This window comes from Mus musculus, chromosome 6 (genome assembly GCF_000001635.26).
Source record: "Mus musculus strain C57BL/6J chromosome 6, GRCm38.p6 C57BL/6J".
Classification (NCBI taxonomy): domain Eukaryota; kingdom Metazoa; phylum Chordata; class Mammalia; order Rodentia; family Muridae; genus Mus; species Mus musculus.
The window spans coordinates 117,970,172-118,092,067 of record NC_000072.6 but is presented as its reverse complement, the minus strand read 5'-3'; the positions used below and the strand labels follow the sequence as shown (position 1 = coordinate 118,092,067).

Below are 121,896 nucleotides of genomic sequence, written 5' to 3'. Positions count from 1 at the left end.
GTTTAAAAAAAAATGCAATTTTGAAGGGTAGACAATTCTAGACTTGCACTTTTTCTTCATCCCCATGAAGATCAATCCCTGTGTGCCATTTGAACCGTCCCTTGGCAGACTGCTTTACAGTCTAGCAGGTGCCTGCAGGATACAGCAGCCCCACAGGCAAAAGATTATGACCAATCTTATGAACAAGTTGTCCCTAACTTTTATGACCATACACTGCATCCTCGGGTGTTTTCTTTGAGAAAAGCAGGACTACTACACTCACCCTGTGTGTCCTTTTCTAGTCTCGCTAATCATCTGAAAAGTCATTTGCCAGAATGTAACTCGGCTACAAACAAGCTCCTTGGTGGGTTCCCCGCCTTTGAAGCCTACAGTGGGTTCTTGCAGTCCCCACCACCTCCTCCCTCACGCCAGGCTCCTTAGCACACACACGCACACACACACACACACACACACACACACACACACACACACACACACAGAGAGAGAGAGAGAGAGAGAGAGAGAGAGAGAGAGACAAGGGAGAAGAGCAACATGTTCTTTTATTGATGCAAGTACATTCAGTCACACCACAACTGACATCCTGCGTATGGTACAGCTTTAGATCAGAGATCAACTCCAAATACCAAAACATCAAATGGAGGGTGTATCAAATTGGGGGCAATAGAAGAGCAATGTAGACACTTTCTCAAGAAGATACTGGAACCGATGACCCCTGAAGCACACATGGACTGAAGGCTCTTAACACATGTACAGAAAAATGCTCTAACATTATATTCCAAATATATATATTCTCAAGTTTCCAGCCTTTATCTCAAAGACATAAACAAATCGATATGTACTATCAATATACAATCTGTACCAGCTAGAAGGTCTGAAAAGTGCAAACACACTGACAATACAGTGTAGCTACTCGGCTCCCCGAGGCTAAGGGTGGCCATCGCCCACCTCCCTATGGCCTGGCCGATAATCTCTAGGCCGTCCAAAGAAGCTCTGGGAATGGGACCAACCATTCCATACTGGGCCTCTAGACAGGCAACTCCCACCCAAGCCAAGCAAATCAGTGTAGATGTCTCCAGCTGTCTGAGGGACAGAGCCATCCCACCCAGGACCCAGGGTTCACGCAGGGAAGTCAGACAGGAAAGATGAACCGCAATCCCCTGTTTGGATGAGAAATACACTGCTCCGTGTTAGACAGTTTGATCCGGAAGAGCTTTGGTGGTGGGGGCTGCCTGGCTAATTGAGTTTCAGATTACCCATGGGGCAGGGGGGGGGCTCCTACCAGAGGGAGGGGAGACTGTCTGCCACATACCCATGTTTCTTTTCCTTCTCTTTGTGTACCAGCTTCAGACAGCCTTACCATCCTTGAGTCTGTTTTGTGTTTTCTTCCCTGCAGTGCCTCTGCGCCCGGAAGACTGACAACACTACAATACCCTCCCTAGATTGGCAGAGTTGGGTTGTTGTTGTTGGTTTTTCTTTTCTTTTCTTTTTTTTTCCTTCTAAAACACAATTGAAGAACGACTTGCCAAACATATTCTCACAGAAAATATGCTGTCAGGCATCCCCTTGTCCCCTCCCAACCCCATAAATCCCTGATAAAGGAAAATGAAAATGTAAACTTTGGAAAGCCCGTATGTAAAGGTTCCCTTCCAGAAGTGTGCACACGAGACTTCCTGGCCACTCCAGCCCTTCCTGTGGGAACCTGGTGGCCCAGGCTGCTGAGGGTGGGCTCCTTGTGGCACAGGACAGAGTTGGCTTCAGTTCCAACAATGGAACAGGAAGGCTGGACTCCCAGTACCCTCTAAGGCACTAACCCCAACATCAGAGACACTGGCTGGAGAGGCGTCCGAGCAGGCAGGGCTCACATTGGTTTTGGTTGGGTTCTTTAAAAATTTTTTTTATAGGATGTTAATCATCAAAAGTAGAAAATAAAAATCTACATTTCATTAGAATAAGATGTTACCATGGTTACCATCTCCCATGATACTCTTTCCCGCCCCTCCCCAAAACAGGGCCCTGCCCCGTTTAAAATAAATAACAACAACAAAAAAAAAAGGACTGTGTAAGCGCCAAAGGCTGATGCGTGAGATAATTACCATCTTCTTTTTCATAAAAGTTATATACAAAATGGACCCCAGCCAGTGAGGCCTCGCTGCTCTTATCCTGCATCTGTCGCAATGTCACCAAGATTTGTGTTTTCTGCTTCATCTGGCATCTGCAGGCCGTGTCCTCAGGCTCTGTTAAGGAGAGTGGTCCTGCAGGTATACAGAAGGGGCTGCCTCAGGCTCCTCTGAGCAGGCAGAGGGCAGGCCCATATCTCTGTGAGAAGAAAGCCCAGGCCAGCCCTGTCTTCAGCATCTTACCAAACCATCCTAGGGAGGACCAGATCTGTCACCCCCACCCTCCCTCCCCAGGCTCAGGTTTTCCTGGCCCAGCCCACCCTCCCCCTCCCCAGGCTCAGGTGCACCTGGCCCAGTCCACCCTCCCCTTCCCCAGGCTCAGGTGCACCTGGCTCACCCCCTCCTCGCCCTCCCCAGGCTCAGGTGCACCTGGCATGTCCTACCTGAGTGCCTTCCAGCTGTCCTTCTCCATGTGATTTTCAGGACCTTCACTTTCAAAGGAGGCGATGAAGAGAGCTGAGGATGGAGAGCCCCTGAGAGCCAGCATCCCCACAGGTGGATTGCCCTTCCAGGGTCACAGGGGGTCCAGGATAAGAGGACTAGGAACTCTAACTGGGCCCTGACTGACTTCTTGGGCCACCTCAACAGGTCAAGGAGCCTGGGTGGGCATGGGAACAATTGTGCTCTTGGGGAGATGGGTGTGCTGTCAAAGACACACCCTTACCTTCCTCGCTGTAGATGGGCGCCGTGAGCACGTAACTCTGAATCTTCTTGTCCTTCTCAAAGGGACATTCTACCTGTGTCCATGTCATGAACTCGTGGATCTGTCTGGAAATTTCCCAAAATTTCTGAAAGGACAAAAACCACCAGCGGTGTGCTCGCCTGAATGAACTTAAACGCATCGAGCCAGGGCCTCGTCACTGTATCTGCTGCTGCTGCTCTTAGTCCCAGAAGGAGGAAGAGAAGCGTGCCAACCTGGCTGGACTACAGCAGCGTGTACAGCCTCAGAGATGGCAGAAATCCCTCAGGCCACGTTGCCCTGCACCCCTGCGCAGGCGACTAGGCTTACAGCAGGGCCTGTGTCTCTCCTGCACAGGAGACCCAGAAGGCCCCATCTGTGATTCCTGCCTGAGGCGCTCCCCAGCCACACCCAGCACAGGAGGGGCGACAGCAGGACAAGCCACAGTCTCCCTTACCAGGGCACCGGTATGAAAGCACAGTATCCAACTATCCCTTAGTTAATGTACCCTACACTTCCCAAGGTACCTTTGTTCTGCTCCCCAGTTTATCTGGAATCCTGCTCAAGTCCTTTCTTTACCTAAGTCCCTCTCCACCCCCAAATTCCTAAGGATGGCTCCTCCTCTGCCTCCTTAGTGGCATCAGCACTGGTACCGGGATCCCCGATAAATACAGACCCTGTGGCAACAAGCTCAGAGATCTGCTGTCCCCGCCAAAAAGACCGGAGCTGCACCTTAAGACTGAACAGCTGCCCTGACCCACCTGGTTCATCTGGCCCTGAAGGACCTTCTAGACCTTAGGCAGGACTTGGAAACCACCCCCCTGCTAGAAAACCACTGTCTGGTGGCTGAAGTTGTACAGGAGGGCTCTGGATGCCCCACCCATGCTGGGACCTCGAGGGCTTGGGCTCACTTTGAAGTTAATGTGCCCATTGGGTAGGTGGTTGGTGTGGATTTTGTGTAGAAAGTAGATGTCCTTAACGAAGAGGTTGAACACGGGGATGACAATCTTCTCACGGCTGCTGTTGGCTGTCTGGGATCTCTGTGTCGCCCCCTGCAGGGCTGTCCGGTAGTTGCAGAAGTTGCTGGAGGGGTCCATGTGATGCTGCAGGCACAGGGAAGATAGAGTGAGGATTCCCCTCTGCAGAGTATGAGACAGCAAACGGAGAAGGAAGGCGTAGTCCTGGGAGCCCAACAGCCAACAGGGGGAGGAAAGGCCCAAAGCATCCCCAGTCCTTGGAGACCTATACAGGAGTGGCACAGCCCTGTGTGCCCTGCTGGGGGTCTCGGGCCTTCCTTTATAGTAATGTTTCTCAACCTGTGGGTCACGACCCCTTTGGACCAATGGACCCTTTTACAGGAGTTGCCAAAGGCCATCAGAAAACACAGATATTTACATTACGATTCATATGCAGTAGCAAAATTACAATTATGATGTAGCAATGGGATCATCTTATGGTTGGGGATCAGCACAAGACGAGGAACTGTATTATTAAGGGGTTGTAGCTTCCGGAAGGTTGAGACCCACTGCTGTAAAGTCTCCCTTTGCTCCACTACCTAAACCAACACCTCTCAGGCCTCGCCCCACTCCATGAGGAATAAATATCAGAGTTTTCTAAACACAAAGTAGTCTGTGACCAAATACATCTATGTAAAGCTCCAGACGACCTGTCTGCCAGCCTCTGGGAACACACAGGTGGTCCAGGGTCAGGAGATGGTGATGGCTCAGTGGCCGGCATCCCTTGGTTCATCTCCTGCTCTTGTTCATTTTAGGCGTTGAATCCAAAGCAGCAGGGCCCAGGAGAGCTCAAGTGTCCAGAACCAAGGAGGCCAGTCCCGTGTGCGTAATCGTGACAGGAAAGATCCCACCCCTGCTGCCTGGGACCCCTCTGTACAACCGAGATGGGGGAGGGTCAGACACCAGTACCTCCAAGACATCAAACTTGGCTGTCTTGACTTTGGACCACGTTTTCTTCAGCCGTGCCACTGGGCTGAGGTTCATGCCAGCTGGAAGGACATGGGCAGAGGTCAGGCCAGGGAGAAGCAGGTGACAGGAGCAGCCCCACCTGTGCCTGGACACTCACATATGATGGCCATCATAGAGTTGAAGTTCCCGATGTTGAAACACTCTCGGGCCACATCAATGAAGAACTCCAGCATGCGGGTCCGGTGTTTCTTCTTTACCACCTGGAAACAGTGGGTCTGCCTCAATGTGGAACCGCCGAGGGGCCACTGGGCAAAGACTGCAGGGAGGGCATCGGATTCAGCTGCCAGGTGTGTGTGCGTGTGTGTATGCATTGTATGTATGTATGTATGTACATACATGTGTATGCGTACATGTATGCATGTATGTGTGTACGCATTACATGTATGTATGTATGTATGTATATATGTATATAGATATGTATGTAGGTATGTACATACATGTGTATGTATGTGTGTGCATTATATGTATGTGTGTATATATGTATATGTGTATTATGTACATACATGTGTATGTATGTACATGCATGTGTGTACATACATGTGTGTATGTATGTGTATGCATTAAATGTATGTATATACGTATGTATGCGTATGTATATATGTGTGTATGTGTGTGTGTGTGTGTGTGCATGTTTCCTAACACTGCTCCATCTTCATCCACTTCTCATGGGCTGAGGACAATGAAGCTCACTATAGTTGGCTCAGTAGATCTGGACACAAGAGAGCACTCCAGGGATGGGGTCTTGGTTATCATGTAAAAGAATCATTGTTGTATGTGTGAATTGGCTGACAGGGACAGGCTGGGGGCCTGGTAGTGGGCACCATGTGCATTTCTTTGAGTTCTGTGAGGACGGGAGTCAGCCTTGCAGAGATGGTGGGGAGGTCAGCTTACCCAGGTCTGCTATGGCAGAAACTTACCCGGCACACCTCTGTAGCCACGAGCATGCTCAAGCAGTTGAACCAGTTGTCATACGCTTCTAAACTGAAGGTCTTAGTCATGTCTCCACGGCACTAGAGGGACAAAGTGTGTCACAGGGAGCCCTGGGGACCCTACTTAGACAAGCCAGTTATCATGGCTGACCAGGTGTCAAGACCAAAGCTTGGCCTGGATCATGCCTGCATCTTCCTTAGCTGTTCTGACAGGCTAACCCATCAGTCCAAACTGGCTTCTCCCATGATGCACTGCTCTGTATAGTTATCGCTAAGCTCCATGATAAGTCCCAGGAAGGCCACAGTCACACCCATTGGATGGCACTGTCCAGTACTCAAAAGTGCATATCATGTACTAAGTGAGACCTGCATTCAACCTGTGTTGGGGTGCAAGTGCCAGGCTCGACTAGGCCAGCCACCAGCCATGCCTCCCAGAGTGTCCCCACGTACCCTGTGATTGTCCAGAGAGTCCATGTGGCTGATGATCTGCATCAGGTCCTCAGGGCGGATGCTGTTGACCCGTTCCTTCAGTAGGGGACAAGAAGAGAAGTCAGAGCTTCAAGGGAGCATTGACAGAGGCCAGTGCTACCCTCCCCCTCCCACTCATACAAGGATGCCACACTCTTACATACCCAACACCAAACAGAACCACAACTAGCCTGTGACAGTCATGGCAAGAGCTAGCAAGCCAGCTTCCCTATCATGGCCCAGACTGGCCAGCAGGAAGGTATCCTTGAAGTACCCCTGGCTAAGCAATGCCAAGTGTAGCCCAACCCCACTCCATACAACGCCAAAGCATACACAGCACTGACCAGTTCAATGTGAGTCAGCTGCTGGGCCAGCACCAGGGGGTCGCTGCACACACCCAGGATGTCTTTCTGGGCAGCTGGTGGCTTGGCCTTAAGGACAGGCCCTTTGTCCACAACGGGTGACCGGAGCTTCTCCCGAAGCTCTTGGAGCTGACTTCGGGCAGCCAGGGACAGCAGCAAGCTTTGTATCATTTGGGCAATGGCTTTCTTCACTGTGCCATTCTCCTGTGAGGGTCGGGGCTGCATCAGGTACTGCAGTGGATTGACAGTGAGGCCGCCACCACCACCACACAAGAGCCCCATCTCACGTCTAGGTCTATTTCTGACTTTCAGCTCCCACTCTCCTATCCAGACCTGAGTACACACCTTTGGGTCCAGAGTGGTTCCTGGGACCGCAGAAAAGGATGGGTATAGTGGGCTATCCTGCCAGTGGAGGGCACAGAAGGTAGGGCTAGAGCTTGGTTTGTGGGTCTGAAAAGTAACTTTCCCAGAGGTTGCCAGCTGAAGACACCAGGAAGGGTTTTCTCCCTGGATGGGATATCCTAGGCTCACTGGCCTCGCAAGAGTCTCTCCCTGGGCTTCACTACCCAGCAAACGGGAGCTGCTAAGCATGGGGTTCTCCATCCTGGGAAGAGGGCATGCGGCTTCCCAGCTTCTGTCTCTGCCAAGGCCAAGACAAGTCTGGGAGCCGGGAAGAGCAGACAGATGGCTCCTACCAAGGCATGGGGGTGCCGAAGGCAAAGGCAGAGCCATGGCAATTGTTGAGATGACACAGGTCCACCTAGCCCATTGCTGGCCTGCTAAGCTAGTGCCTGTGCACGCTACCCTCTTGGAAAAGGGACCACGTATAAGGATATTCCATGTAGAAACTGCCCCCCCCCCGTTGAAAACACCCAAGCAGCCTGGCCAAGGACCAAAGGAGGGCCTCACCTCATCACACTGAGTGACGCGGTGTGCGATGGCCTTCAGCTCCGCCATGACCTTCTCGTCCTGGAAGTCATAAGGGAAGGCCTCCGTCCACTCCTTCAACAGCTGCACAATCTTGGTCGAGAAGGACTTCAGCTTGGCCTGGGACAGTGGGGGGATGCGCAGGACCCCCAAATCAGAGGAGACCATACAACAGGCAACAGTAAGAAATTGCCCTTCACTCTAGGGCCCCGCCCCTCCCCGGGGCCTGTGCTGGGCATACAGCCCCCATGTGCATGTGAGGTGTCGCTGTAGCTACACCAAAGTATGTGGCTCTCATTTATCTCTTATTTCTCTGAAGTGGACCTTTTCACTTAAATTTACTTTTTAAAACAAAACACACTACTACCATGTCAGAAAGGAAGTTCTACTTGCAATAGTTAAACATTGCCCATAAAAAAAAAAAAAAAAAAACCAGGATCACAATGCAAAACTGCTTTGCCCCTCTCTGCCAAAGACAAGTTTGACAGGTACTGGGAGGAGATACGGCTCTGAGGAGGAAGCCAAGCACAGAGCTACAGGGCTGGGTCTGGCGGGGGTGGGGTGGGGGGCTGGTATGCTGGGGAAGGTTGTTTATTCTGCTCAGAATCCCTGTGTAGCCTCTGCCCTGGGGAGGAGATCAGAGAGACTCAAGATGCTCAACTGTGCCCACACAGGCCAAAGCCCGCTGACACCGCCATGGCTACTCCCAGGCCCTAATTGGTTTACATCGTCGCCACTGCCCAAACCAAACCACAGTATTGGCTTCAGATCCCTCCTGCTACGAGGGCCCACTCTCCTCAGACCCAACCTGAAGGCTCATTGAGGCCCTGCCCAGCTCAGCCTAGCCTGACACCTGTCCTGGACACTGGGACCAGCAGATACTGGCCCAGGCATCTGACCTCCAGGGCATCAGAGTAATGGTGGCTTCCTTCCCAAATGTCTCAATCCAGAAAGCTCACACAGCCCTACTGGGACTACTGATTGTTCCTATGTGAGCAGTTGCTATCCTGAGGGCATGGCCCCCACAAAGGTAGCAGTGACTAAGACCCCCTTGATGTTTTCACCACACAACCTCATTTCAGGGAATCCAGCACTGGTAGGAGGTGAGCTGTCTGTGAGCCCTCGCCCCAGGAGGGTACAGGCACTCACCGGCTCCGAGTCCAGCTGCACTTAACTCTAGTGCAGCACCTTTAGGCCTGCGGGGCCACTCCTCAGGGCTGCAGTGTGGCAGAGCAGCTCTGCCAGCACTGGATCTCAGGGCTGACCCACTCTGTACCCTGCCCATCTTCTCTATTCACTGCCCCTCTTTGGCCCAGGAGACAAAGGGTCATCACCCCTTCAGCGGCCATCACCCCTTCAGCAGCCATCACCCCTTCAGCGGCCATCACCCCTTCAGCGGCTTACCTTCTCAGGCCCAGCCTCTAGCTGTTGCCTCTGCTCCAGGCAGATCTGCCCTACTCGAGCCAGAAGGTCATGAGGGGGCATGAAGACCCGGGAACTCAGGAGAAACGTGAAGATGTATGTCCGCTGCAGGAAGGAGGGGGAGAGGTTGATGGCCAGAACATTCCCATGGGTATGCTCGGTTGTGCTTGGCCTGGCTTCTCCTCTGCCTTCATGGTTTCCTTTACCTTGTATGACCTTGTTTCTCTCTATTGCTAGGTTTGCATAATTAGGACACACATCTCTGTTGGAATTCTGCAGTACCCTCTGTCCCAAAATAGGGGAGGGTGGCCCTCCAGGCCTGTTGCTGGGTTTCTTAGGTGACATTCTGTGTCTTCCATGGGTCCATTCTTACAGGACCTTCATGGGCTCCTGCCCATGGACAGGTGGTACTGTAGGTTGGGGTTCTCTGGGGGACTCTACCCCACTCGGACCTTGGTCTATCCCCATTTGGCTGATGTAGGCTGGGATGCCTAGGTCCCTAGGTCCCAACTCCAAAGCCACCGGACAGGAATTTCCCTGCTCCAATCTGAGGCCAGCTGGGCTTAGTCAGCAGGGGGTGCACGCAGCCTAAAGAAGGACATGTCTGTGCCATAGGGGCATGCAAGACTACTGGAGGCAGCTCTCCCTGTGACACTAGGTCTTCCTCTGACCCTGTAAGCTTCCTGTAACATGTCCCAAGGTGTATAGCATTAGTGTTCAGGCACCTCAGGCAACTCAGACATGCAATGGAAAACATATTAGGGTCACATCTTGGATTCTTAGCTCCACTCTACAAGGAGTGGAAACCTTCTGGTATGTTTTCATGGTATGTGTGTGCTCAGCAGTTACAAGGAGAGAAGATCAGAAACTCTGAAGACAAGCCAATGAACTGCTGGACATCCCACTCTACTTCCTGACCTGCTAGACCATCCTGGGAACCTGCAGGGGGCATCCCAGGGCACAGTGTTCTGAGAACTAACTGGGTGGCAGCAGACTGAGATTCTGTGATAGCCCATCCAGGGACCTTTCCTTGCTTTGGTACAAGATCACAGATTCACAGCACAGCCAGAGCTAAGGGACTGTGGCCCTGCTGTGGGTTTCTTCTGGACCTAGGCTTCCTCTGTCCCAGTCTCTCACCAGCCATTTCTGTACCATCAGCACCATAGTCAGCCCTAACTATTCCTTGACAGGGCTTATAGGCTGGATGGATGGAAGGAAGCACAGGGAAGGCTTGCCTTGCCAGAGCCCAGGGAGGGCAAGGGTGGCCTTAAAGACAGAGAAGCCAAGCAGCCCAAAGCACTGCCCTTGAGAGGATGGAGAGATGGCTCAGTGGTTAGGAGCACTTGCTGCTCTTCCACAGGACCCGGCTTTAATTCCTAGCATCCACATGGCAGTTCACAACTGTCTCTTTACTCTAGTCCAGAGGTTCCAGGTATATATGCAGGCAAAATAGTTATATATGAATATACATATATATAAATATATTCATATATAAATATTTAAATATATGAATATATATTCAATCAATCAATTAAATATATCCAGGTATAGTGATGCACACCTTTAATCCCAGCACTCTAGAGTTAGAGGCAGGTGGATCTCTGTGAGTTAAAGGCCAGCCTATATAATGAATTCCAGGATAGCCAGACCCACATAGTGAGACCATGTCTCAAAAGACCAAAAAAAAAGAGAGAAAGAAAAGAGAAAGGAAGGGAGGGAGGGAGGGAGGGAGGGAGGGAGGGAGGAAGGGAGAGAGAGAGAGAGAACAGAAGGAAGGAAAGGAAGAAAGAAAAAAGAGAAGAAAAAAGGAAGGAAGGAGGGAAGAGGAAAAGAGGCAGCTATAGAACAGCAATTCCTCCTGCCCTGTTCTGAAGGCCAGGAGCCTCAAGTCTGCCCCCAGGACAGACAGGATTCTGGGAAGGACAGACAGGGGTGGCTGGGACAGACAGACAGGGGCTGCTCAGACAGACAGACAGGGAGGAGCTGCTTGTCTGGGACTAGCCTGCAGAGCTACTCTTGCTAAGAGATGTCACCCATCAGAGGTGGAAGGAGACCAAACATGACAAGAGACTGTCTTCCCTGATCCCAGATGCCACCTTGAGGTAAGGAAGAAGGCTTTGGACTATTGATGGGTAGGTAAAGGGCTCCGGCATCCACAGGCCTCAGAGAAGGGGTGTCTCTTCTTCCTTGAGGATTTGTGCTTCTCAGCTCAGGGATGAGCTCTAGGGAGTAGTCTGGGCTAGCAGGTCATAGGACCCGATGCTGGCCTCACCTTCTCTCAGGGGTGGGACCTCTGTATATCTCTGCTTCCTACGCGTCCTCCCTGTTTTTATCTACTTGGAGCATAGGGAAGTCACTTCAGCTTCCTCTAGACAGGCTTCTAGGAGCACAGTAGGAGATGATGAAGGCCCAGGAGGCAGGCAGTATTGGCCCTGCTGCCCATCAACCCCTCTGCTCTGTCTAACTCTACAGCCCCATCTGGGTCTCCCTCCCCTCCCTGAAGATTTCCCCTCCCAGTCACTTGCTGTTGCAGCTCCCTCAGGTCCCAGCCACTCACATCAGGATAATAGTCCACCGTTGGAACCAGATGCTCCATCAAGGCCTCCAAGGACCCAGAAGTGAGGCGTCCATCTTGAAAAATGAGGTCCTTGGAGCCGCTGCTGGCCCCACCTCCTCTCTCCCCCATGCCAGGCTGCACCTGTCTGTTACAGTTGGGCCCAAGGATGCTGGAGAAGACCACAGATGTCTGGGGCATAGCTTCCTGGGAAAGAAGAACAAGGGTATGAGATTTGTCCCAGGTGGCCGGCAGTCTACGTGCATGCAAGGCTGACTAGGAGCCCCAAGGAGAGGAGCTTGGGCAGCTTGGTGGTCCCCCAGATGCTGCAGCTCTGATGAGAATTTCTTCACCACCTGCTCCTTGGATCCTAGATCTCACTCCAGGGACCCTGACTCAGTGTAGGGTCTCTGTGTCCCAATCATAGGCCTCCTGGGACTGTATCCAGAGAATAAACGCAGGAGCAAGTATAGGGAGCCTGTGGTCAAGACAGCCAAAGTGATGGAGTGTGAATGATGGATATGTGTGACTACTGATCGCTCATTAGCTATGCGGCTCCTGAGGAGCACCAAGGAACACCCTTCAGGGCAGCAGATGTCAGCTCCTGAGACTGATGCGCAGAGGGATTAAGGGATTAGCAGAGGCAGTAGTCTAAGGGCTGGGCTAATCAGTATATGCTGTAGGGCCAGAGTATAGTGTGCTGCTGCCGCTGCTGCTACTGCTGCCGCTGCTGCTGCTGAGAGAGAGCTTAGGGTCTGCTCTGAACAGAGAAGCTAAGAAATACGGCCAGAGAAGCATCTGGAAGCTGATTATTTGGTTTTGCTGGAACACTGGGAGAGCTTGTCTGGTCAAGAAGCAGCAGATGAGGCGGGGTGATGGACAGTTCCACCTTACCAAGCCTGAGCCACTTACCAGCACAGCACAGAGTAACAGACGGGGTCTGGGGAAACGTCTGTAACTGGCTTTTGGACATGTGGAATTGGTGCTAAAGCAGGCAGGGCAGTATCCTGGTGGAATTGCACTCTAGGACTGCCTACGCTGGATGGGAAACCTCAGAGTTTGTCTCTGGAAAACCACTGGAGTTTTGCCTCTATGGAGGCAGCAGGGCTCTGGACAGGAGGTATAATTGAGGGTAAGGGACATGCTCTAACTTCCCACTAACTCATATGGCCCCTGTGGAGCCCCTTGGGCAAGGCTGGTATAGTCAGTCTGCTGGGAGAACCACAGACAGGTGGAGGCTGCATGGGTCTCAGTATAGTGTGATTCTGCTACTACTGAGGGGAGAGAAGCCTGAAGAGCCAGTAGGAGTCCTTGGGACAGGCACAGTTCCCAAAAGGCTACCCTACCATGGGACTCTGAAGTCTGCAGGAATCACTTGGAGGGGACACACGGCAAAAGCCAATACTCAGTGTTGTAAATGGTGGTAAGTGGTGGCACCGAGCCATCTCATTTATTCTGTACTGTCATGCTACTCTGCCCTGAAAGCTCGCACAGAGGTCAAGTCACAGCCACTGGTCTCACGGACACCTGGAGGCCAGGATGCCGAGACAGCTGGCAGGAAAGGCAGGAGGAGGAAGGCTTGAGCGGGGAGTCTCAGGCTCTGGGAACCTCGGGGCAGTGGAAGTGCACTTCTGAAGTCTTCGAGGAAGCCACAACACCCCTTATAAGATCAGCCCTAGGCCCCCATCACCTGTACCATTGATTGGTGTCACTTGCATGTCACATGTGCACCAACGACACAGGCAGCCCACTCGACATGGATACTCTATAATATTAAATGTGGCCCCTCGTGGCAGCAAGAGCACCTGATCTTGTTAAAATTCAAGATCTTGTTCCAGGCCTGGCTCGCCAAGAACCTGTCCCTGACCAAGACACGGGGATGTCTCTGGTGCAGGCAAACAGAAGGCCAGGGAATCTGCATCCCCTGCACATTCCAGCCTACACACACACACACACACACACACACACACACACACACACACACACACACACATACACTGTGGCCATACATGGGAATAGCACAGAGACTTCTGAAAGCCACCTTACTCAGCTCTCAAACTATCTGGGGGCAAGCTTGGCACTGGCATTTTCTGAGCATTTCCAGGTACAGAGGAGTATCAGGAAGTCCCCTGCAAAGCTCCTGGCTGCACCCAGACCCCTGGTGAGGCTGTAACCATTGAGAGGACCCAGGAAGTCCCCCAGGTCAGCCAGAGGGACTAGGAGAGACCTGGAGTGGGCTGGTTTCTGAGGCCCATCTTTGCCTCTGCCCTTAATCCAAAAGCAGTTAACCTGGGCCACGCTGCCGTCCTTGCATGCATGGGGAACAGGCTGTGCCTGGCTGACTATAACCCTCCTCACCCCCTTCTTCTCCGTTCAAACAAGAAAACAAGCGCCTGCTAATTACAGCCCTAATCAACTCAGTAAAGCACCTTGCAGCCAGACAGAGCAAGTGACTCACTGTCTCCTTGCAGACAGTCTTAAAAGCTTCTCAATTCCCAAGTCAAGCAGGTGGTACGAGGGCAGGTCCAGGGATCCATGCTGCAGGGCTACCAGGAGGGTCTCTCCTCCCTAGAGTTGGGGACCCTGTTTCCTCACCTGGGTTTACCTAGCGTTGTAGAGCCACCACTGAGGAAGGTCACCTCCCTATGTGGACAGAGTTCTCCTGGCCTGAAAGGAATTGAGCTTGGGTGAGCATGACCCACTGCCTTCGGAACCAGAGAGGCCTTCAGGGTCCGGGTGAGCACGGAGGGCTGTCTAAAAGAGGTGGAGAAAGAAGCCCTTTGCAAGCCACTGAAATGGATGAGCTGCAGGCCGGCCAAGTGGCCCAAGGCAAGACAGCCACAGGGAGCAGGTCTAGGAGCTTCCTGTCACTACCCTGTTGCCTCTTGCCAGCGTCCCTGTCACTTCCTCTGCACAGCCTCGTCCTTCCCTCGAGGCTCAGCCTGCTCAGCATTCTCCTGTTCCTTCCTGATCAAGAAGCCGCTCATGGTGGCCTCGCTGCCAAGTCATGCTTGCTGCCCCTCCTGGGCCCAGTACTGAAGGCGCTGTCTCAGGATGTTACCAGGGTCATGTCTGTACCCACCTATGGCCATCCAGCCTCATCTCCCTAAGTCTTCTCCCATGACTGCAGGTCTTAGGTCCAGTGCATGGGAGAGCGAGCTTGGCACATGGATTCAAGAACATACTCGCTCACTGTCTCCACCTCTGTGATCAAGCCCCTAGGCTTCTCTACACCCGTCCCCTCAGACGTAGCCTGGTGGGTTTCTTATCCTTCCTCCCTATAGGGCCGTGTGAGGGCTAAGTCAGAAGATGAGAACTAGCAAGTGCGTGTTCCTAGGGCAGTGCCAGCTATGGCCATGTGACCTGTGATGTGCCCTGCCCCGTGGTTCAGTGGTGATCCCTGATTCTGACCATGGCCTCTGACCTAAGGGACACACCAAAGCTCTTGCTGAGGCCTGAGACAAGCACACCAGAGCTATGCGCACACCAGAGTCTGGGGCTGCGACAGGTAACGCCTAGGAATGGTTACACTCTGTATGCACATTTCCATCTGTGGGACACAGAGACCCGTAAGAAAACTCCACCTCCTCACACTTCACAGAGCTCTGCCAAAGACAGCTTTGCGAACACATTCCCATATCTATGCATTCTGCCTGCTGCTCCCCAGGGACCACACTCCCCAGTGCAGCATTCATACACATCTCCACTTCAGCTCTGGGGATCTGGGCCTGGGAGATAGCAGTCATTGTTTCTCTCCTGTGCCCCTTCAACATCCATAACACGCTCCCGTTGATGGCTCCGAAGTGTAAGGAGGGAAGGGTGAGGAACGCACACCTAGTGAAGAAACAGCTTCCCTCCAGCTGTTGATAGGAGCAATCGTTGCATCTTTGTAAGTCTCAGGACCACAGCCACAGACTGCAGCATGGCCTCCTGACTGCGGGAAATGTAGTAGGGGGTGGGGTGGGGGTAAAGAAAGGATAGCTTCAAGCTCAGAACAAGCACACTGAGATGTGAACCAGGCAGGCTGCAGGACAGAAAAGGATAATGGCCCCAGATGTGAAGCTGCTTCCAGCAGGTGTGTGATGGAGCTTGGCCCCAGCACAACACAACAGCAGTGGCAGGCAGCCAGGGCTGGGAGACTCTTGTGGATCGGACAGAGCTGAGAGAATAAGATAGCTAGCAGTTACTCTGGGCTGCAAGATACTCTGGGAAAGAACAAGATGGGCAGCAAGATTTGGCAACAGATCATAAAGAAGGTCCCTTCTTCCAATCCTGGCAGAGATTTTAGTGCCCCTCTATGCGCCAAGCAGCCCAGACCAAGCTGGCTGTAGCCACTATGGGGCCATAATCACTTTTCCTGTTGCTGTGATAAAACACCCAGCAAAACTGACTGAAATGAGAAAGGGCTGTTCTGACTCACAGTTGGAGGGTTCAATCCATCTTGGTGGGCAAGGCTCGGCAGCAGAGGATAGAGGTCACAGGTCACACTGCATCCACAGTGGGGAGGCTCTACTTGGAGAATACTGCCCTCTGCTTCCAAACTCTACATGGGCTAAGAGACTCTGCCCCCTGGGGGGAGTCCTGGGACTGAGAGCAGCTGCTGCAGTGGAGACCAAAGGGTCCAGACCAGAGGAACCCACTGCCTTTCCTCACTACACACTGTGTGGGCATCTTCACATCCACTCCTGCATGTGAATGGCCCGGGCCATTTATTCTTCTGTCCCCTCCCTCTCTTGGATCCTTTTCTTGTTTCCTCTACTGTGGATGCCCATGGAAGACAAGAGCTAGGTCCATGGAGGACAAGAGCCAGGTGGGGTGGGGAAGCCAGGGTGTGGTTTGGTCTCTAGAGGTCTCATTAAAGACTCAGCCCCTGGCTGCCAGCAATCAGCCTAGTGGGACCAGGGAAAGATAGATGCTGACCTCAGGGTAGAGTCAAGTCACTGCAGGTTGTTCCCCTCTCTCCTGTCCCCACCCTGTGACTGTGTGCATGCTTTGGGGATAGTCTCAAGAAACACGCCCTTATTTTTTTTTTTCCTCTCTGCCTCTAACTTGATACCTCGGAGGCTCTAGACAGCAAGTCTGGAGACTGGGGAGGGCAGAGTGACGCTGTAAATGATTAGCTGGGACAAGAACATTTTCCTTCAGGAGATGGGGGCATTAGGGGGCGTAGAGGGAGGCAGTGCAGCCTGTTCTGGGTCCTGGAAACATCTGAGGCCCAGCTACCTGCTTCTAACACCAACTCTCTCCGGCAGGTTCCTTCCCAAGAGGAGGCGAGGGTCAGCAGTCTTCCCAGTACACCTCATCCAACGCATCTTTTCTAAAGTGCAAGTCTCCTTCCCAGAGACACTAAGGGAAGGACTTTGGATGTCCCAGAGGGACAGCCAGCTAGCAGGCTGCCCTTCAACCCAGCCAACCCCATTCCAGCAGAGAGTAGGGCAATGAACGGCCTAAGAAGGGGCCAGTTTCACGCACATCTGGGAAGCAGGAGTTGGGCATCCTCTGTTGTGTCTTGGGATTGCCAAGAACATTCAGAATTCCAGAGCCCTTCCCAGATTCGAGTCTGTGGTTCTGGAAATTTCTAAGAAGTGTAGAAGTAGCTCTCAACTAACCTTGTTGAATTTTAAATTCTATTGTTAGAAATCAGAGGAAGCCATGAACTGGGGTATCCATGTAGCTCGACACACATAAATGTGACTCCTACAACACAGAAGAAAGCTCGATTCTCAGATAAGGGCAGCAAGCCCTGGCCCTCAGGACCTCCATTCAACTGCTCAGGCCGGCAGTGATGTGCAGGTAAGCCCAGCCTTGCCTTCCCCCCCACCTCCCCAACATCTCCTCAGGAACACGAAGGAAGGCTGAGAGGGAGAGAGGAAGGCCGATCCTCTATCCAGATGGACATGAGGATAAAGATACACTCCTTCAGCGTGCTGCACGTGGTTTCAGGGGCTCTGGGGCTCCCAGGGGGTTGTCCTTAGGCCCAGGCAAAGCAACCAGGATTTCTGAAAAACTAGGACAAAAATGGCCCTGAGGGTACACTTTGCATAAACACCCAGGGTTCTGTCAGAAGGTGGAGGGGCATCAGCCGGCTCCCTGCCTCTGCCAGTTTGGGGAGGGGTCTGCTCTCTGAGGCAGCACCAGGCTTCTATTTTTTAACCTACTCAACAAAAACTGAGACTATTTTTAGCTCGGCAAGCTGCAGGACATCACAATTAGCAACTGAAAATTACACATCCTGCCTGTCTCTCCTCTGCTGCCTGGGCGGGGGTGCTCCAGGATGGAGCTGGGGCCCAGCCTTGTGCCCCTACCCTCAAGGGCACAAAATCTAAAGGGCAGATCAGAGGCCACAGTCAGGGATATGCTGGATGCCTAGACTCAGGGGGAGGGCACATGAGCCCAGCTCTGCCAGGGACCCTACAATGGCTCCCAATCACTCTTTCCAGAAAGCACTTGCACTGGGCTGGGGCAGGGAGAGAGATGCCAGAGAGTACACTCCTTGTTCATTAATGGACGCTCACTACATACACAACCAGCTTCCTGGAGCCGGTACAAACCTTCAGTGAGCCTTCAGTGGGGCAGAGAATTTGCACCAGAGGCTTTGGGCCTCTGTCACATCTCCAGAAGGCTGCCATCAGGTCGCTGGCAGGGCCACCACATTCTCCAATACAGCGGTTCTAAATTATAATTAGGACTCGGAGCAGGCGCTGAGGAAGTGTAAGCAGAAGACTCGGTGTGTTGGGTGAGCACACCTCCCTACAGGCTCAGCTCCTCAGCCTTGAAAGGGGAGGCTCAAGAGCCAAGCATCTCTTGTTTAGAGACTACTAGGCACTCACTAGGGACCACTCTTCTTCCTACCTTTAGGGTCTGTTCCTTCCTGCCAACAGGGGGCACAAATGAACCTCCCGGCTCTCCAGCCAGAGTTCCCTCAGGACAGGAACTTCCACATCCCCTCACCAGCACCTCTTTGTCACTACTATACCCTCAGGGCCTGCATTGAGGGGCAGTGGGAATCTGACTGGCAGATGGAGCCCCCATGTGCACAGGTAGGGGTTCAGGAATCTGCTGAGGCAAAACAAGACTTCCTGCCCTACACTAACAACACCTTTATCATCAACTCCCCTACCCCTCACTACGCAGGTTTTTGTTTCCCACAGGCTGACTTTCCCATCTCCACTTGGAGCAGGTAACACTTGGGGAGCCTGGCCCAAGTCTTGAGTGAAAAATACATGGCTCAGTTTCCCAGGATACAGCCCATGCCACAAGCTACAGGTGAGCTACTGCCTGAGAGTCTTTGGCTCAGGCTCTGTCCAGCCCAAAAGCCTCCCTCAAAGATTCCCCTGGAGACTGTCTTCCCTCCTCCAAAGTTAGGGTCCTGAAGTTGGAGCTGAAATGTCTCCCTTATGCTCTTTTATTTTGTGATTTCTTTCTTTCTTACTTTTTATGTATATGAGTGTGTTGCCTGTATGTGTACATATATACACAGACACATATATACACATATGCATAATATATACACATATATTCATATACACATATACACTCACATATATGTACACATATACATAATATATACACATATATACATATACATATATACACACATATATATACACCATGCATAATATATACACATATACATGCACACACACACACACACATATATGTATATATATATATTGCACATACACACACACACACATATATGTATATATATATATTGCACACACACACACACACACACACATATGTACCATCTGTGTGCCCATGGAGGTAAGAAGAGGCCTTGGAATCCCCTAGAACTGGAGCTACAGGTCATTGTGAACCATTATATGAGTGCTGAGAACCAAACCCAAGTCCTCTACAAGATCAGATAAATGTTCTTAACTGCTGAGTGAAACCAGCTCTTCAGCTCCCCCTTTGAGCTCTGGTTGTGGTCCTGTCCTCTGGATCCACACACAGCAGATGGGTAAGGTCTAGCCACAAGCATAGCCTAGGCCTGAGCTGGCCAAATAGCAACTATGTCATTCTGCTGAGACGAAGCTCCTCCCCTGTAACATGTGATAGTGAAGTGAAGCTTTGAGGCCCACAGCCTGGGGTGCACCTGGCTGCTTCAGCAAGAGCAGGACACAGACTGAGAGATGATATAGGTCTTCCCCTGGCCAGGCCTCTGGGCCCCCTGTTAACACCTTGTAAGGCAGCCAGTTGGCCCACAGCAAAGATGGAGAAGACAGATGCCAACTCTGACTCCTGGCAGATGGATCCCTTGGCCTGTTATTCAGCCCTATCCCAGGCATGGAGGCTCAAAGCAGCCATGGCCTAGGGAGACCACTTGCCTCCTGTATAGAAATAGCATGCTACCTTCTTGGCTCATAGCCCCTCCAGTTGTCACCCTCTCCCCCCTTTGACCACCTGTGCTCTCTACAGCAAGCAAGTTCTTGGGAGAACCAGCCCCTAACCCAGTGACTGATCTGCGGGAACACTGAGCCCAGAGGCCATGAGATAGCTAGGGGTCAATAGGCCATACACTGGCTCCCACATAAGTCTAACCTCAAGGAGCCATAGTTACAGCACCATAAAGGAAGATGACATTTGGGGCAGGTAAGATGACTCCTCACATAAAGGCACTTGCTCCAAGCCCAAAGAGCTACCTGAGTTTGATTCCCAGGACCCCCACGGTGGAAATAGAGAACTGACTCTTGCTATTCTCTGACCTCCACAGACATGCCAGGACACAGGTGTCTCACACATAAATAAATAAATAAATAAATAAATAAATAAATAAATATCATTAGATTTTGGGGGTTCTTTTTAAAAAAAAAAAAAGGGCCACAATTGCCTTGCTGTGATCATAGAACAGGCCAGGGCCTGGCACAGGGTAGCAGGCTGGGTTCCCACAAGGAGGTGGCTGCCATGGGAACCAGAGTGGCAGCCACAGCACCTCCTCTGGTCCTTCTCCACAAAGGTGGGGCCTGAGCACACCACCGATAATTAAAGCTTTGTTGTGGGCACGTGGCTCTTTTTTTTTTTTTTCTGAAATCCTTTCTATTACCATATTTACTATGAATTAGTGGGAGGAATCCTGCCATCTCCTCATTCCTAGCTGCAGATCCTGCTACGGCTGAGCATCCTCCTCCTCTTTCCCTCCTCCACTGCCTCTTTTCATCTATCAGCTTCTTGTGGTGGCTGCTTAGGGGACAGACTGTCATTGTCCACCAATAACTAAGTCCATTCTCAAGGTCTGAGAGGCGTGGGCTGGGAGCAGGTGGGATGTCAGAGAATCCCTGGCCTTTGTCAGTAGGCGGGGTGGCTGCGACTTGCCTCCTACCAACCCCAGGCTTGGGCAGTTGCAGTTCTTGGCCTATGTCATCATCTCCTCTTATGCTGACTCTATAGGAATGAGCTGCCTCCCTTGCATGCAGTTTGGCTTCCGGGTCTTGTATTTCTGGAGCCCAAGTGGCCACAGACATGGACAACAGGCAAATAGGGCATCTTAGCAAATGGCCATCCTCTTCCCAGGGAGCTATGGCAGAGGGAGGAGAAGTGATGTGGGAAGCCAACCTCCTGGGGTCCTGAAAAACACTGGAATAGGATGCCCTGCTGCTGGTCAGAGCCTAGTGTGGCAGCCACTCTTACATGGATCCAACAGGAAGAGACCTGAGTGCACAACTGACAGCTTGGTCCAGGCCATAGCCCTGCACAAGGCTCATGGCATGTGAGAGGCAACAAGATGGCTGGGTCAGAGGTGAGGGCCCTATGGAGGCTAGACCAGAAGAATGGATAGGAGGGGAAGGATGGCAGGTGTGTCGCAGAGCCATCAGCCACCCTCCATAGCTGCCTGTGGATGCTGAATATAGACAAGGAACAAGGGGTCCTTTTCATTTTAAATGACACCTAATTAGACCGAGTAAAGATTTTTTTCCTTTGTGTTTAAAAACAAATCATTGCACTTGCTTGGGTTTTCATCTTGGCAGATGTCCAGAGATGCATCCCTGAGACCCATATGGCTTGGAACAGGGAGCCTTCTGTGAGTCAGTGAGTGGGAAGGGTGGTGGAGGGGCACCTACCTACTCTCTGCTGGGCCCTCGTCCAGTGGCTGCAGACTCTGAGACAGGACAGCACACAAGTCCAAGTCTCCCAGTATTGCATGCACAGCAGCATTCCTGTGTGTCCACCCAGGGCCAGTGGCGTATCCACCCTTGTCCTTCCTTCCCTAAGGCAGCTCACATTACTACATCTCGGTTTCCAGGAAAAACTACAAATGTCCAAAAGACTGAAGCCATCATCCTGGAACTTACAGCTCATAGATGATACACAGGGTGTTTAAGACTTGTGAGTGGAGCCACCATCGTTAGGGATCCCTCCCTCACCTAGCCAACCGTAGAGGATTTTTGGGAAGGCTGGGGCAGCCTGGGATGAAAGCTGAAGAGAGTGGCTAGATCCTGAGAGACAAAAACAGGGGGGGAGGGGAGCCCTCACAGAAATTCTAAATAAAACAAAAATATGGCAAAGGAAACAGGGGGAAGGACTTGCCAAGAGATAAAATAAATAGATTTAGTTGGAGGCAATAGAACTCCTTAAATTCAAGAGCTGCCTCTTGGAAATACAGCTAAAAAGATACATCTTGCAATGGGACACAGTGGTTTATATCTGTAATTCTGACACTTGGGATTCTGAAGTGGGGGGGGGGGGGGCATGAGTTCCAGGTCAGCCTGGGCCACACAGTGAGACTCAAGTCACAAAAACAACAAACAAACCAATTTTCCCAAGACTCAGTGGAAGTATGACTCAGTGGTCAGGTCAGGCCTAACATGTACAAGGCCCTGGATTCCACTGAGAGACAGAGACAGGGAGAGAGAGATCACTCGTCCCTGGCAATTCTAAGCAACGAAAGCAAAGTAAGATGGAGGGAGGGAAAGGGGCAAGCTTTTTACAAACCCCACTATGCAACTTTACATGGCTGAACACCCTTTGAACTGGCATCTTTCTAGAAAATACAAATATTCAGAACAGACTAATCATGCATAACCATGTTTAGAACTTGAATACACCGATAAGTGCAGTGAATGTTAAGGAAGTTGACGGCCACCTAGACCTTGGGAGGAAACAAAAGCAGGCCCATCTGCGGGTTCCTAAAATGAATTATTTCATGCCTTTGAGAATCAGAGAGTTTTGTATGATACTTAAACCACTCAGAGCCAGATGTGGTGGTGCATGCCTTTGATCCCAGCACTCTGGAGGCAGAGGCACGCAGGTCTCTATAAGTTGACAGTCAGCCTGGGTTACATAGTAAGCCCAGAACAGCCAGGGCTAAAAGAAGAGCTGCTATGCCTCCTCCCAAAACAAAAACTAACTAAAGAAAGAAACAAACAAACTAACTAATTCAGCTATTCAATCCTTCAGATTTCTTGCTTTCCTGCTCATCCTGTGAAGTTAACAGAGCCAAGAACTCCAACATCTGTAGCATGGAAATGTGAGACACCTATAAACATAGCTGGAAAATACACCAGGAAACAGCATCAAACCAAAGAAGCGAACTCAGTAACATTTTAAAGCACAATAGAGCCTGACCTAGACCTATTTATTCCAGGAATGAGGGGACAAATAAGCCCAGAAAGATCATAAGTCAATTCATGGATACACTCAAGAGAAACTGTTGATGCTTCAACTAGATACAGGAAAGCAGTGGTAAAACTGTATCCGTTCTCCGTGAGTACCTGCTCGTTTGGCAATGAGTGCAGGGCTGGGGTGACAACAGAGAGCTGCAGACACCACAGGGCCAATGGCAGACGTAGAGAAACAGGACAGTGAGGCAAGCCCAGGAGGACCAAGTCCACAGGAAATATTGCTTTGTGTCCTGGGACTCAGCAACTCCCAGGGAAAACAGACAGGGGTGCTGTGCCCACTTTCTTCCAGCCTTAGGCACCCCAAGGCCACCGCTGCCAGAGGCCTAGAAGCACCGGTGAAAAGATAAAGAGGCTTGAACAAAGCCTTGGGCCAGCAGACAAGTAGGCAGCACAGCTGAGGGCCACCAGGATGGAGCAAGCTCATCAGGCTTCCTTAAACTCTAGACTTTTCACCCTCCAGCTACATTTCACACCATCCCTGCAGACTACAGACTCTATGGTCTCCTCTGGGGCTAATGATGCTTCCGTCCCTGCCCAGCCCTCAATGCCCACGGTCCTATCAGCGGTAAGGCCTCTTTGCTGTGCCATCAAAACACATCAAATCACCTCTCTCTCATCCAGAATCCAAGCTCCATGCCTGTGCTCCCTGGCTGGCCCTGTCATGGCCAGCACTGTCCTTGACCCTCCCACGTGAAGCATCCAATGATGGCCTGACAGCCCCAGGCATTGTTATCCCTTCCAAGACCCTAGGACAATAGCCTGTCATGCTGGTCTCTAGTGCTCCCAAAAGCCCAACCTCCCACACAGATGGCTTCCCCACCCAGGCCTGCCCTGTCTTCCTTAAATGTTCCCACTCACCTAGTTCTTTCTCACTCTTCTTCAGTGGGGTCCTTACACCCACAGGACATCTCTGACGCCTCTTCTGGCTACCCTGACAAAGGCACAAACATCACCCCACACTGGTAGTCAGCTCGCTAAGCCCAAGTGTGCCACACATCCCTGGGGAGACCGGGGCAGGCTGTGTAGCCCCCTGGTGGTTAGTAGAATGATGTGTGTCAATGAGCTAGAACTGAGGTGCCAATGTAGGGCCCCTTCCTGTCCTAGGACCCTGTCAACCTGTTCCCCAGCAAAAAGTAGGTGGCACAGCAGAGTGACGCAGGATGGGTATTAGCAGAGGAAACAGTCACCGGAGCTGAGCATCGTTTTACGTCTGCATGATACCAGAATCATCCTTCCTGATGCACTCCTGCTGTGGGCTACTCCTCTACGTTCATCTTTAGTCCTTTCTGCCATGTAACTTAGTCTGTATATTACTCACTGTGGAGGTGCTCAACCTTCCTAATGTTGCGACCCTTTAATGCTGTTCTTCGTGTTGTGCTGAGCCCCAGCCATAAAATGTATTTCGCTGATACTTCATAAGTATAATTTTGCTACTGCTATGAATTATAATGTAAATATCTGACATGCAGGCTATCTGAGAGGCAACCCCTTGAAAGGGTCGTTTAACCCCAAGGGGTCTTGACCCACAGGTTAAGAACCAATGATTTTCTGGCACCCAGATGAGCTCTGTGAGGATAAGAACTGTTGCCTGCTTAGTTCTCTGCAAACCACAGTGCCAGCGCATAGCAGGTGCTTAATAAATGTGCATTGTCTGTCCTACATCTTCAGCCCATTAATGTTGGCTCCTCATCTCCACTCTTCCAAATCAATGGTCTGCACTGGGTCTGGTCTAGACAGGTCTGTGTACTGCTCCTGAATCCCACTGCCCACTATGGCTCAAAACAGCTAGAAAGGTGCAGTGGTGGCTCAGGCCCAGGGTTAATTTTAGGGAGATTCTCAGCCTTCCCCTCACTAGGCACTCTTCTCTTTAAACACATGACATTTGAGAATGCACAGGCACAGCCTTGCCCCCACACCTGCCTCCTCTTAACGGCTCTCACTTAAGCCTCCCATATATAAACACGTCCTCTCTCCCGCCCACACATCGCACATACAAGCGCACACCTCCCACATGATCAACCACTCCATCACAGACCGCCCCCACTCCAAGCACTTATGGAGTAAACAGTGGTTCTGAGCCCAAGGATAGGGGAAATTCCAAGATCGCCACTGCTTTTTACAAGTCTGCTCTGTCCAGGACAGCCCTTTGCTTTCTCTTCTGCCGCACCCGGACCCTGCTGCGAAACACCCCACCCCACCCCCACCCCCTGCAGGTTTTCAAGTGGCGCTTTACAGCGGAGCCGCTGGTGTCAGCAGAGGCTAGGAAGGCAGCAGCTGCACCTTGGGCGAGGCCCAAGTGGCGGCAGGTGTCCGGGCAGGGACAGGAGAGAGAGTTGCCCTGGTTGTCCTGGGGGCGAGCACCCTCCTGGCCGCGCTTCCCAAGCTCTGGGGCACAGAAACCTTAACCTTGCGGTCCTGCTGTGGTCAAGACACTGCCCTGGAGTGCTCCTAACCCGCAGTCCCGCACTGCCACAACCCTACCTGGGGCTCCAGAAACATCCTGGCTACAGCTCCCGCTACCGGACCCGCAGGCGGTGTAGAAGCCCGACTACCCTCCGGGGCTGAGCCAGTGCCGCCCAAGCCCGGGGACTTCCCTCCCGTGACCCAGCCACCTCCCGCCCGGGGCGGGGCTGGCGAGCCTCGTGAACAAGACCCTGGGAGGAGCACTAGCAAGGGACAGGGCGAGGCACAGTGAGGCGTGAGCACCCGCAGGGTTTGTGGTGCTAGGTTTGGGAATGGCGTAAGGGTCAAGGCTCTGGGCTCTGGGCGGGGTGGGTCGTCTTGCTGGTGAAGTCCAGGAAGGAGAGGGGAGGGGAGGGGAGGGGAGGGCCAGGAAGGGTCCCAGACTCCTCCTTGGAGACTGAACGCTACAGAGCTACCGCAGGTGCCCAAGCAGCGCTTAGTTCAGATGCTTCCCCTGCCGGGCGGGCGCTCGCTCCACACAGCTGTAGTCTGAAGTGTCTTGAATCCTCAGTCCTTCTATCATCCCCAGAACGCCAGGGATACAGCAGCTGCTGTCGTGGAAGGGCTAATCCGAGTAAGGGATATGCCTGGTGCCTGTCTCTGAGGATCTATCTCACCTCACCCCCACCCCCACCCCACTCCCTGCACTAGGAAAGAATCCTGTCAGGTGCCTCCCACCGCAGCTCCAGCTCTTAGAGTTTAGATGGCAGCGGTGGGCTGAAATGAAGAATGCCCTCTCTGGGGATCTGAAACTAAGGAAGCAGATAGAGGCTGGGAGGGCAGAGAGAGCTGGGCCAGGTTCTAGGAGTCAAAGCTGCTCTCAGCTGGAACCATAGACCATAGACGGGGCAGAGGATGCCCAGGGGGGATTAAACAATCCTATGAGAGCACACAAGCAAGCCATGGTCCCTAATGGAGACTGATGACCCGGACTTTACCCCACCCTGTCTGATCTCTGCCCAGCGGCCTGAGGGAGCACACTTCTCTCCTGCCATCTCCCTTCCCCTCTTTCTCCATCAGCTCTCTTAGCACAAAGATCCATCAGCAGACAGACTCTTGGGTAGTTAGTTCAGTCTTGTGGAACTCTGAATGTTGGGCTCATTCCCTTGTCTCCTAGGAGGACCCAGGCCCTCTGGGCTCTGCCTCCCCTGACGTCTCTACCAGCTCGCACTGTCGCTGGACCCCACCTTTCTTCTCAGGGGTCTCAGAGCCCATAGTATTTATTCCCTCCTGGAACAGCTCCACAGATGGCGGGGAGGAGGGTGCATCAGCTTTCACACAGGGCCCCCCTCTTCCAGCCCTGCATCTTGTTCCAGGGGATGCAAAGCTCACAGTGACCTCTGCTGGCGAATCTTGTCAAGACCCACCTAGACCCTCGGGTGCTGGGCCCTTGCTAGGCTCAGGTCATTCCTTCAGACTGCTCTTCTAATACCAAGAGAAACAAAACTGGAGTTCTACTTCTAGGAAGTTACCTGTCCCTGCCTTCTTTAGCCCTGTTCCTTGACCCTCTAGGACACCTGGGTCCTAAGAGGGTGATGGCATTTCTCCCACATGCACAGTTAACAAGCCAGTTGCCACCTGCTCCAGAGCAAGCTTTCCCCAGGGAGCCTATCTAGTCCCATCTCTGGCAGACATGGATGAAGCTGTCTGTCACAAGTCTGACCTCAGCATGCATATATGCATCAATCCACATCTTTCCCAGCGTCCAGGGACCTAGGGAAGCTGGCAGGCTAAAGGCTGACTCCTGTCAGATGTCCTGCTTAAAGCTATCTCGCAGCAAGGGCTTGTGGTGCCCGACCCAAGACACCATTGGAAAGTGGAGATGTGATGCGGTCTGTAAACAGCTGCTGGGGTTACTGGAAAGGCAAGACACATGGGAGGACATGCTTCCCTCCTTACTCCAGACAGCGGGGGCTGTCCTTAACAGTCCTTGTCTATAAGAGACTACCCTGAGAGTGATTGAAAAAAGAGGCAGAGAAGCCTGGCTCTGTGATGAAAGTGACAGGGCCATCCTCATAAGCACAGGACAAAATTGTAAGCTATAGCATTTTGTCTGCTTCCGCGGGTGGATGGACTCCATTGGGGCCCAAGTAAGGTCTGGGCACTTTGGTCTTAAATTGCAGTGCTTCAGTAAAGATCACAGTGAAAAGCGGAGTCCCGGGGCCTCGGGGTTCTGTTGCTCTCTCTCTGTGAGGACCTCAGCTCCTCTAACCTGGCTTAGCATGGAGTGCTTCCCCAGGTGTGGGGTCACACCCCCTTAGGAGTCTGTCTATATGTCATCTTCTCAATGACATCTTTAAGAGGTCACCTTCCATCGTGGCCTATCTCCCTCACCACAGGTTCCCTCCTTGGGTTACTCAATCCAGCCTTATCTTTCCACCTCCTTATTGGTCTGCTTTAAAAAGAATCTGAGCACCATGAGAGGAAGATCTTTATCTGCTCACTGTTCAGTCAGTAACTGTAACTTGCCTGTGCATAGGGGCATGGTGGAATCCATCTATGGAACATATACACGAATATACTTGCCTGTTTGCAGATACAGATGTGGCTATGGAGTTAGATGTGAATACTAGTGTGGATATGCTGATCCTGATATATGGATACGAACAGAAATTGAGAAAGATAGGACAATGAAATATGGATAAAGATATAGGTTTTCATGTATAAAGATAGAATTTATGGGCAAAACATAGACATGGATAGAGAGATAAATATAGATATGGTATATAGATGTGGATTCAGGTATAGACAGCCAACACAGGGCTCAAGCCTATAATATATATAAGAACTTAACAAGCCAAAAGAGTCAAAGACCCGTTTGTATAATGAACAAAGTTATGGAGAGGTACTTCATGGTATAGCAGCATGTTTAAGTCATTGGAGTTTATCAGTCATCAGCCAGAGAGACGCTAAAATCACACTGTGAAAATCCCTACACACCCAGACTGGCAAAAATGAAAAAGCAGAAAATGCCAAGTGCTGGCAAGAAAGTGGCAAAACTGTCCGTTGCTAGTGGCCACATGGCCAGGGCAGTCATGTGAGAGCAAGCTCCAACTGTCTTCTGGGAGCTGAGCACACACAGATCTAAAAGCTCCACCTGGAGTATACAGACTTGGCAGAAACGCTCACAGACTCATACCTAGAGATACATGAGCACTGTCTCCGATGGCTTCTAACTAAAAACAACCCAAGCATCCCCCACAGAGGATGTTTCAAGACAGGCACAAACCAGAGCTCTGCATAACCATCTGGTCATCACCTCAGAAGGTTGCTAAGGGAAACCTATACACCAAGGAAGAAGGGTGGTTTTGATCATAAGGCACAGAAAGCATAAGACACATACACCACAAACCAAGAGATACAGGGTGTAAAACCATAAGTGAATAGAAGCTTAAAACAAACATTGTGCAGTTATTGACAATCAATAAAGTAGACTTCAAATCAAAATTGATCAGAAGAAATAAAAAAAGGTAAAAGGTCACTGCCTAATAATAAATGGAATAACTCATCAAGAAAATACAACAATAGTAAATACATATATTCCAAACCAGGCTCTCAGTTTTATAAACCACTAGTGGACATAAAAATTAGATACACTCTGACACAACACTAGTGGGAGGTTTCAGTACTTCGTCCTACTAATCTCTAGATAGGTGTCCCCCACTTGAACAGATGCATCCATATATATTCAAAAAGAGAGGGAGGGAGACCAGATTAATAAAGTTGAACATTAAAAAAAATGGAGACTACAACAGATCCCAATGAAACCCAGAGAATAATTAGGGAATATTTTGAAAATCTATTTTTTTAAACTAAAAGAGATAGATGTATTCCTACATGCACATGATCTACTTCTTAAATCAAGAGGGGGTAAAACAACTTGGACAGATCCATGCTCAGCAACCACGGTGAAGCAATAATAAAGGCACCCGGCAAGCAAACCCGGGGAGAAAGAGAGACAGAGACAGAGACACAGAGACACACAGAGAGAAAGAGACAGAGACAGAGACAGAGACACAGAGACACACAGAGAGAAAGAGACAGAGACAGAGACAGAGACAGAGAGACACACAGAGAGACAGAGACAGAGAGACACACAGAGAGACAGAGACAGAGACAGAGACACAGAGACACACAGAGAGACAGAGACAGAGACAGAGAGACACACAGAGAGACAGAGACAGAGACAGAGAGACACACAGACAGAGTCAACATGAGTATTTCTCAAACTGTTTCATAAAACAGAAAAGGAAGGAATTTATCAAACTCAGTGTGTGAAGCCAGCTTTCCCCTAACACCAAAACCAGGTAAGTACATAATAGTTAGAGAGAGAGAGAGAGAGAGAGAGAGAGGGAGAGAGAGAGAGAGAAAGAGAGAAAAGAAAACAGTCACGATGAACATAGGTACAAAAGGTATTCATTAAATTCTTGCAAACTGAATCCAGGAACACATTGGTAAGACCATCATGATGGGCTTCATTCAGAGAAGCAAGGCTGGTTTGACATACATGAATCAGTAAGAGCAAGACTGAGCTCTTCATTGAATACATATAAGGACAGAAGCCACATCATCACCTCAATGTAGAAAAGGCCTTCAGTGAAGTTCAACATCAATAATAATAATAATAATAATAATAATAATAATAATAATAATAACAAAAGGAAGCCTGAAGAAATGTGGAATAGAACATACCTAAACACAGTAAAGGCTACAGGTGACATAATAAACAGGGAGAAACTAAAAGCATTTCTTCTAAACTCTGGAATGAGTCAAGGCTGCCTGCTTTCTCCACACTTATTTAATATAATACAATATATTGTTAAAAATCGAAAGCAACAAAACAAAAGAAGAGAGATATCAGTAGGAAAGGAAGAATTGAAATTATCCCTGTTTATAGACAGCTTGATCCTGCATGGAAGGGACCCTGAAGACTCCAGTGGAAAACTCCTGGAACTGCAAACAGCAAATCAACAGCACACAAATGCAACCCGCCAAAGCCGGTAGCCTCTCCACCTGCCAATAGCAAACTTGTTGAGAAAGAAATTAGGGGGAACCCCATTAACAAGAGTTTCAAAGTGAAAACAAAAACAAACAAACAAAAAACTATCTAGGAATAAATCTAACCAAGGAGGTGAAGACATCTACAGTGAAACTGTAAGACACTAGAGTAAGAGGCTGGAGATGGGGCTGGAGAGATGGCCGTATTACTAAAAGCAATCTACACAGCCAATATATCCCCATCGAAATTGCAATTATACTTTTCCCAGTGTTAAAAAATCCCCAAATTCATATTTCCATACAGAAGACCTCCAAAGAGACAAATCAATCCTCAGCAAAAAGAGGGACACTGTAGGCATCACAGTACCTGTACTGGCTAGTTTTGTGTCAACTTGACACAAGCTGGAGTTATCACAGAGAAAGGAGTTTCAGTTGAGGAAATGCCTCCACGAGATCCAGCTGTAAGGCATTTCCTCAATTAGTGATCAAGTGGGGAGGTCCTCTTGTGGGTGGTGCCATCTCTGGGCCGGTAGTCTTGGGTTCTATAAGAGAGCAGGCTGAGCAAGCCAGGGGAAGCAAGCCAGTAAAGAACATCCCTCCATGGCCTCTGCATCAGCTCCTGCTTCCTGACCTGCTTGAGTTCCAGTCCTGACTTCCTTTGGTGATCGACAGCAATGTGGGAAGTGTAAGCTGAATAAACCCTTTCCTCCCCTAACTTATTTCTTGGTCATAATGTTTGTGCATTATGTGCATTATAGAAACCCTGACAAAGACATTACCTGATCTCAAACTGCACCACAGAGCCATGGTCACAAAAAATGGTGTTATCCTGTCACAAAGCCAGATGTAGGCAGACCAACAGAATGGAGTGTAAAACCCAGAAATAAACACGTAGCAACAGCCCCCCTATTTGGACAAAGGTACCACGCAAGGTTGAAAATATAATGTCTCTGACAATGCTGCAGGGAGAGTGGGGTCTCCACATGCAGAGGAGTGACACTTCAACCTCACCCCTCAGCCCGCACAAAAACCGTCATAAACAGATCCTGCGCCTTATCACAAGACTGAAACTCTGAACCGGAAAAGGGAAAATAGAGGTGCAACATTTCATCATGTAGCCAAGGAGCTTTTGAAATAAAGTCTCTAATGCTACAGGAAGTAACCCCAAGAATCAACAAATGAAATTGCACACAATTAAAAAGCTTTCATCAGGAAAAATAACAATTACCAGAGTGAAAGGACCAGGTTACAGAAAGGGGTAGAATACTTCTCAACTATACATCAGACAAGAGCTTGGTTGATATACAGAATATATACAGAATTGTAATACCTAAACTCCAGACAACATCTCAAATTAGCCCATCAATAAATGGGCTATTGAGCTCAATCGACAGCTCTCAAAAACAGAATACAGGGACTGGGGAGCTGCCTGCCTGCAAGTGTGAGGTCCAGTACCCATGTAAGAGCCAGGTTACACACACCTGTAATCTCAGTACTGTTGTGGCAGAGGCAAGTAGATCCCTGAAGTGCATTGCCAGCTAGTGAGCTTCAGATTCAGTGAGAGACCCTACCTCAAAGAATATGGTGGGCAGCCTTGAAGAAAATGCCTCACGTTAACCTCTGCTCCTGCATGCATGTACACATACATATACACGTGCACAAGCCCACACTAACAAGTACATATGCTATACATACATCATATTATTACATACATCACACACACACACACACACACACACACACACACACACACACACACTGCAGAATTAGAATAACAAACCAGAAGGAGAATGCAAGCAGAACAGCAAGCACCAAAAAGCCAAACAAGGGCTGGACGAATGGCTCAGCGGATAAGAGCACTGGCTGATCTTCCAGAGAACTCGGGTTTGATTCCCAGCACCCACATGACAGCTCATAACTGTCTAGAACTCCAATCCCAAGGGATCTGACGCCATCTTCTGGCCTCTGATGGCACTGCATGCATGCAGTATACAGACACACATGCAGTCAAAACACTCATACACACAAGATAATTAAAATTTTTTAAATGAAAGAAAAATCAAGGCCTGGAGGGATGGCTCCGTGCTTAAAAGCACTTACTGCTCTGGCAAAGGATGCAGATTCAGGCCCCACATGGTAGTTTACAAACAGTTCCAGGAGATCCAACATCTTCTTCTGACCTCTATGGGCACCAGACACTCACATGCAGGCAAAGGCACTCATACACACACACAAGAATATTAAAAAAGAAAGAGGAGGAGGGGGAGGAGGAGAAGGAGGAGAAAGAGAAAAAGGAGGAAGAGGAGGAGGAAAAGGAGGAGGAAAAGAAGAAGAAGGAGAAATCAAACAACAACAAATACTGGTGAGACTGCTGGGCGTGGTGGCGCACGCCTTTAATCCCAGCACTTGGGAGGCAGAGGCAGGCTGATTTCTGAGTTTGAGGCCAGCCTGGTCTACAAAGTGAGTTCCAGGACAGCCAGGGCTACAGAGAAATCCCGTCTCGAAAAAAAAACAAACAAACAAACAAAAACAAAAACGAAAAATAAAAAACAAAACAAAACAAAACCCAAATACTGGTGAGGATGTGGAAAGCGATTATGTAAGAACTCTCTAGTGTTGTAAAATGGTACAACCACTGTGGAAATCAGTATGGAGATTTCTCTAGAAACTAATATGGAGTTACCATAAGAGCCGGCTATACCACTTTTGGAATAAATATTTGAAATGTTCTATGTCAACATACCACAGAGACATTCACACATCTGTGCCTGTTGCTGCTTTATTCACAGAACCCAAGAAATGGAGCCAATGTAGATATCTGTCAATAAATGGTAAAGAAAATTTGACATGTTACAGAATATAATTCTGTTCAACTATAAAGAAAAGAAAGTCTGGCTGGGGCCTAGCAAACACAGAAATGGATGCTCACAGTCAGCTATTGAATGGATCACCGGGCCCCCAATGGAGGAGCTAGAGAAAGCACCCAAGGAACTAAAGGGAACTGCAACCCTATAGGTGGAACAACATTATGAACTAACCAGTACCCCGGAGCTCTTGACTCTAGCTGCATATGTATCAAAAGATGGCCTAGTTGGCCATCACTGGAAAGAGAGGCCCATTGGACTTGCAAACTTTATATGCCCCAGTACAGGGGAACGCCAGGGCCAAAAAGGGGGGTGGGTAGGGGAGTGGGGGGTGGGTATGGGGGACTTTTGGGATAGCATTGGAAATGTAAATGAGGAAAATACCTAAATTTTTAAAAAGTGGAAAAAAAAATAGTGCACACCACAAAAGTAAAAAAAAAAAAAAAAAAAAAAAGAAAGAAAGAAAAGAAAGTCTGAAGAAAGTGGATGGAACTGTATATCATTATGCTAAGCAGAATAATCCAGATTCAAGATGGCATATTTCATGTTTTCCCTCATATGTGGATCTCCAAACAAAAAGAGAGAGTCTGTGTGTGTATATGTGTTTGCACATGTGTGTGCATGTGAGAGTGTGTATGAGTGTGTGAATGTGTGTGTCTGTGAGTGTGTGGGTGAATATATGTCTGGGTGAGTGTGTGTGTGTCTCTGTCTGTGCATGTGTTCATGTGAGGGTGTGTGTTGTGTGTGTGTATGAGTGTGTGTGTGTTCAAATGAGGGTTTACATGTGTCAGTGTCAGGCATTATTTCTTGGGTGCAGTCCACTTTGGTTTTGAGTCAGGGTCTCTCACTTGGCCCCAAACTCAAGATTAGACCAGGCCAGCTGACCAGTGAGCCCCTTGGAGATCCTCAATGCCGTGTTACAAGCACATATCACCACACCCAGCTTTTCCACACAGATTTCTGGAACCAAACTTGAGCTTTCATATTTGCATGTCAAGCACTTCACTGACTGAGATATTGCCCAAGGCCCTCTTTATTTTAAGAATTTCATACATTAATATGTATTTATATAATTCACATCCCTTCCTATTCCCCTCCGGCTCCCCCAAATCCCTCCCCAAATTCATGACCTTTTCTTCATTATAATCACACACACTGAGTTGGGTGTGGTGATATGTGCTTGTAACACAGAACATATTGGTTTTGTTCATATGTACTTATGTTTAGGGCTACCTGCTTTGGGTTGGGTTGAGGTTGGAGAACCCACCATAGAGCTTGTCCCTAGAGGAAATTGATTCTCTTTCTCTTGGCAGCTGTTGGTTGTCTATGGCGTGTCATCTAGAAGTGGGCCTTATGAAATTCTCTGCATCCATGTTGGCATGTTGACTGCTATGGTCATCATACAGGTCTTGTTTGGGCAATCAAATTGTTGGGTTTCGTGGGTACAGCATCTGTCTCCACTAGAAGAGATAATGAGCTGGTGTCCTGGTCCTCAGGCACTTGGAGTCTTTCCATCCTCTCCTCTGTGATGTTCCCTGAGTCTTAGGTGTAGGGTCGCAATGTAAATGTACCAATTGGGGCTGTACAGACACACACACACACTCACACACACACACACACGTCACCTGTGCTCTGCATTTTGACCAGCTGGGTGTGGATGCTATAATCGTCTCCACCCTAGGCAGAAAGGAAGCCTCTTTGATAAAGGGTAAGACTTATACTTGTCTGGCTGGGCAGGTGCACAAGTTTCATGACCCCAGGTAGACTGTGTCTGCAGGGACAGCGCAATCCTTGAGGACTGCCATTCCTTCTTGTTTGGGACAGGGACAGGGACTCATCATGCAGCCAGAATAGCTTGTAACTCTTGACCCTCCCACTTCAGCCTTCAGGGATTACAGCCCATGTGCCACTGAGCCTAGATCTAACAATTCTTTATACACTAAAACTAGCCAAAAAGAAATAAATAAAGGAGAAAGCTGGCCATAGTGGCCCATCACAACTGTGAATCTTTATGACTTTAGGGTAGGCAGTGTTTTCTTAGATATGACACCCAAACCATAAGTAACCAACCAAACAAACAACAACAAAACAGGTAAGTTGGACCTCGTCTCAAAGAATTCTATTTAAAATTGACCAAGATATGGTGGCATGTGTCTGTAATTCTAGAACTCTGCAGTTAAGGCAAGAGAATTATGGGTTTGAGGCCATTCTTGGATGCACAGTGAAATCCTGTAGAGAGAGGGGGAGCAGGGGAGGGGAGGGGAGGGGGGAGGGGGGAGGGAGGGAGGGAGGGAGGGAGGGAGGGAGGGAAGGGGGAGGCAGGGGGAGAAGGAGGGGAGGGGGAGGCAGGGGGAGGGGGAGAGAGGGAGGGATGGGATGGAGGGAGGGGTAGGCAGAAGATGAGGGGAACAGGAGAGAAAGGAAGACATGGAAAGAGGAGAGGAATAGAGTATGGGAGAAATGATGGGAGAAAATACTTGCATAGCCCATATTCTGTAAGGCTCTAATATCCACAATATAAAAAGAACTCTTAGAATTCAGTGACGGAACCTAGGTGCCCAGCAGAAGAAGAACAGTTTTTTTTTAATGCACATATGTACACAGCGGATTGTTTTCAGACATAAAGAAAAAGGAAGCCACATACTTGGTTTGCAGGAAAATGGATGCAACTGAAGAAATCGTATTAAGCTAATTAAGCCAATCCCAGAGAAACAAACACACACTCTGTTGTTTGTTGTTTCTAGATTTTCTATAACGACACAAAATCCTGTGTGTGCATATGGCATCAAAGTAGAAGCAAAAATCACCCAGAGAACAAAGTGGGCTACAGGAGGGGCAGGGAGGATATTCTATACAAACGGAGTATATCTGTGGCGAATGCCCTTGTGTGGCACAATACCATGGACAATAAATATGCACAATGAAAGCTTTTAATTATACTAAAAATAATTTAATGATAGACATCATAATTAAAAATGGGAAACAGAGCTGAAAGTCTATTTCTCCAAAGAGGGTACGCTCATGCCTGTTAAATGCATGAAAATTGTTGGGTAGCGTTAGTTGTCAGGAAAATACAAAACCAAACCACAATGAGGCAGTGGCTCACAACCGCTGAGACAGGTATCATCAAGAGACAGATATCGATGGTGCTGACATGCATATACTGCTGGCAAAGATGCGGGGTTGTGCAATCGCTTTGCAAAACAGACCGCTAGTTCTTTGCACCATTAAACGGTTATTACAGGACTTGGCAAGTCCATGTCTACATATATATCAAGACATTTGAGCACATGCCCACACAAACACTTGTGTACAGATGGTAGGGGCTGCTGGGTATGAGAACGGGCAGTAGCTGCTGATGGAGACAGCGTTTCTTTTTTATAATAAAAGTGTTCTGGAGCATGGTGATGATTCCACAGCCTGCAGATATCCTAAAAGTCACTGAATTAGCCATTTAAAAGATTTACACTATGCAAGTCTGAATCAATTGATGGCTGATGGTGCATTTCCAGGATGGAACCCAAGACCCCTCACCTTCTCCACAGACTAATAGTTAGCAAGGGCCTGATGCAGGCTTAATTTGCATTTATTTAGTGGCGAATGAGAGCCAGTCATTCTTTTTTCTTAAAATGTTTCTGGGGGGGGGGGGCTTTACCTTTATTCAGCTGGCTTGTGGAGGTGTTGTTGTTGTTGTTGTTGTTGTTGTTGTTGTTGTTGTTGTTGTTGTTGTTGCTGCTGCTGCTGCTGCTGTTGCTTCTGGTGGTGGTGGTAGTAGTGTTTTTCCTCTCCCATTCGGTCATTGTCTACCTAGTTAGTATGGGTGGGCTTGGACTGTTTCAAGTAGTGGTGAGAGGTGTAAATATAAACATGAGGCTTACATGTTTAAAGACGACACAAATACTAAGTAATAGATTCCACAGTAGGCAGGGAATGCTACTGAAAAAGCAAGAGTGGACTGGATGGGTCGGGATCCCTGTTAATACAGATGGGTTCAAAACTGCATGTCTGCCTGAAGCAACCTTTGTAGGAAACATCTCTGCAAAGGCCTTGGGCAGGAGCACTTTGGTCTATAAAGGACCAGTGAGGAGGCTAATGTTGCTGGAGTGGAGTTGGGGGGCTCCCAGTGGGGCTTCAAGGACAGGAAATGTATAGATTTCCTAAATTACATTGGTACCCAGGACGTATCATTCACAAACTCCCAGTGCATACATGAACCCATGCTCACTGCCAAACTCTCTATACAACACAGTTGTCAGTTTCTCTGAATTGAGGGTCACCTACAACTCGTGTGGTTTGGGGCCATTGAGTAAAATGAGGGTGATCTGAACACAAACATTGTAATGCAAGATGGCCTGGCGACTGGGATGGCTACAGCTCACAGGCCGGTACAGTGTAGGCACGCAGGACGAGCAGACAGCCCACCTCCCAGGCAAAGAAAGGCGGCACCAGTTTCCACCCTTCTTAGGGTGGCAGCAACTTAAAACAGGAATTGTGTGTTTAGAAACTCTAATACTTTTAGGATGATGGTGACTAGGTAAAGTGTACTACCAGACAAACCACAGCTGGAGGAGCCTCCCTGGGCCACAATTGGTTTACTTATGACAAGAACACGTCCTTTCTCCGCATTGGAAGCTGGAAGTTTGAAACCAAGTGTGGGCAGGGGCAGGCTCTTCTTCCTAGACCCAGCCCCCAATTTCTCTCCCTAGTCTCTCACTCTGAGTGATCCTTCCCCATCTCTGACTTCCACTGCCACTTTGTTCTCTGCCTCCGGCTTGCAGAAAGGCCTTCTCCTCTGTCTCTCCGGACATTAAATGGACTCAGGACATTCCTCAACCCAGCGTGACTTCGATTCAACTTGTTCACACCTGCAAAAATCCCATCCACGTGCTCCAGACAGGGCAGATTTGGACTGCCACACTTTTTTAACCTGCCTTGGTGGGGTGTGTTTGTTTTTCTATTGCTAGGATGGGATTCAGGTCCTTGCATACACTAGGCAAGCTCTGCCCATACCCTCAGCTTCCTAAAACATGTGATGGCTTCATACTGCTCAACTAGGAAGATGTAGCTGCTGACATGGACGGCAAGGCCCAGACTCCACTGGGCCTCCTCCCCACTGCTCCTGGGTGACTCTACTCTAAATGAACTCCCATGTCAGAAGCCATTCCTCCTAGGAACTTCCCAGATGGAAGCCTTTGGATCATCCCAGAACTGTCTGCCTCTGTCAGGCAATGCCCACCTTACCCCTCCAGAAAACAGGTGGTCTACCCTCCACTATTTTTTTTTCGAGACAGGGTTTCTCTGTGTAGCCCTGGCTGTCCTGGAACTCACTCTGTAGACCAGGCTGGCCTTGAACTCAGAAATTCGCCTGCCTCTGCCTCCCAAGTGCTGGAATTAAAGGCCTGTGCCACCACACCCGGCCCCTCTGCTATTTTTAATTGCCTTGGATTTATTTTATATGGTGGCCTTTACTGCTGAAGAAACTTTGGGAATATCTGCTGTGTGGCACACTGCCTCAAAGGAAGACACTGGGAGTAAGAAGTCATGGACACCGGCCTCCAAGCATACCCTCCCTTTAGGCTCTGGCCCAAATCCCTTGACAGTCACATGAGAGGAGGAAACCAAGAGTGCGTCTTTTTACCAGGAAGGACACAGACCTGTGTGACAGATCACAGCAAAGGACAGGGTTCCCCATCAGACCTTCTGCTGGCTTTGACCCCATCAGATTGCTACACACTTTTCCTAAGAGTGACCCTACATTTACATGCATACCCCAAGTTTGCTTCCTACAAAAGCAATTTTTGGAAAGAAAAGGTTTCTTTGGCTTACACGTCCCTATCATGGCAAATCATCCAGGCATTACAGGGCAGGCACACAAGGCAGGAACTGAAGCAGAGGCCATGGAGGGATGCTGCTTATTAGCTTGCTCCCATGGCTTGCTCAGCCTGCTTTTGCATCCGACCCAGGACCACCTGCTCATCCATGGATTCACCCACAGTGAGCTAGGTCTTTTCACAGCAATAGTTAATCAAGAAAATGTCCCACAGACATGCCCACAGGCCAATCCCAGGGGGCTTTTCTCAGGTGAGGCTCTCTCTTTCCAGATGGCCCTCACTTGTGTCAAGTTGACAAAAACTGACAAGTCTATCACCCCAGGAAAGAGCCAACTATTAGTGAGCCACAATGGGATTAGGTCATGGGTCTGGGGAGGCCTCTGGTCAGGAGAGCTAGGAGATGTCCGAGATGGGGAGACCCCAGGTATAGCCTTGTCAGGGTCAGGCAGTTGGTCAGGGTACCCTTTCCCCCAACCCCATCTGCCCAGAGCAGCAAAAGGAATCCCTCAGGCAAATGGCCTTTGCATCTCTTCTAAAGAAGTCTCAGAACCTGTGACCTTGCATGAGCGATACCTGGCAGGCCCAGACTGTCCCATTATATACGGAAATATCCAAAATAGCACTCGGCTCTACACTAGATTTCTGGAGCCTTCAGCATCTGGTCCCAGGAACATACTTTGTCCCCAGGCACACAGGCAAGATAGGGTCCTGTCCATGCCCTTCACAGCCAACATAGAGACCAGCTCTACGTCACTCAGAAAGAGCTTCCTGAGGGCCCATGGCAGGCGGCACTGGGCTCCACTAGCCATCCAGAGTCCAGGACAAACATTGCTCCTGCAGCTTTATCAGTCTCCAAGACTGATACAGACGCCAAGGTGCTCCCGGGAGGGAGAGTGTGCAGACTCAATGTATATTTTTAAAACAAGCTTATTCGGTGCCCTCAGCAGGTGCAGCGCCTGAGGGAGACAGCACAAAACCTGTAGCAGGGTCTCATAGGGTAAAGGAGACGGTGCAAGTCTTTAGCTTCTTCTGGAAAATGTAGCTTGGTGCCAAGTACCTAAGAGAGCTAGCACAGCTGCCAGACAGGCCTCTCCTCCCCCCATTGATAAGAATGTGTCCTGGAGGGAGGAAGCCAGTCTTCAGCCAGGCTAGTCTGAGCACACTCTAGGATTTCCTGGTTCCCAGTTGGTAAGGTTAATGCGGTAAGCATCCCTCTGTAAGTACCAGGCCAGGAGGGAATGACTCTGAAGGCACCAGAAACCCAGCAATGCCCCAGAGGAGGCATGGTGTGGGGCTGATCTGTAGATTAGGCCCTCGGTTGACTCTTCGGCACCTCAATGTCTGAGACTCAGTTTCCTTTCCCATTCCGGGCCTAGCAGGAGAACCGATCAGCCAAAGCACTACTGAGCTACATCCCTGTGCATCTGGTAATAGGTCCCTGCTGCCCGTCATCATCCTCCCTGCAGTGAGGGGTCTGCATGCAGCCTGCCTGGGCCTGTCAGCACCACCCCTATAACTCGAGGGCCCTTTAGATTAGACTGCTATCAGGAGTGCTCCAGGAAGTACCATTTCTGCAGCAGCTCGAGTGCCTTCCAGAACACACCTACACACATGAAAATAAAGCCACATACACTGACTGAGTGGTCTTTTGTTTATAGCTAAGTGAGACAGTGGTGCGTGAGGGATGCAGACAACTGTGAAGACAGACATCCCCTGGAGCCTGCGACCAGCTACCTCACATCTACGGGGGTCAGGGGACCACACTGACCTTTAGTTGTGGGAGCCCTGTGCAGACAGTGAGGGTGCTCAGTGTGGGAGCTGGTGTCAGGAAATGGTATCAGCCCAGGACCCCCAAGACCAAGTTCTCAGCACAAAGGACATTTATTTGCCCCAGAAGAGGAAGAAATAAGAGTCAAAGACAGGGGATAAAAGATGAGGGAGAAGGGGAAGGGAGCAAGGGATCTGTCCTCGGAGGACAAAGGACTACCTCTGGATAGAGAGGAGACAGATGTAGTCCATAGGCAAATAGAGGTTTTTAAAGGTAAAGGGGGAAAACCTGTGTTGGGATAAAGTGTTTAATTTTAATTGGACATGTTAATTAGGTGAGCCAAAGGGGCCTTTTGATTGCGGAACTTTAATTCTTTTATAGCTGGTCCTTGGTAATCAGCCTCAGGAAGAGGAAGTGGCCAAATAAGGGAACGGCATTTGATGGCTAGCTTTAGGAGAGTAATATAATGGTTTTGTTTTTCTTTTTTTTTTTTTCAAGGCAAAAGGAATGGGGGAAGAAAGGCAAGAGCCATACTCACAATGCTCGAGCTTGCCTGAGTCCCTTCAGCTGGGAAGCGCCATTGCTACCAAGATCAGCAGGAGTCCAGGCCACTGACTCGGTGCTCTAGGGACTAACACCAGAACCTGGGTCCCCTTGTTAGCTGACATGGACAGGGTACGCAAGACAAGGACTCAAACCTGTCTTGCCCAGAAGTGGCCATGGGCCAGTTTCCCATGTCCTCCTCACTCTTACTGGGTCTAGAGGTGGGAGTCCTCACAATACTGACAAGATGTCTATGAACAGGCAGATGGGGAGGTCCTTCTGGATGACAGCCATACCAAAAACATACAGGTAAGGCATGAACTCCGCCCTGGCCCAGGCCACGGGCATAACTCAGAGCCCTGGGGGAGACGCACAACACAGGATAAGGTACCTCCACTGGTTTCAAAGAGGGTGGCTGCCAAAGGCTCATCTGGTGGAATACTTGATCTCCCAGTGTTGGGAACGATTAGGAGGCGTGGCCTTGAAGAGGTGTGTCACAGGGTGGGGTTTGAAGTTTCAAAAGCCTCCTGCTGTCCCCAGTGTACTCTCTGCTTCCTGTTTGTGGGTCAGGATGTGAGCTCTCAGCTGCTGCTCCAGTGCCATGGCTGCCTGCTTGTTGTCATGCTCCCCACCATGACGAGGATGGACCCCTAACCTCTGGACCTGTAAGCCTCAGATAAGCCCTGCTACATGTTGTTTTGGTCATGGAAATGGTGTTTTATCACAGCAACAGAGACACAACTAATACAGTGCTTAAGACATTGCTAATGGATGGCAGATCTAACTCTGTAGGTCAGACCTAGGAAGGCAGGGGTACCAGTCCTGGGAAACAGAGGCCTTGATCTTGATGAATACCAACAGGAGGAGGCTGGGCTGCAAGACTTATGGGAATTGATACCTTTTTTTTGTTTGTTTTTTTGTTTTTTCGAGACAGGATTTCTCTGTATCGCCTGGCTGTCCTGGAACTCACTCTGTAGACCAGGCTGGCCTCGAACTCAGAAATCTGCCTGCCTCTGCCTCCCAAGTGCTGGGGTTAAAGGCGTGCGCCACCACACCTGGCTGGGAGTCGACATCTTGCAAGCATTTCTAGCAAGGCTGCCTGGAGAGGAAGAGAGAGGCAGGGGGTCTCAGTGCTAAGCAGGATAAGCCTGTGTGTGTCCAGTGAACAACTGTGTCCACTGGAGAGCGAGACCTTGCTTAGCCACCGGGCAGGGTTCAGGTGCCAAGCTGCCTTCTAGTGGCTTCGCCTGGAGTGATATGGTCTGTGGTGGTTTGAATAGGAATGGACTTCAAAGTTCATAAATTTGAATACTTCATCACTGGAGAGTGGCACTTTTTGACAAGGATTAGGAGATATGGTCTTGTTGGAGGAACTTTGTCACTGGGAAGTGGCTTTTGGGGTTTTAAAATACTAAAGACGGGCCCATTCTCTCTCTCTCTCTCTCTCTCTCTCTCTCTATATATATATATATATATATATATATATATATATATATATATATATATATATCACCATGTCTGCCTACATGCCCCCATGCTTCCCGCCATGATGACAATGGACTAAGCCTCTGAACTGTAAGCCAGCCCCAATGAAATGCTTTCTTTTATGAGTTGCCATGGCCAAGGTGTCTTTTCACACCAATAAAACATTGACTAAGACATGGTCCAGTTGTGACTCCCCCACAAGATTCTATACCAAGGAAGGCAGAAAACTGTCTGGGAGACAAGCCCACATCAAGTAACCATTGTTAGCCTGAATCAGACTTTCTCATGTGTCTCTTTCTGCCCATTTCCACTATTCTCCATGCTTCAGGGCTCCTGGTCACATTGCTTGCCCTACCAATCGCCCATCTACCCTCATTCAAAGCATAGTGTATGGTCAATAAGACCTACAGTTGACCTTCCACACTCAAAACCACCCTTGTGACACCTGGGCCTCCTTGCCCCTACTATAGGAGATACTGATCCAAGTGGGTCACTCTGGTCACACACTATGACATAGCCGTGTTCACTAAGTGTCTGTGGGACAGGCACAAGGCTACTGTTAGCTCTAGGCGGGGGCCTGTCTGGAGCCTCTGGAATCCTTGACTAAAGAGGGGAAAACAAAAGAGACATCCCCTTCAGGGCAGAGGAGCAATCATGTGAGTCACTTAGACATGTAAATGTTGGGTCTGATCACCTGGGACCCTTCTGTGGCTGTCACCACTGCACCATCGAGAAGGAAGAAGGGCCTGGGCTCAGTCACCCCAGGGTTGGGTGGAGACCTGACTATCCTAGAGACTTCCCTGCTGGCCAAGGAGTAGAACTTCCAGGCATCTCAAAGGAAACAGGTCAGCATTGGTGTGTTTCAGAGAGCTCTTGGAAAGCCCCAAAGGCCACTGCCTGGTCACTGCCTGGCAGAGGTGAGCCCCACCCCATCCAGGCACTCTAGTCCAGCTAGACTGAAGCTTAGTTGAAGTGCAAATGCCTGGAGGGAAGTACACCAGATCTGGGAAAATCTCCAATGCCACTGCCCTCCATGGCTTCCTGCCAGCAGCCAACACCCTCCTGTCTTCCCAGCAGCCTGCTCACCAAAGCTCCTTCCCACCCGACCCACAGTCACTTCTCTTTATGACTTCCCACCCTAAACCTGGACCCTTCAGGGATGCCCCAGAGAGCCAAATAGGCTGGGATAGGAGAGCTGGTCCCAACCCTGGCTGAGTCTCAAAGCTGCACTTTATAGGAAGGTTGGGAGAGTCAAAGCATCTCTTAGACCACAAGCACAGAGAATGCTCAGCGGGCCTCCCACATCTTGCAGCTCTCACCTTGGCCCCAAAAGAGTTGACCAAGTGAGCCCAAGATCAAAACCACACAACACGATCAGGTGCCCAGTATAGTAAGCGCTATGAGTAGGGCCACTGGCCCACTTTACAGAAACACAAACTGAGGTTGGAAATGTGAAACGAACTGTCCAAGGATACAGGACCAGAATTGAAACCCATCAGAGTCTGATGCAAGGGGTGGGGGGGAAGCTCAGCCTTTGGCTAAAGACAAAAGCTGGTGGGCAGAAGGCCATTCCTGAGAGCTCAGGTACATTGCTGCCTTGGGGAAAGGCTGTTGACACCCAAATAAATCTGGAGCAGCATTACACACACACACACACACACACACACACACACACACACACACACACACACACCAGCCTTACACACCAGGCAGGTGTTTGGCTAGGACAGTCAGCACACACTTGCCATGAACCTTCTTCTTCAGTGTTTCATGAGCAAGGAAGAGCTTCCTACAGTCAGCCTAACAGAGGGAGGAAAAGAGGGAGAGGAGGAAAGCCACCCTAATGCCACTGGAGCTTTTCATGTTGCTTGGCAACAAGAAGAAGAAGGAGGAGTGGGTCAGAGAAGAGCCCAGAACATCTCCTCTGTGGAGTGGTGTATGGAATGTCTGGACCCAGAATCTGGGGAACAGAGCTGAGAAAGTATCAGTCAGGAAGCTCTGCACCAGGCAGACCACCCCCTGGTGCACCCCCTAGCATACCTAGGACCCAGAGGGGCAGCCCTTGCAGAGGGCAGGAAGTGGCAAAGCTGGGCTGGATCTCATCAATAGTCTGCCTCCTGACTGACCATTGGGAATGGCCATGTGGGCAGGTGGTTCTTAGCCTTAGACCAGCAGAAAGAAGGGCAGGCGCATGATGCTAGAAAGGCTCTGGGGTCCAGGCAGCCAGTAAAACACAGGCAAGAGCTGAACCTCCCTACTGGCAGCTCCTGAGCAGGACCAGGGCACTGGTGACCGAAGCCTCTTCAGGGAGACACTGGCCAGGTCTCACATCACCACTTGCTGCCTCCTAATTGGCTCCTGAACCCTAGGGAGAGCTGATTTTCCAACCTGATGTTCCACTTCTTTTGCTAGGCTCAGTCTGTGAACTTAGCTCGAGCTCTATTAGGGTGTTATAGGATGATATACATACATACATACATACATACATACATACATACATGTATATATACATGTACATATATATTTGAAAGATAACATTTATGTATATATGAGGGGTGTGTGTGTGTGTGTGTGTGTGTGTGTGTGTCACTATAAAACACCAACTTGCCTAGAGCCTTGGCGCAGGGGAGGAAGAGGAGAAAAGATCCTCTCCCTGTAGTGCACTGACAGCTGTCACTAAGCCATCAAACAGAGAAGGCCAGAGCCCCCAAGGAACGGATCATCTCCCCACAGAGGGAAGAGGACGGACTCCCCACTTGGCATATCAGGGAAAGGTCCTTGGGGAAGCTCACTCCTCTGCCTCATAGCTTCCTCACCCCATGCTGCACTCTCAAGCCCTTGAGCTATGAATAGCGAAGTGTAGGCATGAGTGTAGGTTGTCTGGGGGAAGGGAAGATTTTTCTCAACTCTCTTCTGTTTCTTGAACTGTTCTAGCATGCAAGTGGAGCCTGAAGTAGTCTTGAAGTTTCCCAATGCAGAGGAAAGAAAGTGACACCCGGCTTGCTTTGAGTGCGAGGTGGGAAGTGCCTGAAACTCAAACGGAGGTGGCTAGAAGTGGGCTAGAGGGGAAAGTTCTGTCTCTGCGGAGGAAAGCATCCCCAGGTGCCAGCAACGCTGAGAGGTTTCACCTGCCTGTCTGGAACCCACCTAGTTACCAGAGGCATGTCCTTACCTTCCTTGGAGCTCTCAAACAGAGACGTGTGAATGTTCTGCCCCCAGATATTTGTCCCCATATGTGAGCCCAGAGGCAGGGACTAGGGTGGCAGGAAAAGGGTCTCCCCTAGCTGGATGACAGATGCCCCCTCCACACAATGCTCCTTCTGTGGCTGGAGCATAGCTGTGGTGCAGGAGGTGGCCATAGTTTGACCCACACGTGAGGCCCTGGGTTCCATCCTCAGCGTGCAACAGTCAATCCACAGAGGAAACAGAGAGGACCCTCTGCCTCAGCTCCAATGTTTTCAAGGTACCAATGACACTGCAAAGCAAAGCAGGGTCAGCTTGCTGGGGTGGGGGGTGGGGAAGAGGGCGCCAGGCAGGCGTCAACTTCTATTCTTTCACCAAGCCTGTTTGTCTCTATTCTTCCTCCCTGCTTCCTGCTTTTGTTTCTGCCCCCACGTGCCCTGGGCATCCCCCATTTTTGTTTTTACATTTTAGTTGCTGCGATATAAACAAGCTAAGGAAAAAAGAACACCTCACATTGTCTCTAGATTAGGAACCAATGATTTACTCTGAGTTGCTTACCAGGCTTATTTGCAGATTCTAAATTTGGGTAGAGGGGTCAAAGGGAACAGTCAACAAGTTGAATGGTGGGTCTTGCTCAATTAAGGTCACAGGGTATTGAAGAGCGACATAGGACAGATCATCTGAAGAGCCCCACCCCCTCCTTCCATGGTCACTAGTGAGGAAGGACAGGATAGAGATACCCACACCCATGTCACTAAGACCACTACGATGCTCAAAATTGTAACCTTATCCATTGGTAGCTCTTTGATTTGAAAGGAACACCTAATATTAATCTGCATGCTTGCCTTGCCTGACTATAGCCTGGAGGATATGTTTTAAGTGGCCTTCAGTCAATCAGAGAATGTAAACTCCAATAAAGCAAAGAATCTCCACAGCTGTAAGCAGATCCTGGCTTAGCTGAAGGTTAGATGGAATAGTTTCTGGCAGGCTGAAGCTTCAGAGGCTGTCTCTGTATTTCCCATGTGCTTCAGAATTTCTGCCCAGTATTGCCAATGAAGGAATCACCTTCAGGAAAGCCCTGACCCCAGAAGCAACAGAGATGCACAGAAAGTGTAGCAGAGAGTACTTGTAGGATCAGAACAAGAAGAGATTATGCTGTGGGGCTCTTACATCAGACTGCCCTGTTCATGCTCTGAGCACTGGGGGAGATTCTCCTAGGTTCTCACTACCCATTAGGAGAGAGGCAGCATCAAATCTCACTGCTTCCACCCCCTTGGCCTGCCCCTGGCCTGGTCTCTATGACCAGAGGAGGGCAGAAGATACAGCATCCTAGGGGCCGGGAGTGCCCTTGCCGATCAATTGAGGGCCATTGGTTGTGCCCTGGACCCTTTTATCCTGATGATCAATCTTCAGGACTACAACTACTTTCCCTCCCAATTAGGCCACCTCTGCCCCATCAGGGATAGCTTTAGGCTTTTCTCTATGCTCCACGGCAGCTTTCCATGTTACAAGTGCTACTTGTTACAACCTTGAATCCTTCGCTTCATGACTGTGTACTGAAGTGCAGTAGGGTAAGTGGAGGGGAACAGCCAGTTTCTATTGAAAACCAGGCAAGGAGCTGGCAAGAGCAGTGGCCTGACTGCAGGCCCAGCAAACATCAGAAACCTTGCTGGTTGGGTCTAAAGGTATCCACGAGCTGCAGATGGCCTGCTCCGGTTGGGTGGTAATAGACTTGGGTCAAGTCTCAGGTGTGAATCTTGACTAATCAGGAACTGCATGCCCAAAAGTCTCCAAGTCTGGTCACCAGGGTACCCGATAGGAATGTGATAAGCACCAGAGCAAACAGTTGAGAGAGGACCAACCCATCAGCTGCAGCTAACAATGGGCCCACAGACCTGGCTCTTGGGTTTCTGCAAATGACTAACACTTGGGAAATTCCTGAATTGGTAGGTGGATGAGTCCTAGAATGGAACAGATAATTCTTGGCTGTTGGGCTCCACAGTGGCTTAAGGAGCTGAAGCCCAAATGCCTCTTTTCTAGTCTAGCTCTGTCTCCAGCTCCGTGACCTTGGAGGAGTCCTTGAACACTTGGAAATATCTTAACCTTAGGTCGTAGGGCACGTGAGGCTGGAGCTGCTCCAGGAACTCAGTAAGTGAAGTTTCTGGAGCCTTCTGGAGCTGTGTACTCCACAGAGAAAGTGACTCTTATGGCCAACCAAGTGTTTTAAGGAATGGTGGCATTAAATAACTTGGAACAGAAACAGAACTATAGGAGACCTGGGCCTGAGTCCCTGTGGCCAGGAATGAGATGGCAATATGGCCTTAAGGAAGACTGAAGGGGGAAAACAGAGATGACAGCAGACTGAGCTATAGGTAGGTGTGGAAATCTCCCTACTTGGTCTAGCCTCTTCAGACTGGATCACACTAGCTGCTCCCTGTTGACAGACTGCGCATGTCCGTCCAGGTGGACTAGCGAATGCAGGTAGGGAATGGGCAATCCTCATCTAAGACTCCTCTCTTTCCTCCTCCATCTCATTGTAAATGAGACAAATCGATTCCAAGATTCCTCCAAAGCTGCCACTCATGTACAGTCTCAAGAATCAGGTCCTTGGTAGGACTGATACAGTGAAGACGGCCATGCTTCAAAAGGCGTCTACAGACTCAATGCAATCCCATCGAATTCCAACGCAATTCATCACAGATCTTGAAAAGACAATTTTCAGCTTCATATCGAAATATAAAGAACCCAGGATACCTAAAACAATCCTGAATAATAAAAGAATTATGGGAGGAATCACCATCCCCAACCTCAAATTGTACTACAGAGCTACAGTAATAAAAACAGCATGGCACAAAAACAGGCATGTCAATCAATGGGATTAAATCAAAGACTCAAACATAAACCCAAACACCTATGGACACCCAAATTTTAATAAAGAAGACAGAAATATACAATGGAAAAAAAGACAGCATCTTCAACAACTGGTGCTGGAAAACAGAATGTCTGCATGTAGAAGAATACAAATAGATCCATACTTACCACCATGCACAAGATCCAACTCCAAATGAGTCAAAGATCTCAACAACAAAAACAAAACAAAACAAAACAAAACAAAAAAAAACACAGACACACTGACTATCATGGAAGAAAGTGGGGAATAGCCTTGAACTCAATGGTACAGGAAAAGACCTCTGAACAGAGCACCATTAGCACAGACACTAAGATCAATAATTCATAAATGGAATCTCATGACACTGAAAAGCTTATGCACAGCAAAGGGCGCCATCATTCAGACGAAGCGGCCGCCAACAGAAAAGGAAAAGATTTTTTATGAACTCTGCATCCAATAGAAGGCTAATACCCAAAATATATAAAGAACTTTTTAAAAGTTACCAGATATCATGAAAACAAATAGCACAATTTAAAAGTGGGGTCCAGGGGCTGGAGATGGCTCAGTGGTGAATACTGACTGCTCTTCAAGAGGTCCTGAGTTTGATTCCCAGCACCCACATGGTGGCTCACAACCATCTGTAACAGGATCTGATTTCCTCTTCTGGTGTGTCTGAAGACAGAGCACTCATATATATTAAATAAATAAATAAACAAATAAAGTGGGGTGCAAATCTAAACAGGGATTCTCAAAAGATGAAACACAAGTGGCCAAGAACCACTTAAAATATTTAGCATCCTTAGACATTATGGAAATGCAAATCAAAAATACTTGGAGATTTAATCTTACACCCATCAGAATGGCCCAGATCAGTAAAACAAATGACAGCTCATGCTGATGATGATGTGGGGTAAGGGAACTCTTGTCCCTTGCTGGTGGGAGTGCAAACTTGTAGAGTCACTCTGGAAATCAGTGTGGCAGAAAGATGGGAACTGATCTATCTCAAGATCCATCTATACCATACCACTCTTGGGCATCTACCCAAAAGCTACACCATGGAGACACTTGATTAACCATGTTCGTTGATGTTCTATTCATAATATCCAGAAATGGAAACAACCTATATGTCCCTCAACAGATAAGTAGGTAATAAAATAAAATTATAATAAAATAAAATTATTATGTAATTGTATATATTTACAGAGTGGAATATTACTCAGACTTTAAAAAAATTAAATAGTGAATTTAAAAGTTTTTATTTTATAAAAATAAAATAATTAATAATTTTAATAATTAATAATAGATGAGGTGAGAAAAAATTGTGAGTGAGGACTCAGAAAGACAAACATGGCACATATTCACTTATGTGTGGATGCTGGCTGTAAGATCAATGATAACTAAGCTACAATCCACAGAACCACAGACGTTAGGTATAGAATATAGATTGGGGGAGGTATAGATCTCCCTAGGATGGGGAAATAGAATAATTATAGATAGATGGATAGACAGGGGTGGGAGCTGGAATGGGAGGATCAAATGGGGAAGGGAAGGGCAAAGGGAGATGAGGGAGGGAAAACAGGGAGAGATGGCTAAAGTTGGGCCACGAGACGAACGGTATGGAAAGCTAATATAATAGAAGCTTCCTAAATTATATTCATACATGATGGTGATCTGAATGAATCGCCAAATAACAGGGAGGGACAGAGCTCCATCTGGACATTTCTTGTCACCAACTGAAGCTTCCAGTACCGGAAATGGGTTATATCTAATTGAGTTGTTGGCCAAAGGGATCCCATGGGAACCACCCCCAAACAATCCAGGCTGTTGCCAAAGCTTAAAGGTTGTTCTTCACAAACTGAAGGTGAGACTCTTGCTGAAGACAACTCCTACCCAAAGAGAAGTCAAGCCGGTACCTAAAACCTTCACTCCTAAAGGCTAATGTTTTTGGTACTGGAAAGTACTCTGTATGCTATCAACGGGGAATTGTAAACAGCAGCTACAAACCCTTTGATCTACAATGGTGTCCTGCCTGCAAGAGATGCTAATGCAATGGTGGCACAAAGCTTGTGGGGATGACCAACCAATATCTGATCTGACTTAAAGCTCTCTCCACAAGATAGAACACATATCCAACACTGCTTGGGTGACCAAGAACCTGAGACTAGAGAGCTTGGGAATTGTGACGGCTGTACCTGGTTGTCAACTTTACATCAGGAGTGAACTATAATCCGGAAATGGAGGGCACACCTGTGATCCAGATCTTGAGGCTGGAAGGCATAGGCTTCTGACCCAGATCTTGACGTGGAGATCTTAAGGCATAGTGGCCATGAAATCTTAGGCCCAGACAAGGTATTACACGCCTTTAATCCCAGAGACTGAGGCAAGCAGATCTCTGAATTCAAGGCTAGCATTGAACAGAGCAAGTTCCAAGTCCAGGTTGCTGGTACCCACCTTAATCTGGACCACACCTTCTGCTGGAGACCTACATAAGGACGTTGGAAGAAGGAAGGCTCACTCTTCTTGGCCTGCTTGCACTTACTTGCCAGCACACCTATTGGAACCCACTTCTTCAGGATTCCAGCTTATACAGAAGACCAGCTTAAATAACTAGCCTCGTGGGACTGAGCAGCTACAAGATTCTTAGACTTCCCGTTCACAGCTGCCCATTGTTGGGTTAGTTGGACTACAGACTGTAAGTCATTCCAATAAATTCCCTTAGTAGAGAGAGACATTCCATAAGTTCTGTGACTCTAGAAAACACTGACTAATACAGGAACCTAGGCGAAATCCAAATACTAAAGAAATGTAGCAATACAATGACTCCTAATGACATTCTGCTATACTCAGATCAGCCCTTGCTCATCCTCCTGCAGCAGAGAAGAACAAATACAGAGATGTAAAGCCAAACAATATGCAGAGAATGAGACACCTTGGAACACTAACCCCTAAAGGGATGTCTTCATCAAATTCCTCCTCTCAGGGCTCAGGGAACCCTGCCCAGGAGAAGGCAGAATTCGTATAAGAGTCAAGGGAGATGGAAAACACCAAGGAAACAAGGCCTTCTAAACACTGCAGAACCAACACACATATAAGCTCATGAAGACAGGAGACACACAGGCTCAGGGCCTACACAGGTCTGCACCAGATGGAGTCCTACTCCCGAAAGAAAAGGGCTCCTACCCCCATCTCTAACCCAGAAGCTATCTCCAATTGATAACCACTGTGAAATCAACATTTAGTTTTCTCCAAGAAGTCTCTCTGGGGAAACAAACTACCCTTAAGGGCAGGCTGCATGTCCAACAGTATATGCCAACAGGAAACAAACTCAACAGTAGATGCCAACAGAAAACAAACTCAACAGCATCTTCAGAGGTTCTTCACTTCAGAACATCATGTCAAGGTGTGATGGTTTGTATATCCTTGGACCAGGGAGTGGCACCATCTGAAGGTGTGGCCTGGTTGGAATGGGTTTGTCATTGTGGGTGTGGGTATAAGATCCTCACCCTAGTTGCCTGGAAGTCAGTCTTCCACTAGCAGCCTTTGGATGAAGACATAGAACTCTCAGCTCCTCCTGCGCCATGCCTGCCTGGATACTGCCATGCTCCCACCTTGATAATGGACTGAACCTCTGAACCTGTAAGCCAGCCCCAATTAAATGTTGTTTTTTATAAGACTTGCCTTGGTCATGGTATCTGTTCACAGCAGTAAAACCCTAACTAAGACACAAGGCTTGCTCTCTTTTCTTTACAGTTTATCTCTTTGTGTGTGTGTGTGTGTGTGTGTGTGTGTGTGTGTGTGTGTGTGTGTAAAATAGAGTTTATTTAGGGCATGGGAAGGGGAAAGGGGAGTTGAGAAGTGAGGAGAGAGAGAGAGAAGTTTATCTTTTTTACCTTTATTTCTTCTCTCTTTTTTTAACCATATAGGTCTTTCTTTATATATAAATGTGGCTTCTGGTTTTGTGTTTTTATGGTATTCCAGAATAGGAAAACGAATGAGTCTTTAAATCTGCACCTATTTCTTGTACTTTTTCTTTGTTTTTGTTTTTGTTTTTTTTCCTTCTGCTTGTTTGTTTCATCCTATTCTGGTGTGTTTGGTTTGGTTTGGTTTGGTTTGGTGTGGTTTGGTTTGGTGTGGTGTGGTTTCGTCTTACTCTATTTTATTTAATTATTATCCCTTAGAAGCCTGTTTGTTTTCTAATGAGAGACAGAAGGGGGATGGATCCAGATGGGTGGGAGGGACTGGGAAGAGAACAGGGAGGAGACACTGTAACTAGAATATATTGGGGGGGAGGGCATTTTCAATAAAACTAAAAAATCAAAAAGACAACTGAATAAAAAGATCTTCTGATAGGTCTGTTGAGACCACCAGCAACCGTGGATAGAAAAATCTCCAAAAAATTAAAAGAAACAACTTGGAGTTCCCAGGTCACTCTGTGAGGGCATTAGTGTGTGATGAGTACAACAGTCTGATTACATGAGTTTTAAAGTCATAGCTCTTTAGGGGGGAAAAACCAGGACAAAATTTAAATTTAAACATAAAAATTTAATCACTGCAAAAAAGTAAAATAAAAATTTTTAAAAGAGAATTAGGTCCTCAGATATTTAAACAAAACTAAGCTGGTTTTCTTTTGTTGAGAGGCATGGCCCCAATACCCCTTAGGGTGTTTTCCTTGTAGGAGATGGTATAGAATTTGGACCCGCCTATACTTATGGAACTTTCTCATTAGTTCAAGGACAACAGATGGCATTGCTGGCCTCCACACAGCTGGTCACCCAAGTACTAGCTAGGGTCTCACATTAGACATTGGTAAATGCAAATGTTCTGACAGCTTGATCCCCCCTTGATCGTATGCACTCACTGTCAATCACCTCTAACCTAAAAAACTTAAGTACTCTAAAAGGAAAGCTGATTAGTCCCTGTTCCCAGTGCATGCTCCGAGAGATGATAAGACTCATCAGGGCAAACCTACACTGCCCAGACAACTGCTTCTCACGAAGGATTTTCTTCTTGATGAGAAAAATAGTACCCAGATATAGGACGTCATGACCTTCACTCAATCTAGCATGTACAGCACCTACCTGCAGCCAAGTCAGACGGCCCACTGTTTTAACCTAAATATAAAATTATGGTTAAATTCCCTGGTCTGAATCTCGTCCTCTTCTCTAGACGCCATCTGGGAGGGACCTCAGATATCCAGTAGCTATCAGAATGCCTGAGAGTAGATCCTGGATCCATCACTCTCAAGACCAGCCTTGGACTGATTGATACTATGTGGGCTTTTCTGGGAATGGTCACCCTACTCTGCGCTACCGTGGTGTCTTCTGCCATTCTCCTCTCCATTCCTCCAGTCCCTCTGTTCCTGCATACGGTCCTACATCTGGAACACTAGGTGGACTGTCTGCCTGCCAGAATTTTACTGAAATCCCCAGATCTTGCCCAAAAGCCTGCCTCATAAAAGTATTTCTCTGTCTCTCTCTGTGTCTCTATGTCTCTCTTCTCTCTCTCTCAGACTGACACCCCTAGACTCCGACCTCCTCTCAGTGCAGCCATTGCCCCATCCCCTGACAGCAGTCAGTATCAATCTCTGAGAGAGGGTGACAGGGCAGCGACACAGGTAGACAAGGCAAACAAACGTGGGCTCTCTAAGACGGTGCCTTCTTGATCCTGGAAGAAGTTGTGAGGAGAGACAGTGGGAAGGCATGGGGTTGAGTTAAAAACAGGACCAACAGGGGAAAGGGGAGGACCCGGGACCCTATAAAACACCCAAGCCAGTGAGTACATAGTGGACTTCAGCCTTAGGCCTCTCCCATCCCAGGGAATAAAGCTATTACTTCCCCTTTCCCCGTGGCTGGGGCTAGCCGACCACCTGCATTACCATTACAGCAGGGCGGGGCCACAGAGTAACCAGGAAAAAGAGAATGGAATCTGGTGGCCTTGGCAAAAGGCCTCATTAAACAAACATAGGCTTCAGCAAGAGGCCTATGGAGCCTCGATGGCAAACTAGCCCCTAAAACCCCTCCCTGAGTCTCTTATCACATCATACCAGGTGGTCCCTTCTCTGCCAAGTGCCAGACCACTTTTGGTACCAGGCTCTTGGAAGAAACTAGGTCAGCCCTCTGATGCCTTCAGCAGCCTCCCCATAAGCCCATCTGGGTGGGATGCTAAGGGCTCCAAGACACCAAGAATTTCCCAACTGAGACTCAGCGCCCTTCTTCTCTGCTGTCAAGAACATAGCATGGGATGGGAGAGGACTTCCTCAAAAGCCCCTCGCTTGTTTCCTGGGCAAAATGGGCATGGTGCAGCCTTGCCTCCCAGAGTTGCTATCAGCATATAAACATCCTTGCCCACACCTAGTTCCTGTCCTAACCCATTGGTCTGGAATCAGAGGCTCCTCTGAGTAGATCAACTTTACAATCTGCTAAGGCGAGCAGATATGAACCGCTTCCAATGGGTCCTGTGAGCTCACAACTCTATCTGCCACTCTGGAATGAGAAGACAGACTGCCAACCTGCCTCTTGCGTTCCTGAGGTCCTGGAGCCAAAGAGAGGACTGAAGTGCGGCAAGAAGAGCCGGGATTTCAGGGGAGGAGTCTGCCCTGTCACTTCCTCCTTTCTCTGGCTCCAGGACAAAGCTGGGAAGGTCACCACCAGACTGACTTCAGCTTCCTTGGCTCTGTGGCATTGGGTTCCCCATAGGAAGGGAGTGAGTTAGGGGCTCAGCTGCAAGGGAGCGGTTTTCAGGATGTGAGGTGTTAGAATGACAGGGAAGTTGCTGCAGAATCCGATTGAAGCCTCTCACCAGCTGAGAAGCGAGAATTCTAACACAATTACCATGTGCTATAAACGCTGCTGACACCAACTGAATACTCCTTTCATATAGAGATTTATGTCAAAATATTGATGACCAGGCTTACGCCTGCAAGTATACGACCTTGTGCAGGACTTCATTCCTTTCCCAAATAATGCCTGGGAATCCCAAACAACACTGTAGTAAAGGTGCCAGCCCTCCTGTGCCCTGTGTACCCCGTGTAAGCTTCCCATCACCACCCAATGATGAGACAGCAACTCCACCCAAATCCTGGATACAACTATTCCGAGAACAATGAGTTGTGCCCCTCCCTCGAGGGCCCATACCCACACTTGGGCATGTCTTCCTTTCTCTGAATACTTCCTTTTCTTCTAGTCCTTAAGCTTACGCCTATATTAAAAGATCTTTAGTAAAAATTTCCAATCTTGCCTCATAAACTTGCTAGTCCTCAAGTTTTTTTGCAGTACTGAAGCCAAGAATCCTGAATTGTCCTAAGTTGAGATCCCTAAAATTTGAGGGGGAACTCTTGAGTCTGGGGATGTGGTGAGCTGTGTCTCCTTTACCTCTACCCCAAAATGCTGGCAAAGGGGGTACAGTTGGGGGCAGAGTCGCCAGCCTGGGTGGTAGAACATAGCGTAGATGCAGGGGTCTGGACAGATGAAGCAAGGACAAGGGCTGCATGTATGGTTTGGGCAGGCTGTGGCCCGGTGTCATGGGGGACTTGATGGGACTTCAGCTCAGACCCTGGAACCTGAAGGGCTGGAACATGGAGAAGGCCAGGCTGACAGTGCCAGATTCTCAGGAGTCAAGCTCAGGCCAGGCCAGGAGAGCAGGCCAGATGAGCTCTGTTGCTTCTTAGAATGGGATTGGAAGACAGGGCTCAGCGAAGGACCCAGGAACCAAGTACTTCCCTCTGGCATGGCATTTCCCTCCTGTTTCCTGTGGGAAAGCAAAAGCCCAGGTGTGCAGTGTGTGCAGCCAGGAGTGGAGAGGCACCTACTAGATGGGGTCGTGGGGGCAGACTCAGACACTGCCCCACCTAGGACATCCTGGACCCAAGCTACGAACTATGAAGCCTTCTGGGATTTTCTACACTTACCCAGAACCCTGAAAACTTGGAGGCCTCACCTGGCAAGAAGAGGATGACTGGTGAGGTCCACCTTCCAGGCTCTATGGGGTGGTACCCTCCTAGAGGACATTCAGTGGCTCACTTGACCACTACATGTGGCAGTCTCCCAGGGTCACAGGCCCTTGGGTAGACAGGCTTACCCTTATGCAATGACATTCCTGAGCCTCAGTCAGTACTGATCACCTTCACAGAGACCCATCCTCAGATATAATGGCCTCTGCCAGATGGAAGGAGTATGGATAAGCCAGAGTCAACACTTCAGAAACTGCCCTTCCCACTGAGGCACATCCCACCAAGTGTCTAGGCTTCCTGGATGCAGACAAACCAGGAACAGAGCACAGGCTGTAACCCAGGACTCTCTTGATGCTACCTCTGAGTGGCCTTAAGAGTAGGCACAAGGACCTCAAGAAATCGTTGGCCTCCCACAGAAGGTTTGTACCCCAAGAATACAGTGGTGATATTTTCAAATTTCTGCAGTGTTGTTGTTGTTGTTGTTATCACATCATTATCATTATAATCTGTTGGGGGGGTGATGTGTTTTATTTTTTTGTTTTGTTTTGTTTGAGAGAGTGTCTCACTATGTAGCTGTCCTAGAACTCACTATGTAGACCAGACTGGCCTCAAACTCAAACTCAAAATCTGCCTTCCTCTGCCTCTTAAGTGCTGGTATTAAAAGCTTGTGCCACCACACCTGGCTAGTATGTGTACTTCTGATGTATATGTGTATATTTGTGTGTATGTATGTACATGTGTGCACATGTGTCATAGCACCCATGTAGAGGTCAGATGACAACCTCTGGCGTAAGAAGCCCTGAGTGGGTGAAGTCCTAAGTGAATGTGTGTTGTTAACATGGGCACAGTCATGTCAACAGCCTCAAAGCCCCAGACCTATGTTCTAATCATAAAGCCTTCCCTTCTGGTCCATGTACTAATATCGATAGTGTATGCAGAATTATTCATCGTAACTTTCTCCTCCCAGATAGTTACAGACTGAGGAGTGATCCCTACAGAGACTGTTCCTCCCAAGATTTCTAAGCCTTTCTCCTTGGTTCAGCTGTATATAAGAAACTCTGCCTCTTCATTCGTCTTTATGTAATAACCCTGTATCCTTGTTCATCTATATGCAGTAACCCTGCCTCTCTGTTCATGTACACTGAGTTTCTGGAGTGCCATGGTTTCTCATCAGAGACCCTAATGCACCTGAGTGCAGGAGGCCATGCAAGGGGGCAGCCCTTGGGTGTTTGTCCTGCCACCTTGCTTGAGACAGAGTCTCTTCTTGGTTGCTACTGTACACACCAGGTTAGCTGGCTCACAAGCATCTGAGGCTCTTGTCCTCTCTCCACCTTCCATCTCAGAGTAAGAACACAAATGATCCCTATATAACCCGGCTTTGTGTAGGTACTTGGAATCTGAATTCAGATCCTTGCGCTCACTCAGCAAGCACTTTACTTGGAGGACTATCTCCCCAGCCCCTTAATTCTGGGGCAGACACTGAGTCAACCAAACAGCCACACTCATGAGACTACTGTGAAGAGGACCAGAAGGTGAGTGTGGTGCTGCACCTCTGTCCTCAGCCCACCTGAGGCTCTGTAGGATAAACAAGCATAGAACTGCTGGCTGTGGTCAGGAAAAGTTCTAGAAGAATCTTATTCTTGCCAAGTCTTCATCTGCTAGTGGGCATCATAATCCATGAAGTCTGTGGAAGCTCCGCTGTCCCCAGCATCTTTAGAGGAGCGAGGGCCTAAAAGCAGAGATCAGGAGAGCATGGAAAGCAGGGGCCAGGAGGCACTGCACGCAGCACCCAGCACCCCTGCAGAACTCCACCATGGTAGCCTCGGGTCAGCAGAACCAGGAAAGCCTGGGTGGGCCAGGTAGGAAGTGTAGCCTGTGAAAAGCCAATGAGATGACCTCACTCCAACTAGAATATATTAAAGCCCAACCTTGTGAGCCTAAGAGCAGCCAGGACCAGTCTGTAAAGCCATAAAACTAATGGAAAGGGGCGGGGGGCTCTTACATGTCTGGATTCTGCCCCTAGGGGGTCCTGCTGGTCAGCAATGCCAGATATACCTACAAAGTACCCACAATACATCCACGCATCAGGCTGCTTCACCTGATACATAGGGCTACAGCAGCGTATGGCACAGCCCAGATCCCCAAGCCCAGACAGACAACGCTCTGCTGGGGTTTGGAGTCTGCGTGCTGCCAGCTCATTCCTCATGCTCCCCGCAGGCCTCAGCCTGGGCCCTGGGGAACTGTACTGGGCAAGCTGCAGAGTAGAAATTCACCTTCCATCTAAACCTTGGTTCTAGCCTCAGCCCCATGTATGTCCTGCCTCTCCATGCCCTGGATCTGGTGTCTTCTGTGTCTGGAATTATGAGAGTATGAGCCATCTGCAGACTAGGAAGTGCTCCTATATTCTCAGTAATAAAAGGCACCTCTGGTGTCCATCATAGGCCTTCATCAACCCTTTGCTAGAAGCCCTCAGTATCTCCCCTAGAATACAGAGAGCTCATATCCACAGGCAGGATGGCTAGAGTGTAACCCCATGTCCTACGTAGGCCTCCCACCACACAACTGCTTCTCCCCCTCTCACATGTACAAGCATTTCTGTCACAGTGATACCTATCTTTCTGGGAAAAACCTTTCCCAATGTGAGGTTACTCTTCAATATACCAGGACTGGTGGACAAACAGGTTATGTGCTCTGGTGGTTTAAATATGAATGGCCCTATAGGCTCATATGTTTGAACAGTCTAAGTCTCCAACTTGTGGAATGGTTTGGGAAGGACAAGGAGGTGTAGCCTTGCTGGAGGTGTATCACTGGGGCAAGCTCTGACGTTTCAAAAAGCCCACTCCATTTCAAGTTAGCATGCTCTCTCTGCCTCTGGTGTAGTCATTGTGTCCTTCAGATGAAAGCTGCTGCTCTGGCACCACACCTGCCTGCCTGCTGCCATGCTCCCTGCCGTGATGGTCATGGACTCTAATCCACACAACAGTCAGCCCCAAATTAAATGCTTTTCTTTTATAAGTTGCCTTGGTCATGGTGTTTTAACACAGCAATGTAAAAGTAACTAAGAAAGGTGGCCACCGTGCTGTTTCCAGTTCCATGTTAGAGCTAGTGGCTGGTCAGTCACAGAGCCAACCTCAGTAAACAGCACAGTTCAGCAAACAAGTAGTGCCAACCTCAGTAAACAAACAGCACAGTACAGCAAATAAGCATGCTGAGTCTCCACATACAAGAAGACCAGAAGGAAAGATAAGGTATGCCTGGGAAGGTAACAAGGGTGACTCAACAGGAAGGAATGTGCTGAGTTATGGAGACAATCAGAAACTGGAGAGATTGGGGGGGGGGGGCGGTCAGGGGACCCACTCATGCTTTGGAAAGCATTCAGTGTGTATCCTGTTCTTTCTAGTTACATGGTCTCATGGTAACCAAACAGTCCTGTTGAAGAAGAAACATCATTCAGAGAGGAACTTTTCAAGTGCATTTGAAAGGAATGAGGAAGGACAGAATTAGAAAGGTTCCATCTTGCTGAGGATGTGTGTGTGTGTGTGTGTGTGTGTGTGTGTGTGTGTGTGTGTGTGTGTGTGTATCTTTGGGAGGGTACTTGTCTAGATTTGCAGGGTTCTAAGTTGGATCCCTAACATGTGGGGAAGAGATCTAGAATAGAAAGACGTCATTTTGTCCTTCATGTGACTCTGAACTTGCACAGTGTTTGCCAATGGTTTCAACTATAAGAACAGACTGAGGACAGGAGACAAGAATCCATGGCCCTCGTAGCTGTGCCTACCATGACCAGACCTGACACACTAGGTGCTGCTGGAACACAGTGTGGCGACTTGAGAAGCGACACAGCGTGGCCTGGATGAAGTAAGGTGAGTATCACAAAATGAAAACTGCAGTTTATGACAGTCATCCATAGTCACGGCCCTCAAGAGCCCGAGACAGGAATCTCACTGGAAGTCTGAGGTCTGCCTGAGCTACAAAATGAGTTCTAGGCAAGCTAGAGCTTCCGTGTGAGGACATGACTTTTTATAAAAGGGGAGAAAGAACCGGATGGTAGTGGCACACGCCTTTAATCCCAGCACTTGGGAGGCAAAGGTAAGTGGATCTCTGAGTTTGAGACCAGCTTGGTCTTCAGCATGAGTTCCAGGACAGCCAGGGTTACACAGAGAAACCCTGTAGAAAGAAAGAAAGAAAGAAAGAAAGAAAGAAAGAAAGAGAGAGAGAGAGAGAGAGAGAGAGAGAGAGAGAGAGAAAGGAAGGAAGGAAGGAGAAGAAAAGAGGGAGAGAGGGAGGAAGGGAGAAGAGAGGGTAGAGGGATGGATGGAGAAAGAGAGAGAGAAAGAGAGAGATCTGTATCAACATGGATAAGAATATGGGTAAGGATAGAGATAGATATCAGTGGTAGGTACCTTCACTATTGGCCTATCACTGTTGCCTAAGTGAATCAATGCAGCATTGTCTATAGACCTAGCAATTACCTTCTCTGAACAAGATGCTCAGTAGGAAGTGCTGATGACCCCAGGGCCCATTGTCACCACTGTCTTTGGCTATAGACCTATAATCAGACTCACATTTCAGCAGATCCCTAGAGGGGACTCATGAGGAGATCACTACTTCCTAAGAACTTCCTGGGTTTTCTAATACCAGAGGTCTGGTGTCTATATACATGGGAGTGAGTTTTAAGACTATGTCAGAATGGAGGAAGGAATTTAATATCAACTTGGACTGAATTTATAGATAAAAGTCTACTAATCAGATATTCTGGAGTTAATGATGAAGCACACAAAGTTTTAAAATGTGCTACCTAATGTTTATATTTTAAGACAATGTCTGTAGGTCATACTAGCTTGAAACTTACTATGTAGCCCAGAGTGGCCTCAAACTCATGATCTTGGTCTACAGAGTGAGTTCCAGGACAGCCAAGGTTATGCAAAGAAACTTTGACAAAAGGAAGAGAAGGAAGGGAGTGAAGGAGGGAGGAGAAAGAAGGGAAGAAGGGAAGGGGAAAGGGAGGGAAGAAGAAACACAGTCTCAAAAAAAATAATGTGGAAAAAGAAAAAGAACACCCAAATTAATAAAAATTAGAGATGAAAAGCAAGACCACAAAAAGTACTGATAAAATTCAGAAACGTATAAAGGCATTCCTTTAGAAAATATAGTCCACTGAGTTAGAAAAGCTGAAAGAAGTGGCAAGCTTAGGGATGCATGTGACCCATCAAAGTTAAACCACGGTGAGAGAAGCATTGTAAGCATACTTATAACAAGCACAAAACTGAAACAATAATAAAATAGCATCCCAGATAGCTCACTGCAGAGTCTTGCAGCCTTCAAAGGACCAGCACCAAGCTTTCTCAAGTCACTCTATAAAATATGAAATAGCAAGGGAGTACTTCAAATGCTTCTTACAAAGCCTGCATTGCCTTTATACAAAAACCAGGTTCAGACACAACAAACATTGTAGGAATAAATTTTCCATAACTTTCTTTAATACAGATTCAACCTCCCCTCTAGACCACCACCCACCAGAAGGAGTGGGAAGGAAAGGTTACTAGAATACAGGGGAAGTGATCTGTTTAGAAATAGTTCTTAGAGATGATTCCAATCTTCATTTGTTCTCAGTCCAGTCCACTAGCAAACACCAAACATGAATCAACAGCTGCAGTTCAATCCACTTGGCAGACACCATACAGGAATCCGCAAGGGCAGTTCAATCCAGAAGAAAGTGTAAGGCTCACCAACTGGCCTGAGTCTGCAGAAGGAGCCAGAAGTTGTAGGAGCCTCACAGGCAGTTCCTTGGGGAGTTTCTCTCTATGAAGTTTCCACAAGCAAAGCCCAGCAACCCATTGCAAGATGAACCAATATGTGCGTGTCATCAGTGAAGACAGTGAGGCAGAGAAAAGTGAACCAATGCTCAAACTCCCTCTGTCTGTGATGTTTAGAAAATATTCTTTCATGTGTCTGCTTTAGCAAGATATCCTTTCACCTGTGTGCCCCAGCAAAACATCATTTGTTATGACTGCCTTTCCAAAGAAACCAGAAATTTTCAGTTTAAAAAATAAATAAAATTATGGATCAATCTCTCTGATAATCATAAAAGTAAAAATTCTCAACAAAATACTTACAAACTGGATTCAAGAACATATGATGTACCAACAAGATGACTCAGCAGATGGCTCACCACACAAGCCTGGTGACTGGGATTCGATCCCCAAAACCCACAGTGCAAGGAGAGAACCAACTCCCAAAATTTTTCCTCTGATATTCATTTATGTTCTGTGGTATACATGTATACACACATGCATATGCACACATATACTACACTACACACACACACACATACACACACATTCATAGAGAAAATGAGAAACATTATAAATAAAATTAAAATAAAAAATAACATCAAAAAGATCATTCACCATGATCAAGATGGTTTCATTCCAGAGATGCAGGGAGGGCTCAACATATGGAAATTGATAAACTCCACCACACAAACAGACTTAAATTCCCATTAAGATCAGAACCAAGATATGGAGGTCACTTGTTCCCATTCCCATTCCATACAGGGTTTGAAGTCTTAACTAGAGCAGTAAGACAAGAGAAATAAACAAAAAATACAGATTGAAAGGAAGGGCCTGGAGAGACCTTCCTTCAGCAGAGATGGCTCAGCGGTTAAGAGCACCGGCTCTTCCTCCAGAGGACCCGAGTTCCATTCTCGGCACCCACATGTCGGCTCACATCCTAGCAGCTCCCATCCTTTTATGGCTACCTCGGGCACAAGGTATGTGCATGGTGCACAGACAAAATGCCCATATACATGAAACAAAAAGTAATAGTGTAAAATTTTAACGGAAAAATAAGAAAGGAAAAAGTCAAATTCTCCCTTTTTGTACCACGGTAAGGACTTGAAAGATGCAAGGTTCATGGCTTCTACCCCACCTCTATCTACATCCTCTGTGGTCTGGACAGAAGATGGATGAGACTTGGAAATTGACACTTAGTTTTCACAAGGTTAACCAAGTGGCAACCTCTACTGCCGTTGCTTCACCGGATGTGATTGCCTCACTTGGGCTGATTACCAGACTGCCTCGTACCTGGTATGAAGCCACTGATCTTGCAAATTCTTTTTTTCCTTCATGCCTATCCAGAAGGAACACAGGAAACAATCTGCTTTCAACTAGAAATGCCATCAGTATACTTCCATTGTTCTGTCTCAGGGGCCTGTATATCTTCCATCCCTGGATCATAACTTAGGATACTGGCATCTTGACCACCTTTCTCTTCCACCAGGTATCACACTGGGCCATAAACAGATGGAATTACATAGACCAGATTAAGTGAACAGAAGTCAGGAACTACTCTGGAGTTGCGAATAAAGTAGTTGCACATCCGAGGATAGGAAATAAATCCAACCAACATTCAAAAAACCTACATCACAAAAACAAACAAACTTCTAAGAGTCTGGTGGTATGGGGATGCATGTTAAGTTGCTGGACATAGGACCTTCCACCACCAAGAAGGAAGCACAGTGCCTAGCCGGCATTGGATTGGTAAGCTGCACATTTCTTATTTTGGATGTGTTACTCCAGCCCGAGTGTCTCCAAAGCTGCTAGTTTTGAATGAACCCTAGAACAGAAAAAAAAAAAGTCTCTTCAACAGCTCTAGGCTGCTGTGTAGGCAGTTTTGCCATTTGGCCATCTGAACTGGCAGACCCACTGATTCAGTGTCAGCAGCAGCTAGGAATGCTGTCTGGAGCCTCTCTCAGGCTGCCGTAGGTGAGTCACAGCCGAGATCCTAGAGATCTAGTATCAAGGCCCAGACATCATCTGCAAACCATTTGCCCTTTGAAGATCAGCACTTGACTTCCTACTGAGCCTTAGTAGAAACTGAATGCTTGATAATGGGCCACCAAATTACCATGAGACTCACCATAAGCTGGGTTTCATCTGACCTAACACCCATAAAGTTGGACATACATGATAGCAATCAACCACCAGGCTCCATCGGGTCCCAGAGGCACAAAATACAAGGAGGTGGCTCAAATGTGTAGGTCACTACTCTTGCTTTTCATGGTGTGAAGTTTGATCCAAATTGTCACCTTGATAGCATTTAGAGTCATCTAGATAGCATACTTCTGTGTGTATCCAGGAGAGTGTTTTACCCACCTGTGGTGGCACATACCTTTAATGCCAGCACTCAGGAGGCAGAGGCAGGAGGAGCCTGATGAGTTCCAGGCCAGCCAGGTCTACATACTGAAACCCTGTTTCAGAAAGGAGAGAGAGAGAGAGAGAGAGAGAGAGAGAGAGAGAGAGAGAGAGAGAGAGAGAGAGAGAGAGAAAGTTAGTTCCCACCAGAAACGAGCCATTGAGTGGGGAAACAGAGACCTTAAGAGAGTGAAGACAGAGCATAGGTAGCATGAGGGGGGAGAGGAGCAATGTCTGTGAAGGTTTAAGTGAGAAGGAAGAGGATGGAAGGCTAGAGAACAGGAAGAGGTGGAGGAATAACTAAGGATATTTGAAAAATCCACATGGGAACCTACTGGGGCGGGGGGGCAGGTGGATGGATGGACAGACAGATAGATAGCTTACATAAATGTAAAATAAAACAATTCTTTGAAGCTTCCTGGTGTTATTTGTCCCTTTTTTTCATCTCCTCTCTGTGTTGACCTTACTCCCCCTCCCCAATTAGAGCCCCTTCCTAAATTTTACCAACCCTTCTTCAGACAAGTATAGCTTCCACCCCTCGTCAAAGAAGATTCTCTTTACAGCAAACAGAGACACTGCAGAAGCCACAACGGGTCATAATGCAGTGATCAATGGATCATAGGGAGTCTCCTGCTCAGAGAGGAGACAGAAAGTTTAGAAGAGCAAGAGGAATTCTGTGTGAGACTGTGTCTCCTAGGTATGACAGGCAAGCTACATCTATGATTCCTCAATCATATAGCTGTTTAAACAAGACCTAAGCAATGGAAATATCTAATGGACACACTAATGCAGGAGAAGGGAATCTTATGGAGTCCCCTAGACAAAGAACTTCAGGTAAGTAATGACTGCTAAGAGAATTCATCTCTCACTGTGATGTGCCCCTTAACTAGCTAACCAATACAAAGTAGTCAGCCTTGAAATCAAATACACACAAGCCATGCTAAGTGGATCAGCAGGGTGTGTTTATATATTCAGGCATATATATGTGTGAGGTGGTTTGAATGAAAATGGCCTCCATATGTTTAAATACTTAGCCCTCAGTTGATGGAACTCTTTGGGAAGGATTCAGAGGTGTGGCCTGATTGGAGGAGGTGCATCTTGAAAGTGAATTTGAGGTTTCAAAAGTCTCCCTCCATTCCCAGTGTGCTCCATCCTCAATATTAGAGATGTGAGCTCTCAGCTCTTCCTGATACCAGGCCTTGGTTCCACCATCATGAACTCTAATCTCCAGAACTGCAAAGTCCAACTAAATTCTTTCCTTTATAAATCATCTTGGTCGTGGTGTTATATCACAGCAATAGAAAACTAATACAGTAAGTAACAATACTCATCAAAGAGAGGCCACCCCTCCACCTTGCCTGGGTAGAATAGTAAAGCTGACCTTGGTGACGGGTGCAGGTGAGATGGCCCTGAGGGGATGAGCATGGGCCAGCTGGCCCACCACTTGTCTACGGTGGTGTGGTGTGGTCAAGGAAGAGGTGCACCCCCGTAGCTCCTCGACATTTACGGCAAGCAAGAGAGGTGGCTCTGACCGAGGTCACAAGAATGTGGAGATTTGGCTTTGCCCCTTGCTGGCCACAGCATTGGGTGCCAGACAGTGCTGAGGAGCTTGCCCTACTGGTGTGGGTGCAGGTGAGCTGGCAGACTGATCAGCCCAGCTACCTCCCAGGCCCAGATCCAGAGTTGACCTACCCCAACATCTACCCCATCTATGAAATACTGTGACACATAAAAGGGCCGGTCCTGCAGATCCAAAGCTGCAGGATCCCCACGACACAGGGCAACAACAGGATATCCCAGAGGAGTCCCAGTGAGGATCCAGTATTGATGGTGTATCAGGAGCCAGAGGCCTTGAAATGAACCAATGACTCATGGCAGTGAACACTTGCAAGTAAAGACGTGTGGACAAAGGGTAGACTGTGCGACACACTGTGACACATTACAGCTTCCACAACAAGATTGTATTTTTTTTTAATGCTATCCTATTTTACTTTCTATTGTGGGGGAGGTTGCAAGGGTAGAAGGTGGATACAAAGGGATGGGGAGATGAGTGGGATTGGGGTGCATAATGCAAAATTCACACCAAAAAAATCAATAACTTTTTAAAAAAAGAGGCCATGCATCTGAGAGGGACTTGAGTTTGGGAGGAGGTCATGGAAGGGGTTAGAGGAAAGAGAGGGAGTAATGTGGTTATGTTTTAATTTTAATTTAAATAAATAGAACACCCATGTCATGAACCCTCACCCACAAAAGTCAGAGAACATCATGGAAGAGGGAGAGGCAGGACTTTAAGGAGAGAACTTGGGAGAAACAGCATCTTCTAACATGACAGAACCACTGAACTCAGTGCTCGCGTGCTTAGACAACCTGCACAAGATCAATGGAACCAACATTCCAATGAGTGTAAGGGAGGGTCCCGGGAGCCCCTCCTCCTAGCTGAAGAGCCATTGACAGTTGACGGCTGCTGGGAAGGAACAGCCAGTCTGTTTACACAAGGAAAATATAAGTTGCAGATCTTCTTCAAAGATGTGGCCTCTCTTAGGTCAGCCTTGTCCCAGCGAATGGCCCCACACTCAGGCCTATATGGGAAGTGCTAATTAGACTCTGCAGGGTATTCTATAATTAAAAGAGGACTTGAAGTTGGGAGTGAGATTTAGGGGTGAGAATCTGGGTGGTGTCAGGAGGAGGAGTGGGGGGTCCCCATGATCAAAACGCATTGTCTCATATATAAAATTCTCAAAGAATAAATTTAAAATATTACATTAAAATGGCACCATTTTATATTAGAACACTATTGAGTGGCTTAAATACTTCTCCTAAAAGGCTTAACTGAAAACAGAAGGCTACCCCTCGAACGCCAGGGCCAAGAAGTGGGAGTGGGGGGGGGGAGGGGAGTGGGGAGGAGGGTTTGGGGGATTTATGGGGTAGCTTTGCAAATGTAAATGAAGAAAATACCTAATTAATAAAAAATTACTTTGAAAATGAAAAAAAAAGAAGGCTACCCCTCAGTGTGCTGACACCATCCAAGGGGCTGGAGTCCCAGACTGAATAAAAAGAGGGACTAGACAGAGTACCAGCATTCACGTCTCTGCCTCCTGACTGCAGACAGTGTGACCAGCAGCCTCATGCTCCTACTGCCAAGCCTTCCCTTTGATGGTGGGCTGCACCCTCGGCCTGTGAGCCAGAGTCGGCACTCCCTTCCTTAAGCTGTTCTTCTCTGGTCATTCCGTCATAACAAGGAAGAAAAAGCTTCCACTCACCGAGGCTGACCCGGCTACCACTGCTGCTGAGTGGCAGGTCTGCCAGCAGCAAACACCAACACCGAGTTCCTGGTGTGGTGCCATTCCCAGGGTGACGAGCCAGCGACCTGGTGGGATGGTGACTACATTGTACCACCCCCATTGTTGGAAGATGGCGCTTTATCCATACTGGAACAGACACTCTAGGTGTGGATTTTCTGTTCCTGGTGGTAATGCTTCCACCAAAACTCTGTGCAGTTACAGAATTCCTTTTCAAGGAACATACTTCACTACCAAATAAACGCAAGAGTGGGCTCCTGCCTGTGGGATGCTCCCATCTTGTCACATCCTCCACCAACCTGAAGCAGCTGGCACCATCAGTGGGATGGCCTTTTAAAGATGCAGTCACTGTGCCAGCCGGGGGACAGCAGCTTGGAGGGCTGGAGCAAGGTTCTCCAGAAGACCTCGTGCGCTCTCAGCCAGCACCCACACTGCACATGCTCTCAGCTAGCACCACTACCGATGCTCCAGCAGCTGGCAGAGGCAGCAGCACTGGAGGTCTGCCCCACGCTGTCAGTGGAGCAAGGCTCTTGCTTCCTGGTTCCACATCCTAGTCCTCTGTGTGTGTAGATTCTGGGCTCTGGTTCCAGAGAGGAGAATTATAGTTGCCATGGATATTTCTGCTCTATTTCATTTAAAATCTGTTTGTAGGAACTGGGGAGATGGCTGAGTGGTTAAGAGCACTCACAGCTTTCTTCCAGGAGATCTGGGGTTCAATTCTCAGCACCCCACCCACATGGTGATTCACAACTACCAGTAACTCCAGCTCCGAGGGATTTCATATCCTCTTCTTCATGCCTACCAAGCATTCACGTGATACACAGACATACACACAGGTAAAGCATTCATACACATAAAATGAATAAGTAAATAAAGAATTTTAAGTATGGACTTTACATGAAAAGGTCAGTGAGATATCTCATTAGGAATTTAAAGTCTAGGACTGGCGAGCTGGCTCAGCGGGTAAGAGCACTGACTGCTCTTCCAAAGGTCCTGAGTTCAAATCCCAGCAACCACATGGTGGCTCACAACCACCCGTAATAAGATCTAACGCCCTCTTCTGGTGCATCTGAAGTCAACTACAGTGTACTTATGTTTAATAATAAACAAATCTTTGGGCCAGAGGGAGCAAGGATTGAGCGAGCAGAGTTGACTGGAACAAGAAGAGGTCCTAAAATTCAACTCCCAACAACCACATGAAGGCTCACAACCATCTGTACAGCTACAGTGTACTCTTATACATCGGATAAATAAATAAATAAATGTCTTTTTTTAAAAGAAAAAAGGAATTTAAAGTCTAAAGAGCATGTGTGTGCACATAACCACATATATTAAGCAGATACACGTCTGTATTTCCCCCTCCTGTTCTGTTATTGTGTAACATCACTTCAATCGAGTTGAGATCCAGGCTTAAGTATTATTGAATCTATATAGTGTGTACACTATGGAATAGTAAAAGAGTAAGCATTTCTCAAGAGACTGCCATCTCTTCTGGAGGGATAAAAATGTATTTTCCATCCTATATGGGATAATTAGATTATATTAAGTGGGACTACAATGCCGTTATCTTAATTTGGACATTAAATATAACATAAGGCAATGTGGTTGGGAACCAGGTCGACAAGGACAGACAGATCCGTGATGGTTGGTCTGTCATCTTGCTGGGATCTATACCATCCTGAGAGACACACCTCTGGGCTGTCCATGAAGGAATTTCCAGAAAGGATTAGCTGAGAAAGAAAGAATCGCCCTCAAAATGGATGTCACTTACCATCAGGTGACTCAGGTCACCTGCCTGCCTCCACTTCTCCCTTGGTAAGTACCTCTATCATGCTCTTGGCATCTTTAGACTTCTAACATAACTAAATACCAGCCACTCCGCAGGGAGCTTCCAGGCCTTTATTGCCATATTGAGACTGATGCCATACCTAGCTTCATGACTGAGCAACTACCAGGATGATGGGCTGAGCATAGTAGTAGCTCATATAATTCAGGAGGCTGAGGCAGGAGAATTGAATGTTCAAGGCTAGACCAGACTATACAGTAAGACCCCTGTCTCAAAATAAGTTTCCATTTAAAACTTGGCATTAGCACATTACTATACAGCCAAAGCAAGGGCACAAACAGGCAAGTCAAAAAGTAACGCCAGCCCTGTGCATCGTGGTGCAGGGTGAAGGCGATGCTCTTGGTCCCTGAATAGAAGGTTGTCAGGCAAGTGGCAAACATAAGCTGGAGCCCTACCCGAAAGATCAAATCGTCAACTTGAGAAAGAAAGCCATAAGCCCATGAAAAAAAAATCACACGAGACTTTCTCATAGCTGCAGAAAAGACTTCTTGTTGGCTTGAGACCTCTAAATTCACCAGGTTTATACTCAATATGAATGTTTCTAAAACTCCAAGTCAGTTTGAAATAATTGTGCTTGCTACCTATATTTTAAATGTCTGCAAAAATTCAAATGCAAAAAATGAAAAGAATAAATTGGGGAAAGAATTTGAAGCTCATCCTTAAAAGTACCTATTTCCTAATATTCAAAGATCTTACAGCTGGACAGTGGTAGCACACGCCTTTAATCCAGCACTCGGGAGGCAGAGGCAGGCAGATTTCTGAGTTCAAGTCCAGCCTGGTCTACAGAGTGAGTTGCAGGATAGCCAGGGCTGCAGAGAAACCCTGTCTTGAAAAACCAAACAAACAAACAAATAAATATCAGCACACCTCATAATCCCAGCACACAGGAGGCTGAGCAGGAAGATTCTGCATCCCAGACCAGCCTGTGCTACAGAGCAAGGCGGATGCTGTCTAAACAAAACAGACAAACGAGGCCAACAGTCCAGCTGAAGTCTCTGTGCGTGATAAGAACACCAAAAAATACAGGTAAGTTTTTTTTCAGTGCTGGCAATTGAACCCAGGACTTCCCGTGTGCTATATATCCCCGGTCCCAGGAAGGTCTTATAAGAAGGAAAAGATGCCAAATCCAATCCATTGCATGAGTTAACTAAAATTACATGATAACTAAAATTGGAATAAGGTGTATCTCATTAATCAGACTGGCAAGGATAAGGAGCAGAAAAACAGTCCCAGTGTAGATTGAAAAAGGAGTCTGGCTTCGTCCTGGGATGGCAGACGGTTTGCCAAAATCTAGCAACATGACAAATGCACCTTCATGTCACTTAGTCACAAACAAAAAGGCCACTCCACACTCAGAGAGGATGCTCCCAGATGCATCCGCATGAAATCAAGACACATAACCCTAACGGCCTCATAAAATAAAATACCACGTAAAATGGTGTGCCTGGTTGCTGGGTACGCAAGCCAAGAATGTCCGGGGGGGGGGGGGCTTTGAAACACAAGGGCAGCCTGGAGACAGGGAAAATCTACTTCCACAGGAACCCACGTTACTTTCTGAAGGCTATTAAAATAAATGCGGAACTGCGATTTGTACCCTGAGGAGGAACAAGGGTCTGCACTCTCAGACCGTCTTTGCACTGATCAGTACTCAGACCCTGAGAAAGCTGCTCCCCTCCAACCCTTCCATCTGAGGGTCGAGGATCAGCTGGTCTGTGGCTTCCCTCCCTCTGCTTCCCTGTTCCTTCCAGACTGCCTCTTCCATCAGTTTGAGGGGTGAGGCATAGGGAAGGAAGCTTCGCTGGTCTGTTTCCATGGCAACAGAAGGAACAAGAGGCAAGAAACTCAGGCCAAGCCCGCTCTGCTCCATCGTCCCCGAATGCCGAGCTATTTCCCCTTTGGTACTGGAGTACAGGAAGATCCAGGGTTGGCTTCACCAACCCTCTAGCTCTCCACCCCAGGGATCGATCTTGAGGGCTCCTGTCTAGACCAGCATGGTTGCCTTACTGAAGAGTAACAGGAATCCTCTGGCTTCAGAGCAGTCAGCCTAGACCTGGATTCTCACCTTAAGACCAGCCTGGCACCCTGGGCCTGGCCAACCCAAGTCCCATGACAGTTCCTGTCAGATCGTCTCCAGGCACTTGGCTCTCCTGAGATTGTATTGGCAGGCAGTCTCTACCCCAGCACCAGTAACTCAGAGGACACTCCCAGGGCTTATCCTCAGATGTTATTGCATTTCACACACACACACACACACACACACACACACACACACACACACACACACACACACACACACACACACACACAAACACACACACACCATTATCCCAAGAAGACCTGAGCTCACTTCACAGATGTGAAAATTGAGGTTGAGAAGCACAAAGATAAACCAAACGCCTTATAGGATATTGGCGGCAGGACTGGGGCTGAAACTAAATGATTCTTTCTCTGTTTGTGGCTAAGATTCCTGTTCCTGCCTTCCCCCATTCCAACTCAGCTCCCAGGAGACACAGGGGTGCCAGTCTGTTCCACACTGTTCTCTGGGAAGCAGCTTTGCGCCCCATACCCCAAAGACAGGCAGCTCCCACAGGTATGTGGGGGCAGATGTCCAGGGCAAGGGGAAGCAAAGACAGGGAGCAGAGCTAGCTAGCCAAGTGTGCACCCACCCACAGACACACCCACGTGCCACAATCACAGGTCTGACTGTTCCTTAGCAAGGCCCTCCTCAAACCAAGCAGATATTAGAATGCTTTTATGGCTCTGTTGCCAGGATCTAAGGATCACACTTCCCTCTAGCATCTCCCACCATCCCCCTGTCTCCTCCACACTGTTGCCACCTCCACCATCGCAGCTACTGCCTCCGCCGCCACTTCCTCCTCTGTCACCACACCCACACCCATCAACACCGTCATCACCAAATGCTTTCACCATTACCATAACTACCATCACCACCACCACCATCACCAACACCTCTGCTATCATTCCTCCCATCAGCACCATGGTCTCTTCCACTCCCACCCCCACCACTGCCACTGACACCTCCATCACCCCCTCCGCTGCCACCATCACAACTTCAAGTTTACTATGCTTAGAAATAGCCAAGGGCTCTAAGTAAAGTAAATGGTCACAGTTAATATTCTATCTAGAGAACATAGCATCTCTCTCTCTCTCTCTCTCTCTCTCTCTCTCTCTCTCTCTCTCTCTCACTCTCGCTCTTTCTGGAGCTCAAAATCAGCAGAGGACTTTCTTGCTGCACCTGTGTATCAGCCCTGAGTTCCTGTGCAGCTTTGCCCACTCCTGCTTTTTGCACGACACTCCCTATTGGAAGACTGCTAATCTCCGAGCTTAGAGCCCCCTGCTACCACAGGCTATGTTACTACTACCACACAGGAGAAGACAGGTCACCAAGGGCTCCCAGAGCCCCACCACAAGGAAAGGTTCTGTTCCTGCCTCCCCATCCACCTCCATGCTGTGGTGAGGTGAAAGCCAGTTGGTATGTGACAGCAGAATGTCACCAGTAACCTGAAGTTGAGAGGACAGAGGTCAAAAAATGGGAAAAGAAAGCAAGCCTGCTTCAAGGCCCAAACTGGCAAGACCAGACATCGTAGGATGGGGAGGCATGGCGGGGAAACACCAACAATCCCAGAGGTCAGGGAAAGCTTTCAGCCCCTCCCCAACCCTAGCCAGGACTCCAGCTTTGAAGTCCTTGGGGCAGGGACAGTGAAGGCAGCTGAACAGAGCAGGTGACGGGTGAGGCAGAGAGTGTTGGTGTGTAATGAGAAAAGTGGAGTGTGCCTGCCCCAAAGGAGAACCAAACACCCACTGAAGACATCAGCAGAAAGGACAAGAGGACTCTTCTCATAGAGGGTGGCCAGGCCAGTCTGGACTCAGTGTGGAGAAAGTCTAAGGGGGGAAGCATACCACGTCTGAGGGTGGAGAGAAGCTGGATGAGGGACCCAGCAATGGCCAGGGGAGGTAGAGTGGCATGGGACATGGGGAGCGGAGCAAGGGGGACAGAGTTGTTTGGGGCTTGCATAATAACCCGGCTGCAGGTCACACATGTGGAATTCTTGGTCTAGACCTGGCTTCTGAAATCATAGGGCCAACTGTGATTAGAGAAAATGGCAGGGGCCTAGGGGACCCTGGGCCAGGTGGAAAGAATGGGGTGGGGGGAGAAAGAGCCTCCAAGATGGCTAAGTTGTAGAAGGAAGAAAGGATGAAGGGAGGAGGGAAGGAAGAAGGGAGGAAGGGAGAGAGGAAGTGGGGTAAGTACATGAAGTAAGCCAGGAAAGAGAGGCTCGTTGGTCAGTGGATGGAGAGCGAGGACCCCCCTCCAGCACCACTAAGCTCTCTGGGTTTCAGGCACCTGCTGGTGTGATGGGGCCATTCTCTATCCCTGTTCCTCGAACAGTGCTGCACTGAGATAGGGCAGGACAGTCTGGTATCCCCTGTCTCTTAGGAAACAGGCCTGGGACACACACAGTCTCCTTTTCCAGTGCCAGTCCTGGTGCTACATCCGCCTGTGTTTGTCATTCTTACACTATGGAACAGTGTCTGGGTGTGGCAGCAGGTTAGTCTACGTGATTTTCTTAGGGATTGGTGGGACTCATTACTGCTTCCCCTGCTGGCCTAAGAAGAGTGTGGTTCCTGGATCTGACAGACTCAACTGAGATGCCTCAGCCCATCCCTCTACCCGCTGTCCACACCTGGAAGGCCAGGCGCTCAGCACTGTGGACAAAAGCAAACCTAGTCGCTAGCCAAGCTGGAGAGATTTCACAGGTAGATACGAAGCACTGTGTCCTCCTGGCCCATAATGTCCCATATCTTTACCAGATGATCTCAGAGCTATGGGGATGGAATTGTGTGTCATAGAGGTCCGGGACTCTTAATGTCTACACTTACCTTCACTGAAAGATGGGGAAACTGAGGCATGGCTCTTCTGAATTCAACCTAGCAACTCATATATATGAGTAGGCAGGTGTGTCTAACCCTGATGTGAGGGATCCACTCTTGGCCATGCCAAGAAGGTCCTGTCCTGAAAGGGGACCTGAGATAAACAGCAGGCCAACTAAAGACACCCCTTTCCCCTAAACTCCCTCATCTTTCATGACTAACCTGGCATGCCATTTCCCTCAGGGACACCAGTCACACTGTCCTAGACACTGAGGAAGAGGGTACAATGTGTGCTCCAGGGACAAAGCTACACCAGTCAGTCAGTTCCTTGGTCATGTTGGTTTAGGTGGGACACAGGGAGGTTTGCAGGGAAGTGGTGGGTTTGAGGTGGGCTGGCACACACAGATATTGTCACAGTCTGAAAAGTCAGGAAAGGTCCGCAAGATCTGGGTGACCTCGGCGGGGGAGGGGAGGCAAGGCTCTGCAGATACACTCATCAGAATGCACATCCTTTCCCAACACCCTCAGCTTCTGGGTGAGCCAGCCTCCTCCACAGAAGCTAGTCTTTGTTAACAGTGTTGTCATGGCAACTGCATCCAGGGAGAACTCTCTCTTTAAGGTAGAGGCTGAGGGTGATACTTGGAGAAAATGGGAATAATGGTGACAGGCAGGGCACTGGCCTCCTGGCTCTGTCCCCACTAACCCCTCCAGGACAGGTCCTCTCCCCACACCCTCTACCTGTCCCAGGATTCTCACATCCATTCCTCTCTCTTCTCCTTAAGGTGGAGAGTAACATGTCTTATGCCTCTGTATTCAATGTTCTCAGACACAGATCTTCACCTCTGCTCCACTATACCCAGCAGCTCAGAGAATTCAACCCACATCTCATCAGAATGGCCAGTGTCCTGGAGATGGGGTGGGGGGCTCCAAAAAGATTGAGGTAGACTGAGGTCTAGGAAATCACTGACAGACAAGACACTTGGAGACACTCAATGTAAAGGCTTTGGGTACCTGTATACCATGTCTGTACAGGAAGAGTCACTTTAAAAAATGTTAAGGGCCAAGGGAGACCTAGCAGAGACCATGCCCCCGTAGGGAAAGAGCATTATAGGGAGGAAGCCATGGGAACTGTTCAGGCTCAGAAGAGGGGGTTCCATAAGTGGAAGGGGGTTCAAGAGAAGAATGGAGCAGGCTAGGCCAGGCTGAATGTTGCCTCAATGCAAGAGGGGACTGCAGCTGGCTGCTCAGATAGCAGTATTGAAGCAAGCGAGGCGCTGGGGCAGGATGGCAGTAGATAGCCCACCCATGGTCAGCCAGAAGAAAGTCAGCAAACAGTACACATGCTAAAGGAGCCCCAGGTCCAAGTAGGGGCTGGTGGGAGTTGGGGTCAGCTCAATGTGAAGGAAGAAAGCTGTGGTTGCAGGGAGGATCCAGGTCCTGACAGATAAAACCACTAACTGACCTCAGACAAGAGGTAAAGTCATAGAGAAGCCTCCAGGGAGGTCAGAGGAGAGGGAGGACCAAGAACCAGGCAGCCAGACCTGAATACAGAGCATCTGGAATCCGGGATGGTAAAGTCCACAGCCTCTGCAGTGGGTCTCCCTGATGGAGAGGTGAGTGCCAGATGGGAGTGGGCAGGGAGTGAGTGGGAGGTGAGACAGCGGAGTAAGCAGGCAGAGAACGCATCTTCAAGTCAGCCTGCATGGGGATGAGGGTGGACAGGAGCTGGGGAACTTAAGCACAGAAGAGCCCTGCGCAAATCCCTTCACCTCTGAGGACCACCATCTCTCACCTGGGGAACTGAAAGCACCCCATATTCCCAATGCTGGACCCTGGTGTTGGGAGAGCTCCCACTGGTGTATGTCTGTGTGTGTTTCTGTGTGTGTGTACGTGTGCGTGCGTGCGTGTGTGTGTGTGTGTGTGTGTGTGTGTGTGTGTGTGTAGCACCTGCCCCAGGCTATTTTACTCAGAGTCAGTGCAAGTCCCACAGGCCCAATTTCAGGCCTCCCTTCCAGGAGTTAGCTAGTGCTCTGCTCCTTGACTTCACAGGCAACTCAAGAGGGACAGACCAGCTTCCCAGGCCCTGCCAGCTGCCCTGGACATCACTGGCCAAAGCCTAGCCCCAAGCCAAAGTGGTCCTCAAAGTAGTGAGGGTGACTACATCTTAAGTGACCTATTTCACATCCCAGAACCAACCAAGGATCCCCGAGGAAGTTTCTGTGTCAATTTAATGATGAGAGAGACGCTTCTCAGGGCACGGGCACGGGAAGGGTAATCCTAAATCACGCTCAATTGCACCTGGATGGCCAAAGGTGGTTCTTCAGAGATACGCATAGCCATCTGGGTCTCCCTGTGCAGCATCTCTCCTTGTCATCCTTAGGTAGGGTTAGTCATGGATAACATTTACACCTAACTCCCTCAACTGACAGGTAACAATCTATGGTGTCTAAGTCCGCCACTTGCCAGCTCTCCCAGAACACAAGGCCCTTTCCAGCTCTGAGCCGCAACATCCTGGCCCTTTGGACTCTGCCTGCCCCACATGTTCTAATCACATCACAGCCCTGCTGGTTCCAGCCACCTTTCCCAAATTATGTCCCAGGATTGCTGTATGGAACCCTTCTGGTGACTCCAACCCAACAACATTGTACTGGTGGGCTCATAACAGTTTGTCCACACTGAACTGGGAAATCCCTTGTGGCTAACCCTCACATGTATCAACAGCCCCAATCTACAGACCAGAAAGATGTGAGAAAGGCACATCACCAGAAAGAGAGCTATGTGTCTACCCGAGACCCCCCAAAGGGCCGGGGTACCAGAGGGTATCAGGGCCATTCCCCCACCTCAAGCCCCACAGTACCCCTGCCTCCTCCCTCCACTTCCTTGCTAAGTGCACACTCCCAAGCAGGAGGGAAGTGGGCAAGCTGGAGAGCAAAGAAACCTGGGAGGCAGCCTGGAGTGGGCGGAAATCACACAAGGCAGATTCTGGAAGCTCTGAGAGAAAAACAGCCAGAGCAGACCATAGCTGGAGCAGATGGCCTCAGAAGGAAAAGCGGGAAGGAGGGAGGGAGGAATCCCTTCAGAGAGCAGAAGGTAGGGACCTGGCAGAGTCCAGCGATGCCTTGACCAGGTCTCTCTCCACAGCAGGGCCTCACCTATGGCATAGGGCCATGTGGACATGGACATCCCAGTCTTCTGAGACCCCTCCATAGCAGGGAGGGGCTCAACGACCCCGGCCTTGGCATGGCATCTTTTCTCTCGACCTATTTTGCATTGTAGCTTCTGGGAGACAGCAGTTCTAAGACAGTTCCAAGGCCCTGTCAGCTGCCCTGGACAACACTGGCCAAAACCCTAAGCCAGAGTAGAGTGGTCCTCACAGTGGGGGGTGGGGGCTTTATGCAGGTGCCGCTTACTCCCTCAGCAAGGCCTCTGTAGGGCCCAGCGTTTCCCCCTTCTCTTCTGACTCTCTTCCTCCCTCTCCTCTCCTTCCTCCTCTGTCTGCAGTTGCTAAGTTACACCAAAACCCGATCTGTTCTGTATGAACGGTTCCATTGCCACGGCTTGCCAGGTAAAAGGCAGCATCCACTGGTAACAGGAAAGCACATCTCAGAAACAAACAGACAGACAGACACAGACAGACAGACAAACTCCTGGATGGTTTTCAGACCAGGCCTCTGGCACCACTGTCTGGGAACATCTGAGTGGGCTTCCAAATCCCAGGGGATATGAACAAGAGAACACAGTTTCCACACCTTATCATAGAATCTGGGTATTCGCTTCTCAGAAGCAGAGGCTATGGGCCCAGGAAAATACACACACACACACACACACACACACACACACACTCTCTCTCTCTCTCTCTCTCTCTCTCTCTCTCTCTCTCTCTCTCTCTCTTCAAGCTGACAACCACCCAAATGGTTGCTGGGCCACTACAACCCACAGCCATAGAAGTGGGGTGGGGGAAGGCTGGCCAGGCATGGAACCCACTCTTCTGTCCTCAGGCCACAACTTGGAGTCCCTGATGTCCTCCTACTCTGGGGCTTCTTCCTGGGCTGAGGTAAAGTAGTATAGAGGAAGCCAAACATGGAAACACCCATGTCTCAGAGGGGTCTGCAGCCTGCCCATGGCTCACAAGTCAAAAAATGTGGTCTCCCAACTCTCTACCAGGCTATGGGGGGCTGCTTTGCTCTGGAGAGCCCAAGCCCAGCAGGGAGGTTCTTGCCCACCGAGTCTGGGATGGACAAGACCAAATCAAGAAGAAAATGGGAGAGCCCTGGGAGGTGAAGGCCCGCCCCTGGGTGCCAATCTAAACCTGGGGCAGGAGGCCATCTGAGCCTCTCCCTTGTCCCACAGAGGGATACAGCTAATAAAAGCAGGGGGTGGGGACAGAAATGGGGGTTCGGTGTCCTGAGGAGGGAAAGAGGGAACCTGATCACCTGTCTCAACCCCCAGGCAGCTTCCAAGAGGCAGGTTCTGTCAATATCCACTAGCTGCATCTCTCAGAGGTAGCTAGAGATGGAGACATCAGGGACCCATCACACAGTCTCTCCCCAATCAGCAGGCCGCAGAATGGACTGGGACGGACACACACACACACACACACACACACACACACACACACACACACACACCACGCTTATTCTGACCAGAATCAGCCAGCTGTACCTGTCAAAGTGTACGCTCCCAAACGGTCCTTCAAATGACCCTAGCCCTAGCCCACGGGACAGAGGGACACACCTCACCATGTCCCCTGGCTCTCTACCCTCAAATGCAGTGCTTACATCCCAATTCCTTGCCAAGAGCAAATGCGTGAGATGCCACCCTAGACCCAGAACGCAGAAGAGCAAATGGAAACTTCCAACTGCGCAGCCCTGAGCTCCTCGGATCCCCGGCCCCCTCCCCCACGCCAGGCCTTGGGCAGTGGACTTGCCAGTGGTGCCCACGCCTGCTACCCGGTGCGCTCCCACCATGCTCGTCCCGGCCGCCCCGCGCGCGGCAGGTGCAGGAGGCGCAGGGGTCCCGCCGTCCAGCCCAGGGCGGAGTTCCAGGAACTCCACGCGGGGCTCCCTGTCGCCCTACCCGGCGCCCGTCCCTGGATCCACGCCCGCCCGCGCTGACGACCCGAGGGGACGGCCCGCCGGAGGAGCCGAGGGGCGCGCGGGGCTGCCGCTGCCTACCTCGGTCAGCGCCAGCGTCGCTCCCGCGCCGCCCTCGCGCCGCAGCCCGGCCCCGAGCAGCGCGCGGCCGGCGCCGGCGGCTCATGCTCGGCGCCCCGGCCCGCGGCTCCCGCCCACCCGCGGCCGCCCCCGCGCTGCGCCAGCTGCGGGCAGAGCAGTTCCCTCCGCAGCCGGCGCCCGGGAGCACGAGCGCGGGGAGCGAGCAGGAGGGCGCGGGGCGAGCAGAGGAGGGTGCGGGGCGAAGGTGCCGCGGGAGAGGGCGGGCCAGGCTTTCTCTGAAAATGGATATGGCAGCCGACAGCCCCAAAGATGATGTGGCTGCCTCATTAAAACCCATTTGGCGACTCTAGGAGAGCTGCGAACATGTTTATCAGTGGTACCTGGCGGGGAAAGTGTTCCCTTCTCCCAGTCACCCTGCGGGCTTGGTAGGCTTTAGATTCCCTCTGGGCAGATGAGAAAACTGATGCTGGGAGGTGAAATGAACCTGCGTGATCTCAGAGCCAGTGAGTGACAGGTCAAGGCTCCAAAGTCACCTTGAGAGATTCTATGGCTCCCATTTGTCCAGAACCACGAGGAGCATTCTGGCTTCCAGTGGAACCTTCTGAGAAGATAGCCCCAGGATCCAGAATGTCCAGGGCAGGCAGCCAGATCCAAACAAGCAGGACGCAGCAAGCCCACAGGTTGCAGGGTGTGTACGGAAGATCACGAGGGGCCCTACGCGTCTCTTGAAGAGACCAAAGACCCTTTTCACTCATTCAGCGAGTTTCCGGAACACCTACTATATGCTAGATGTCATCATTGATCATACAACTATGGTGGCTTCTGCCTGATTGGAGTTGACATTGTCATAGCAAGTAGACAGAGGGGTGGGAGGAGGGAGTCCAAAAACCATTCAAACATCGGGTACCACTGATCCCCGGAGGAAAGAACAGTAGCAAAATCCAGAGATAGGAAATGTGGTTGTAGTCAAGTTGAAGGATCTATTTGGAGAGGTCCAGGGAGTCTTTTGATGAAAGGGCATTTTAACAAAGTCCTGTCAGAGTCAAACCATTCTGATTCGGAAGAGGCCAAATGCAAAGGTCCTGGGATCCAGGATCCCTTGGAAGGAGGCCAGAGTGGGTGTGGTGGAGAAGAGACCCCAGGACGTGCCAAGTGACAGAGCAGCTGACCTGGTCACCATTAACTCACTGAGTTTTTAACACAGAGAGCTGAGGAGCAGCTGGAGGGTTTTACACAATAATGTCATGACCTCACTTTTTAAAAAAATATATTTTGTGGAAAATGTCAGACAGGTACCATAAATGGAGATCAAGACTGAAGATAAAGCTCAGTGGGGAGAGTTAGCCTCATAGAAGTTAGCTCTCCGATGATGAGGAGGAGGAAGAGAAGGAAGAAGAAGAGGAGGAGAAAGAGTAGGAAAAGGAAGAGGAGGAAGAGGAGGAAGAGGAGGAGGAGGAGGAGGAGGAGGAGGAGGAGGAGGAGGAGGAGGAGGAGGAGGAGGAGAATTCAAGGCACAACATTCCAAACGGCCCACCTTCACTATGACTAATTTTAATTTATCTATATCTCTTCCTACCATTTCCTTCATTTTTTGTTCTTTTGATGTGAACTTTAAAACATTTTGTAAGTATAACATATAAACAAAAGTAAATGTGTGTCCAATAGACTTTTAAAAGAATACAGCAACTCGGTGACTACATTAATAGGTATTTGCCCCTGAATTTGCATTGTGAAAAGATTTTCCCCCTGTGGTTCTTTCTCCTTTTGTTTTTTGTGAAAAGATTTTCCCCCTGTGGTTCTTTCTCCTTTTGTTTTTTGCTTTAATAAAAGTTCAGCTTGGGCTGGTGAGATGGCTCAGTGGGTAAGAGCACCCGACTGCTCTTCCGAAGGTCCGGAGTTCAAATCCCAGCAACCACATGGTGGCTCACAACCATCCCTAATGAGATCTGACTCCCTCTTCTGGAGTGTCTGAAGACAGCTACAGTGTACTTACATATAATCAATAAATAAATCTTTAAAAAATAAAAAATAAAAAATAAATAAAAGTTCAGCTTGCGTTTGTTTTTTGTTTTTTCATACAATATATTTTTATCACGGTTTCCATCCCACAACCCTTTGCAGATCTCCCCACCACCACCACCCCATCCAACCTTCTTCATGTACATTCTCTTTCTAAAACAAAAAGGGGAGGGAAGCAAGCAAATAAAATAATGACAAAAAAATCCTCCCCCAAAAAGGAGCCAGCTGCTCCTGGGCATAAGGCCTGCCTTGGAGTGTGGGTGATTTGGCATTCCGCTGAAGAAAGCCGATTTTCCTGTTCCTAGTAGGTATCCATTGCAAACAGGATCTTGGTTAGGGGTGGGACTTTGCATACTTTCTCCTTTTTCATTGGTGGGCACTGGTGTTCATCCTGTGGGTGCTGCTCAAGTCTGAGTTCATGTGTGCATCCGTCCTGTTGTGTCTTGAAGACTGTTTCCTTGGCATCGTCCACCACTTCTGCCACCCCTTCTGCCTAGATCCTTGATCCTTGGCAGATGGGATGTGTTAAGAACAGCCCATTTATGCTCACAGTCATCTATAAGATGGAACACAGGGCCCCCAATAGAGAAGCTAGAGAAAGCACCCAAGGAACTGAAGGGGTCTGCAACCCTATAGGTGGAACAACAATATGAACTAAGCAGTACCCCCAGAGCTCATATCTCTAGCTGCATATGCAGCAGAAGATGGCCTAGTCAGCTATCACTGGGAACAGAGGCCCCTTGGCATTGTAAACTTTATATGCCCCAGTACAGGGAAATGCCAGGGCCAAGAAGCGGGAGTGGGTGGGTAGGGGAGCAGGGCAGAGGGAGGGTATAGGGAACTTTCGGGATAGCATTTGAAATGTATATAAAGAAAATATCAAATAAATAAATAAATAAATAAATCCCATTTAGGGTTGAGTGCTCCAAAGTCTCTCACTCTCTACATGTTATCTAGCTGTGGGTTTCTGTGTTAATTGTGGGATCTTTCTACACTGCTGTAGCTGATCTAGAACTCCTGAGCTCAAGCAGACCTTCACCTTATTCTCAGAGTAGTTGGCACTATGGGCACAGGCTCTATCTAGCCCAGGGTGATTGGAGACTTCCATCCCAACTGCCTCAGTGCCCAGGCGCTGAGATTAACAGGCCTGCTCCACCATGCTGGGCTTGTTCTTGCGTTATTTAGAGCTTAGGGTGTAGTCTATTTTTAGGAAATGCCCTGCATGCCCTTGCAAAGCATGAGTAATCCATACACACCAACAGGGTGGGGCTGGCTAAAGAAGTCTAAACCTTCTAAATTGTTAACTGGATTGGATCTTGTATTCTATTGGTTCCTGAAAAGGGGTTTCTAAAAATTTCTACTGTGGCCACAGACCAGAAACAACCCCCAAATTGTACAGAAGATGGATGGATAAAAGCATTCAGTGCAGCTGACAACAGAACACTTCCCAACAGTAAGAGAGGAGCTGGTATTGAGCACAGCTTGGCTGATTCTTGGCTGCATTACACAGAAGATGCTAAGCTCAGAATCATCCGCCCAACTCTTCTTATGTGATGTCCTAGAAAAGAGAAGACTGTAGAGAGGAAAACCAAGTGATGGTTGGTGCAGAGAAAAGCTTGACTAGTGAGCCAGAAACCTCTAGGGGTGACAAAATGGAGCTGCCTCTTCGTTGGTAGTGCTAATCACATGATCTCTCTCTCTCCCTCCCTCCCTCTCTCTCTCTCTCTCTCTCTCTCTCTCTCTCTCTCTCTCTCTCTCACTCACTCACTCACTCACTCACACACACACGCACACACATACACACACACAAAAGCACATTTTGCTCTGTATAAAGTTATTTTAAAACTATTTTTAATGATTATAAATTATAAACAGTCTTTCCAATGCGAACATCTGGCCATATCTTTCTTCAGATACTGTCTGTAGGTTTTAAATATATATTTTTAAAGGTTTATTTTTATGTTATGTGTATGATGAGTGTTTCTCTGAAAGTATGTCTGTGAACCATGTGCATGCAACGCCCAGCAAGGCCAGAAGAGGGCATCAGATTCTCCGGAACTGCAGTTACAGAACCTAGTGGAAGTGATTAGGCCATTTGGGGTGTTTCTCTCAAATACTGATGTATTCTCATGGGACTCTGGTTCATTCTCGGGAAAGGGTTGTTGATAAATTACTGAACCTTTCCCAGACTCTGACGTCATGTCTTGCTATATGATTTCTCTTGCTCACTGATGCTTTCTCCATGATGAATAGTTTGCGTGACCGAAGAGTAGCTTACTATAGGTCAGATCAATCAGTCCGGTCTCTAAAGAGTTAAATAACCCTCTGTTCTGTATGCACTGCCCAGCTTCAGGTATTTTGTTATAGAATGCTAAAAAACAAACAACAAGAAAACAAAACCTGTCCTAATAAACAGATTAGGGATGAAGGCAGCTCAGGCTAGGATAGTTAGGACTGAAGAAACAGAAAATGTTTACAACTGGGCTTGTGCTGCAAACATAGTCTCAAGTATTTGGGTCACAGAAAAGAAGGACCCAAGGATAGATAGGCAGAGTATCTATGCGATTTCATTTCATATCAAATTTAAATTGCATATTAATCTTTTTGCTCAAGCAGAGCATACAAGCCCAGGTCAATGGTAAAATTCTGAAACCGAAGACCCTATGCCGGGGCTTAAACTGGCCAGACACTTTCCCCAGTGTCCTCCCCTAGTGGAGCTGCCTGGTGAGACTTTCCCGAAGGTGTGTGTCTTGTCCATGGCTGAGATCTAGGTCAAGGGACTGGGAAGTAGTTCTGATCTCCCCCACATGAGTTCAAATGGGGTAGTTTTGAGTCAATGGGCAGTGTAGGCTGTGGAGATGAGAAATAGTCGCCAAGAAGCCTCCTTAGCATAACTACAGCCATCTTGGTCATAGCTGTCATTGTGCCAGGTGACACAGCATATATCACAAACACTATAAGACAAACTCTCTAAAACAGTGGCCAAGCACAGCCTGCTACTCGTTGTTTAGCTGACAACGGCAGGTAGCTTTGTGCGGACCCAGACATGGCCCACCTTTACCCTCTTCCCACGTGCTCCCAACTTGCAGGCTTCCTGTCTCCCTTTGTGTGATGTAGGGTTTCCCTCCTCTGCCACTGTGTGCAAGTCCCCACTAAGCTGCCCTGTAGACTCCTGGGTCCACTTACCTCTTCCTTCCTCTGCTCAGCGTTACAGCCACATGCAGATGATGTCCCCTGAGAATTTGTGTTCCTCTGAAGATCTCTAATGTAGACCTGCCACCATGACTGTCATTCTGACCAGCTGCCCATAAACTGTGGTTCCATAAGCATCTATGGTTCTCAGGGTCTCTGGTCCCATGGCCAGTTGATCTCCTATTTCCACTTAACCTCTCTCTTCTGACTTCTCCAGCCTCCTGCCCAGCTACGTGTTACAGTTTTACCCATACCTCTACCCTACATCTCATTCCTCCCTCTCCAGTGACAGATGAACCCTGCCCCACCTTCTCCACATGGTCTCTCATCTGTCTGAGGGTTGTTGAGATCACATGGTTCTGTGGTCACACTAAACCCACTGGAAATTCACCAGCACCCCTCAGCCACCTCCCCTGCAATCCCCCTTCTCCTGTTTTTATATTGTGAACTATGTCCTACATTCAGAAGAATGTGTGAATGTCTGTTTACAGCCTGAAGATGATCAGAATGAGAACGCCCACAAAAGCCACGAAGTAGGACAGTGCTGCTTCGGAGAACTCTCTCGGGTCCCTTGGCGGGGACTCGCCCCCAGACCTCCTCCCTCGAGTGAGCCTTGGGAATCATTCTCCTGTCGCTGTATGAACTTCCACTCCAGTGAGTATGGTGGGTTTTTTTCACTTGGTAAATAGGGTCATAACTCTGCATCACATTTGTGAACAGGTTGAATGTCCCTAATCCAAATATCTGACATTCAAAATGTACCAAAATATGATTTAAAAAAATATCCCAAGTGGCAAATTCCACACCTATCTTCCTGGTGTGGGTTTCAGTCACTCAGAAAGCAGACACTCTAAAATATGGTAGACATTCCAGGTTATTTGTGTAAAATATATACAGAACACAAGTGAGTTTTGTGTCTGAGTGTGGGCCCCTTACCCTGGATATTTTCTGTGTATATGCAAATATTGCAGAATCTCAAATTGTCTAAAATTCGAGCAGGCTGTGTAGAAGAGGTAGGCCTAGCTACAGAAGGGGCATGTGAGATCTGAAACAGTTCAATTCATAGAAGCACAAAAGTATCGTGGTAGTTGTCAGAGAGAGGGAGTAGGTAAGTGAGAAAAAGGAGACATTGGGCAAATGATAAGTCGTTTCTTATCTAAGGGAAATAGCCATTTCTAAATTATTTTTCTTGTGATTCAGGGGCAGGAAACAGAATAATAGACAATAACAGCAACCTTGGAACCATGATCCAATATAAATATTTCCTCTTTTTAAGTTTGCAACTGAGGGAGCAGATAGAAAGTCATGGGACAAACAACTTGGTGGCAGGTGTCTGCTACTTATCACAGAGCAGCCCAGTGAGAACTCCACTCACAGCCAACAGGAGTGGGCATGGACATGCCCACTTTAGTGGACACTGGATATTTCCCACAAAAGCAGAATATAAGCACTTCTTTTGTCCTTGGACCTATACTTTTGGACTTTTGTACCTGAACACCAGAAGACACATCCATTCTGTGTCTGCTAGTTCTCAAAATAGTCCCCCCAACCAAAGAGACATATTTTGAGTGCCTTATTGTGTCTCTTCCCTGGCATATTTTGAGGGGTGATAGTCTGGTCTCAGGCAGCTGTGATTTGAGTGGCATATTCTGCTATAGACACCCTCCCTTGAGTCTCTCTTTGATTTCTTCCATTTGAACATCTAACCTTTCTTTTTAAAAGATGCCTTGGCCCTCTCTGTGTTTGCCTCCCTGCTTCCGTACAGTCTGCCTCCTCCCATTCCGAGCTGGGCTTCTATGCAGAATTGGCTCCTTTTCTGGGCTGGAGGTGTACGCTAATAGCAAGATGCATGTGCAAAGCCCTGGGTTTAATCCCCAGAACACACACATGCACACATACATACATACATACATACATACATACATACATACAAACATTAAATTAGCTTCCAATTTGCTTACACTCAGGCATTGGATTAGAACCATTCTTTTAAAGGAATGAGTTTATTTTGGTTCATAGGTGGATGGGGTACATCCATCCTGGTAGCAGGCTAGCCCTCATCCATCCTGGTAGCAGGCTAGCCCCCATGATCATGGGAACACTGAGGCTTCTTACTTATATCTCAGTAAACCAGAGGTACAGATGAATCAGGAAGTGGGCGTGGGCTATGAACCTCAAGGCCCCCCACTCTCCCATCCCAGAGATCCACTTCCTCCAACAAGGCTCTACTTCCCAAAGGGTCCACAAGCTCCCCAAACAGCACCATCAGCTGGTAAACAAGTGTTCAAACACATGGGCGAGCTTATTAGAGGGGAAATTTTCCATCTAAACCATGATGCTCCTCCGATCCTGGCCCATGACCATCTCATAATATAAATGCATTCGGTTAGAGTTCAAAAATCCCAATAATCTTTAAAAATCTAAACACTAAACTTTTTTTTCTTTTTCCCAGGCCCGGGGAATGGGAGAATTCAGACCATTGTCACAGAGCTTGCCAATGGTTCAACAGAGATTCCAAACACTTAAATTTGATGGCATCTTTCCCTTCTTTGAAAAGTGACATTTTCCACCACATTTAGGAAGAAAAAAAAGGTTCCATTAATGTCAGCAATTGAGAATACGCGTCTTCTGTCAAAGAAATGGGGGTAGCATCATGAATTTCAATAACTGCTTGGAAGAATTTGCGGTGTGGTGACAGCAAGCCTCTTCTGGTAGAGAGGACTCTCAGGGTCGTTCTCCATCTCTGCTGGGTTTCCAACACAGCATATAAGCAGTTGGTAAGTTATTCTGACCCAACCAATGAGTAAAAACGCTGAACCAAACAACGACTGTGACGGTCTCATTAGCTTGTGACTACAAGCCTTCCAAAAGGAAAGGGGATGCGGATGAAAACCTGGGCCACGGTATTTAAGAACTGCGGAACACCTATGTGTAAGTACTTGTAATAGGAACATCAGGGTGAGAAGAAGGGGCCAGACACAATATTTAAACCAAAAGTGACATTTTGACTCCCCTAAGTTAATGTCAGAAGGCAAACTACATATCCAAAAAGTTCGACTGACAGAAAAGTAAATAAAAGCAAAGCATCAAAGCTGCCTCTAAGCACAGCATGGCCAAGGGTTTTCAAACCTTGTCTTTGCCTGCCGGCTGCGGCAGCTGTGCCCACCATGCCTGGCATGTCCTCTCTTCTGTTCCTGGTTAGGACCGTCATCACTGTCTTCACCTACACACAAAGGAATGCATGTGCACATAAGCACACATCATCAAACATATTGTTCAATAAACTTGCCGGTCTGAGTAATTAAGAACAAGAACTCTAGAAGCTTTTTATTTGGCTTCTACCTCCCCCCTCTCCCGGAGCACATCCCTCCCCCTTCTGTAGGTGAAACCGCTTCACTCTTTTCTTACCTGGTCTGAGATGAGAAGTCAAAGGGAATTCTTGATGCTGGGTCTCTAAAAAGTATTTTCTTCCTTTGTGCGCTTCCAAGGTTTTAAATTTTCTGATGTGCCTGGGCCACGCCTTTAGTTCCTCCATCGATCCCTGCTTTTCCCATTTTCTCATTATGGCACTGGCCATTTCCATGGGAATGTGGTAGAACACTCTTCGTGTCTCTACAGCATGGAACTAAGGCACATTTTCTCTCTCTGGGCCAAGAGCTTGCACATGAAACCAGTGTACAGTGCGTACCTTTGAGGAATTAACAGGGCCAGAAGAACCTAGAAGGAAAAGGAGGTTTTGTATGTCCTGAGATGAATTTCAGTTCCTGGTCCTGGACCCATTAGAAAAGCTGCTTTTTACAAGGCTCTTCTTTGAGCTGTGCACTTGGGTGTGAGATGTCTGAATGACTGAGAGAAGGTGGATGTGAGCCTTCAGGTCTCCACTGCTCCAGGAGAAGATCAGCACTAGGAACAGTCCAGACTCTGGCCACCCATTTACAGGCATCAGCGGCAGTGTGGGGGAAGGGTGAATGTGTTTCTGAGGATTGGTTGTCATCTTGAGCCAGAAAGTAAAGCCGAGCCAAGAGGTGCAGGCCACAGAGTAGGGGTTCAGTCCTTATTTTGCTTGGCTGCTTGTTTGTTTTAACAGCACTAGGGATCAAATCTGGGGCTTTGCACATTCTAAATGTGGGCTCCACCCTGACCCTCAGACCCTTGTACTTTCTATTTTGAGGCATAACTTTTCTAAATCACTCAGACTGGTCTTGAACTAACTCTAATCCAGGCAGGCTTTGCACTTATGATGCTTCTGCCTCAGCCTCCTGAGTATGTGAAAATTGAGATGGACTATCAAAGCAACACTTATTCAGACCATCACTAATGTCCTTCTACCCATGGGAGCTTCTATCTCAACAGGCACTCTTACAACTGCCCCACAGGAAGTGGGTCCACACAGAGCTCAGCATCCTCCTCTGGAGATAAGGAAAGGTTAGAAAGGTGCCAAGCATCAGCTGTCATTAAGCTTAGGGCCTTGTACCTCCACAGCTGCTTCTCTCCTCCTCCTCCTCCTCCTCCTCCCCCTCCTCCTCCTCCTCCTCCTCCCCCTCCCCCTCCCCCTCCCCCTCCTCCTCCTCCTCCTCCTCCTCCTCCTCCTCCTCCTCCTTTCCGTTCTCCTTGTCTTCCTTCTTCATCTTCTTTAGACAGGATTTCACTATGAAACCTCGGCTGATCTTGAATTCACCATTCTCTTTTCTCAGCCTCCCTAGTGCAGGAATGACAGACATGTACCACCATAGCCAGTCTAATCCAGCTTTATTCAGAGAATAGATAACCCATACTCTGCCTTGGGGAGATGGACTGGGGACTGAGGTCCTTGGAAGGCAGTCGCAAGCAGGCAACCTGCTGATCAGCACCAAGGACAGCAACCAGGTGGCCTTTCAAAAGATTCCTGGAGGTCAGACGTTGGGCCTGAAGGACCCACTCATCAACACCAAGAAAGGTCCTGCTGAAGATAAAGATGCAGCAGGTGATTTGTGAATGCTGCAGGCAGACAATGTCCCTTTCTCCTCAGCACAGCTGGAACTCTGCTGCCACTCCTTAAAGACACGAGGAGGCCAAACACTGGTGTGCACAAAGGTTAGGTGCTGAAAAACCTCCCTGGAAAGAAATATACAATGTGCACCCCCACAGCGGTGAGCAAGTCCCCAGCCTGTGAAGGCTGATCTTGAGTGTCTCCATGGCCCGTGGTTCTCTTATTTGGAAGCTCTCAGAGAGAGAAAATGTGCCTTAGTTCCATGCTGGAACATGGGTGACAGGACTGCTTAGAGGCCACACAGAGCAGTTTTAGGAAGGAGATGCTGGATTGTCACAGACTGCACTAGCCACAGCCAATCTTAATCCCAGCCCTGCCACTCACTGGCTGTGCAAATGTGGGCACAACCCTCAGGCTCTCCAAACACCTGTCTCAATGTCAACAAATGATGTCAAGTGGACCTTAGACGGGTGTGGAGGTGGCACATGTAAGATACAAGGAAAGTGTCCACCAGCAATACAAACCCACACAGTCTCCCAAAACATCCTCATCCAGTCAAACAGGGCAGGAGCTCAGCAACTGGGTTTTGAATAAAGTATTTTTTATAGAATAATAAACTCTCAGAGGCTGACAGTGTTTCTTGGAAGTCAGTTGATGCCTTGCCTGGGAGAGGGGTGCTATAGCTTGTATATGATCTGGTTGTCTCCCAAAGATCTGTGACTTAAAGCTTGATTCCCCAGGTAGCAGTATTAGGAAAGATTGTGGGACCTTTAAGAGTTGGGATCTGGTAGGAGGTCCCTGGATCACACAGACCCTGTCATCAGAAGAGACGAAGGCAGCTCTTGGAAGAGGGTTGAGGCCCCACCCCTGAGTTCTCCTCTTTTTTTTTTTAATTACATTTTTATTTGACTCACCAGGATAAAGATTCACTTTGTGGTTCAAGTCAATGTTCAAAATCATAACAGGCCAGAAAGAGCTGATCCCAAGGACAAGGCTAGGAGGGAGGGGACCAAAGAAAGATGACAACCCCATATAAAAGATGAGTGGGTGGCTTCTCACACACACACACTCTCTCACGCACACACATTCACACACAGATGTGTGTTGGACAGAGGCGGACTTCACAGGGTCACTTCTGTTTCTGTTTAAATATAGGCTCTGTGGGGTGGTACTTTTTGTCTTGTGTCCAGCTATTAGGAAATAAAACATCCCGGAAGGGACGTGAGGAGGGAGAACAGGAAGCAGCCTGGGGGAGAATCCATGTCGCTCACCATGGGGCTTCTTGCATTACGGGGTTGGTCCACAAAAGTTAAGTTCACAGTCGAGCCAAGGCACCTTCTTTCCTAGGTTTGGATTGGCTGAAAAGACCTTTACAAAGGAAGAGACCATGGGCTTGGGGGATTCTGTGCTCTTCTAGGGGTAGATGTTTCTGGAAAAGTATGGACTCCAGCAGGCTTGGGGCCCTAAGCACCTTAGTTAGGTAGTTCCTCTCCCCTCTGCAGGTGTGTGAAAGTCTCCCCCATTTCTAGGGCACTGGAAGGACAGTTGACTTGACGTTAGGAAGGGAGGTTCAGCTGAGAGGAACCAGGAGGCTCACAGCACCTCCTGAACACAGCCCCTCCAAGAGCAAGCTCCCTCTGGTCCCCAGGACCACATTGTGCTTTGAGATAAGAGGAAATGGAATGGACTGGCACCCCCACCCCCACCCCGTGGCTCCTGAGATGCCCCCACAAGGCTCTTCCCCATGCTGCCCACCAGACCACGCCCTGCCTTCACCCAGGCAAGGGTCGGAAGTAAAGGGATTGACCAGGCAGGCAAACTCTAGCAAGCCCTCATGACAACCACATTGTTGGCCTGATCAAGGTCTTCAGGTTCAAACCTATCCTGTAGCAGGGTCTGAGTATGTAAAGGAACCTGACATCAGGCTCAAGGTAAAGATGAGAATCAGGGGACCCAGGAGGAGGGACAAGAAAACCCAGGGATGAATGAAGCCGCCAGGCCCCAGAGGCAAAGAGGGAACTTGAGTTTAGCACCAGCCCAGAGATGGTGCCACCAGCTTTGGAGCCCTAGACTCTCTCCTTTGCTTCAAGGACAGGAGAGCCTCAAGTGAGAGGTACCGACCACAGTGTGGGTGACTCGGCCCTTCTGGTACCGGACTCTGTAGCCTCAGACACAAAGTCAGGAAAGCACATGTCTAACCCAGAAGCCTTCTCCCACCTCCCCAGCGAGGCAGGAGGGCCTCCTGGGCTCCAGAAGACTCTGGCCATTTTCTGGCTTGGCAGAGCTCAAAGCCAGTCCAGCCTTGTTCTGGGGAAGAAAGGCCACAGGAGACGTGGAGACCTTTTCCCAGGGGAGCAGGAAGAAACAGCTCAGTCAGGTCCCAAAGGCACCCTTTTCTCTACCCTTCACTGCAGGCTCCCAGCCAGGGAGATAAGGAGAGCACCGGGAGGGCCGGAGGAGGCAGGGAGCAAACAGGCCCAGGGAGGGAGAGCGCCCTGTTCCTTCCTTTCTGCTGCTGCCCCTAGAACTAAGGCAAGAATCTGACCCAAACTGGGATTTCTGGGGAGCTCCCTGACCACCGTAGGTGTGTGGGGGGCAGAATGGGCACACTCTGTTATGTGGAGGACTGCACAGAGGGGCAAGGATTCAGCCCGAAGCAGGAACTCTGCTCTCCTTTGGATGCCCCGAGGAGGCAGAGAGTCAGGAAGATGGACTAGGGGAAAGGTCAGCACGCTGTTCTCTACGTAACTGAGGCCTTAATACCCACCTCCTGGGAATGTGTGGAGTCACACCTGGAGGTATGAAGAGGACGCAGCTCAGCAGCTCACCCCATCTCTAGGAGGAAGGGAATCGGGGGAGCTGGGCCAGGGGTTCCGAGGAGCCTAAGGCAGGAAGTGAAGCTGAGAACTAACCAACCCCACCTCCTCCTCCGAGACAGGGCCTCACTACATAGCTCTGGCTGTCCTGAAACTCACGATGTAGACCAGGCTGGCTTCAAAGTCAGATCTGTCTGCCTCTGCTTCCCTTCGCTGGGATTAAGGGTGTCTGCCACTGCACCCAGTCTAAACTGATCTCTTTAGTGGGTCTCCTAGTTCAGCCCAGCCGTGGGAGCCTACCCTGCTCAGAACAATCCTGCCCTCCCCAGAGTGCCCAGCCTGTTCCATCCAGAGAGAAAAATCAGTTGATTGGTCCAAGGGAAAACCTGCCAGACAAAGGAGCCCATGACAGGGGCAGAACAAGGCTTGGGATGGTAAAATAAGCAGGAGGGGCGGGGATAAAGAAGCAGTTGAAGATCTTAAAAGACAGAGACACTGAAGGGTGGACGGGTCAGGCCCCAGGACAGATGTGATGCCATGGAATGCATTGAAGACAGGGCGGGGCGGCACAGGGTTCAGATGGCCTCCGCGTAGTTGCCTGGCAGCATCCCCGAGTCACCGGTGCGCTCTACGGTCCCGTACATCCAGCCGTCATCGATCTGCTGCACATTGACGATGGTGTCTCCATCCTGGAAGGAGACCTCGTCCTCATTGGCAGCGCTGTCATCATACACTGCACGGTACCGTTTCCCACCGCCACCTGGAGCACTGCGCTGTATGGAGACAGGGGCTGCTGGCTCCTTATATCCACCATAGGACGAGGTCATCTGCTGCTGCTGGGGCTGCTGGTACACGGGGGCACTGGTTGGGATATGGTGAGGCTGCGGCTGCTCTGTGGGCCTCCGGTAGCTGCTGCTGTCCTGGGCTCCTCGGCGCTCTGGTTCCACCCCTTCACCCCAAATGAGCCCCTTGCGGCTCTTCTCAAACTCCTCATGGTATTTGATATTGCTGATCTGGTCCTGGATCTTCTTGATTCTCTGCAGCTCGGGCGTGTCTGCCACCACGCTGAAACCTTTGCCCTTATTCTTCTCAAACTCCTCCTTGTAGCGCACCTGACTCTGCAGCTCGCTCTGTTGCTTGAGGCGGAGGTTTTCCGGAGTGTTGGCCACTATGGTGAAGGACTGCTTGGGATAGTGTGCATTGCAGTAAGGCTTCTTCTCATAACCCTTGTAGTTCTTCATGTTCAGGGTCATCTTGCAGGTCTCGCAGTGAAAGCATGCTTTATGCCAGTACTTATCTAAACAGTTCACCTTCTCCGTGGGGTACACGATCTTGCCGCACCGGGCACACTTAGGGTTCATGGTTCCGGGGAAACACTGTGGCGAGAACGCCCGTGCTCGCGCGCGTTCCCTTTTCCTTGGGCGAGCTGGTGGGAGGCGGTGGCTGCAACTGAGCAGGCGCCGGCGACTGGAACTGGGGAACTGCTGAGTTCTCTCCTCTTTTGCTTCCCACATAGTGACTGACTGCTTGTCTCATCCATCCTCCCGCCATTGTTGTCTGCCATGATGAGACACAGCAAAGACCCTCACCAGAACCAAGCCACGCCCTTCACCTCCAACACTGTAAGCTAAATAAGCTTTTCTTAGGAAGCCCACCTGAGGTACCTCAGATACCTCAGAATCACTGCAAAGCTCGCCATCGCCGTCGGGATGCTTAGTTCTTCCAGAAGGAAAGATACAGAAGCTAGTGGACCAGTTGGGATGTTAAGTGGAGTAGAGATCTCCTCCATGTCTTCTTCTCTCTCTTCCTTTCTCCACTGGGAGAGGAAAGCCATGCACAGAGGAAAGTTGGCCCGTTTCTTTCTGCTGAGGGGGAACTGCAGGGAGCTCTTGAAAGAGCTCTTGATTTACTGGAGGATTGAGGCGCTTATCTGGGTTCGTTTCTATGCTTCCTCATAGATGAACTGACACCTTTATAATTGGGATAAAAGTTTTCATGTAGATAAAAGGATTCTGAAACAAATCAGGTGAGCTCCTACATGCTGGCCTCTAGGCCTTCTGTTTTTCCTGGGTGTTTGACAGCAGTGACAGTGGCAGTAGGTGAGTAGCAGTGGCAAGTGGTACTGTTTAATTTAGTCTCCATGCAGGTCTCAAAGACAGGGAGCCTTAGCCCTGCATGGGCTACAGTTGCAGGCTGGCAATTCTCAGGTTGTGTCCTGGGACCCTGGAGATTTGTACTCTTCTGGTGGCCAGGGTCTGCGGGCTCTCCTGTCTGGACCCTCCCAGCCTCTTATCTGTGCGCTGCTCCTTTGCTCTTCAGCTTCTCCTCCCTGCTATGGTCATTTTGGTGCTGTTCAGCAGTCACATCCATTGTAGGGAGCCACTGCTAGATTCTGGCATGCCTGCCTCTCTCGGGGCAGCCTTCAAGAGCCACAGCTTGGGAGCCCCTCAAGAACTGGATGCACTGCCTGGGTCACTCAGGAGCAGACATTTGTGACCCCTAGAGACTGATCCTAGTGGGTGACAAGGTCAAGATCAAGAAGGATCACCAGGTCTGTCCCCACCACAGAGCAGTTTCCTGCTGCACATATTGCTGGTGGGCAAGTCCAAGGTAGTAGCTCTTCAGTAGCTAAGTGGAAACCAACCCTGGTTGCATGGAGGGCTGTTTAGGAGCCCAGGGCATTGGAAACCAGGCTCTGCCCGTGGGGGCCCCTTCCAGGCCAGCAGGGACTCCCACAACCATGAAAGAGTAGGTGCTGATGGATTGCACTAAGAGGCTGGGTTGGGACTTGGAAGTGCCAGCTAGGCTGTTTGGGAGCCTAGCCTCAGAAATCCTAAGCCAAACACTGTCCGGGTCAGCCATGGGTAGTGTTGGGCCCTAGGGTGGTGCCAGGCCAGGCCACATCACAGAGGAGCCCTGAGATCCTCAGGTGTGAAGTCATGGCTGGAAACTGATGCTTTTCCAGTGGCCTTTAATGCAACAATCCTCCACTCTCTGTTCCCTCTTCTTGTTGCTCTCTCAGCCTGCACTGGTGAAAGTCGCCAAGGAAAGACAAGTCTTTACTGGACTTGGCTTTGCAACACCAGGGAGGTAGCACGGAGGAGCGTCTCACAGCCCTCTCACTGCCTTGACCCTTAGCACTAGTCATAGCAGTCTCTCCACCCAGGGAGCACCCCCCTGTGGCCTAAGTAGAAATTGTTCTTGCAGGCCTGCAATTATCCGCTCCAAATAGCCCTCCAGGAGGAGTGACAGGCATGAGGAATGTGCAAGCCCTTTGGTGATGGCACAGGATACTGCGGCGTAGTGTCACGATTGCTAATTGTCACCGACTGGGGTGATGCTTCCCCTGGTAAGGTGGCTCTGGGCTGTAATAAGAAAATTAGCTGGTACCGTTGCCTGCCTGTGGAGTCCGTTCACCTAACTGGGCTGCCTTGTCTGACCTCAGTGAGAGAGGATGTGCCTACTCTTGCAGTGACTTGAGGTGCCAGGGAGGTTTGGTACACAGAGGGAGCTCTTCCTTCTCAGAGGAGAAGGTGATGGGGCATGGGGGGAGGGGCTGTGTGAGGAGAGACTGGGAGGAGGGGGTGTAAAGTGGATAAAGAATAAATTAATAGGGGGAAAAAAAGAAAGCAAAATGTGAGCCAGTAGGCAGCATTCCTTCAGTTCCTACCTTGAAGTCTGCCCCGGTTTCCCTGGATAGTGGATCTTAACCGGTAAAAATCCCCTTTCCTTCCTTAAGGTGTTTTTGGTCAGTGTTTTATTATAGTGACAGAGAAGCAAACAGGAACAGAAATGGTACCAGGAACATGGGGTGTTGCTGTGACCATGACCATGTTGGTATGTGGGGGATCATGCATTTAGAATTTGGTGCGGGGGGGGGGAGGGGGCTGGAGAGATGGCTCAGCGGTTAAAAGCACTGATTGCTCTTCCAGAGGTCCTGAGTTCAATTCCCAGCACCCACATGGTTGCTCACAACCATCTGTAATGGGATCTGATGCCTTCTTCCAGTGTGTCTGAAGACAGCTACAGAACTCATATACATAAAAAGAAATTATATCTTTAAAAAAATAATAAGTTGATGCTGGCCGTGCTTAATCTTAATGGGCTATTGTTGTGGACGCTCTGAAGACAAGAATGTTGAGTTCCAGAGAGAAGCTTGAGAGTCCATCAAAAACTCTTCTGGGACCATTTGTGCAACTTTTTCTTCTAATTAAGAATCTGGGTGTGAAACCTATGCTTTACTGACAATGGACGCTGGTCACCGGGGGCTGGAAAACCTGCTGTTATTGCTAAGAGACCAGTATCACTAAGGAGAAGTCTTCTGGGCTGAGTATCTTCAGGGTCCGCACACAAAGCTGTGGCCCAAGGGAGGCAAGGCTGCACCTGGAGCTGGTAGGCAAACTTGGTAATGTAGTAGAGGCTCCTTCGTGGTACTAGTTTTGAACACATGGCAGGGTCGTGGAGAGCAACTGAGCCTTGGCACTGTATGGCAGGGTCACAGTCTCCTTGGAAGGATCAAGAGTCGCCGTGGATGAAGATACAGCCTCAGTTGCAGTTGGGAACCCAGCACTGAAGGGGTTGTAGGGGGTTCCCACCGTGTGGGAGGGTCAGGAGACCATCGGTGAAGGCACAGCCTTGGTTGCAGTGGAGACCCCAATATATTGTGGACTGTCTGGTGACTTCCAAGGGCAGTAGCAGGTGTGGATTGAAGCTGACCTGAGACTACTAGACAAGCTGTGTGTGTTGTGATGGCAGAGCCTCACCTTGGGACTTCCCCAAGGTCTTTAGAGCCCAGAAGCTAATGAGTGAGTCCAAGACACTGGGCTCTGAGCTACAGGATTAGATGTGCATTGCTGGATGTTGGTTTCACTTTAACCTGATTGCAGTTCTGCTAAACTTCTTTTCTCTTGGAGTAATAAAGTATTTAACTTTTTTTCTTAATTTCACATGAGCCCACGGTTAAAAGATTTTGGATCTTAAGAGAGACAGCATTTGCATGTTCTGAAAGACGGAAGGACTTTTTAAAAAGCAAGGCAGTAAGCAGCGCTCCCCCACGGTCGCTGCTTCAGTTTCTGCATCCGGCTTCCTGCCTCAGTTTCCTACTGTGGACACAGCCTGTAATGAGACACATAGGCCTTTCCTCCCCCAAGCTGGTTTTACTCAGTGTTGTATCAACAATACACAACAAAGTAAAGCAGCAAGAGCGAGTCCAACAGCTGTCCCTTGGGGGCCCAATTGCCTCATCTCTTAGTCTTTCCTTCTTCACTGGAAAATGAATGTCAGGAGGCATAACATATCATCTTTAAGAGCTTATTATGAATACTAACATTGATTTGGGCAGATTTTCATCATTTTAATGGTGCTTTATACCTGACTAGTACCCAGTGGGTCCTCCTCATGTGTCTCACTCACTCCAATGTGGGTTATTAACATGTCATGGACATGTTTTGTTTTGTCGCAAGAGATCTCAACTGGAGAGAAAGCTCTGTCTACACTTCTGTCTTTTCAGCTTTGACATGTCAGCTTCGAGAGAGCAACCCATAGGCTCTGAGCTGGGAGCATCCATACACTGCAGAAGATGGATGGAGGCATGAATGGTGACTCAAGTCTTCAGAGGTCGAGGTTTGGATGATAAGGCTCATAGCAGGCTTTCGTCCATGCTAGTTGAATGAATTAGTGAATGAGTAGGTGAATGAATGGATGGATGACTATATAAAGAAAGCAGGGACAGAAGTAGAAAATTCGAGGAAGGACTTTCTTTGCTTAGCTGGTCAGTATGGCCACATCCTGCAAACATGGCAAAAGCCATTTTGCAGAGGGAGACAGAGGGTGGTGTCTTGTTCCAATGACCTAGACTGGACCTGGCCAACCTAGGGCCTCTTGCCCCTTATTTGAGTTGTCTGTACTCAGACAACGTCCATTTCGAACCTGAAGATGGAGTTCCACTCCTATGGATGGGGATGAGAGCTACCCCACCCCCACCTTCAACCCCCATACAGAGCTTCCTAGCTGATATGAGGCTCCCTGCAAGTTACTCAAGCCCCAAGGGCAAAAGAAACATAAGCCCCTGGCTGAATGTAAACCAGCTGAATAAAACTGACAGAGCCCCAAGCAAGAGGAGAAGCAGGCAGCAGCCATCAAAGATTGATGAAGCAACTGGAGCAGACAGGAATTCTTGACAACTCTGCTTTCCCTGATTGGTCTCACTTCTCACCTTATTTGCATACACACATTTAGCCAATAAGGACCCAACTAATTTTCAACTAATGTACTTGTCCTGAAACAAAATTAAGAGAAGGAAGACTGCATTCGAGACTCACTGGAGATGGTCTCAGCAGAGGCTCCCTGCACACCAGGCTTTTGCCTAGCCTTTCCTCTCTGCAGAAAGAGCTCGCTATAGCCAGCCGCAGAAGCTTAGTTTCAAGCAGGGCGACTCATTTCTGCTTCAGTCCCTAAAACGTGGGCTGCGGATGGGAACGCCTTCCTGCTGCTGCTCCCAACCCTGCAGACTTCAGCTGCTCCCCTTGGTGAGCTGCTTTCCCAGGGTCTCGCCCTGCCAGGGAGTGCTCTCAGTTGACCCCTGAAGCACCACTCTCCTGGTTTCTGAGAGCAGTAAGGGCTCTTGTCTAGCATCCCCCTGAGAGCTCAAGCCTGTTCTATTTGAACAGTCAAATCCCATGTAGCAACCTTTTAGCTGTCTAAAGCATTTAAGGCTGTTATCCCGAGCTAATAACGATGCTTGTCCTATTTGAACACGTCCCAGTGTTTGCCACGGAGGGAGGATGAGACAAGAATGTGAGTGGAGATAAGAGATGACCACCATCAACCACTTCTCTGTGGTGTCCCCAGGAGTGGTCCTGGACAGGAATGAATGAGACATGGCGGGGAGAGCCCCATGCTTCTCCCCGGATTAGAGAGTGACTGACTACCACATGAGCCCTCTGTAACTGAGCATCTGATTTTTTTTTTTCATTATGTACCCACACCTCCTCAGCTAAGGCAGTAGGAAAGATGAACCTCGCCTCTCAAGTCTGGGACTGAGCCAGTGGAAGGGCCTGGACCGGAACCAGTCTCTCATGTCTTCCCACAGCACAGCTGGTTACCATAGGGAGCGCAGCCAAAACAGGGAGTGGCGACAAACTCCTGGAGAGAGGATGGGAAAGGATGAGAAGTGAGGCCCCTAGACTCTCTGGAAACCTCTCAGGGCTGGGACATTTCGGTTCTATGAGCTCCTGTGGACACCTTCTAGCTTGCTTGCCAATAAGTAATGTGACAGCTCTCAGACACCTGAGGGGACCTCAGCGCACAAGGAACTGTCTCCACATGACCCATGCCCACCCCATGGTAACATCTGGGAAAAAAATACCCATTTGATAAAGCAAATGAGGTCTTTTTAGTTCCTTGCTACCACAATTGGCAAGATAATAAAAGAAATTCCAAAAATCCCGTGAAAGGCAACTTATGCTCAAGTCTGCAAAGAAAGGTGCGCAGGGTGTCAGGCTGCTGAGAGCAGAAGTTTGGGCCCTGTGCCTTCCTCACCTTACAAAATGGTAAGTCTCCTGGGCTTTGGAGGCCAGAAAGAGTCCGGAAAACCCCACTAGACCAGGAAGTCCGACTTTGGGAAGTGCCTCACTGGGTTCACAGATGCAAGGCTAGATGTTCCCCACTGTTGCCTAGGAGGGAGCGGCAGGAAGAACTGCAGCATCTTCACTGGGTAAACAGGAAAGGAAAAGCCATGGATGAGCTCCCAGCCCTGAGCCACTGCTTGAACACACACCCAAGGAAACAAGCGTCACAAAAGCTGAAGCGAGAGCATCCCGGAAACGTTCAAGGACCCACAGGGAATCGAACAAGCAGAATAAGACTTTAGAAGGAGCATAATTAGTGTTCCACAGCAGTCTGTGGGCATAGAAGACAGGAAGGTGTTCAGTTACAAATAACAACAACATCTAGAGTGGAAAGGAAGGAAGTAAAAATGTGCTCAGATCCAATATATAGACAGTTGTAAGGAAAGAACAATACATGTGTGTGATCGCTGGAGCTGTGGGGACATTCAGCCAAGTGCAGGGGCCCAAGACCAAATTAAAAGCTCAGGTTTCTCTTTAGACAGTCTTGTTCCGCTATGACAAAAAAGTAGAAAATGAGTGTACAAAAGGACAAAAATGGAACTCAACCTCATACATCAAAAATTAACTGGAAGTTGTCTAGAACTTAAACATTAGAACTAAGACTATGGACCTCTTAGAAGAAAATGGGCGATCTTCAGCGCTGAATCTCACAGTGATTTCTTGCATTAGAAACTCAAAGGTCTTGGCCTCTTTCTACAGTGCTGGTGGGAATGTTAAAGCAGGGCAGCTAGGGTAGAAAACAGTTGTTTTCCCCTCTCCCAGATAAACATAGACACTGTTTATCATCTATCATTTCTAGTCCCTGTTGATACAGACACTTGGTCACCAGCATCACCCACAGAAGCCAAAAGACAGAAACGATGCAAGTGAAGATTGACCGATACACAGGTGAGCCAGGTTCAGTAAGTCCCAGTGGGTCACTGTCTATGTAGCAGGCAGAGGTTAGAAGCTATATATTACAGAGGAGGAAATTCTAGGACAGCATGAAGAGCAGCATACAGGGAGCGTTGCCTCCTGCCTGCACATGTGGGCCTGCTCTGGTGAAGGAGCAACTGAGAGTTCAGGCTCGCCCACGTTTGGTTGAGCCACCACTACCACCTATGCCTTGTCTCTAGCAGCCCCTGACTGCACCGGAACAGACCAGAAAACAGAAGGGTCTGGGATGTGGCTCAGTTAGGAGAGTGCTCACCTTGCATGCATGAAGACCTGGGTTCAATCCCTACCAAAAACAAAAACAAAACAAAACAAACAAAAAAAAAAAAAGCAAGCATGGTGGACAGAGCCTGTAATCTCAGCACTGGGAGAGGGAATCAGAAATTTAGGGTCATCCTTGGGTACCTGGAGAGTCCGAGGCTAGCCTGGACTACACCAGAAGCATTTCTATCAGACAGAGAAAATTCCGGTTCCTGGAAACTTGGATAAGAATTGGTCTGAAGTTGTGTAGGTGCGATTGTCACACACATTTCTAAAAGAGGTTCTTGCGACACTGCTCTCCAGTTGAGCAGGAGTGTAGACTCCTCCTCCCACCACTGTGGACACCACCCCCGAAGAAACCCTTCAAGGGAATTTTCAGAGAAGTGCCACAGCCTGAAACCTGTTCCTGAGAACTGAGAAAACAGTTGCCTTCCCTCTTTTCACTTGTCAGCTCTCGAGACGAAAGACTACATATCTTCCCACAGTCTGAAGAAAGTCATTGAGAAAAAAAGAAAAAGATAAAATATTATGAAAACTAAGTTGAAGAAAAATTGAAAGTTGACACAAAAGACTAAAGGTTTCCTTGGCCTTACTTCAAAGTGACAAGGCACAGAAAATCAGTGGTGATGGACCCTGGGTCCCAGAAGGAAAAAACTCACTGAAAGAGCCTAACCTAGAGTAGACGATGAAGGGGCACATGGAGGCCCATCTAGTACCACAGCTAAAGGAAATGGCAAGATGCGAAGGAATGCCACAAGACCAGGGTCTCCAAACAAGAGTTGTGGTCCCAACACACTTTTTGGCAAGAAGAGAATGGCCCTGCCAAATGTAGAGACTCCATAAGTGTCAGAACCTAGACCTCAAGTGAAGGTCCAGAGAACAAGCCAGAAATGGAACTGAAGTAGAAAAGAAATCTCACTGGAGATAGGGGAAATAAAGACCCCAATACAAACTCCAAGGAAGCCTGAAGCCATCATGGAAGTCTGCAGAGGAAGTTCTCAGCATTCCCAAAGGAGGTTGGGGAGCAAAGCCACCTCACAGTGCCGGGGCAACCTCACAAAGCCACCTCACAGTGCCAGGGCAACCTCAAGTCATGGCTTCAAATGAAAGGACTCATCAAAGTCACTGGTAAAGCCGGGCCCAAAGGCTGACACCTGTGATCCCAACACTCAGGAGGCTGAGCTGGACCATAGCTAAGAGGTAGCCTGAGCTACGCAGGGACTTCCAGTCCAACCCAGGCTCCAGAGACAGAGTCAACAAAAATCACTGCCTTCCTCACCTGCAGACAATCAGGCTTGGGACTCAGACGTAGCGCATCGGAGAGCGCTAAGCTGGGTTTAAATATCAGTTCTGAAAGCTACAACAAAATTGCCTTGGAGGTGCACTCCTGAAATCCCTGCCCTCAAAAAGCCAACAGAGACTATGAGTTCAAGGCAGCCTGGGTCATATAGCAAGAGGCTGTCTCAAGGTCAAAAGAAAAACTTGGGTTCAGGTCTGGGTTGTAGCTCAGTACAGGGCTGGCCTCATCTGCCCAAAGCTCTCTATTTGATCCCCAGGGTCAGAAAAAACAAACTATGACTGTGACTGTTTAATAATAATAGTAATAATTTAAAGAAAAATCCATTTTGAACTACACAAAGAAATCAAATCAAGTGAGATGGCCACAGCAGATAGGATTGGCAAGGCAGGAAATGGGATAAGAAGAGTCGGGATTTACCCTGAAACACTGTCAAACAATACACACTGTATCTAGAAAATTGAACTAACAACCCCTAAAGAAAAACTAGGTCACAAAACAAAACAAATCAAATCCATTAAGTGGCTGCCTGCCTGCACCAAGCCTCCCAGCTATCAGCTATGTGAGTTATAATACACAAAGACAGGTGCCAATCATGACAGCAACTCAACACCACAGCTGGGGTAGAGCCATCGAAATGGGGCAGAGCCTGCCCAGACAAGATTCTAAATCATATATGTGTGTATGATCTATATATGTGTGTATGTATATGTATGTATATATATATATATATTTATTCATACATATATATGAATTTTAATGGAAACTGTATAAATAAATAAAATAAATAGATTGTGTTCCTTGATGGGAGGATTAAACATGATACAAGTGTTTCCAGTTTCATCAAGTTCAACATCAACTACCACCAAATAGAAGTTCCCCTGTGTAACTAACAGACGAATACATGAAGGTGGAAACATTCAAGACTAGTAAAGGCAGTCAGCAAGAGAAAAAAGCAAAGAGGTAAGAACTCAGAGACACACAAACTATGGAACAAACTGGATCACAAAGAGGAGGCAAAAACCAAAGAGCCCGAAGACAGAGAGGGGGCCTGCCAGATGCCACCTTCAGGGTGTGACAGTCATTGCAACCATGAGCACACAGCAGCTGCCTGAGCCTTAACAAGACTGGCCCTGTCCACAGTCAGATGGGGATGGGGGAGATGGCAGGACCCTCGCCCTCCAGGCTGAACTGTTGGCTATGAATAGAGTCTGGGAGGGACTGGTCAATGTCTTCTGTTGGGTACCACGGAGGAGCTCACCGGCCTCCAGTGGATAGTCTCAAACGCATGGTCACATGGATGGCCCTGGTTAGACTCAATGGGTGGCAAAATAAAAGTCAGGAATAGGGGAAGGAGATTTGTACAGAGGAGGAGAGGAGGTTGGCAGGGTGGGGTGGAGGTAAAGGAGAAGCAGGAGTAATCAGAATGCACTATATAAACGTATAAAACTGCCAAAGAAGTTCAATTAATAATATACATAATAAACTATTATAATTGAAATGATATGGAAAAATATATACTCACTTTGAAAGAGAGCAGTGTCCTGAAACCAGCCTGTACATTTAAAAGCTTCTTAAAAATTGAAGGTGCGGGCTGGTGAGATGGCTCAGTGGGTAAGAGTACCCGACTGCTCTTCCAAAGGTCCAGAGTTCAAATCCCAGCAACCACATGGTGGCTCACAACCATCCGTAACGAGATCTGACGCCCTCTTCTGGTGTGTCTGAAGACAGCTACATATAATAAATAAATGAAGACAGCTTACATATAATAAATAAATCTTTGAAAAAAAAAATTGAAGGTGCGGGCTGGTGAGATGGCTCAGTGGGTAAGAGCACCCGACTGCTCTTCCGAAGGTCCAGAGTTCAAATCCCAGCAACCACATGGTGGCTCACAACCACCTGTAATGAGATCTGACGCCCTCTTCTGGAGTGTCTGAAGACAGCTACAGTGTACTTACATATAATAAATAAATAAATCTTTAAAAAAAAAAATTGAAGGTGCCCAGGAGTAGCGGCACACACATTTTTTTTTTTTTTTTGGTTTTTTGAGACAGGGTTTCTCTGTGTAGCTCTGGCTGTCCTGGAACTCACTTTGTAGACCAGGCTGGCCTCGAACTCAGAAATCCGCCTGCCTCTGCCTCCCAAGTGCTGGGATTAAAGGCATGCACCACCACGCCCAGCTGCGGCACACACTTTTAATCCCAGCCCAGCACTCTGGAGGCTGGGATTAAAAGTGAAGAGAAACATTTTATGGAACTGGGGATGGATTCTTAGAGAAAATGTGAGGATAGAATTTGTAATGGATATGATTAAGACACCAGTGGATTTCTGAGTATTTAAGCCAGCCAGATATACAATGTGAATTATAAACTAGCTAGGGGGACATAGTGAGACCCTGTCTCAAAAACATGGACAAAATGGCCTGTTTAAGAACTGGCAGGCACTGCTCAGTTGTTTGTATGCATGAAACCTGAGTACAGTCCTCAGAACTAGAAAAAGACACTGCATTGACTGACTACATTTGTAATACCATAAATAAACAGCTATCTTGCAGCACTAAAAAATTCAATGTGTCCACTAAAACTATGGCAAATTGGAGCTGGAGCGATGGGTCAGAGGCTAAGAAGACTGGCTTCTATCACAGAGGACCCTGGTACAATTCCCAGCACCCGCATGGCAGCCCACAAACATCTGTAATTAGTTCCAGGAGATCTGGTAACCTCTTCTTGCCTTCAGAGGTAGCAGGTATGTAGATGGTACAGAGACATACATGCAGGCAAAACACGTACACAGATCAAATAGATAAATTAGTCTATGGCTATTGTGAGGAGCACTGTTAGCCCAACTAGCTTAACACTCTCTCTCTCTCTCTCTCTCTCTCTCTCTCTCTCTCTCTCTCTCTCTCTCTCTGTCTCCCCCTCATGGCTTTATCAGACAGCCTTGGTTTTTCTTGGGCCTCATCTCTCTCCTTCTGTATTGACCTCCCTCCCCATTTTTCCATTTCCCACCTCTCATATCATCGTGTATTGCTATTCCCTTCTCAGCCCCCAACTCCCCCCAGCTCCCATCCACGCTACACACTCACAACCGAGGATTTGCAGCTGAGCGGGAACATGTGGCTTTTGTCCTTTTGGGTCTGTGTTACCTCACACAGTTCCATCCACTTACCTGCCCATTTCAGAGTTTGGTTTTCCCTTACAGCTGAATGGTGTTCGATAGTGTGCACGTAGCACATTTCCACTGTCCACTCACCTGCTGAAGGATATTTAGGGTGTTTCCATGTCTTGGCTATTGTGAATAGAGCAGCTATGACCACGGCTGAGCAAGTGTCTGTGGAGTAAGATGTGGAGTTCTTTTGGAGCATGTGACAAGGAATGGTCTAGGTGGGTCTTATGTAGATATATTCTTTGAGGATTCTCCATGTTGATTATCAGAGTGACTGCACTAGTTTAAACCCCCCAACAGTGAGCGAGGCTCCTTCCTCACAGGGGGCGAGGCTCCTTCCTCACAGACTCAGCTGCATCGCTTGCCAGTTGTTCTGTTGACCTTAGTTGTTCTGACCAGGATGAGATGACCTCTCAAAACCATTTCCATTTCCATTTTTCTAATTGTGACAAACAGATGAATTCTTTTTGAGGTATTTCTTAACCATCTTTATTTACTCTATTGAAAATTGGTTTAGATTCCTTATCCTATTTATTAATTGGGTCATTTGACTCTTTAACACATAAACATTCTCTCTCTCCCTCCCCCCTCCCCCACCCCTCCCCTCCCCCTCTCCCTCTCCCACCCCCTCTCCCTCTCCCACCCCCTCTCCCTCTCCCACCCTCTCTCCCTCTCCCACCCCCTCCCCCTCCCCCTCTCTCTCTGTCTCTCTGTTGATATTAACCCTCTGTCATATGTCCAGCTGCCAAGGACTCTCTCCTACTCCGCTGGCTGTCTTCCCCACACAGCTGACCTTGACCATTCCCTTAGCTGTACAGAAGCTTTTTAGGTTTTCGAAGTCCCGGTTGTCAATCACTGACCTTAATTCTCTGGCAAAGTCCTGTTCAGAAGGTCCCCGTACCAGGCATGACAAACCTCCTTTCGAGTGGTTGGTCAGGGTAATTCAAGGCCTTCCCAAAACAATATAGACGCTACCTCTGGGAAGCTTGGTTGGTGGCGTACTGCTGAAGGTGCCACACACTTGGTCCCCAGGACTCGGATGATTTAAGCTGGATCTAACCTGAAAGCCTCTTTCCCATGGTCTAGCTTCTATGGTACCAGAAAATACTAGGCAAGTTACCAAGGGAGTACTTAAACAGCTCAATCCAGCCAGAATCCCTACAAACCCCAGCAATGCCCAGCATGACAAGGTATCCATAAAGCGCTGTGACACTCACATGTCAGCGGTACTCAACAGCTGTCTAATACAACTTAAAGGCATACTCAACAGGAGAGAAATCAGGCCTGGATTTTTTTTTAATTTATATTTCCCTAATTGCGAGAATGATGACCACTTTTTGAGTTAATTCTTAACCATTTTTATTTATTCTTTTCAGATCTCTGTTTATATTCCCTAGCTCATTTAGATTCCCTAGCTTCCCGGGGCTAGTGTGGTCATTGGGCCTTAGAAAAGAATCTACCACTGCCACTTTGCTGCGGCAGCTAAGTGTAAGGGTGTAATTCACTCTTAATCTTGTCCTTACGCCCACAGATAAGTGCAGCTCCCACCCCTCATCAAAGAAGCCTGTCTTTGCAGCAAATGGAGTCCTCCACAGCAAACCACAGCCGGACACAATACAGAGATCAATGGGTCATTAGGAGCCCAGTCCTAATAGATGCCTCTGTAGATTACAGCTCCTGCGTCTGTGGTTCAAGGAATATTGTTGTGGGTCAGGAGCCTGAAAGACTGTAAAAGTCAGAATACCAGGAAGTCTACTGTGAAACAAGCTTTCATGGAAATGGTTGCATAAGTAAGACTGGAAGAGAACATTTCTCACAGGATCCCACTCCTAGACAAAGAGTTACAGGCAACTAATGACTTCTGGGAGGAGAGTTAAGCTCTCCCAGGGACCAGCCCTCTTACTGGTTGTCTAGTGCATAGTGATCAGCCCTGACACAACATACACACTAACAACAAAACATACTCGGTGTCATAGTTATATGTGTGTATGTGTTTGTGTGTGTGTGTGTGTGCACGCATATACATATGGACACATGTAACAAAAATAATTTAAAAAAGGAGACTATCGAGAGTGGAAGAAACATGGGTAGAATTGAAGAGAGGAAAAGGAGAGGTGATTCTATTTCAATTAAAAACATATTTCTTAAAAAGAAACAACCAATTAAAGTTTTATAAGACTATAGCAAGCTAGGCCTAGTGGCCCACACTTTAAAACCCAGCACTTAGGGGATGGAGGCAGGTGGATCTCTGTGAGGTTGATGCCTACGTGGTCTACATAGTGAGTTCCAGGACAGAAAGGGCTATGTAAAGACTCCGTCTCAGCCGGGTGGTGGTGGCGCACGCCTTTAATCCCAGCACTTGGGAGGCAGAGGCAGGCAGATTTCTGAGTTCGAGGCCAGCCTGGTCCACAGAGTGAGTTTCAGGACAGCCAGGGCTATACAGAGAAACAGATTTTTTTTTTGTCTCGAAAAGCCAAAAAAGAAAAAACGACTCTGTCTCAAAAGCAAACAACAACAACAAAAATCTATGGCAATTTTAAGGTAAGCTCTAAAGTGTAAAATTAAAGAAAGGATGTTTAAATGTATTTGTAAGTGAAGAGACTGTAATTGAGGTAGAAAGGCCAACATTGTGAGATGTAATGATGCTGTCTTGACTAAGGACGCTGGGAGATCCGGATTGTCTCTGTAGAAGAGTGAGACTCCATCTGTACCTGACAGCTTCCAAAAAACCAGTTCAAAACGTACTGGGGACTTTTGGGCTAGCATTGGAAATGTAATTGAGGAAAATACGTAATAAAAAAACCAGCATATCAAAAAGACAAACAAACAAACAAAAAAACGTACTGGACTAGCCGGGCGTGGTGGTGCATGCCTTTAATCCCAGGACTCGGGAGGCAGAGGCAGGCAGATTTCTGAGTTCAAGGGCAGCCTGGTCTACAAAGTGAGTTCCAGGACAGCCAGGACTACAGAGAGAAACCCTGTCTCAGAAAAAAAAAAACGTACTGGACTGTTAGAGACAGACCTAAAGACCGGAAGCCACTAGAGCAGCACAAAGGTAGAACAGTAGGTAAGAACTTTTTGAAAGACTCAATAACACAAGAAGAAATTCCAAGAATCAACAAATGAGATGACATGAATTTGAAAGTCTTCTGCACAGCAAATAATAAAGCAATAATAATCACTGAAATGATTATAGAATGAGAAAATAATCTTTGCTAGCTACATATCAGAGACGGCATTTATATTTAATATATATATATACATTTAATATATATATGTGTATATATATATATATATATATATATATATATATACTGCAAAATGTAAGTAAGTACCCTCAAAAACTATCATCCAATCAATAAATGGCCTTGTAAACTGGATACACAACTCTTCAAAGTACAAATGACGGACACATACTTGGAAAGGTGTTCAGTGTGATCAGGCATCCAGGAAATGCAAACTAAAGCTGCTTTGACATTCCATCTCACACCGCTCAAAACGACTGTCCTCAAGACCACAAATGGCAACAAGTGCCAAAGAAGACACAGAAGAAAAGGAGTCCTCACTCACCGTGACTGGGAGAAATGAAAGTCTGTTCCTCTTCTGTTGTTGTGATAAAATGCTCCAACAAAACCAGCTTTGGGAAGGGAGGGGTGTTTTAGCTCACAGTACCATCAAACCATCACCCATCATGGGGAAGTCAAGGCACGCGGAATCGGGTGGCCACATTATGGCTGAGATCAGAAGTCAGTGATGAATGAACACAACTGCCCATCCCCAGAATTCCCTGCCCAGGGATGGTCTTGCCCTCAATTCACATGGCTCATCACATCTCAGCCACAGCAGCTGGGACTGATCCAGGGATCCAAGGACAGAACTAACTCCATCAAGTTGTCTTCAGACTTCCACACGAACCCACAGCACCCAAACCTAAACACACACACACACACACAGAGAGAGAGAGAGAGAGAGAGAGAGAGAGAGTAATATAAAGTATTACAACAGGGTGAGCTTGAAAAATGGTTGAGTGGTTTCGAACACTGGCTGCTCTTGCAGAGGACCCAAGTTTGATTCCCAACATCTACATGGTGGCTCATAACCATCAGTAACTCCAGCTCCAGAGGACCTGATGCCCTCTTCTAGCATAGATGGGCAGTGAACACACACACACACTTAAAAAATGAATAAAAATTTAAAAATATTAAGATGGGTCTTCCTACATCAATGAATTGAGTTAATCCCCGTAGGCTTGCCAGAGGCCCATCTCCCAAGTGAGTCTAGATTCTGTCAAGTGGAGAACACTAACCATCACATGCAGCCACTATAGAACTCTGTATGGATGTGCCTCAAAAAACTAAAAATAGAACGATCGCCACATGATGATCAGTTCCCTCATCATGTGGTGATCCAGTGTATAACTGGAGAACTTAAGTCAACATAGCACAGAGATGGTCCCAGAGCCATGTTTACTATAATACTACTCACAATAACTAAGAAACAGAACAAGGGTAGCCATCCAGCAATGGGTGAATGTATAAAGAAAATGTGATCCATAAGCACAAGAGGGTTTTATTCAACTGTTTGGTGGAATTTAAAAGGAGACCAAACGAGCGAGGGAAGAGCGATGGGAGAAAGGCAAGGAGAACATAGAGTATAATAGAGGATATCCCAGTGCGAGGGACTATTTGGGGAAAGGACAGAGAAAGCAAGAGGGGGCAGGAGGGTGGGGACAGTAAGAGTCAAGTATACAGGGGCTGAGAGATGGCTTTGCAGTTACAAGCATAGGCTCCTCTCCAGAGGGTTGGGGCTCAAGTCTCAGTACCCACATGGCAGCCTACAATTATCTGTAACTCCAGTCTCAGAGGATCTTATGCCCTCTTCTGCCTCTGCAGGCACCAGGCACACATGTGGTGCACAGATATACATGCAGGCAAAACACCTAACACATCGAATTTAAAAATTAAAGAAGTATAGTGATATATTTATGAGGCCACCATAATGAAACTCATTACTTTGAATGCTAACTTCAAATTTTACCTTTAAAAAAGGGAAGTCACGGGGAGGCCACACAGGAGCACTTGTCAGGCAAAGTGCACCCTGACATGCCAGTGAGGAAAACCAACAGCTCAGTGGAGAACAGGTGACTTCGAGAAGAATTCCTGACACTGAGCCACTAAAACATGGGCAACGACAACATACAAAGAGAGTGTTGACCTGTCAGTGGATGCACACTAGTGAGGATATAGTCGGGGCAGTGTTTGAAGGACAACTGAGCATAGCTATTAAAATCAAAGTGTGCAAACCCTAGACCAAGAGTTCCCACCTCCTACACAGAGGTACAAAGGATGCTCCTTTTAGAACTGTCTGTAATCACAATGCGAATATATAAGATAAGATAACCCCAATGCCTATTAACGTGGAAAAGTGCAAATGAATGATCAGTATTCGTCTCCTTAGGAATGAAGTTGCCCTATATGTACTAAGATAGAAAGCTCCTCCCTGATTATATTAAGCAGAGAGAGCATATTGCAGAAGTGTGGATATGTAGGGCACCATTTGTGTTAACTCACACATGAAGCCCAGAATATGCAAAAGCAAATTAAACAGAAAGCCATCAAGAAGGAGGTACACTCCCACCTGTCCCCCTCAGGGAGGACCTTGCCCCCTTCATGCTCAGCCAAGGGGCAGGTGGCTATGCAGCAGGGCTTCTGCAGCTATTCAAGTTCCTCCCTTTAATTAACGGATGTCCCTGTATTAGCGATGCAATTTGTTCATGGCCAAGTGAAAGCAGAAAGGATTCGATTTCGTTTGGAGCCAAAGATAAAAGTACACTTGAAAGCGTGGGGAACTGATGAAGTCCTGAGTGGATGCCTGTTGTTGGTATGAGCTCAGCCATGTTAAGAATTCTAATGCCTCAGACCTATGGGGTTAGCACGGTCTTCCCCAGGTCCAAGCACGGATGTTGACAGCGTGTGCAGGAAGTATCAGTCCCAGTGTCCAAGTGTACATCTCCAAGATGGCTACAGCCTGAGACTGCTTCCCTACCAAGAGTCGCTCACTGGCCTCCTCATCCGGCCGTATATAATAGTGTGCTGAGTCTCCAGTTCAGGCTGCTGCTGCTGCTGCTGCTGCTGCTGCTGCTGCTGCTGCTGCTGCTGCTGCTCCATCTGAGCACATGGCTCACTGGCCCCAGCTTTATATCACCTGTGTCTGTCTTTTCTTCATTCCCTGTCGCCTTTTGTCACAACCAAAGCCATGCAGGTTGTAACATCAAAGCACGTCCCATGCCTTGGTGTGTCACATGGGGTCCTGGGATGTGTTCCCAGGCCATAAACTCCCCAGGAAGCCAATATTGAAATGTGTCAGCTGAAGTGTTCTGTCTGCTCTCAGGAACCACTTTGCCCTGGAGCTTAAGAATTGGTCACTTTGTCTTTCCCCAAAGATGTGTTTCACTTTCTTAATATCACAGGGGGGTGGGTGCGGGGCATGGGGGATGGGAGGTGCCTATTTTATATCTTTGCTTGATTGTGTTGTGTGTGTGTGTGGGGGGGGTAATTTTATTGCATTTCAAAGCAGGGTCTCACAGTGCAGCCTGACCTGGTCTTGAACCCATGACCCTCTTGACCCAGCTACCACACCCAGCCTGATGCTTACTTCCTAACTCTGAGACATTGGTGTCCGGGTCTTTGCACACGATGCTGCGTGCAGGGGCGTGGAGTAAGGCTCCACTGTGGAGCCTACCCTGGGGTCTCCTGACTCTTCCCACCCCTCAGGAGGGCCAGATGCTGTGCTTTCCTGGCCTCTGTGGGACCAGGAAGGGTCAGCAGAATATTCCCAAGGCTTCTTAGCACTCTTGCTTCCTCACTGTCCTCTGGGGGGCGGGGGGTCTGCCGAGGGAAATGCCGAGGTTCTTAGGTCAAAGAAGGACTCTCCACATAGCTGTGGAGAGCTGCATGTTCCTTCCTGAAACACGAGTGTGAAACGTTCAGTCAGGACCCGATGTCCAATGTGTAGAGAATCCGGGGGTCAGGAAGAGCCTTCTTGCCCCCCCCCCCGTTGTGTGATGAAGGCAGGTCACCCCAATGTCACAGAAGCTCAGATGAGTCAGATCCTCAGGGACAGAAAGTCATGAATTGCAGAGGCAGGGCTTGAACTTAAGACCTGCGGCTACCCTGAGACACATGAAAAGTGTTTGCCATCCCCTATGACATCCTGAGGGCCCAGCACACTTCTCCCTGCGTAGTCAGGAAGTGATGCTATCGGGGCCATGGGATGAGCCCCAAGCTGTGTTACAGGGACTTGATTAGAACTGTTGTAGTCCCCTTCTGCTCATGATCTTGCATCAGACCTTCCTCTACCCCCACTGAAGTCACCCTACCTTCTTGATGGACCCAGGGTCTCTGAGAGCCTCCAGAGATAACGGCTCTGTGATATCCCCAAAAGGAGCGTTGATTACTATGAAGTGGCCAGATCACTTCGCTTCCAACTACTCAGGAATGGATGAGTGCTCCCCTGGTCCCTGAGCTGTGTCTAAGCCTTCATAATGGGTGATTTTTTTTTTTTATCCAAGAATGCCCTGCTCTGAAGTACACAGTAGATCTGTGTTGCTGCCATTCCCCTAGCAGCCCCTCCCTATCAGGATCAACATCGTACCCACACAGACGGCGATGATAAGGTTACTTTGGCCAAAGACACAAGATGGCCTCTTCCTCCTCTGAGCAGAATGTGAAGAAATAAGGTGATGTCACCCATTGGTCTCCAACCTTTCCCACAAGCCCCGTTGGCCCTGGGTGTGGCCTGCATCTCCACCTTGAGCCTCTGATACTGCAGACTTGCGCAGAGCTGAGACTGTTCCAGTCTCCTGAGACATGGACATGTGGGCAGAGATCATTCCTGCAGGCCAGAAGCTGCTGAAGAGCAGGGCATTTGTTCCATCAGCAAGCCTTGGCTGAATTGTGTGAGTACAAAACTCCTTCCACCTCTGCTTAAAGGATGGAATGCATATTGTGCTTCCATGAGAGCAATTAGAAAATGCAAGCCCGGGGCTGGAGAGATGGCTCAGCGGTTAAGAGCACTGACTGCTGCTCTTCCAGAGGTCCTGAGTTCAATTCCCAGCAACCACATGGTGGCTCACAACCATCTGTAATGGGGATCTGATGTCCTTTTCTGGTGTGTCTGAAGACAGCTGCAGTGTACTCATAAATAATAAATAAATAAATCTTTAAAAAAAAACAACAACAACAAAAAGAAAACACAAGCCCAAGGTGGGGTTGGGGGCTTTTAATCCCAGCAGAGGCAGGCAGATTTGAGGTCAGCCTGGTCTACAGAGTCAGCTACAGAGAGCAGAAGAAACCTTGTCTCAAAAAAATGAGAGGGGAGGAGGGAGGGAAGGGGAGGAAGAGAGGAACAGGGCCAGGGACAGAGCCAGGGACAGAAACAGAGACAGAGAGGGGGAGAGAAAGCATCTAAGCCCCAAGGTGCAGCAGAGTCAGGGCGATAAGACCTTCGGGAGTGGGAGGAGAAAGACCATGATCTGGGGATGATGCAGTGCAGGGGTGGTGAGGAAAAGATGCTGGGATGTCAGGCCAGGAGGCTCAGACCCTATGACTCCATCACCCTCTAGCAAGAGGAAGATAATCAGCACATCTGGAGACCTCCAAAGAGTTAGCTGATGGAAGTGGGCTTCTTGGCTGTTTTCAACAAATTCAGTTGCTGGCCTCCTCTTCTGGGCTGTTAGATACAGATGAGATTGTTCAGGTGCCCATTGGGGAAGGTGGAAGCTGAGGGTGCTATTTGGACATGAACTAGGAGCCTGCTTTCTAGTCCAAGGCTGCGGCTGGACACAATGATCAGGGACAAGTGCAATAGGTGGGGGCGAGACAGGGCCACTTAAAGAGTTCTGTCCCTTGTCCTCAGGCTCTTTCACAGGAGCAACTGGGGGAGGCCAGGCTGTGCTTGGTGCTTTGTAGAAGAGTTGATCTAGGTTCTTGATCTGGAGGAGAGAGTGTGCCTCTGGTGCAGGGAGGGGCAGAGGGCATTAGGGCTGGCTCTGCAGCAGAATCCTGTATTCTGTTTAGCATTGTCAATAGTGACTCCAAGAAAGAATCCTTCCCTTGAAGACATGGGGCAACCCCCATGGGAGACATTTATCTCAGCCGATGTGAAGCCCAGACACAGAGATCTGAATGGAAGGAAGTCAGACGAACCCCTTGCTAATTTCATGGCTGACTTAACCCCCTGTGATTGTGTATTCCGAGGCCCTTCCTTCCCCAGCCTTTCCCCTCTGTCTTTATTCCAAAGGTTCAACCTCTTGCCAATAAGTTCAAGGATACACATAAAGGCTCCCTCCTTTATGAGAACATGTTTATTTTTGTTGTCATGGCAGACACTAGAGAGAAGAGAATGATGAGAAAGCAGTGGGGCCAGGCTGGGCTGTGTGCACAGTTTGTGTATTGTCTCCGGATTCTCTCAAGAACTGGTGAGGCACAGCTGTCCAGAATGAGAGGTTCATGGGCACAGCCAGACATCTGGAATAAGGCCTGGCACACACGGGAGGTAGTCAGTAAATCTCTTTAAAGGAACAGCTCTATCACTTACACTGTACTTATTTTTTAAGAGATGGAGGTGTCAGGCTACTGAGATGGCTTAGCAGGTAAAGGCATTTGCCACCAAGCCTAATGACCTAAGTTTGGTCCCAGGAGATGGAAAGGGAGATCTGACCCCAGCTGTTCCCTGGGGCTAGAGACATGGCTCAGCAGGTAAGAGCACTTGTTGCTCTTGCATAACACTTAGGTTCAGTTCCCAGAATCCACATTGTGGTTCACAGCCATCCATAACTCCAGTTCCAGGAGATCCAACATCTCTTCTGATCTCTATAAACATCAGGCAAACGTACATACACATACAAATATGCAGGTAAATTCAAGCACATGAATGATAAATAAATAAATGTAATAATTTTAAAGAATGATGTGAAATCACCAATTTCACCCGTGATACTCCAGTAATCTGGTTTTGTAACAAGGACAACAGTAGTGGATGTTCTACTACATGGAGGTGAAATCTCACAGGGTCCCACACTGATATAAAGAACTACAATTAACTAAGAAATGTTGACAGCAGGAGAAGTAGTCTTCCCGCAACCCATATTTTACTGGAAAACAAAACAAAAAGAAACAAAAACAAAAATCAAACAAACAAAAGCAAAAAACAAAATACAATAAAAACCAGCGTCATTTGCCACCCACAGCAGAGTTCCTGCAGTAGAATATATTCAGATAGTAGAGAGGTTTCGATGTTGAACAAAAATGTGCCCATGCAGGCCATAACTATCTTGGCCTCAAATCATCCTTCTGTTTCTCAAGCATCTGTGAATTCGGATGCATAAGCCACCCTGAGGCTTGTGGGATCAGGAGTTGAGTCCAAGTTCATTCAGCCCATAGGAGACCAAATAGGAGTGAGAATGTCTCTCAAATGCACATGCTCTGAGCCCTATAGAATATACTAAGTCATTAAGATCGCCATCTAAGGGGCTAGAAAGATAGCTCAGCCATCAAGAGCACATGGTTCAACTTCCACTACCTTCACAATGGCTCACACCCATCCTGTACTCGGACCTCTGTGGACACCAAGTAAGTATACAGTGCACATACAGACATGTAGGCAAAACACTCACATAAACTTGGATGAATAAACCTAACTTTAAAAGCTTTAAAAGAAAACAATTGCCAACGAAGCATTTGTGCCTCTGAGAATGCCACTCTGTCACTTATCTGCCCTTGAACGCATTGTTTCTGAGAAAGCCTGTGCACATTCCAGTGGTCTGGCCAACCTTGTCTGAATAGAATTGGTTGAAGACTTACAAACAAAAGTAGGTTTGGGGTAGTAGCGAGAGAATATGACCACCCACCTCCCATACCCAAGGCAGGAGGAAGGTGTTCCCCAAATCCATTAGGTGGCTCACAGATGCCTCTGGCCTCAACTGGTACCTACAGTCACATGCACATGCCCACACAGAGACACATAATCAAAAAGCACTCAAAATACATTTTGAAAAATCCAGCTCAGGCTAAGGGAGGCACCAGGCTCCCTCTAGTGACCCAGCCCACTTATCTCCTACAACCCAGACAGGTTGCATGCCCCCTACTCTCTCCAGACCCTTGCAGCCCAAAACCTGACTCATGAGGAAAATCAGCTGTGTCCTACAAGGAATGCTCTAAGCCATCACCTGCTTGGTGTCCCGCAACTCCCATGGGTCATGAGTATGAACAGAGGCAGGTGGATCTCTGTGAGTTTGAAGTCAGCCTGGTTTACATAGTGAGTTCCAGGCCACCAGAACTAAATAGTGAGACCCTGTCTCAGAGAGAGGAAAATATAGGGGAAACTTAGAAGGGTTTTACTCACCAAAAGAAGCCAATCTGAAAGGGTACCTGTATGATTTCAAGTAAATAGCATTCTTTAAAAAGACAAAAATCTGGAGACAGAAAAAAAGACCAGCAGGGGTTGGAGAGATGGCTTGGTGGGTAAGAGCACTGACTGCTCTTCCAAAGGTCCTGAGTTCAAATCCCAGCAACCACATGGTGGTGGCTCACAACCACCCGTAATGAAATCTGATGCCCTCTTCTGGCACATCTGAAGACAGCTACAGTGTACTTATGTATAATAATAAATAAATCTTTAAAAAAAAGAAAGAAAAAAAGACCAGCAATTGCCAGAGATTGGGAGAAGTGGGGGACAAATAGGCAAAACATAGCCATGAAAATATGCTATGATATGGATAGATACCATAATAAACAAGCCCAAACACACAACACCACAATGTTCCCTAATGCAAACTTTAGCCTGGGTGATAATTAGGTATCAATGTGGGACTATCAGTTGAAATGACTAGTCACTCTTGGTAGGGCTTTTCATGGAAGAAGACGATGTTCAGGGAGTATACAGGAAATTGCTGTGCCTTCTGAACCTATGAACACAGAGAAACCCTGTCTCGAGAAAAAAAAGAGAGAGAGAGAGCTTAGATTAGAGGCAACAATTAGAAATCCATGAGAAGAATCTAAGAGGCTTACAGAGTCCCTCAGAAAACAGAGCTGGAGGGATTTGTTGGGAGGGAGAAGACCACCCCTAAGGAAGGGCCATTCAATGTAGAGTCCCTGTAATGGTGTCTTCGATTCTTGTCTTAGTTAGGGTTTTATTGCTGTGAAGAGACACCATGACCAAGGCAACTCTTATAAAGGAAAACATTTCACTGGGGCTGGCTTACAGTTTCAGAGGTTCAAGCCATTATCATGGCAGGAAACATGGCAGTGTTCAGGCAGACAGGATGCTGGAGGAGCTGAGAGTTCTACATCTTGATTGGCAGCCAGCCAGAGGGAGACTGTGTTCCACACTGGGCAGAGCTCAAGCATCAGAGATCTCAGTGACAGAGTACTTACTAGTGTGTGCGAAGAACTGGGTATCATCCTCAGAATTTAAAAAAAAAAAAAGTGTGAATATGTGTGTGAGAGACAGACAGACAGACAGACAGACAAGGGCACCCAGGACCCTTGCACGTGGTAAGCAAGGACTATACTACTGACTGACACTACCAGCATTTTTTTGGTTTTGAGACAGGGCCTCTCTCTATAGTCCTGACTATTCTGGAATCTGTATGAAAACCAGACTTGCCTTGAACCCACAGACCCCGTCCCTCCTACCTCCTAGGTGCTGGGGTTAAAGGCAAGCACTGTTTTTCACTTTTTATTTGGAGACAATCCTGTTAAATTGCCCAGGCTGGCCTTGAACTCACTCGGAAGCCTACAGGCCTTGAAGTTTCCATTCTCCTGCCTCAGCCTCCTGTGTAGCTGGGATTACATGTATATATCACCAGGCCTGGCTAAAAAAATTAATTATTAATGAAGGAAAAACCACAAAAGCTTTAATAAATTCCCGGTGAATACCTACGGCAGAGCACACTCTTCCTTCTGATGTAACCTATGTCCCTAGACCTACAATTTGAGGGCATACAGCCCTTTGACCCACTCCTGAGCTCTGTGCTAATCCTTACTTGTAATCATCTCCTTCTTACCTTTGCTGTGCCTCTGCATCTATGGTACATCCTTGAGGAATACATCAGCTGCCTCTGCATGCCCTTTACCAGTCTCTCTACCTATCTTGTGTCTCCTCAGCTACTTATGAGTCCGGCATGAGTCCAGTCTATTCCAACAAACACTTTAATGTCTTATGATCAGACATTAAAGTTCAGGGAGGGAAATAAATCAGGGCCTAAGCCAGTGGTTTTTCAACCTGTGAGTCTCACCCACTTTGGGGGCGAATGACTCTTTCACAGAGGTCACATATCAGATAACTTGTACATCATATATTTACATTACAGTCCATAACAGTAGCAAAATTACAGTTATGAAGTAGCAATGAAAATAACTGTATGGCTGAGGGTCACCACAACATGAAGAACTGTATTAAAGGGTGAGAACTACTGCTCTAAGCCATTTTGGTGCCTCCTGGACAGTCAAAGACCCCAGAAACTTGTCCTTTATCGTACCACCATGGCATGGCAATCCCACACAAACGAAGTCCTAGAAATGACAGGCACAGTGGCACCCTTTGCATTTAATTAGGTCCACAGCTTTGATCTGCTTACTATTCAAGAGTTGACCCGCTGACCTGTTTATCTGGTCCACAGGCGAGAAGGATGCTCTAAAATGTGAAAGTGAAGTCCAAAGATTAACTGTATGTGCAAATGTACAGAGTATTAATAGAATAGGATATTAATAAAAATGACCTAGAATCCTTACTCTTCAGGGTGACTGGAGGGCCCCGGGCTGTTAGTGTCCTCACGGTTTTGCTCCCTGAGGACGTCATTATGAAATAGTTCTGTATCAAACCCCAGAGGGACGATTGCTTGCTTGCCTTCTTCAGTGGCTGGTTCCTGGATGCATTTAATCAGGCCACTCAGCCTGATTCGCCATCTTTTTCCTGATTCTGTAGATGGAACCCAGGCTTAACACATACCAGGCTCTACCCCCGAATTATGCCTCCAGCTGAAGACAAGTCAAAAACTGTATCTCCAACAAATGTTGGAGTACCAGAGTGGGAAGGGCTGGTCTGGGTGCTCAGCAAATGATGCTATACTACAGAAACTGATGGTGGGCTGAAGAACCCTGAAAACAAGCAAGCAAGCAAAAGAGCAGCCAACTGTCGACAGCATAGATGGATGGATGGATTGATGGATGGATGGACGGACCTGTGCACATATGTGTCATGGGAGGTAGTATCTGCATGTATGTATGTGTATCACATGTGTACCTTGTATCTTACCTAGTACCTGTGAGGTCAGAAAAGGACATCAGATCCTCTGGAATTAGAGTTATGGATAGTTGTGAGCTACCATGTGAAGTGGAAACATAAGGGTTCTTTGGGAAATCAGCTGAGTGATGTTTTGCTGGGGCAAAACATGAAGGTACATTTTGTTAAAGTGGACACAGGTGTGAAAGGCTAAGGTAAACTCTTGAAGGACCGTTTCCACTGAAGCAGACACAGGAGAGACATGTTCCGCTAAAGCAAGCACATGAAAGGACAGGTGATGAAGGATTCTTTGCTAACAACACGCATGTATTGGTCCACCCTACATGGCATAGTTGAGCTGCGTTTGTTAGGACTCCCTGATCTGGGGCTGATTGGATGCGTGTGCTGAGGCAAGGCCTGCGCTGAAAGAAGGCACGTGGAAGAAACGTGATGTTTGGAGGGTATAAATAGGACTCCACAAAGGGATGGAGACGGAACTTGGCTTGCTGGCACAGCTAGCTGTGCAACGCTTGTAGGTCCTCACTGATCTTCGCTTCCCAGAAAGAGACACAGCTGAGAACTTCTTTCTCCTGGAGTTCCTGCTGGTTCCTCCTGCTGACTCAAACCAAGGCTGAGGCCTAGCTGTCTCTGCTAAGTCATGTCACTGCTACTGCTAACCCGACTCTACTGAACTGGACTGCTGGTGAATCTGTGAAGTGTTTGTGAGTTCCAAAGAACCTTTCTAAACAGGTCTACTTCCCTCACCCCCACCCCCACCTCCATATCCTTTCTTTTCCACTATCTCTGGTGGGTGGTGGGCTACCAGGGA

The 121,896-nt window shown here is 48.4% G+C and overlaps 1 protein-coding gene, 1 long non-coding RNA gene, 1 other non-coding gene and 1 pseudogene across 7 annotated transcripts; all 4 read right to left on the bottom strand.

Moving 5' to 3' along the window:
- Positions 1 to 521: 521 nt before the first annotated feature.
- Positions 522 to 80,563, bottom strand: Rasgef1a (RasGEF domain family, member 1A). Of its 5 annotated transcripts, NM_001362105.1 has the most exons (14): positions 80,505 to 80,563; positions 58,665 to 58,826; positions 11,507 to 11,710; positions 8,932 to 9,054; positions 7,510 to 7,647; positions 6,583 to 6,804; positions 6,221 to 6,295; positions 5,759 to 5,851; positions 4,939 to 5,041; positions 4,782 to 4,861; positions 3,768 to 3,959; positions 2,842 to 2,965; positions 2,561 to 2,633; positions 522 to 2,252 (listed from the first exon to the last, which is right to left on the bottom strand). In NM_001362105.1, exons 2-14 carry the CDS (start codon positions 58,689 to 58,691, stop codon positions 2,228 to 2,230), a joined length of 1,479 nt encoding a protein of 492 aa, NP_001349034.1. In that variant the 5' UTR covers positions 58,692 to 58,826; positions 80,505 to 80,563; the 3' UTR covers positions 522 to 2,227. The 5 variants fall into 5 exon arrangements, with proteins under 5 accessions (NP_001349034.1, NP_001349033.1, NP_001303678.1 ...); NM_001362104.1 differs by lacking the exon at positions 58,665 to 58,826 and having other exon boundaries at positions 80,407 to 80,563; NM_001316749.2 differs by lacking the exon at positions 58,665 to 58,826.
- On the bottom strand, positions 6,805 to 6,876 carry Mir7044 (microRNA 7044). The gene has a single exon (NR_106011.1). It is a non-coding gene; the product is annotated as a microRNA 7044 (primary transcript).
- Positions 80,564 to 83,416: 2,853 nt separating the features above from the next.
- Gm38884 lies at positions 83,417 to 107,354 on the bottom strand. Its single transcript, XR_003956500.1, has 5 exons — positions 106,872 to 107,354; positions 105,145 to 105,350; positions 89,124 to 89,432; positions 88,845 to 88,938; positions 83,417 to 84,081 (listed from the first exon to the last, which is right to left on the bottom strand). It is a non-coding gene; the product is annotated as a predicted gene, 38884 (long non-coding RNA).
- Positions 93,697 to 95,010, bottom strand: Gm4875 (predicted gene 4875; annotated as a pseudogene).
- Positions 107,355 to 121,896: the final 14,542 nt, after the last annotated feature.

Bases quoted from the DNA above. Each gene is read 5' to 3' on its own strand.
- Rasgef1a (NM_001362103.1), bottom strand. The intron at 9,055-11,506 runs GTGAGTGGCTGG...TCCTTCCTGCAG, and splicing joins CGGTGGACTATTATCCTGAT to CGGACATACATCTTCACGTT. The intron at 4,862-4,938 runs GTGAGTGTCCAG...ATGTCCTTCCAG, and splicing joins CTCTATGATGGCCATCATAT to CTGGCATGAACCTCAGCCCA.